We start from the raw sequence: 144,179 nt of genomic DNA, 5'->3' as shown, positions 1-144,179 counted from the left end.
GGGAACAACATCTCCTCCCCGCTGATCCTCAACACGGGGGCCCCACAAGGGTGCGTTCTGAGCCCTCTCCTGTACTCCCTGTTCACCCACGACTGCGTGGCCACGCACGCCTCCAACTCAATCATCAAGTTTGCGGACGACACAACAGTGGTAGGCTTGATTACCAACAACGACGAGACGGCCTACAGGGAGGAGGTGAGGGACCTCGGAGTGTGGTGTCAGGAAAATAACCTCACACTCAACGTCAACAAAACTAAGGAGATGATTGTGGACTTCAGGAAACAGCAGAGGGAACACCCCCCTATCCACATCGATGGAACAGTAGTGGAGAGGGTAGCAAGTTTTAAGTTTCTCGGCATACACATCACAGACAAACTGAATTGGTCCACTCACACTGACAGCGTCGTGAAGAAGGCGCAGCAGCACCTCTTCAACCTCAGGAGGCTGAAGAAATTCGGCTTGTCACCAAAAGCACTCACAAACTTCTACAGATGCACAATCGAGAGCATCCTGGTGGGCTGTATCACCGCCTGGTACGGCAACTGCTCCGCCCTCAACCGTAAGGCTCTCCAGAGGGTAGTGAGGTCTGCACAACGCATCACCGGGGGCAAACTAAATATATCACTAGCCACTTTAAACAATGCTACCTTATATAATGTTACTTACCCTACATTATTCATCTCATATGCATACGTATATACTGTACTCTACATCATCGACAGCATCCTTATGTAATACATGTATCACTAGCCACTTTAACTATGCCACTTTGTTTACTTTGTCTACATACTCATCTCATATATATATACTGTACTCGATACCATCTACTGTATGCTGCTCTGTACCATCACTCATTCATATATCCTTATGTACATATTCTTTATCCCCTTACACTGTGTATAAGACAGTAGTTTTGGAATTGTTAGTTAGATTACTTGTTGGTTATCACTGCATTGTCGGAACTAGAAGCACAAGCATTTCGCTACACTCGCATTAACATCTGCTAACCATGTGTATGTGACAAATCAAATTTGATTTGATTTGATTTGCCAATGGAAAACAGGGGGGCCAATGGTTTTAACCCTTGTCTTTTTTAGAGAAAAAAAATGTTACTTGTTAACAAAATCTCTTTCTCTGATCAATTGTATTAGTATAAAATAATATAATTTCCTAATTTTCTGGAACATAAAATACAGTGGCTTGCGAAAGTATTCACCCCCCTTGGCATTTTTCCTGTTTTGTTGCCTTTACAACCTGGAATTTAAAAAAAAATTGGGGGGGGTTGTATCATTTGATTTACACAACATGCCTACTACTTTGAGGATGCAACATATTTTTTACTGTGAAACAAACAAGAAATAAGACAAAAAAAACTGAAAACTTGAGCGTGCATTCACCCCCCTCCATTTTTGCCCATTCTTCAAGGCAAAACAGCTCCAGCTCCTTCAAGTTGGAAGGGTTCTGCTGGTGTACAGCAATCTTTAAGTCACACCACAGATTCTCAATTGGATTGAGGTCTTGGCTTTGACTAGGCCTTTCCAAGACATTTAAATGTTTCCCCTTAAACCCCTCAAGTGTTGCTTTAGCAGTATGCTTGGGGTCATTGTCCTGCTGGAAAGTGAACCCCAGTCTCAAATCTCTGGAAGACTGAAACAGGTTTCCCTCAGGAATTTTCCTTGAATATAGCACCATCCATCATTCCTTCAAATCTGATCAGTTTCCCAGTCCCAGCTGATGAAAAACATCCCCAAAGCATAATGCTGCCACCACCATATTTCACTGTGGGGATGGTGTTCTCGGGGTGAAGGAAGGTGTTGGGTTTGCGCCAGACATAGCGTTTTGCTTGATGGTCAAAAAGCTCAATTTTAGTCTCATCTGACCAGTGTACCTTCTTCCATATGTTTGGGGAGTCTCTCACATGCCTTTTGGTGAACACCAAATGTGTTTGCTTATTTTTTTCTTTAAGAAATTGCTTTATTTCTGGCCACTCTTCCGTAAAGCCCAGCTCTGTGGAGAGCACGGCTTAAAGTGGTCCTATGGACTGATACTCCAATCTCCGCTGGGGAGCTTTGCAGCTCCTTCAGGATTATCTTTGGTCTCTTTGTTGCCTCTCTGATTAATGCCCTCCTTGCCTGGTCTGTGAATTTTGGTGGTTGGCCCTCTCTTGGCAGGTTTATTGTGGTGCCATATTCTTTCCATGTTTTAATAATGAATTTAATGGTGCTCCGTGGAATGTTCAGAGTTTCAATATTTTTTTATAACCCAAAGTTGATCTGTGCTTCTCCACAACTGTTTGTAGAGCTCCTTGGTCGTCATGGTGCCACTTGCTTGGTGATGCCCGTTGCTTACTGGTGTTGTAGACTCTGGGGCCTTTCAGAACAGGTGTATATATTTTGATATCATGTGACAGCTCATGGGACACTATGATTGCACACAGGTGGACTTTATTTAACTAATTATGTGACTTCTAAAGGTAATTGGTTGCACCAGTTCCAATTTAGTGGTTTAATTGAGAAGGGGGTGAATAAATATGCATGCACCACTAATACGTTAATTAAAATGAAAATAAAAATTGTAACAAGTAATTTTTTAAATTTCACTTCACAATTACAGGAAATGGCCAAGGGGGATGAATACTTTTGCAAGGCACTGTATCGCTGAGTGTTTGTATTATTATTTTATAGTCTTTTTTTGTTCATCTTTATCAAGGGTGCCAAGAATTTCAGTGTTTACTGTATATCACTGAATGAAGCTCTGGCTTGTAGTGGTCGGTTGTACAATAGATAGTCCTATCAGTACAGTGACTCTAGCCTTTAAGATGTCATTTTAGTATAGTGTGATAGATGAACATTGCTCAGGGAGCTGGTAAATTTATGTTTTAATCATTTAAATGTAACACTATAAATCACACAGTTGCTTTATTTGTTTGAATTCTGAGTAATGTCGCAATCCAGTTAAATTAGTTGTAGATTTTCTGGTTTATTTTATTGGCCGACTGGACATTACAACCTATGAGCAATAATGTATGTATCTGAAAGTATGATAAGTCATTAAAACCATTTACTAATATGCTAATGTGTTACATTAAACTGTCTTGGCCCTCTGCAAGAACAATAAAGAAAATTGATTTAAAGGTAAATATTTCTTCTAATTTCAGATATTAAACCTCCTAGTGACTGCATCAGTCTTGTCGAAGGTACCTGGGTCTTCTAACAGTGAACAAGGACAAATAACCAGAGAGCATCCCAGAACCTTCCCCCTCCCCAAAAGAGAGCCACACTCAGCTGCCCCCTCCCACCCACCCCATATCCCCTTTATAGCTCCACTGTTCCAAAGTAAACTCAGTTGCCATAGTAACACCCTCCCGGCTTGTCTGTAAGGTCACCAGCCGCCGAGCACAACCCTCAGAGAGCAGGCATAACTAATGTCCTGCAGGTTCAGGCTTGATGTAAATAGTCTCAGGTGACAGCCTACAGTACAAATACTCAATTACGCTTACTTAAAGGAAATTATTTAACAGCCAGCACTCAACCTGCGTAACATCAGTGTTGCCGGGCAACACCTGCTGATTGCAAGGCCTAAAATTTGGTATTGATCAGAGGAGGCGGGCCGGCGCCAGCGAGGGACTGGAAGCGTTCCACCACTACGATTTACAGAGGGGGTTTTGGGGGGGTTGAGGTAAAGGGGGGTCTGCACACAGCACCCAGCTCAGAGAGCTGAAAACCCCTCAGGAACCAATTTGCACACGGCTACAGTGTAATATCTGCACTAGTCAATAATGGCAATCTGATGCCCCTCCTGCCATCAATATGACCGTTCCTCCCTCTCCTTACAGCCCCTTGAAAGTTCTAGGCTAATCCATGGAGCACAATAGATTTCCAATGGTGCCGAGATATTTTTACTTTGGGAGCCTACTCTCCATGTAATTAAATCTCTGAGTAAGGGAGGTTGCAAATAAGGATAAAGACCCAACCTTTAGAAGGTTTCAGGCAGTAGAACTATCAGAGAAAGAAGCACAAGGAAGATGCTACATTGTGTTTGTATTTCTAAACTTTAGAAGAGGAAGCTATCATCATCTGTTTGTATTTCTAAACAGTAGAAGAAGAAGCTATCAACATATGTTTGTATTTCTAAACAGTAGAAGAAGAAGCTATCAACATATGTTTGTATTTCTAAACAGTAGAAGAAGAAGCTATCAACATCTGTTTGTATTTCTAAACAGTAGAAGAAGAAGCTATCAACATCTGTTTGTATTTCTAAACAGTAGAAGAAGAAGCTATCAACATCTGTTTGTATTTCTAAACAGTAGAAGAAGAAGCTATCAACATCTGTTTGTATTTCTAAACAGTAGAAGAAGAAGCTATCAACATATGTTTGTATTTCTAAACAGTAGAAGAAGAAGCTATCAACATCTGTTTGTATTTCTAAACAGTAGAAGAAGAAGCTATCAACATATGTTTGTATTTCTAAACAGTAGAAGTAGAAGCCATCAACCTCTCTGCTTTGTTTGCAGGGCTCTCTTTTAGAATCCTCTCGGTTAGCATATAGCATACAGGTTTCCGATGTGTACCGTCTCTGCCATGCGGCTGGTTGTGAACCCTCTATAAAAGCTACTGCACTCTAGTCATGATGGAATCAATCACTTGTCCTTGCCAGACACCTTTACAACTCCCTCTCCTGGCAGCTCTCAGAAATGCAGTGTGTTTTGTGAGGTCACACCTCCTCACATCTGACCCAGAAGAGCCCGTTGTAGCCAAATCTCCCGTGCTCCATGGAACTCCCCACATAGAACTGTCTACTTTACATTAAGCAGACGTGGAGGTTGTCAGCCCCTTGTCTCATCACAGGACTGTCCTATAAAAGACATTGGCTATAATGTGTTCTATGTGTACAAAAGTAAAAAGGCTTTGAAGGCTCCAGCCGCTGCTTCCTCTTTAATAGGAGCCAGCTACCACCAAGAGCAAATTCCAAGACCTAGATGTAATGGAAAAACCCTCCCAAGTCTTCCAAAGCTTTCATTTGGAAATCTTTCAGACAAACTGTACGTTGCTCTTTGTCCCTGACTGGGACAATTCAGTCACACCATCCAGAGTGATAGGGAACCATTCATCCCACACCATCCAGAGTGATAGGGAACCATTCATCCCACACCATCCAGAGTGATAGGGAACCATTCATCCCACACCATCCAGAGTGATAGGGAACCATTCATCCCACACCGTCCAGAGTGATAGGGAACCATTCATCCCACACCATCCAGAGTGATAGGGAACCATTCATCCCACACAATCCAGAGTGATAGGGAACCATTCATCCCACACCATCCAGAGTGATAGGGAACCATTCATCCCACACCATCCAGAGTGATAGGGAACCATTCATCCCACACCATCCAGAGTGATAGGGAACCATTCATCCCACACCATCCAGAGTGATAGGGAACCATTCATCCCACACCGTCCAGAGTGATAGGGAACCATTCATCCCACACCATCCAGAGTGATAGGGAACCATTCATCCCACACAATCCAGAGTGATAGGGAACCATTCATCCCACACCATCCAGAGTGATAGGGAACCATTCATCCCACACCATCCAGAGTGATAGGGAACCATTCATCCCACACCATCCAGAGTGATAGGGAACCATTCATCCCACACCATCCAGAGTGATAGGGAACCATTCATCCCACACCATCCAGAGTGATAGGGAACCATTCATCCCGAACCATCCAGAGTGATAGGGAACCATTCATCCCACACCATCCAGAGTGATAGGGAACCATTCATCCCACACCATCCAGAGTGATAGGGAACCATTCATCCCACACCATCCAGAGTGATAGGGAACCATTCATCCCACACCATCCAGAGTGATAGGGAACCATTCATCCCACACCATCCAGAGTGATAGGGAACCATTCATCCCGAACCATCCAGAGTGATAGGGAACCATTCATCCCGAACCATCCAGAGTGATAGGGAACCATTCATCCCACACCATCCAGAGTGATAGGGAACCATTCATCCCACACCATCCAGAGTGATAGGGAACCATTCATCCCACACCATCCAGAGTGATAGGGAACCATTCATCCCACACCATCCAGAGTGATAGGGAACCATTCATCCCACACCATCCAGAGTGATAGGGAACCATTCATCCCACACCATGGACGACAGCATATTATGGCCTTCATTATTATAACACGTAATGTATGGTTTGTGTTTGTGCGTGCGCGTATGGGACATAATTAATTTGTGTGTCTTATTTTGTGTATTAGGCTGTAGTGTTAGGCTGTAAGTATTAATTAGGCTGTGAGTATTAATAAGGCTGTAAGTATTAATTAGGCTGTGAGTATTAATTAGGCTGTGAGTATTAATTAGGCTGTGAGTGTTAGGCTGTAAGTATTAATTAGGCTGTGAGTGTTAGGCTGTAAGTATTAATTAGGCTGTAAGTATTAATTAGGCTGTGAGTATTAATTAGGCTGTGAGTATTAATTAGGCTGTGAGTGTTAGGCTGTAAGTATTAATTAGGCTGTGAGTATTAATTAGGCTGTGAGTGTTAGGCTGTAAGTATTAATTAGGCTGTGAGTGTTAGGCTGTAAGTATTAATTAGGCTGTAAGTATTAATTAGGCTGTGAGTATTAATTAGGCTGTAAGTATTAATTAGGCTGTAAGTATTAATTAGGCTGTAAGTATTAATTAGGCTGTAAGTATTAATTAGGCTGTGAGTATTAATTAGGCTGTAAGTATTAATTAGGCTGTAAGTATTAATTAGGCTGTAAGTATTAATTAGGTTGTAAGTATTAATAAGGCTGTGAGTATTAATTAGGCTGTAAGTATTAATTAGGATGCATGTATTAATTAGGCTGTAAGTATTAATTAGGCTGTAACTATTAACTGTCAGTATTAATTAGACTGTGAGTATTAATTAGGCTGTACGTATTAATTAGGCTGTGAGTATTAGGCTGTTAGTATTAATTAGGCTGTGAGTATTAATTAGGCTGTAAGTATTAATTAGGCTGTAAGTATTAATTAGGCTGTGAGTATTAATTAGGTTGTAAGTATTAATTAGGCTGTGAGTATTAATTAGGCTGTAAGTATTAATTAGGATGCATGTATTAATTAGGCTGTAAGTATTAACTGTCAGTATTAATTAGACTGTGAGTATTAATTAGGCTGTACGTATTAATTAGGCTGTGATTATTAGGCTGTTAGTATTAATTAGGCTGTGAGTATTAATTAGGCTGTAAGTATTAATTAGGCTGTAAGTATTAATTAGGCTGTGAGTATTAATTAGGCTGTGAGTATTAATTAGGCTGTGAGTATTAATTCGGCTGTGAGTATTCATTCGGCTGTAAGTATAAATTAGGCTGTAAGTATTAATTAGGCTGTAAGTATTAATTAAGCTGTAAGTATTAATTAGACTGTGAGTATTAATTAGGATGTGAGTATTAGGCTGTAAGTATTAATTAGGCTGTGAGTATTAGGCTGTAAGTATTAATTAGGCTGTGAGTATTAGGCTGCGACTATTCGACCATGAGTATTATGCTGTGAGTATTATTCATGCCTAAAGACACCTTGGTAGAAATGGAGTGGATGTTTTAGGTACATTTAAGATTTGGAACACATACAAAGGTGCATGAAAGGAGAGAGAAAAGATTAACCAAGCACCTGCAAAGTTATTTCAACAATTATTTTATTTATTTAAATAGGCAAGTTAGTTAAGAACAAATTCTTATTAACAATGACAGCCTACACCGGCAAAACCCGGATGACACTGGGCCAATTGTGTGCCGCCCCTATGGGACTCCCAATCACGGCCGGTTGTGATACAGCCTGGATTCAAACCAGGGTGTCTGTAGTGACGCCTCTAGCACTGAGATGCAGTGTCTTAGACCGCTGCGCCACTCAGGAGCCCATTGCTCCAATAATCTTAAAGTAAGTGGTTTATTTTATTTTGCTTTACGTGACTGTTCATGGGGATCTAGAGGGCCGTGTTTATGCCACATTGGCCATTGTTGAAACATCAAGAATGGTAATAGGAGTGATCAAATAGCCGCTACCTAACCAATAATCCCATTTTCTATGGCATATATGACATGTCCTTCTTAACCTCTGGTTTCACTGGCTGTGTTCAAACGTATTCTAGATGTTATCATTTTGTAAAACAGTAGTGCCGTCCTATCCGGGCCCCGGTTACCAACTGCTGAGTTACAGTTTAGACCTACAAGGGCAGATCGTTAGCCCGTCGTCGGCACCAGTTATACCTTTGTAATAGGGACGATTTTAAAGAGGTGCCTTGAAATACGCTTCTGCACCTTTAATACGTTTCAGCAGAGTCCGGACACTGCAGGTTGCTTTTCCCCAGGTGCTGGTCTGAGTTTAGCAAACATTTATCACATATCTAACACCTCTCCTGCTAAAGCAGACAAATGCATTCCTGCTCTGGAATCCCTTCCGTTATCAAAATCAGGCCAACAAATCTGCCTTTAATAGTTATCTATGGAGCCTCTCAAGTACAACGAACACCCACATGTATTTAGTTGTTTTCTCCTGCCCAGGGTAAGTGGATCCATTAGTACAGACGACAAGTACAGCATCTCCACACATAGTATCAATGGTTTAAGTTGAGCTACAGCGGAGCTCAGTTTAGCTGGCATCTGTACTCTTAGTACTCTGTACTAAAGCAGGGCTCATTACAAAGGCTCCTCTGAATAACACAACCTTCCCACTAATGGCCCACAGATTGATTTTTAATTAGTAACACTTTTGGATGGTGGCCATTTTCAAATGGATCCTATATGAATAACTAATCACCCATTTCAGTTTTAAGGGTCCTCTCTAAGTAGATGGCCTTAAGGTTAAACATTGATTGGATTCTCACAGGACGAACTCTGCTCCTTGTTAAACCTGTAACACATTATCAGACATGTTATATGTAGGATATATCCCCAACCCTCCTACAACATGTAGGATCTACCCCCAACTCTCCTACAACATGTAGGATCTACCCCCAACTCTCCTACAACATGTAGGATCTACCCCCAACTCTCCTACAACATGTAGGATCTACCCCCAACTCTCCTATAATATGTAGGATCTACCACCAACTCTCCTACAACATGTAGGATCTACCCCCAACTCTCCTATAATATGTAGGATCTACCACCAACTCTCCTACAACATGTAGGATCTATCCACAACTCTCCTACAACATGTAGGATCTACCCCAACTCTCCTACAATATGTAGGATCTACCCCCAACTCTCCTACAATATGTAGGATCTACCCCCAACTCTCCTACAATATGTAGGATCTACCCCCAACTCTCCTATAATATGTAGGATCTACCACCAACTCTCCTACAACATGTAGGATCTATCCACAACTCTCCTACAACATGTAGGATCTACCCCAACTCTCCTACAATATGTAGGATCTACCCCCAACTCTCCTACAATATGTAGGATCTACCCCAACTCTCCTACAATATGTAGGATCTATCCCCAACTCTCCTACAATATGTAGGATCTACCCCAACTCTCCTACAATATGTAGGATCTACCCCCAACTCTCCTACAATATGTAGGATCTACCCCCAACTCTCCTACAATATGTAGGATCTACCCCCAACTCTCCTACAATATGTAGGATCTACCCCCAACTCTCCTACAATATGTAGGATCTACCCCCAACTCTCCTACAATATGTAGGATCTACCCCAACTCTCCTACAATATGTAGGATCTACCCCCAACTCTCCTACAATATGTAGGATCTACCCCAACTCTCCTACAATATGTAGGATCTACCCCCAACTCTCCTACAATATGTAGGATCTACCCCCAACTCTCCTACAATATGTAGGATCTACCCCAAACTCTCCTATAATATGTAGGATGTACCCCCAACTCTCCTAAAACATGTAGGATATATCCCCAACTCTCCTACAACATGTAGGATCTATCCCCAACTCTCCTACAACATGTAGGATCTATCCCCAACTCTCCTACAATATGTAGGATCTACCCCCAACTCTCCTACAATATGTAGGATCTACTCCCAACTATCCTACAACATGTAGGATCTACCCCAACTCTCCTACAATATGTAGGATCTACCCCCAACTCTCCTACAATATGTAGGATCTACCCCCAACTCTCCTACAATATGTAGGATCTACCCCCAACTCTCCTACAATATGTAGGATCTACCCCCAACTCTCCTACAATATGTAGGATCTACCCCCAACTCTCCTACAATATGTAGGATCTACCCCAAACTCTCCTATAATATGTAGGATCTACCCCCAACTCTCCTAAAACATGTAGGATATATCCCCAACTCTCCTACAACATGTAGGATCTATCCCCAACTCTCCTACAACATGTAGGATCTATCACCAACTCTCCTACAACATGTAGGATCTATCACCAACTCTCCTACAACATGTAGGATCTATCACCAACTCTCCTACAACATGTAGGATCTATCACCAACTCTCCTACAACATGTAGGATCTACCCCCAACTCTCCTACAACATGTAGGATCTACCCACAACTCTCCTACAATATGTAGGATCTATCACCAACTCTCCTACAACATGTAGGATCTACCCCAAACTCTCCTACAATATGTAGGATCTATCACCAACTCTCCTACAACATGTAGGATCTATCACCAACTCTCCTACAACATGTAGGATCTATCACCAACTCTCCTACAACATGTAGGATCTATCACCAACTCTCCTACAACATGTAGGATCTACCCCCAACTCTCCTACAACATGTAGGATCTACCCCCAACTATCCTACAATATGTAGGATCTATCACCAACTCTCCTACAACATGTAGGATCTATCACCAACTCTCCTACAACATGTAGGATCTATCACCAACTCTCCTACAACATGTAGGATCTACCCCCAACTCTCCTACAACATGTAGGATCTACCCCCAACTCTCCTACAACATGTAGGATCTACCCCCAACTCTCCTACAATATGTAGGATCTACCCCCAACTCTCCTACAACATGTAGGATCTACCCCCAACTCTCCTACAATATGTAGGATCTACCCCCAACTATCCTACAATATGTAGGATCTACCCCCAACTATCCTACAATATGTAGGGTCTACCCCCAACTCTCCTACAATATGTAGGTTCTATCCCCAACACTCCTACAATATGTAGGATATATCCCCAACTCTCCTACAACATGTAGGATCTATCCTCAACCCTCCTACAACATGTAGGATATATCCCCAACTCTCCTACAACATGTAGGTTCTATCCCCAACTCTCCTACAACATGTAGGATATATCCCCAACCCTCCTACAACATGTAGGATCTACCCCCAACTCTCCTAAAACATGTAGGATATATCCCCAACTCTCCTACAACATGTAGGATCTATCCCCAACTCTCCAACAACATGTAGGATCTATCCCCAACTCTCCTACAATATGTAGGATCTACCCCCAACTCTCCTACAATATGTAGGATCTACCCCCAACTATCCTACAACATGTAGGATCTATCCCCAACTCTCCTACAATATGTAGGATATATCCCCAACTCTCCTACAACATGTAGGATCTATCCCCAACTCTCCTACAATATGTAGGATCTACCCCCAACTATCCTACAACATGTAGGATCTATCCCCAACTCTCCTACAATATGTAGGATCTACCCCCAACTATCCTACAATATGTAGGATCTACCCCCAACTATCCTACAATATGTAGGATCTACCCCCAACTATCCTACAATATGTAGGGTCTACCCCCAACTCTCCTACAATATGTAGGTTCTATCCCCAACACTCCTACAATATGTAGGATATATCCCCAACTCTCCTACAACATGTAGGATCTATCCTCAACCCTCCTACAACATGTAGGATATATCCCCAACTCTCCTACAACATGTAGGTTCTATCCCCAACTCTCCTACAACATGTAGGATATATCCCCAACCCTCCTACAACATGTAGGATCTATCCCCAACTCTCATACAATATGTAGGATCTACCCCCAACTCTCCTACAATATGTAGGGTCTACCCCCAACTCTCCTACAATATGTAGGTTCTATCCCCAACCCTCCTACAATATGTGAGATCTATCCACAAACCTTCTTCAGTGACACCGATGTGTTTGTTGAAACACCATTGTACAATGAAAATGATTTGTCGTTGTTATAGTCCTATAGTGTGGAGTAAGTGAGCGTGACACGTGACCATAATAACACTCTGGAAGTTTGGAGAACTCCACATCTCAATGACTATAGAGAGAAGTTGTCAGGCTGTGGGTAACTGGTGCATGGAATCAGGCGCAGGAGAGCAGAGATGAGTGTACAAGGTAATTTATTCCACGAACAGCATCAGTATAAAACCAATACTAAAGGTGCGTGAAATTACCGGTCACTTGTAAATAACGGGCGTAATAACGAACCCGGCAAACAATACCAGCCAACAAGTAACGACCTAAACAATATATACAAACACGCACACCAACATGGGGGAAACAGAGGGTTAAATAATGAACATGTAATTGGGGAATAGAAACCAGGTGTGTAGAAAACAAAGACAAAACAAATGGAAAATGAAAAGTGGATCGGCGATGGCTCCAAAGCCAGTGACGTCGACCGCCGAACGTCGCACGAACAAGGAGAGGAACGCCGCCCGAACAAGGAGAGGGACCGACTTCGGCAAAAGTCGTGACAGAAGTAGTGTAACTGAAGTGGAAACTAAAGTGGATCAGGTCAGTGTGAGTGTTTGGTTGGGTGTATATCAATAATTTATTCACACACAACAAAGGATGTTCTGTAGCAACTCCTGATTGCCTCTTTAACACACTTGCATAGTTGGATTGCACTGCCATCAAGATTTTTTTTTAAATCATTCATTCAAATGGATTTAATACAAATTAAGATGAACTTTACCTTTGCATATCTTTGTCTAGTGAAAGTGAACAGTGTTTCACCATAACTACAGTATGTGTGTTCATGCAGTTTAAGCATGTGTGTTTGTCTGCGTGTGTACTGTACACAAGCTGTCTGTGTATTGTATGTATATATTATTATGTGTGTATTACAATATATTATTATGTGTGTATTATAATACCTTATTATCTGTGTATGGTACAATATTATTATGTGCGCATGATGTGTGTATTATAATATATTATTATGTGGGTATTACGTGTCTATTATAATATATATATAATGTGTGTATTATGTGTATATTATAAAATATTATTATGTGTGTATTATATATTATTATGTGTGTGTGATGTGTTTATTATGTATGTATGTAATGTGTAGTGTATGCATCCTGGGTGTGAAGTGGCACACTGTGTGATGCCTCTTCACACATATCTGACCTAGCAATCCACTCAACGGTAATTTATTGGTGCGATCCATCATTTTCATGTTTTATTATAGCCAGCGTTGGAGATATCATTCACAAATAGGCGCACTCGGCTGAGATGACAGCCAGGGAGAGGGATGTCCTTTACCATTGTCCTCTGCCAAGCGCTTTCAGGGGAACCTCCATGGCCCAGAGACAGACAGACAGACAGACAGACAGACAGACAGACAGACAGACAGACAGACAGACAGACAGACAGACAGACAGACAGACAGACAGACAGACAGACAGACAGACAGACAGACAGACAGACAGACAGACAGACAGACAGACAGACAGACAGACAGACAGACAGACAGACAGACAGACAGACAGACAGAGACAGACAGAGAGAGAGAGAGAGAACTGCAGCTCTCGGTGACAGCCATGTCACATGACTACCTTTGTATTCGATGGCCATAACTCAGCGCCTGAGAGTGTAGGATCCCTGGAGAATCCTTTGCCTCTGGCCAAACGCTTGCGTCCTCCAAATCTGTATCCGCTAAAATGTTGGGTCCCATGTTTATTTGGGTAATGAATTGCAGTAATTAATGCACCTATTGATTCCTCCACAGTGTCTCCTACAAAGGCCAGTCTGATTTTTAATTAGAGAGAGAGTGGGAGTGTACATGGGAGGGGAAGGCAGGAAAACATAACCCAGCCAGAAAACATAACCCAGCCAGAAAACATAACCCAGCCAGAAAACATAACACAGCCAGAAAACATAACACAACCAGAAAGCATAACACAGCCAGCACAATTGCAATATGTGTTTGTAGGGTGAGAGTGAAATGGTTGTATGAATCACATTTGAATATATTCAATTAAATCTCACAAATTGGAGGCGTTGCAATACAAATGTAAATGGTAAGAAGGCAACAGGGACGTTTGGCTGAGGAGCGTTTCAACAGCTGTGCTGGCACACTAATAAACACAATACAAACACACATTACCATATAATCTCCTGGAATTATGAATGCGCTAATCTCTATCACCTTGCCTTGTAAAGAGAGGCATTGGCTGAAAACGGGATGTCGAGGGAAACATAGTTTCAGGGGAAAATGAACCTCAAGGACAGGAACACTTCCCATTAAGTATGCTCTTATTCTTTCTTTCTTTCTTTTTCTCAGAGGACCTGAGCCCTAGGACCGTGCCTCAGGACTACCTGGCCTGATGACTCCTTGCTGTCCCCAGTCTACCTGGCCGTACTGCTGCTCCAATTTCAACTGTTCTGCCTGCGGCTATGGAACCCTGACCTGTTCACCGGACGTGCTACCTGTCCCAGACCTGCTGTTTTCAACTCTCTAGAGACAGCAGGAGTGGTAGAGATACTCTGAATGATCGGCTATGAAAAGCCAACTGACATTTACTCCTTAGGTGCTGACCTGTTGCACCCTCTACAACCACTGTGATTATTATTATTTGACCCTGCTGGTCATCTATGAACATTTGAACATCTTGGCCATGTTCTGTTATAATCTCCACCCGGCACAGCCAGAAGAGGACTGGCCACCCCTCATAGTCTGGTTCCTCTCTAGGTTTCTTCCTAGGTTCTGGCCTTTCTAGAGAGTTTTTCCTAGCCACCGTGCTTCTACACCTGCATTGCTTGCTGTTTAGGGTTTCAGACTGGGTTTCTGTACGGCACTTTGTGACATCAGCTGATGTAAGAAGGGCTTTATAAATACATTTGATTGATATTAGCCAAAATGGTGATCATCTGTTATGCAGGTGATAGAGGACCCAAAAGCGACTTAACAGAAACAGAGTTTATTCAAGTCCAAACAGGGAATAACAGAAATCCTCTAGTCTGTAGAGGGGAATAACAAGAGAAGCGGCCACAGACTGCAGGTCGCTTCGGGTAGGCGCAGGCCGTAGTTGACAGAGACACCTGCTCACACGCAGCATCTGATGAAGGCAAAAAAACACGACAGGACAGGGCGAAACACAATCACAGCACGGTGAATACTAAACAAGGAACCGACGGGACAGGAACGGAACACAAAGGAATAAATAGGGACTCTAATCAGGGGAAAGGATCGGGAACAGGTGTGGGAAGACTAAATGATGATTAGGGGAATAGGAACAGCTGGGAGCAGGAACGGAACGATAGAGAGAAGAGAGAGCGAGAGAGTGAGAGGGGGAGGGGGAGAGAGAGGGATAGAAAGAGGGAAAGAACCCAATAAGACCAGCAGAGGGAAACGAACAGAATGGGGAGCACAGGGACAAGACATGATAATAAATGACAAACATGACAGTACCCCCCACTCACCGAGCGCCTCCTGGCGCACTCGAGGAGGAATCCTGGCGGCAACGGAGGAAATCATCGATGAGTGAACGGTCCAGCACGTCCCGAGACGGAACCCAACTCCTCTCCTCAGGACCGTAACCCTCCCAATCCACTAAGTATTGGTGACCCCGTCCCCGAGAACGCATGTCCATGATCTTATGTACCTTGTAAATAGGTGCGCTCTCGACAAGGACGGGAGGGGGAGGGAAGACGAACGGGGTGCGAAGAAAGGGCTTAACACAGGAGACATGGAAGACAGGATGGACGCGACGAAGATGTCGCGGAAGAAGCAGTCGCACAGCGACAGGATTGACGACCTGGGAGACACGGAACGGACCAATGAACCGCGGAGTCAACTTACGAGAAGCTGTCGTAAGAGGAAGGTTGCGAGTGGAAAGCCACACTCTCTGGCCGCAACAATACCTTGGACTCTTAATCCTGCGTTTATTGGCGGCTCTCACAGTCTTCCCCGCAGACAAAGGCAGACCGGTAGTGAAGCCTAAGGCGATGTGAGACCATGGTCGAGAAGGAATGGGGAGCGGTCTGAGACGACCGGCAGGAGGAGAGTTACCCGACTTAGTCTGCGCGCAGTCCGAACAAGCAGCCACGAAACGGCGCGTGTCACGCTCCTGAGTCGGCCACCAAAAGCGCTGGCGAATAGACGCAAGAGTGCCTCGAACACCGGGATGACCAGCTAACTTGGCAGAGTGAGCCCACTGAAGAACAGCCAGACGAGTGGAAACAGAAACGAAAAGGAGGTTACTAGGACAAGCGCGCGGCGACGCAGTGTGCGTGAGTGCTTGCTTAACCTGTCTTTCAATTCCCCAGACTGTTAACCCGACAACACGCCCATAAGGAAGAATCCCCTCGGGATCAGTAGAAGCCACAGAAGAACTAAACAGACGGGATAAGGCATCAGGCTTGGTGTTCTTGCTACCCGGACGGTAAGAAATCACAAACTCGAAACGAGCGAAAAACAACGCCCAACGAGCTTGACGGGCATTAAGTCGTTTGGCAGAACGGATGTACTCAAGGTTCTTATGGTCTGTCCAAACGACAAAAGGAACGGTCGCCCCCTCCAACCACTGTCGCCATTCGCCTAGGGCTAAGCGGATGGCGAGCAGTTCACGGTTACCCACATCATAGTTGCGCTCAGAAAAATAAGCGCAAGGATGAACCTTATCGTCAGACTGGAAGCGCTGGGATAGAATGGCTCCCACGCCTACCTCTGAAGCGTCAACCTCGACAATGAATTGTCTAGTGACGTCAGGAGTAACGAGGATAGGAGCGGACGTAAAACGTTCTTTTAGAAGATCAAAAGCTCCCTGGGCGGAACCGGACCACTTAAAACACGTCTTGACAGAAGTAAGAGCTGTGAGAGGAGCAGCAACTTGACCGAAATTACGAATGAAACGCCGATAGAAATTAGCGAAACCTAAAAAGCGCTGCAACTCGACACGTGACCTTGGAACGGGCCAATCACTGACAGCTTGGACCTTAGCGGAATCCATCTGAATGCCTTCAGCGGAAATAACGGAACCGAGAAAAGTAACGGAGGAGACATGAAAAGAGCACTTCTCAGCCTTTACGTAGAGACAATTCTCTAAAAGGCGCTGTAGAACACGTCGAACGTGCTGAACATGAATCTCGAGTGACGGAGAAAAAATCAGGATATCGTCAAGATAGACAAAAACAAAGATGTTCAGCATGTCTCTCAGAACATCATTAACTAATGCCTGAAAAACAGCTGGCGCATTGGCGAGACCGAACGGCAGAACCCGGTACTCAAAATGCCCTAACGGAGTGTTAAACGCCGTTTTCCACTCGTCCCCCTCTCTGATGCGCACGAGATGGTAAGCGTTACGAAGGTCCAACTTAGTAAAGCACCTGGCTCCCTGCAGAATCTCGAAGGCTGATGACATAAGGGGAAGCGGATAACGATTCTTAACCGTTATGTCATTCAGCCCTCGATAATCCACGCAGGGGCGCAGAGTACCGTCCTTCTTCTTAACAAAAAGAACCCCGCCCCGGCCGGAGAAGAAGAAGGCACTATGGTACCGGCGTCAAGAGACACAGACAAATAATCCTCGAGAGCCTTACGTTCGGGAGCCGACAGAGAGTATAGTCTACCTCGAGGAGGAGTGGTCCCCGGAAGGAGATCAATACTACAATCATACGACCGGTGAGGAGGAAGGGAGTTGGCTCGGGACCGACTGAAGACCGTGCGCAGATCATGATATTCCTCCGGCACTCCTGTCAAATCGCCAGGTTCCTCCTGAGAAGTAGGGACAGAAGAAACGGGAGGGATGGCAGACATTAAACACTTCACATGACAAGAAACGTTCCAGGATAGGATAGAATTACTAGACCAATTAATAGAAGGATTATGACATACTAGCCAGGGATGACCCAAAACAACAGGTGTAAACGGTGAACGGAAAATCAAAAAGAAATAGTCTCACTGTGGTTACCAGATACTGTGAGAGTTAAAGGTAGTGTCTCAAATTTGATACTGGGAAGATGACTACCATCTAAGGCAAACATGGGCGTAGGCTTGTCTAACGGTCTGAAAGGAATGTTATGTTTCCGAACCCATGCTTCGTCCATGAAACAACCCTCAGCCCCAGAGTCAATCAAGGCACTGCATGTAGCACCCGAACCGGTCCAGCGTAGATGGACCGACATAGTAGTACAAGATCTAGATGAAGAGACCTGAGTAGTAGCGCTCACCAGTAGCCCTCCGCTTACTGATGGGCTCTGGCCTCTTACTGGACATGAATTAACAAAATGTCCAGCAACTCCGCAATAGAGGCACAGGCGGTTGGTGATCCTCCGTTCCCTCTCCTTAGTCGAGATGCGAATCCCTCCCAGCTGCATGGGCTCAGTCTCAAAGCCAGAGGAGGGAGATGGTTGCGATGCGGAGCAGGGAAACACCGTTGATGCGAGCTCTCTTCCACGAGCCCGGTGACGAAGATCTACCCGTCGTTCTATGCGGATGGCGAGAGCAATCAAAGAGTCCACATCTGAAGGAACCTCCCGGGAGAGAATCTCATCCTTAACCACTGCGTGGAGTCCCTCCAGAAAACGAGCGAGCAGCGCCGGCTCGTTCCACTCACTAGAGGCAGCAAGAGTGCGAAACTCAATAGAATAATCCGTTATGGACCGTTCACCTTGGCATAAGGAAGCCAGGGCCCTAGAAGCCTCCCTACCAAAAACTGAACGGTCAAAAACCCGAATCATCTCCTCTTTAAAGTTCTGGAACTTGTTAGAGCAATCAGCCCTTGCCTCCCAGATAGCTGTGCCCCATTCTCGAGCCCGGCCAGTAAGGAGTGAAATGACGTAAGCAACCCGAGCTCTCTCTCTAGAGTATGTGTTGGGTTGGAGAGAGAACACAATCTCACACTGCGTGAGAAAGGAGCGGCACTCAGTGGGCTGCCCGGAGTAGCAAGGTGGGTTATTAACCCTAGGTTCTGGAGGCTCGGCAGGCCAGGAAGTAACAGGTGGCACGAGACGTAGACTCTGGAACTGTCCAGAGAGGTCGGAAACCTGAGCGGCCAGGTTCTCCACGGCATGGCGAGCAGCAGACAATTCCTGCTCGTGTCTGCCGAGCATGGCTCCTTGGATCTTGACGGCAGTGTAACGAGCGTCTGAAGTCGCTGGGTCCATTCCTTGGTCGGTTCCTTCTGTTATGCAGGTGATAGAGGACCCAAAAGCGACTTAACAGAAACAGAGTTTATTCAAGTCCAAACAGGGAATAACAGAAATCCTCTAGTCTGTAGAGGGGAATAACAAGAGAAGCGGCCACAGACTGCAGGTCGCCGGGTAGGCGCAGGCCGTAGTTGACAGAGACACCTGCTCACACGCAGCATCTGATGAAGGCAAAAAACACGACAGGACAGGGCGAAACACAATCACAGCACGGTGAATACTAAACAAGGAACCGACGGGACAGGAACGGAACACAAAGGAATAAATAGGGACTCTAATCAGGGGAAAGGATCGGGAACAGGTGTGGGAAGACTAAATGATGATTAGGGGAATAGGAACAGCTGGGAGCAGGAACGGAACGATAGAGAGAAGAGAGAGCGAGAGAGTGAGAGGGGGAGGGGGAGAGAGAGGGATAGAAAGAGGGAAAGAACCCAATAAGACCAGCAGAGGGAAACGAACAGAATGGGGAGCACAGGGACAAGACATGATAATAAATGACAAACATGACATCATCAATCCAATTATCACTCAATGATGACGAACTTGTATTGATTCAGTTGTGGATCATCATAACATGTGCATTCTATCCTATGTGTGTCACCAGCTCATTATAACAGCTCTCCTGATTGGTTGTTCTTCTCTGTGCTGTGGTTCCATGGGTGGTGCCCTATGTAAGCACTGGGTCACGGCTGCAGTCACACTACTTACCAGGGTCTGCTGGAGAACGATGAACACTACCAGCCAACCCATGTATTCTTATGTGTTGATGTTCACCTTGCGAATAATTATAGGAAAATTAGTTTTTGGCCTTCAATTTTTATTTGGAAAATTCAGTTTAGGTTCAAATACGATCAACAGTTTTATATTGATAGCTATAGTTGCCGCTACAAAAGTACCCTAAACACCCAAGACGTGTGTGGGATTTGTCAGCATTATCTCAAAGAGACGCAGGCATCCACTAAACAGATACGTTTCCTTTGGTAGCAAAGTGTTATTTTAAGATAAGATACCGTGCCTTCAAAAAGTATTCATACCCCTTGAATTTTTATTGTGTTACAGCCTGAATTCAAAATAGTTTAAATCATGTTTGATTTTTTTCCTCACCCATTTACACACAATACCTCATAATGATTTAAGTATAACTTTTGTATGACTGATGCCTTTAGTGAGAGGTCCAATGCTTTAATATTAATTCATTTCTGCCCTTCCGAATTCATATTCGTTATATAAATAGGCCCTTTCAATTTTGTCTGGCTTGCCATACCAAATAAAAAATTATATTTTTTGTTCATATTATTTAAAAAGCAGGTAGTATTGTGGAGTTACTACAATGTTGTTGATCCATCCTTCCTTTTCTCCGATCACAGCCATTAAACTCTAAGTGTTTTAAAATCACCATTGGCCTCATGGTGAAATCCCTGAGCGGCTTCCTTCCTCTCCAACAACTGCATTAGGAAGAACGCTTGTATCATTGTAGTGACTGGGTGTAGTGATAAGTAATAACTTCACCATGGTCAAAAGGATATTCAATGTCTGTTTTTTTGTGGGTTTTTTACCCATCTAGCAGTAGGTGACCTTCTTTGCAGGGCATTGGAAACCTCCCTGGTGTTTGTGGTTGAATCTGTGTAAGAAATTCACTGCTCGACTAAGGGACCTTACAGATGTATGTGTGAGGTACAGAGATGAGCTAGTCATTCAAAAATCATGTTGGGGCCTCCCGGGTGGCGCAGTGTTCTAAGGCACTATATTGCAGTGTTAGCTGTGCCACCGGAGACTCAGTGTTCTAAGGCATTGCAGTGCTAGCTGTGCCACCGGAAACTCAGTGTTCTAAGGCATTGCAGTGCAGTGCTAGCTGTGCCACCGGAGACTCAGTGTTCTAAGGCACTGCAGTGCAGTGCTAGCTGTGCCACCGGAGACTCAGTGTTCTAAGGCACTGCAGTGCTAGCTGTGCGACCGGAGACTCAGTGTTCTAAGGCACTGCAGTGCAGTGCTAGCTGTGCCACCGGAGACTCAGTGTTCTAAGGCATTGCAGTGCTAGCTGTGCCACCGGAGACTCAGTGTTCTAAGGCACTGCAGTGCAGTGCTAGCTGTGCCACCGGAGACTCTTGTAGCGATGAGACAAGACAGTAACTACTAATAATTGGATACCACGAAATTGGGGAGGGAAGGGGGGTAAATGTTTTTTTATGTTGAACACCATTATTGCACACAGAGGTTAAGCAAATGTTTACTCCTGAACTTATTTAGGATTGCCATGACGAGGGGTTGAATACTTATTGACTCAATACATTTCAGCTTAATTTCTAAATACATAATTCCACTTTCACATTATAGGACATTGTGTGCAGAACGGTGACACAAAATCTCAATTTTAAATTCAGGCTGCACCACAACAAAAAGTGGAAAAAGTCCAGGGGTGTTAATACTTTCTGAAGGTAAGATAATAAAATGTTATTGTCCATTTGGTTAGCAAAAAAAAATGAAATTTGTAATTTGGCACTTTATCTCATACACAGCACTTGTTGTTTGTTTTTTTTCACCTTTATTTAACCAGGTAGGCCAGTTGAGAACAAGTTCTCATTTGCAACTGCGACCTGGTCAAGATAAAGCAAAGCAGTACGACACATACAAGAACACAGAGTTACACATGGAATAAACAAGCGTGCAGTCAATAAAACAGTAGGAAAACCTATATACAGCATGTGCAAATGAGGTAGGATAAGAGAGGTAAGGCAATATATAGGCCATGGTGGCAAAGTAATTACAATATAGCAATTAAACACTGGAAAAGTAGGATGTGCAGATGATGACTGTGCAAATTGAGATACTGGGGTGCAAAGGAGCAAGATCAATAAATAAATACAGTATGGGGATGAGGTAGATTGGATGGTAGATTTGATGGGCTATTTACAGATGAGCTATGTACAGGTACAGTGATCTGTGACAGCTGGTGCTTAAAGTTAGTGAGGGAGGTAAGAGTCTCCAGCTTCAGAGATTTTTGTAGTTCATTCCAGTCATTTGCAGCAGAGAACTGGAAGGAAAGGCGGCTAAAGGAAGAATTGGCTTTGGGGATGACCAGTGAAATATACCTGCTGGAGCGCGTGCTGCGGGTGGGTGCCGCTATGGTGACCAGTGAGCTAAGGTGGGGCTTTACCTAGCAGAGACTTGTAGATGACCTGGAGCCAGTGGGTTTGGCGACGAGTATGAAGCGAGGGCCAGCCAACGAGAACATACAGGTCGCAGTGGTGAGTAGTGTATGGGGCTTTGGTGACCAAACAGATGGCACTGTGATAGACTGCATGCAATTTGTTGAGTAGAGTGTTGGAGGCTATTTTGTAAATGACATTGCCGAAGTCGAGGATTGGTAGGATGGTCAGTTTTACGAGGGTATGTTTGGCAGCATGAGTGAAGGATTCTTTGTTGCGAAATAGGAAGCCAATTCTAGATTACATTTTGGATTGGAGATGTTTAATGTGAGTCTGGAAGGAGAGTTTACAGTCTAACAAGACACCTAGGTATTTGTAGTTGTCCACATATTCTAAGTCCAAACTGTCCAGAGTAGTGATGCTGTACGGGAAGGGCAGGTGCGGGCAGCGATCGGTTGAAGAGCATGCATTTAGTTTTACTTGCATTGAAGAGCAGTTGGAGGCCACGGAAGGAGAGTTGTATGGCATTGAAGCTCATTTGGAGGTTACATAACACAGTGTCCAACGAAGGGCCAGAGGTATACAGAATGGTGTCGTCTGCATAGAGGTGGATCAAAGAATCAACAGCAGCGAGAGCGACATCATTGATGTATACAGAGAAGAGGGTCGGCCCGAGAATTTAACCATGTGGCACCCCCATAGAGACTGCCAGAGGTCCGGACAACAGGCCCTACGATTTGACATACTGAACTCTATCGGAGAAGTAGTTGCATAACCAAGCGAGGCAACCATTTGAGAAACCAAGGCTGTTGAGTCTGCCAATAAGAATGTTGTGATTGACAGAGTTGAAAGCCTTAACCAGGTTGATGAATACGGCTGCACAGTAATGTCTCTTATCGATGGCGGTTATGATATCGTTTAGGACCTTGAGCGTGGCTGAGGTGCACCCATTACCAGCTCTGAAACCAGATTGCATAGCGGAGAAGGTACGATGGGTTCCGAAATGGTAGGTAATCTGTTTGTTAACTTGGCTTTCAACCTTAGAAAGACATGGTAGGATAGATATAGGTCTGTAGCAGTTTGGGTCTAGAGTGTCTCCCGCTTTGAAGAGGGGGATGACAGCGGCAGCTTTCCAATCTTTGGGAATCTCAGACGATACGAAAGAGAGGTTGAAAAGGCTAGTAATAGGGGTTGCAACAATTTCGGCAGATCATTTTAGAAAGAGAGGGTCCAGATTGTCTAGCTCGGCTGATTGGTAGGGGTCCGGATTTTGCAGTTCTTTCAGAACATCAGCTATCTGGATTTGGGTGAAGGAGAAGTAGGGAGGTTTGGGCGAGTTGCTGTGGGGAGCGCAGGGCTGTTGACCGGGGTAGGGGTAGCCAAGTGGAAAGCATGGCCAGCCATAGGAAAATGCTTATTGAAATTCTCAATTATTGTGGATTTATCGGTAGTGACAGTGCTTCCTTTTTTATTTATTTTTATTTTTTTTATTTCACCTTTATTTAACCAGGTAGGCTAGTTGAGAACAAGTTCTCATTTGCAACTGCGACCTGGCCAAGATAAGCCTCAGCGCAGTGGGCAGCTGGGAGGAGAAGATCTTATTCTCCATGGATTTTGCAGTGTCCCAGAACTTTTTTGAGTTTGTACTACAGGATGCAAATTTCTGTTTGAAAAAACTAGCCTTAGCTTTCCTAACTGCCTGTTTATATTGGTTCCTAACTTCCCTTAAAAGTTGCATATCACGGGGGCTATTTGATGCTAATGCAGAACGCCACAGTATGTTTTTGTGCTGGTCAAGGGCAGACAGGTCTGGAGTGAACCAAGGGCTATATCTATTCCTGGTTCTAAATTCTTTGAATGGAGCATGCTTATTTAAGATGGTGAGGAAGGCACTTTTAAAGAATAACCAAGCATCCTCTACTGACGGGATGAGGTCAATGTCATTCCAGGATATCCCAGCCAGGTTGATTAGAAGTTTTTTAGGGAGCGTTTGACAGTGATGAGCGGTGGTCATTTGACCGTAGACCCATTACGGATGCAGGCAATGAGGCAGTGATCACTGAGATCTTGGTTGAAAACAGCAGAGGTGTATTTGGAGGGCGAGTTAGTTAGGATGATGTCTATGGTCAGATTGCGTCAGATGGGAATATTGACGAATACGCTGATTCGGTGTGCGAGTTCATTAGAACGTGCGTCGAAGATGTCGTTCCCATAGCAACGATAAAAACATTCCCTAACCAGAAACCGTGGATTGATGGCAGCATTCGCGTGAAACTGAAAGTGCGAACCACTGCTTTTAATCAGGGCAAGGTGTCTGGCAACATGACTGAATACAAACAGTGCAGCTATTCCCTCCGTAAGGCTATCAAACAAGCTAAGCGTCAGTACAGAGACAAAGTGGAATCTCAATTCAATGGCTCAGACACAAGAGGCATGTGGCAGGGTCTACAGTCAATCACGGACTACAAGATGAAATCCAGCCCAGTCACGGACCAGGATGTCTTGCTCCCAGGCAGACTAAATAACTTTTTTGCCCGCTTTGAGGACAATACAGTGCCACTGACACGGCCTGCAACGGAAACATGCGGTCTCTCCTTCACTGCAGCCGAGGTGAGTAAGACATTTAAACGTGTTAACCCTCGCAAGGCTGCAGGCCCAGACGGCATCCCCAGCCGCGCCCTCAGAGCATGCGCAGACCAGCTGGCCGGTGTGTTTACGGACATATTCAATCAATCCCTATACCAGTCTGCTGTTCCCACATGCTTCAAGAGGGCCACCATTGTTCCTGTTCCCAAGAAAGCTAAGGTAACTGAGCTAAACGACTACCGCCCCGTAGCACTCACTTCCGTCATCATTAAGTTCTTTGAGAGACTAGTCAAGGACCATATCACCTCCACCCTACCTGACACCCTAGACCCACTCCAATTTGCTTACCGCCCAAATAGGTCCACAGACGATGCAATCTCAACCACACTGCACACTGCCCTAACCCACCTGGACAAGAGGAATACCTATGCGAGAATGCTGTTCATCGACTACAGCTCGGCATTCAACACCATAGTACCCTCCAAGCTCGTCATCAAGCTCGAGACCCTGGGTCTCGACCCCGCCCTGTGCAACTGGGTACTGGACTTCCTGACGGGCCGCCCCCAGGTGGTGAGGGTAGGCAACAACATCTCCTCCCCGCTGATCCTGTGTAGCTCAGTTGGTAGAGCATGGCGCTTGTAACGCCAGGGTAGTGGGTTCGATCCCCGGGACCACCCATACGTAGAATGTATGCACGCATGACTGTAAGTCGCTTTGGATAAAAGCGTCTGCTAAATGGCATATATTATGATCCTCAACACGGGGGCCCCACAAGGGTGCGTTCTGAGCCCTCTCCTGTACTCCCTGTTCACCCACGACTGCGTGGCCACGCACGCCTCCAACTCAATCATCAAGTTTGCGGACGACACAACAGTGGTAGGCTTGATTACCAACAACGACGAGACGGCCTACAGGGAGGAGGTGAGGGCCCTCGGAGTGTGGTGTCAGGAAAATAACCTCACACTCAACGTCAACAAAACTAAGGAGATGATTGTGGACTTCAGGAAACAGCAGAGGGAACACCCCCCTATCCACATCGATGGAACAGTAGTGGAGAGGGTAGCTAGTTTTAAGTTCCTCGGCATACACATCACAGACAAACTGAATTGGTCCACTCACACTGACAGCGTCGTGAAGAAGGCGCAGCAGCGCCTATTCAACCTCAGGAGGCTGAAGAAATTCGGCTTGTCACCAAAAGCACTCACAAACTTCTACAGATGCACAATCGAGAGCATCCTGGCGGGCTGTATCACCGCCTGGTACGGCAACTGCTCCGCCCTCAACCGTAAGGCTCTCCAGAGGGTAGTGAGGACTGCACAACGCATCACCGGGGGCAAACTACCTGCCCTCCAGGACACCTACACCACCCGTTGTTACAGGAAGGCCATAAAGATCATCAAGGACATCAACCACCCGAACCACTGCCTGTTCACCCCGCTATCATCCAGAAGGCGAGGTCAGTACAGGTGCATCAAAGCTGGGACCGAGAGACTGAAAAACAGCTTCTATCTCAAGGCCATCAGACTGTTAAACAGCCACCACTAACACTGAGTGGCTGCTGCCAACACCCTGTCATTGACACTGACCCAACTCCAGCCATTTTAATAATGGGAATTGATGGGAAATGATGTAAATATATCACTAGCCACTTTAAACAATGCTACCTTATATAATGTTACTTACCCTACATTATTCATCTCATATGCATATGTATATACTGTACTCTACATCATCGACTGCATCCTTATGTAACACATGTATCACTAGCCACTTTAACTATGCCACTTTGTTTACTTTGTCTACACACTCAACTCATATGTATATACATTTACATTTACATTTAAGTCATTTAGCAGACGCTCTTATCCAGAGCGACTTACAAATTGGTGCATTCACCTTATGACATCCAGTGGGACAGTCACTTAACAATAGTGCATCTAAAACTTAGGGGGGGGGTGGGGTGAGAGGGATTACTTAACCTATCCTAGGTATTCCTTAAAGAGGTGGGGTTTCAGGTGTCTCCGGAAGGTGGTGATTGACTCCGCTGTCCTGGCGTCGTGAGGGAGTTTGTTCCACCATTGGGGGGGCCAGGGCAGCGAACAGTTTTGACTGGGCTGAGCGGGAGCTGTACTTCCTCAGTGGTAGGGAGGCGAGCAGGCCAGAGGTGGATGAACGCAGTGCCCTTGTTTGGGTGTAGGGCCTGATCAGAGCCTGGAGGTACTGAGGTGCCGTTCCCCTCACAGCTCCGTAGGCAAGCACCATGGTCTTGTAGCGGATGCGAGCTTCAACTGGAAGCCAGTGGAGAGAACGGAGGAGCGGGGTGACGTGAGAGAACTTGGGAAGGTTGAACACCAGACGGGCTGCGGCGTTCTGGATGAGTTGAAGGGGTTTAATGGCACAGGCAGGGAGCCCAGCCAACAGCGAGTTGCAGTAATCCAGACGGGAGATGACAAGTGCCTGGATTAGGACCTGCGCCGCTTCCTGTGAGAGGCAGGGTCGTACTCTGCGGATGTTGTAGAGCATGAACCTACAACCTACTGTACTCGATACCATCTACTGTATGCTGCTCTGTACCATCACTCATTCATATATCCTTATGTACATGTTCCTTATCCCCTTACACTGTGTATAAGACAGTAGTTTTGGAATTGTTAGTTAGATTACTTGTTGGTTATCACTGCATTGTCGGAACTAGAAGCACAAGCATTTTGCTACACTCGCATTAACATCTGCTAACCATGTGTATGTGACAAATAAAATTTGATTTGATTTGATTTGATTTGTGAGGGTGCCAGAGTTTACGGATTTGGGGTTGTACCTGGTAGGTTCATAGATATTTGTGTGAGATTGAGGGCATCAAGCTTAGATTGCAGGATGGCCGGGCTGTTAAGCATGTCCCAGTTTAGGTCGCCTAGCAGCACGAGCTCTGAAGATAGATGGGGGGCAATCGATTCACATATGGTGTCCAGGGCACAGCTGGGGACAGAGGGTGTTCTATAGCAAGCAGCAACTGTGAGAGACTTGTTTCTGGAAAGGTACATTTTTAGAAGTAGAAGCTCGAATTGTTTTGGTACAGACCTGGATAGTAGGACAGAACTCTGCAGGCTCTCTCTGCAGTAGATTGCAACACCGCCCCCTTTGTCAGTTCTATCTTGGTGGAACATTTTATAGTTAGGGATGGAAATGTCAGGGTTTTTGGTAGTTTACCTAAGCCAGGATTCAGACACGGCTAAGACATCCGGGTTGGCAGAATGTGCTAAAGCAGTGAAAAAAACAAACTTAGGGAGGAGGCTTCTAATGTTAACATGCATGAAACCAAGGCTTTTACAGTTACAGAAGTCAACAAATGAGAGCACCTGGGGAGTAGGAGTGGGGCTAGGCACTGCAGGTCCTGGATTAACCTCTACATCACCAGAGGAACAGAGGAGAAGTAGGATAAGGGTACGGCTAAAGGCTATAGAAACTGGCCGTCTAGCACATTCAGAACAGAGAGTAAAGGGAGCAGGTTTCTGAGCACGATAGCATAGATTCAAGGCATAATGTAAAGACTAAGGTATGGTAGGAAGAAAGTACATTGGAGGTAAATTTAGGATTGAGTAATGAAGAGAGACATATAGTCTCTAGAGACATTTAAACCAGGTGATGTCATCACATATGTGGGAGATGGATCAACATGGTTGGTTAAGGCATATTGAGCAGGGCTAGAGGCTCTACAGTGAAATAAGACAGTAATCACTAACCAGGACAGTAATGGACAAAGCATATTGATATTAGGGAGAGGCATGCCTAGCCAAGTGATCGTATGGGTCCAGTGAGTAGTTGGGCTGGCTGGGGACACGGCAATTCAAACAGTTAGCAGGCTGGGGCTAGCAAGCTAGCAGTTAGCAGGCTGGGGCTAGCAAGCTAGCAGTTAGCAGGCCGGGGCTAGCAAGCTAGCAGTTAGCAGGCCGGGGCTAGCAAGCTAGCATAAGGGTCTTAGAGAGACATCGCAATGGGGGAAAGTCTGTTTTGCCTCCTCGTGCGGTGACGTCGATAGACAAGTCGTGGAATTAGTAGGGTTCCAAGTAGCAAAATGGGTGCATGGATCTACATTTGATAACTTGTGTTAACCAAGAGTTAGCCTTAAAATCTGAGGCTTGTTGAAAAGGTGCACTTGCAACAAACATTTGTTTATCTACCATTTCAGGTGATGTTGTACCAGTTTTTTTGAGTTGACTTCCGAGATATATATATATATATACCATCTGAGAGTGTAAGAGGAAACGTAACAGACGTGAATACCAAATTAATTAATAACTCACTTAAACTAAATCATGGCTGGCAAACAGCTCAGTCCATCGATAAGTTTATCCCACTACTTAGAACAATGATTATGAATAATGATTCATATTAAACTCCTACATTTCTCAAGCAATGCCTTATTAAAGACAAAATAGGAAGAAGACTAATTGAGCTGACCAATAGCAATAACGGCATGCTCAACTGCCAGAGCTGAGCAAGAGTTTGAAAAATAGCTCCTCTGCAGTTTAAATTAATCAGTTGAATTTTGCTTAATTTTGTTTGACGTTTGCAGAGGAAACGTCCTCTGGGAGTATCTGTCCTTTGACCACGATTGCTTTAGTAATTCTCCCATCAGTAAGAGTTGAACCAATCCTGTGTGTGTTTGTGTATGCATCCAAATGAGTATCTCCTTCTCTCAGATATCATTTATTCCTGATTTTCCCCTGCAGAAGTGAATGGGAGTTGACTACAAAGCCCACACAACCAAGAGTGATACCTGATTAACCTTCGGATGACTCCAGCAGCAGCAGGTGAGGAAAGCACACACTCTCCTCTCCTCTCCTCTTCTCTTCTCTTCTCCTCTCCCCTCCTCTCCATCCAATAGCCCCAGCCAGGAGATGTTTCAGCTCACTTCTGCTACAGTGATGAATTAACAATAGAACCATTCAATGGCCCAGTAATTACCAAACACTTCGGACACAGCATCAGCTCTGTCACACAGGCTTTCCCCGGGAATCCTGGGGCTCCTTGCTCTCCATAACTTTGTTTTCTCTGACGCAGATTACATCTGCCACTCCATTACAGATTAATTTTCCTAATTTTTCATGTCTGTGCCGCGCCCCATCTGCACAGGGTTGATAATTGTGTGGACCAGCCCTGGTGATTAACATGAGCAGAATTAAGTACGCCCGCCATTAAGGCTCCAGGTTGCACACGTGATCAAAATAAATTATCTTTCTCCCCAGCCCCTAAATCATCTCACCTTAAAGTGGAGTGATGGTGCAGAGACAACCAGAGTCCCCCGTTTGCCACCTTCTTAACCAAACAGGAGGCGTGAATCCCACACCCGCCCACCTCCCTCCCTCCTGCCCGCCCACCTCCCTCCCTCCCTCCCTCCTGCCCGCCCACCTCCCTCCCTCCCTCCTGCCCGCCCATCAACCTCCTGCATCCCTCCTGTTCGCCCATCCCCCCCTCTCTGCCTCCATCCCATCCCCCTCCCTGCCTCCTTCTCGTCCGCCCACCTCCCTCCCGCATCCCTTCTGTCCGCCTGCCCCCCTCCCTGCCTCCCTCCCATCCCCCTCCCCGCCTCCCTCCCATCCCCCTCCCTGCCTCCGTCCCAGCCCCCCCCCCCCTGCCTCCCTCCCATCCCCCCTCCCTGCCTCCCTCTCGTCCGCCCGCCTCCCTCCCGCTGCCAACCAAGGAGACTACAGCCGAGGCTGATGGTATCAATTACAACACCTTATGTGGTGGGATGAGGGAGAGGTGCCCTGGGCCTTGTGACTAATGGCTCTGGGTTAGAGCCACCCTGCCTGCATATGGAGATCAGGGAGCTGACTGCCACTCCGGGTATGCAGGACCCACTGCCAGATGCTGAGGGCTGATTGGTGCACACTCCACAGTCAGTTCACTGGCCTGACATACACAGGTATACAAGCATAACAAGCAAGCTGCAGCCACACAAAGGGTGGATGTGTTGCTGTATTTAACCATAGCATAGTATGTAGAGGGTTTATTGATCTGTTCGTCTGTTCGTTCTTTATTTAACTCAGCAATGCTTTTTAGTTTGGATGTCAAAAGGTACAGTGCAATAGACCAGTGAAGTAGCCAAATGTCTGAAGTGTTGCCATTGTGTTTGTGTAGCAGTACATACAGCATGTGGTCTGAGTTGTGTTGTATTGATAGTGAGCATACAGAGATGGGTCAGGCAGCATCCTCAGAGAGTGTGATGACTTTGTTTGGAACAGGCCCCTGGAAGCACTGAGAACAGGGGTAACGTCGGGAGGAGATAAGCCTGTATCATATTGGCTTGTCAAGGTTAAACAGTGAGAGCTGGATGAGTGGGAGGAGAAAACTCTCCATTCTCTCAATCCTTCCTTTGACTGCTGAGGAAGATGCAGAGGAAAATAGAGAAGATGGTGGGGAGGGGAGAAGATGGTGGGGAGGGGAGAAGATGGTGGGGAGGGGAGAAGATGGTGGGGAGGGCCATGCTCTATCAACTGAGCCACAAATCGAAGCTGGCACTAAGACCGCACTCAACAAGCTGTATAGGGCCATAAGCAAACAAGAAAATGCACATTCAGAGGCAGCGTTTCTCGTGGTCGGTAATTTTAATGCAGAGGAATTCAAATCAGTTTTACCTCATTTCTACCAGTATGTCACCTGTGCAACTAGAGATGACAAAACTCTAGATTCCCTTTAACTCCACACACAGAAATGCATACAAGGCCCTCCCTCGCCCTCCCTTTAGCAAATCAGACCATAAATATGTCCTTTTGCTTCCTGCTTACAAGCAAAAACTCAAACAGGAAGAGGATGTTACACTACAGGACTGTTTTGCTAGCACAGACTGGAATATGTTCCGGGATTCATCCGAAAGCATTGAGGGAGTTTACCACATCAGTCACCAGCTTCAATAATAAGTGCATTGATGACGTCGTCCCCACAGTGACCGTACGTACATACCCCAACCAGAAGCCATGGATTATAGGCAACATATGCACTGAGCTAAAGGCTACAGTTGCCCCTTTCAAGGAGAAATCCCCCTGTGACCTCCGACAAGCCATCAAACAGGCAAAGCGTTAATACAGGACTAAGATCGAATCCTCCTACGCCGGCTCTGACGCTCAAAAGATGTGGCAGGGCTTGCAAACTATCGTGGATTACAAAGAGAAACCCAGCAAGCTGCCCAGCAACGAGAGCCTACCAGATTACCTAAATGCCTTCCTTCTATGCTAACTTGTGAGTTAGAGCTTTAAACAGATTTAAACATTCACAAGGCCATGGGGGGGCCAGACGGAATACCAGGATGAGTACTCAGACCATACGCGCTGACCAGCTGGCAAATGTCTCCACTCACTATCGCTCCGTAGTACTCACATCTATAGCCATGAAATGCTTTGAAAGGCTGTTCATGACATTATCATCCCAGACACCCTGGACCCACTCAAATTCGCATACCGCCTCAACAGAGCCACAGATGATGCAATCACTATCGCACTCCACACTGCCCCTCTCCCACCTGGACAAGAGGAACACCTATGTGAGAATGGTGTTTATTGACTACAGCTCAGCCTTCAACACCATAGTCCCCTCCAAGTTCATCATCAAGCTCAGGACCCTGGGACTGAACACCTCCCTCTGCAACTGGATCCTGGACTTCCTGATGGGCCGCCCCCAGGTGGTGAGGGTAGGTAACAACACACTGCCACACTGACCCTCAACACAGGGGCCCCTCTGGAGTGCGTGCTTAGGCCCTTCCTGTACTCCCTGTTCACAAACAACTGCGTGGCCGCGCATGACTCCAACATTATCATCAAGTTTGCTGACGACACAGCAGTGGTAGGCCTGATTACCGACAAACGATGAGACAGGGAGGAGGTCAGAGACCTGGCAGTGTGGTGCCAGGACAACAACCTCTGCCTCAACATCAGCAAGACAAAGGAGCTGATCGTGGACTACATGAAACGGAGGTGCCAGCACGCCTCCATCCACATCGATGGGGCAGTAGTGGAGCAGGTAGAGAGCTTAAAGTTCCTTCAGTGTTCACATCACTGAAGAATGAACATGGTGAACACACACCCACACAGTTGTGAAGAGGGCACAACAATGCCTCTTCCCCCTCAGGAGGCTGAAAAGATTTGGCATTGACCCTCAAATCCTCATAAAGTTATACACCAGCACCATTGAGAGCTGCATCACTGGCTGCATCACTGCTTGGTACAGCAGTTGCAAGGCACCCGACTGCCTGGCGCTACAGAGAGTGATGAGCACAGCCCAGTACATCACTGGGGGCGTGCTCCCTGCCATCCAGGATCTCCATACAAGGGAGTGTCAGAGAAAGGCCCAAACAATTGTCATAGACTCCAGCCACCCAAGCCATAGACTGTTCTCTCTGCTACCACACGGCAAGCAGTACCAGCGCACCATGTCTGGAACCAATAGGACCCTGAACAGCTTCTACCCCAAAGCCATAAGACTGCTAAACAAGACTGCCAAACAAGACTGCCAAACAAGACTGTCAAACAAGACTGCCAAACAGGACTGCCAAACAAGACTGCCAAACAAGACTGCCAAACAAGACTGTCAAACAAGACTGCCAAACAAGACTGTCAAACAAGACTGCCAAACAAGACTGCCAAACAAGACTGCCAAACAAGACTGTCAAACAAGACTGCCAAACCAGACTGTCAAACAAGACTGCCAAACAATTCTGTCAAACAAGACTGCCAAACAAGACTGTCAAACAAGACTGTCAAACAAGACTGCCAAACAAGACTGCCAAACAAGACTGTCAAACAAGACTGCCAAACAAGACTGCCAAACAAGACTGCCAAACAAGACTGCTAAACAAGACTGCCAAACAAGACTGCCAAACAAGACTGCTAAACAAGACTGCCAAACAAGACTGCCAAACAAGACTGCCAAACAAGACTGTCAAACAAGACTGCCAAACAAGACTGCCAAACAAGACTGCCAAACAAGACTGCCAAACAAGACTGCCAAACAAGACTGCCAAACAAGACTGTCAAACAAGACTGCCAAACAAGACCGCCAAACAAGACTGCCAAACAAGACTGCCAAACAAGACCGCCAAACAAGACTGCCAAACAAGACTGCTAAACAGCTAATCAAATGGCTAACCGGACTACCTGCCTTGTGCCTTTTTTGCATGCACACACTCACACATACTTACACTGACACCCCAACACACACACACACACTAACATATACCTACACGCACATCGACTCGGGTACTGGTACTTCCTGTATATAGCCATGTTATTTTAACTCGTTATTGTCATTCGTTATACACCGTGTATTTATTCCTTGTGTCATTATTGTTGGAAAAGGACCCATAAGTAAGCATTTCACTGTTAGTGTCTACACCTGTTGTTTACGAAGCATGTGACAAAATAACATTTGATTTGAAGGCTTCACCTTCATTGTAATGGGGGGGGATCTCAAATTTGCAAGGATTCATTTATATAAGGAAGACAGCATCTTTCCTTCCCTAAAACAATGAGAGGTTCAGTATTATCAACTTAATTTCCACATCAGCCCCCCGCTGCAGGATCATTTAAAAGGTTAAAAAACTAGTCAGCAATTATCCTCTATGCATTAGAGGTAAGCTGTAAAACAGAATCACATTACAGCTGCTGTCAAACGGTACACACCGCATCTACAAAGGAAGTGGCCATGGCTTCCCTCTCACTGCACCAGCTGCTTTTTACTATCCTGCCTGGAAACAGTTCCTTTGGTAAAGGAGATCAGAGGAATGGGATTTAGTGTTTGTTGTTTACTTGTTTCTCACATGCCCTAAGGGACGTCACTGGAGGACTTAGCATTGGGCAGAAGATGCTAATACTTAGCTTTCTTATATCTCTCAGATTTAGGACAGACATTTCAAAACAAACTTACAATTTTTATTTTACTGTCTGTTTTTTACATGTATGAATATGTTATTCAATGCGTTGTGTCATACATTTTTGTCCAGACAATCTCAGATACATGGGCTATGTCACGCCCTGGTCTTAGTATTCTGTGTTTTCTTTATTATTTTGGTTAGGCCAGGGTGTGACATGGGTGATTTATGTGGTTTGTTTTGTCTAGGGGTTTTTGTAGTTTATGGGATTGTGTTTAGTATAGTATTCTAGGTAAGTCTATGGTTGCCTAGAGTGTTTCTCAATCAGACGCAGGTGTTTATCGTTGTCTCTGATTGGGAACCATATTTAGGCAGCCATATTCTATGAGTATTTTGTGGGTGATTGTTCCGGTCTCTGTGTTTTGCACCAGTTAGGACTGTTGTCGGTTTTCATGTTACGTTTTTGTAAATTGTTCGTATTTTCATCTTTCATTAAAAATATTTATGAATAACCATGCTGGATTTTGGTCCTCCTCTCTTTCACCAGAAGAAAACCGTAACAGGCTACATAGAGTAAGACAGAGGGGCGCTGTTTCGCTCAGATGCTTTCTCCAGTGAGATAGTTTCAGACACTTACGAATTGAAGGAAAGTTGATGGCTGCACAGTGCACTGTTCGGATGCTGGAATAATTTTTGGATGAACGTGCGATGGTAACCTACTTTTTTAATTGATTTGTTTGATAATCAGACGAAAACGTCACGACTGGTTGTGTTCATGGCACATTTTTCTGGTGAAATTACTTGTCTGGCCTCTGCCTTGGGCCTCCAAATCGCTAAGTCAGCCCACGGGAAAGTATCATATCATACTACTACTATTGGAGTGTCCCCGGATTTAAGATTACAATGTTACGTTGACCCCTGAGTCCAGGTTGCAGCGTGCGTGCAATCAACAACAGAACTCCGTGTTCGTCAATCTGAGCCAGTCCAGGGAAACAGGTAAGCACACCATCTACAAAGTGTTCCCCTTTGACTCCAGCGCTCAACAAATCAGAGCTGAGGGGCAGCCTGGATAGAGAGGGGGGGGCACTGACACAGAGCTGCCCCACACAGGAATGTGTCGGAGTAAGGCCAGGGAGGGCAGGGGAGAAACAAGGGGATGTCTGGGGTTCGTCTGGGAACCCGTCTGATGTCTCCTTACTCTTGAACTATTCACTTCAGATCTAGCATGCTCACAAATGATGGCCATGGACGGATGAACTTGTGCCAGTTATTTCAGGTTATCCCCCTCCCACCCCGTAAGAGTTAGGTTGGTGTGTCGGGGGGGGGGGGGGTTCTGAATTAGTCCTGGGCTTTCAAGTCATTAGGTAGTACTTCCCATGTGACGGTAAAGCGTGGGACGTTAACTCTCATTAAACAGAGGATGTCATCACTCTGCACCACCACTGGACAGTATGTGTCACATGTATCTGCCATAGGCCAGCTTCTGTCCAGCACAGTCCACAACATCCTCTAAATCTGTCAGCACAGTCCACAACATCCTCTAAATCTGTCAGCACAGCCCAGAGCTGTCACACAAAAGAGCCATGACACTCTGCTTTAGGTAGGGGGGACAATGTGTGTGTATTGGGGAGAGGGGGAACATTTCGGCACCCCTAGGTGTATGCCTGCGCAGGACAGCGCTCGGGACACGGCGGCCGGTGCACATGGGCCGATGCGTGGGCTTGGTGCTCGTTATAGACCCGCTGCTGTAGTGGAGCAGGACAAGATAACAGAACACCGCTGTACACTGACCAGATTAGTGGAGCAGGATGAGATAAGAGAACACTGCTGTACACTGACCAGATTAGTGGAGCAGGATGAGATAAGAGAACACTGCTGTACACTGCTGCAGAGGATTACATGTGACCTTAATTCTAACTCCAAGAAATGTGTATTGCGCAACATGTAGCCCAAGATGTTCTCTTAAAGAACCTAACGTTACTCCTTAAAGTCCTTTAGAGGAAGCTCTGGCAGCCAAAACAGACAAATACTCCATCTAAATTTGAATAGATTCTCAATTACGATACGGTTCTAGGAACATAAAATCCTTTACTTTCATATCACATCTAAATAATTCCACAATTGCAAAATATACACTTACTGGACATTATTTTAACCAGCTTAATCAGATGACTGTATTTTTCAGTGACAGCAAGTTCCTGGAGGGCTTCTTCCATTACACATAGGTGTTCAGAGCATGCTAGATAGCTAATTAGCACAGGTGTTCAGAGCATGCTAGATAGCTAATTAGCACAGGTGTTCAGAGCATGCTAGATAGCTAAGTAGCACAGGTATTCAGAGCATGCTAGATAGCTAATTAGCACAGGTGTTCAGAGCATGCTAGATAGCTAATTAGCACAGGTGTTCAGAGCATGCTAGATAGCTAATTAGCACAGGTGTTCAGAGCATGCTAGATAGCTAATTAGCACAGGTGTTCAGAGCATGCTAGATAGATAATTAGCACAGGTGTTCAGAGCATGCTAGATAGCTAATTAGCACAGGTGTTCAGAGCATGCTGGATAGCTAATTAGCACAGGTGTTCAGAGCATACTAGATAGCACTTTTTTTTAAATAGGCAAGTTGTTTAAGAACAACTTCTTACTCACAGTGAGAGAGAGACAGACAGAGAGGGAGACATAGAGAGAGACAGACAGACAGACAGACAGACAGACAGACAGACAGACAGACAGACAGACACAGACAGACAGACAGAGAGACAGAGAGACAGAGAGACAGAGAGACAGAGAGACAGAGAGACAGAGACAGAGACAGAGACAGAGACAGAGACAGAGACAGAGAGAGAGAGAGAGAGAGAGAGAGAGAGAGAGAGAGAGAGATGTTTGATCTGCTTTGACTTCCTTCTCTTGCCTCCCTCCAAGTACATTTTGAAGTATTGCACTACTTGAAGAGTACATTTTAGCTGATCCGTTTACTACAGGTATGAACTATGTTTTTACAAAAAACTTCTTCCTTAGTAAATTACCAAAACGCAAAGAGGAGCAATGTTACATCAGATATCTAATTGAGGTCGATAATTGTACTTTTGGGGCTCATAGCCCATAAATCCATTCATACGAATGGTTTCCCACTTGATGTTAAAGACTGTTAATCCGTTCCGGGAAAAAAATTGTATGGTGAAGAAATACCTATTTTGTAAATACATTGGACATATTGAAAATAAGATTTGGCAAGCATTAAAAAATCTAATGCACTATTTGCATAAAAGGAGAAAACCCTGAGATTGTGCTGCCCATTTCCTAAAGTTAGCTGCATTATTTTGTATCCCTGTTAATTGAAAATACAGGTGTTCTCCTTGCTGAGAGATCAAAGTGAGATAACTTTCAGGTGATTTCTCTTTCTGAGGCCACTTCTCTGCACAAGTCATCAAACATTTGGAAACATTTTTCTAATGAATAACAGGTCAATATTTACCATCCTTTTGGGGGACTTTGATGTCCATGTAGCAGTCATTTCTTGAATAGGATTTTAGCAGATTATGCACTTTATAATTGTGTAACAGAGAAGTTTATGACTGCTAGTGGACATTAGTCAAATAAAACTGGTGAAATAATAACAGATATAAAATAGGACCAACACACTTTGTCATAGTTCACTACTTGATCTCTATCGCTTAATCATTTCAGTGTCTGGAGAAAGAGGGTGCAAGACTGGAATGTTGACTTTGGTAGATATTCAACAGTAACTTTGGCTATTGGGTCACATTGGGCATGTGATACTCTTACGGAGTAACCATGGACACCGTAGATTATTGGGTCACATTGGGCATGTGATACTCTTCTGGAGTAACCATGGACACCGTAGATTATTGGGTCACATTGGGCATGTGATACTCTTCCGGAGTAACCATGGACACCGTAGATTATTGGCTCACATTGGGCATGTGATACTCTTCCGGAGTAACCATGGACACCGTAGATTATTGGGTCACATTGGGCATGTGATACTCTTCCGGAGTAACCATGGACACCGTAGATTATTGGGTCACATTGGGCATGTGATACTCTTCCGGAGTAACCATGGACACCGTAGATTATTGGGTCACATTATGCATGTGATACTCTTCCGGAGTAACCATGGACACCGTAGATAATTGGGTCACATTGGGCATGTGATACTCTTCCGGAGTAACCATGGACACCGTAGATTATTGGGTCACATTATGCATGTGATACTCTTCCGGAGTAACCATGGACACCGTAGATTATTGGCTCACATTTGGCATGTGATACTCTTCCGGAGTAACCATGGACACCGTAGATAATTGGGTCACATTATGCATGTGATACTCTTCCGGAGTAACCATGGACACCGTAGATTATTGGGTCACATTATGCATGTGATACTCTTCCGGAGAATCCATGGACACCGTAGATTATCTCCAATTTGTGATGGCCAGGTGAGCAGCTCCTTCTTCAGCTGGTCCATTCTGATGTAGATACTGTTCGTTGTGTCCAAGCGGTGCCATTAGACATTGTGTCCATTGATGTTTGGCTGTTGCTTTTCATCCAATAAATTGTCCCTCTCCTCTTTCCGTCATTCTCAGTAATGCTAGAGCACCAGGGGAGGGAAAAAGAGGCCGGGCTCTCCAAGATAGACATGTGTTATTGTTTGTGTGATGTAAGTGGGTTTTAATCAGGTCCTCTGCTCTCTGATCCCAGGTAGTGCTGTTGAGGTGTTGAGTCAGGTCCTGCTTAATCGATCCATCATCCCGGGCAAGCGGTGGGCAGGTGTAGTCCTCCTCTCCCTGGAGACACAGGCAACACCTCCCCTCCTCCTCCTCTCCTCCCCTCCTCCTCTCCTCCTCCTCCTCTCCTCCTCCTCCTCTACTCCTGCTCCCCTCCTCCTCCTCCTCCTCTCCTCCTCCCCTTCTCCTCTCCTTCTCCTCCGCTCCTCCTCCCCTCCTCCTCCTCCGCTCCTCCTCTCCTCCCCTCCTCCTCCTCCTCTACTCCTCCTCCCCTTCTCCTCTCCTCCTCCCCTCCTCCTCCTCCTCTCCTCCTCCTCCTCTACTCCTGCTCCCCTCCTCCTCCCCTTCTCCGCTCCTCCTCCCCTCCTCTTCCTCCTCTCCTCCGCTCCTCCTCCCCTCCTCTTCCTCCTCTCCTCCTCCCCTCCTCCTTCTCTCATCGGGAACATCATCATCCCTCCATCTCATTGTCGCCGGCTGCTGGCAGCTCAACGGCGCCAAGCTGAGACTGTGAAAGACGCACTTCTGTGCTCGTTTGTTGTCTGTACACAAACATTTGGGAAGGGAGTCTGGCTCTCCCTCCCACCCACCCCTACCCACTCTCGCCCAGGAAGAAGGGAAATTAAATGAATGGACCACACACACAACTGCCTTAGAGCTGCCTGAAGCTGTGCAGGGCAGACCACATTATGTATATATTGTAGAATACACCTCAAAATAACACCACATTGTAATTACCAGTGCATTTCATCTTTATTTTATGACATAAATCCCAATTAGTCAAAACGAATCAACTTTAAATGCAGCTTTAACACATAATTAAGAGAATGAGCAGTGTTTGTAATTACTTCTCAGGGTATAGTGAGGCAGTAAGGGGTGAGAGTCTATGTTTCTCCTGCAGCAGACAGTCAATTAGAGGCAGAGGGAGACCATGCAGCAGTCCTCTCCTCCATCACTTAGGTGCTGTAAATAAGGTTTCATTTGCTTCCCCACTCCTACATCATTAGCCCACCCATTCCACTGTTTCCTAATGTCATCACTTCTTCACCTTCTATTTCTCATTGAGAGGGGAAAAAAAGACACATTAAAATGGCCGCCGTCTTGGCTGTTCCTCTTTCCTTCTGTTTAATGTAGCACCTTCTTGGTCAGATTAAAGCAATAACACCAGTACCTCTTTCCTCCTGTAGCTGAATTCCTCTGCTTTACACCCTAAGAAGAGTTATCATGTGTTGTCGCTGACAAACTGAACAGAGCGAACGACCCAAACTCCTTTATTGCACCCAGAGAGCTCTGTTAAGACGCCTGCCGTTATCTGTCCATATTGACATAGGAGAGAAAACTGGTCCGAGTCCAGCCTTGACCTGGAACTCATTGGTCAGAGTCCAGCCTTGACCTGGAACTCATTGGTCCGAGTCCAGCCTTGACCTGGAGCTCATTGGTCTGAGTCCAGCCTTGACCTGGAACTCATTGGTCCGAGTCCAGCCTTGACCTGGAACTCATTGGTCCGAGTCCAGCCTTGACCTGGAACTCATTGGTCAGAGTCCAGCCTTGACCTGGAGCTCATTGGTCAGAGTCCAGCCTTGACCTGGAGCTCATTGGTCAGAATCCAGCCTTGACCTGCAGCCCATTGGTCCGAGTCCAGCCTTGACCTGGAACTCATTGGTCAGAGTCCAGCCTTGACCTGGAGCTCATTGGTCAGAGTCCAGCCTTGACCTGGAGCTCATTGGTCAGAGTCCAGCCTTGACCTGCAGCTCATTGGTCAGAGTCCAGCCTTGACCTGCAGCTCAATGGTCAGAGTCCAGCCTTGACCTGGAGCTCATTGAGAATGCTTCAGCACGGCCATCTTGACTCTATCAATACATGATATGGAGGGAACCATGTATCAGTCTACACAGATCATTCAATACTGCAAATCAAATGGAGCCAATTGATTTCATGTTGGAGGAACTCCCCACCATTGCTACTCCTTGGTCAGTCCATGCATAAGAGCATTGCTTTATGAGGAAAATAAAGGTAAATTGCTTTGTCTTCCGAATCCTTCGATGGTGCATGTCCTTTTATGAGACATAAAGCAGTGAGAGTGAACAATACGCTTTGTCATACAAAGTGGTAAACTAATAATGAACATTGGATTTGCACAACACAAGCAAATCATTTCAGAAACCCTGAACTCCAAAGTAAAAAAACATGCTGTGACTGATATGCAGCCTGTTTGGAGCAGACGGTAAATGGAGACATTCTGTAACTGATATGCAGCCTGTTTGGAGCAGACGGTAAAGGGAGACATTCTGTGACTGATTTACAGCCTGTTTGGAGCAGACGGTAAATGGAGACATTCTGTAACTGATATGCAGCCTGTTTGGAGCAGACGGTAAAGGGAGACATTCTGTGACTGATATACAGCCTGTTTGGAGCAGACGGTAAAGGGAGACATTCTGTGACTGATATGCAGCCTGTTTGGAGCAGACGGTAAAGGGAGACATTCTGTGACTGATATGCAGCCTGTTTGGAGCAGACGGTAAAGGGAGACATTCTGTGACTGATATACAGCCTGTTTGGAGCAGACGGTAAAGGGAGACATTCTGTGACTGATATGCAGCCTGTTTGGAGCAGACAGTAAAGGGAGACATTCTGTGACTGATATACAGCCTGTTTGGAGCAGACAGTAAATGGAGACATTCTGTGACTGATATACAGCCTGTTTGGAGCAGACAGTAAAGGGAGACATTCTGTGACTGATATGCAGCCTGTTTGGAGCAGACAGTAAAGGGAGACATTCTGTGACTGATATACAGCCTGTTTGGAGCAGACGGTAAAGGGAGACATTCTGTAACTGATATGCAGCCTGTTTGGAGCAGACGGTAATGGAGACATTCTGTGACTGATATGCAGCCTGTTTGGAGCAGACAGTAAATGGAGACATTCTGTAACTGATATGCAGCCTGTTTGGAGCAGACAGTAAAGGGAGACATTCTGTGACTGATATACAGCCTGTTTGGAGCAGACGGTAAAGGGAGACATTCTGTAACTGATATACAGCCTGTTTGGAGCAGACGGTAAATGGAGACATGCTGTGACTGATATGCAGCCTGTTTGGAGCAGACGGTAAATGGAGACATTCTGTGACTGATATACAGCCTGTTTGGAGCAGACAGTAAATGGAGACATTCTGTGACTGATATACAGCCTGTTTGGAGCAGACGGTAAAGGGAGACATTCTGTGACTGATATACAGCCTGTTTGGAGCAGACGGTAAAGGGAGACTATTACTGGCTGATTAGAGTAATACTTCTTCTTTTCGTATACAACTTGGGACAGTAATTAGGACATATCCCATGATGAATAAATTGAATTTTACAAAGTACAGACATGGAGTGTGGAAGCAGTTTTTGCCATAGCAAGAGAACAAACTGACCCAAAAGAGCAATTATCTTATTTTGAATACTTTATGCAGAGCTATAAACATGACGTGTGTATGTGGATCCCAATGGCTCTGGTTAAACCATTGATATGAGTCTCAGTCTTGAGCATCTGGTCTTGGTGAGGGTACGATGCTGAGCTGTTTATGAGTATCTTGTATGAAGATTGTACAGTGATCTGACTTTCCATAAACTTCCAAAGGCATTTTATCAATGAGTAATTTGATTCAGTCAACAAATCTGTCTGCCAATTGTGTGGAAATGTTACTTAGCCCTGCACTAAAGAGGCTCTAACCCTGGACTAAAGTGGCTCTAACCCTGGACTAAAGTGTCTCTAACCCTGGACTAAAGTGGCTCTAACCCTGGACTAAAATGTCTCTAACCCTGGACTAAAGTGGCTCTAACCCTGGACTACATAGGCACTAACCCTGGACTACAGAGGCACTAACCCTGGACTAAAGAGGCTCTAACCCTGGACAAAAGTGTCTCTAACCCTGGACTAAAGTGTCTCTAACCCTGGACTAAAGGGGCTCTAACCCTGGACTAAATAGGCTCTAACCCTGGACTAAATAGGCTCTAACCCTGGACTAAATAGGCTCTAACCCTGGACTAAAGAGGCTCTAACCCTGGACTAAAGAGGCTCTAACCCTGGACTAAAGAGGCTCTAACCCTGGACTAAAGATGCTCTAACCCTGGACTAAAGAGGCTCTAACCCTGGACTAAAGATGCTCTAACCCTGGACTAAAGATGCTCTAACCCTGGACTAAAGAGGCTCTAACCCTGGACTAAAGAGGCTCTAACCCTGGAGTAAAGAGGCTCTAACCCTGGACAAAATAGGATCTAACCCTGGATTAAAGAAGCTCTAACCCTGGATTAAAGAAGCTCTAACCCTGGATTAAAGAGTCTCTAACCCTGGACTAAAGATGCTCTAACCCTGGATTAAAGAAGCTCTAACCCTGGATTAAAGAAGCTCTAACCCTGGATTAATGAAGCTCTAACCCTGGACTAAAGATGCTCTAACCCTGGACTAAAGATGATCTAACCCTGGATTAAAGAAGCTCTAACCCTGGACTAAAGATGCTCTAACCCTGGACTAAAGATGCTCTAACCCTGGATTAAAGAAGCTCTAACCCTGGATTAAAGAAGCTCTAACCCTGGACTAAAGATGCTCTGACCCTGGATTAAAGAAGCTCTAACCCTGGATTAAAGAAGCTCTAACCCTGGATTAAAGAAGCTCTAACCCTGGACTAAAGAGGCTCTAACCCTGGATTAAAGAGTCTCTAACCCTGGACTAAAGAGGCTCTAACCCTGGACTAAAGAGGCTCTAACCCTGGACTAAAGAGTCTCTAACCCTGGACTAAAGAGTCTCTAACCCTGGACTAAAGAGGCTCTAACCCTGGACTAAAGAGGCTCTAACCCTGGACTAAAGAGGCTCTAACCCTGGACTAAAGATGCTCTAACCCTGTACTAAAGATGCTCTAACCCTGAACAAAAGATGCTCTAACCCTGGACTAAAGATGCTCTAACCCTGGACTAAAGATGCTCTAACCCTGGACTAAAGATGCTCTAACCCTGGACTAAAGATGCTCTAACCCTGGACTAAAGAGTCTCTAACCCTGGACTAAAGAGTCTCTAACCCTGGACTAAAGATGCTCTAACCCTGGACTAAAGATGCTCTAACCCTGGACTAAAGAGGCTCTAACCCTGGACTAAAGATGCTCTAACCCTGGACTAAAGATGATCTAACCCTGGATTAAAGAAGCTCTAACCCTGGACTAAAGATGCTCTAACCCTGGACTAAAGATGCTCTAACCCTGGATTAAAGAAGCTCTAACCCTGGATTAAAGAAGCTCTAACCCTGGACCAAAGAAGCTCTGACCCTGGACCAAAGAAGCTCTGACCCTGGATTAAAGAAGCTCTAACCCTGGACTAAAGATGCTCTGACCCTGGATTAAAAAGAAGCTCTAACCCTGGATTAAAGAACCCTGGACTAAAGAGGCTCTAACCCTGGATTAAAGATGCTCTAACCCTGGATTAAACCCTGACAAAAGATGCTCTAACCCTGGACTAAAGAGGCTCTAACCCTGGACTAAAGAGTCTCTAACCCTGGACTAAAGATGAGGCTCTAACCCTGGACTAAAGAGGCTCTAACCCTGGACTAAAGAGGCTCTAACCCTGAGAGGCTCTAACCCTGGACTAAAGAGGCTCTAACCCTGGACTAAAGAGGCTCTAACCCTGGACTTCAAAGATTTCCCTCTAGGCTGTGCTAACCCTGTTTGGCCCTGTCCGGGGTGTCTAAAGACCCCTCCTGTCTCAGCTCTAACCCTGGGTCACTGGAAAGAAATCTAAGTGTGCTCTAACCCTGGACCTAAAGATGCTCTAACCCTGTACTAAAGATGCTCTAACCCTGGACAAAAGATGCTCTTGCTGTCCTGGACTAAAGATGCTCTAACCCTGGACTAAAGATGCTCTAACCCTGGACTAAAGATGCTCTAACCCTGGACTAAAGAGGCTCTAACCCTGGGCCTGGGCCCTAGGACCATGTCCCAGGACTACCTGACATGAGGACTCCTTGCTGTCCCCAGTCCACCTGGCCATGCTCCTGCTCCAGTTTCAACTGTTCTGCCTTACTATTATTCAACCATGCTGGTCATTTATGAACATTTGAACATCTTGGCCACGTTCTGTTATAATCTCCACCTGGCACAGCCAGAAGAGGACTGGCCACCCCACATATGCTCTCTCTACTAAAGAGGCTCTAACCCTGGTCATTTATGAACTTTGAAATCTTGAGGCTCTAACCCTGGACTAAAGAGGCTCTAACCCTGGACCTAAAGAGGCTCTAACCCTGGACTAAAGAGGCTCTAACCCTGGACTAAAGATGCTCTAACCCTGGACTAAAGAGGCTCTAACCCTGGACTAAAGAGGCTCTAACCCTGGACTAAAGAGGCTCTAACCCTGGACTAAAGATGCTCTAACCCTGGACTAAAGATGCTCTAACCCTGGACTAAAGAGGCTCTAACCCTGGACTAAAGAGGCTCTAACCCTGGACTAAAGAGGCTCTAACCCTGGACTAAAGAGGCTCTAACCCTGGACTAAAGAGGCTCTAACCCTGGACTAAAGAGGCTCTAACCCTGGACTAAAGAGGCTCTAACCCTGGACTAAAGATGCTCTAACCCTGGACTAAAGAGTCTCTAACCCTGGACTAAAGAGTCTCTAACCCTGGACTAAAGAGGCTCTAACCCTGGACTAAAGATGCTCTAACCCTGGACTAAAGATGCTCTAACCCTGGACTAAAGATGCTCTAACCCTGGACTAAAGAGGCTCTAACCCTGGACTAAAGAGGCTCTAACCCTGGACTAAAGAGGCTCTAACCCTGGACTAAAGATGCTCTAACCCTGGACTAAAGATGCTCTAACCCTGGACTAAAGAGGCTCTAACCCTGGACTAAAGAGGCTCTAACCCTGGACTAAAGAGGCTCTAACCCTGGACTAAAGAGGCTCTAACCCTGGACTAAGTCATACAATTATACGGTGTGAAAAGCTGCATTGTATTGTTCTCCTAATTAGGAAATAGCCAACCATTTATTTGTTAAAATTTATTAAACATTTATAGAGCATGAAATACGCTTATAGATGATTTGTGACCCATTAAAGCAGTGCTTATAACGCTTAAATGAATGCTTTATGACGCCTATATGAATGCTTATAAAGCCTATGTGAATGCTTTATGAAACCTATGTGAATGCTTTATGATGCCTATATGAATGCTTATAAAGCCTATATGAATGGTTTATGATGCCTATGTGAATGGTTTGTGAAGCCTATGTCAATGGTTTATGAAGCCTATATGAATGCTTTATGATGCCTTCATACGAGGCACTTTGAATAAAACCATGAATGGTTGTCTAATTGTCTGTAGCTCACAGCCAGGTAGGCCAACATTTTAGTGCAGATCACTCACATATTCACATCACACACACACACAAACGAACACACACACATAGGCCCGAAAAACAAAGCCACAATTGCTACCCTTAGATCCCAATAACCTGATTCTATTTTTATTTGGTGTGATTTACACCCATTTCCTCCATGCATAGGACAGGAAACAGATGCTAGGAATTGTTATTTTCCTAAATTCCTGGGAGAGAGATTGTGGTCAACATTGACGTGCGGGTTTGGCTTTGTAATCGCATGTGAAGGGGTGGTAGACGGTGACTAAATTCACTCCCTGCTTTCCCTGCTCTGATGCTCCATTTCCTCACAGTTTCCACTTGCCCATGTCCATCTGCCCAAAGCCAGGTTGGCCATGCTTTATAGCAGGCTTCCCTCTCGGAACCACTGCTGCGATTTCACAGGACAAGGTCAAAATGCGGCTTCTGCTGTGACTGACTGACTGACTGACTGACTGACTGACTGACTGACTGACTGACTGACGGACGGACTGACTGACTGACTGACTGACTGACTGACTGACTGACTGACTGACTGACTGACTGACGGACGGACGGACGGACGGACGGACGGACGGACGGACGGACGGACGGACGGACGGACGGACGGACGGACAGACAGACGAGTGTGACCGCTCTTCCCATCCAGATCATGACCTGAATACTGGGAAGCATGGAGTAAAGTGGTCAACATACAGCCTATTCTGTTTTCAGTTTTAAGGTGAATTTTAAGAATTAATACAGGGCAAATAATTAAAAAACCAGGAATATTGTTTTGGGTTAAGCCACATTCTGTAACATTTCCAGTATAAGTTTAACTAATGATTCTGAAAAAAAAGATTGACCTTATCTAAGATCCTATTAGGTTACTATTATGTAGGGGCTCCTGAGTGGCACTGCATCTTGAGGCATTACTACAGACACCCTGGTTCGAATCCAGGCTGTATCACAACCGGCTGTGATAGGGAGTCCCATAGGACAGGGGGACAATTGGCCTAGGATCGTCTGGTCTAGGCCGTCATTGTAAATAAGAACTTGTTCTTAACTGACTTGCCTAGTTAAATAAAGGTAAAATATTAACATCTTATGAGATGCTTAAATTAATCCATTATTATTTTTGATGGTGGCCAAATGTTTGTTGGCATGAAAAGCATACCTTTACATAGTGTGGCTTCAATACTCTAGCCACAAGTCCTTACTTTTCATGGGCAAGAGCTCCATCTAGAGGAGTTTTGTCATATGTTTTTATGTAGGTAGGGGTGCCGAACCCTTCTGGAGACAGACTGGTTATTGTGGACAGAACCCTGATGGAGACAGTCTGGTTATTGTGGACAGAACCCTGCTGGAGACAGTCTGGTTATTGTGAACAGAACCCTGCTGGAGACAGTCTGGTTATTGTGGACAGAACCCTGATGGAGACAGTCTGGTTATTGTGGACAGAACCCTGCTGGAGACAGTCTGGTTATTGTGAACAGAACCCTGCTGGAGACAGTCTGGTTATTGTGGACAGAACCTGATGGAGACAGTCTGGTTATTGTGGACAGAACCCTGATGGAGACGGTCTGGTTATTGTGGACAGAACCCTGCTGGAGACAGTCTGGTTATTGTGGACAGAACCCTGCTGGAGACAGTCTGGTTATTGTGGACAGAACCCTGATGGAGACAGTCTGGTTATTGTGGACAGAACCCTGCTGGAGACAGTCTGGTTATTGTGAACAGAACCCTTCTGGAGACAGTCTGGTTATTGTGGACAGAACCCTGCTGGAGACTGTCTGGTTATTGTGGACAGAACTCTGCTGGAGACAGTCTGGTTATTGTGGACAGAACCCTGCTGGAGACAGTCTGGTTATTGTGGACAGAACCTTGCTGGAGACAGTCTGGTTATTGTGGACAGAACCCTTCTGGAGACAGTCTGGTTATTGTGGACAGAACCCTGCTGGAGACAGTCTGGTTATTGTGGACAGAACCCTGCTGGAGACAGTCTGGTTATTGTGGACAGAACCCTGATGGAGACAGTCTGGTTATTGTGGACAGAACCCTGATGGAGACAGTCTGGTTATTGTGGACAGAACCCTGCTGGAGACAGTCTGGTTATTGTGGACAGAAACCTGATGGAGACAGTCTGGTTATTGTGGACAGAACCCTGATGGAGACGGTCTGGTTATTGTGGACAGAACCCTTCTGGAGACGGTCTGGTTATTGTGGACAGAACCCTTCTGGAGACAGTCTGGTTATTGTGGACAGAACCCTGCTGGAGACAGTCTGGTTATTGTGGACAGAACCCTGCTGGAGACAGTCTGGTTATTGTGGACAGAACCCTGCTGGAGACAGTCTGGTTATTGTAGACAGAACCCTGCTGGAGACTGTCTGGTTATTGTAGACAGAACCCTGCTGGAGACAGTCTGGTTATTGTGGACAGAACCCTGCTGGAGACAGTCTGGTTATTGTGGACAGAAACCTGATGGAGACAGTCTGGTTATTGTGGACAGAACCCTGATGGAGACGGTCTGGTTATTGTGGACAGAACCCTTATGGAGACTGTCTGGTTATTGTAGACAGAACCCTGCTGGAGACAGTCTGGTTATTGTGGACAGAACCCTGCTGGAGACAGTCTGGTTATTGTGGACAGAACTTTGCTGCAGACAGTCTGGTTATTGTGGACAGAACCCTGCTGGAGACAGTCTGGTTATTGTGGACAGAACTTTGCTGCAGACTGTCTGGTTATTGTGGACAGAACTTTGCTGGAGACAGTCTGGTTATTGTGGACAGAACCCTTCTGGAGACAGTCTGGTTATTGTGGACAGAACTTTGCTGCAGACAGTCTGGTTATTGTGGACAGAACCCTGCTGGAGACAGTCTGGTTATTGTGGACAGAACCCTTCTGGAGACAGTCTGGTTATTGTGGACAGAACTTTGCTGCAGACAGTCTGGTTATTGTGGACAGAACCCTGCTGGAGACAGTCTGGTTATTGTGGACAGAACTTTGCTGCAGACTGTCTGGTTATTGTGGACAGAACTTTGCTGGAGACAGTCTGGTTATTGTGGACAGAACCCTGATGGAGACAGTCTGGATATTGTGGACAGAACCCTTCTGGAGACAGTCTGGTTATTGTGGACAGAACTTTGCTGGAGACTGTCTGGTTATTGTGGAGAGAATCCTGCCTGAGACTAAGACTGGTTATTGTAGCTAAGTGCACAGACACACAACACTAAATACTTCCTCCAAGCTAGCTAACCACTGTAGCTAGTATTAACATTATAATTAAATCACAATGGATTAGTGTCCATTAAACAGCTGCTTGTGTTAGCTGCCAAGTTAGTGCAATGTTCTTAGCTAGCTAGCTAAGTTGTGCTAGTTAGCAAATATGTTAAAGTTAGCTAGCTAAACATTTGGCTATGGGCTGGCACTGGCCGTATGGGATTATAGAGAGTGAATTTAATTGTTTCTTCATAGTCTTGCTAGGTAGTTATCCAGCTATGGCCATGTGGCTAGTAGTCAGTACAGGTGGCGAGGTCAGCACAGGTGCATTAAAGCAGGGACCGAGAGATTGAAAAACAGCTTCTGTCTCAAGGCCATCAGACTGCTAAACAGCCATCGCTAACTCAGAGAGGCTGCTGGCTACATTGAGACCCAATCACTGGCCACTTTAATAATAAATGAATCACTCATCACTTTAAACAATGCCACTTTAAATAATGCCAATTTAATACTGTTTACATATCTTACATTACTCATATCACATGTACATACTGTATTTTATACCATCTATTGCACCTTGCCTATGCCGCTCGGCCATCGCTCATCCATATATTTATATGTACATATTCTCATTCACCCCTTTAGATGTGTGTGTATTGTCTGTGTTGGGGAATTGTTAGATTACTTGTTAGATAGTACTGCACTGTCAGAACTAGAAGCACAAGCATTTCGCTGCACTCACAGTAACATCTGCTAACCATGTGTGTGTGATTTGATTTATCAACAAGGGAATTCTACAAAATAGCACATTAGCAGCTAGGGTTAGCTATCATTGGAATCTAGACCATAAACTAAAGCTAAGCAACACACATGGACATGCATTCCAAAAACAACGCTACTGCCACCTTCTTGTTTGGAGTATTTTAACAAGGCATTGGCTGACAGCTTCAAGGTCTTTGCTGTGTGAACACAAAAGACATTGACTGCCAACACTCTGTTCAGGGGTGCTAAGTTCTGTCGGCAGGCAAACGATTGACACTCTGAGTTTTGGCTGTGGTAACAAATGATTCGTAAAAACATGCTGATTACCCTTGATGTCATGCAACAAAATGAAATATAACAAAAACACATCACTTATAGGATGTTTTTTTTATTGAACCCCAGATTGGGGAGAGAAAATGTTCCTACCTGAAGCTGGTAATAATTATCCACCGGTAGGATCATTCAGGCTGTATCACATTCGGCTCTGATTGGGAGTCCCAACACAATTGGCCCAGCGTTGTCCGGGTTTGGCCGGGGTAGGTGTCATTGTAAATAAGAATTTGCTCTTATCTGACTTGCCTAGTTAAATAAAGGTTAAATAAAGAATGTGTGGGATGGGTCAATGGTGTGTGATAGATCTTAGTGTCCCCCCGTGTTCAGAGAGTAAGTTGTTTGCTGTCCAGGTGGTGGGGCAAAAGTACACAGAGCATCAACCAAACTCCATCAGTGAGGAGGAGCTGATACTGCACGACACATGCCTTTTACACACAGCTCTGCTCAGCTAACCTCCCTAAACACCCAGCCCTCTTCACAGTACAGATCCTTTAACTATGCCAAATATTCTGTTTTGTGCCATTTCAGTCCATAATTTGTGATTGAAATTAATAAATGTTTGCCGGTTCATGTAGTCCTATGATTTGTCCAGAGCTTACTAGCAAGTGCACATCAATAGGTCAATACACCAAAATCAAGAAGTAATACATGATTTAATGTGTTCTGATGGACAAGTTACTTTGTTCAATTAATATTGAGCCCGGTGTAAAACCAAGTCCTTTTTCTAGGCTTATAAATGCTTGTTTGGGAGCATTACCTCCTTTAGTTGCCCTATGACTGACTACCTGGTTTTTGACAGCATGACTTTTGGACAAATCACCTGATGTGCTAGCAGCATACCACCCTGCATCCCACTGCTGGCTTGCTTCTGAAGCTAAGCAGGGTTGGTCCCTGGATGGGAGACCAGATGCTGCTAGAAGTGGTGTTGGAGGGCCAGTAGGAGGCACTCTTTTCTCTGAGGCTAAACAGGGTTGGCCCTGGATGGGAGACCAGATGCTGCTAGAAGTGGTGTTGGAGGGCCAGTAGGAGGCACTCTTTCCTCTGGTCTGAAAATATATTTACTGTGGGGCAAAAAAAGTTACAGGTCTGTGAGAGCCAGAAATCTTGCCCACCAAATACTTATTTTCCACCATAATTTGTAAATAAATTCATTTTAAAAAATCCTACAATGTGATTTTCTGGAGAAAAAAATCTAATTTTGTCTGTCATAGTTGAAGTGTACCTATGATGAAAATTACAGGCCTCTCTCATCTTTTTAAGTGGGAGAACTTGCACAATTGCCGACTGACTAAATACTTGTTTGCCCCATTGTATATATCCCAATGCCCCAGGGCAGTGACACTTAATATAATATATGCCATTTAGCAGACGCTTTTATCCAAAGCGACTTACAGTCATGTGTGCATACATTCTACGTATGGGTGGTCCCGGGGATCGAACCCACTACCCTGGCGTTACAAGCGCCATGCTCTACCAACTGAGCTACAGAAGGACCACTTCCCTGTGTAGGGTGTTGTCTTTTGGATGGGATGTTAAATGGGTGTCCTGACTCTCTGAGGTCCTTAAAGATCCCATGGCACTTATATTGTAAGAGTAGGGTCGTTAACTCTGGTGTCCTGGCTAAATTCCCAAGCTGTCCTTCACACCATCATGGTCACCTAATCATCCCCAGTTTACAATTGGCTCATTCATCCCCCTCCTCTCCCCTGTAACTATTCCCCAGGTTGTTGCTGTAAATGAGAATGAGTTCTCAGTCAACTTACCTGGTAAAATAGCAAATCTGAAGCTCCCCTCAAATAATAGTGGTTAGGATGGCCTTGGACTGGGACATTATGACATGGTTTATGGCTGCTGGGCTAGCCTTGGCTGTTCACCCTGCAAAACATTTTATCAGCATTAATGTTTTCCCTCTTATGCCGGTGCTATGGACAAATAAAATACTTTATACCATGGCATTGTTGAATGCTCCTTTCTGATTGGCTTGAAGGGCATTCTAAAGCGCGCATTATTTATCTTTACTAACAGGGTGGTTCGAGCCAAACATTTTTACATGTTTGAGCAGCTTTTGAAAGCAAAAGTCTAATTGAAAACAGTATTCATATAACTGAATTTGATTTTCATAATAGCAAGCTAGGACCGATGATTTGGTTAGCTAAACTAGCACTAGCTAGTACATTTGCTAGCTACTTTAGTGGATGTTGAACACAGTTCTACCAGTAAATGAACACATTTCTAGAGGCAAATGTGTTAAATTATAGCCATGGTATAAAAGAGTTAGAATCAACTCAGGACTCTATGCGTTCTTTGGAAAATAATGCATATGAATCCACTAGCGTGGAACACACCTTCCACGTCATTCGTTATTTTCGATATAATGCATATCCCCTTGTTGATTTTTCCTTACTGTCACAAAGAAATACAAAACATAGAAAATAGAACATAGAATGCCCACCCCACATCACACTCTGACCTATCCAAATAGAGAAATAAAACATCTCTCGAAGGTCAGGGTGTGACAGTATCCCCCCCCCCCTCCCAAAGGTGCGGACTCCGGACGCAAAACCTGAACCTATAAGGGAGGGTCAGGGTGGGCATCTACCTGCGGTGGTGGCGACCCTCGCTGCAGGCCCCTGACTGGGCACACTCGTTGCAGGTCCCGGACTGGAGACCGTCGCTGGAGGCTTCGTGCCATGACTCCTCACTGGAGGCTTCGTGCCATGGATCATCACTGGAGGCTTCTTGCCATGGATCATCACTGGAGGCTTCTTGCCATGGATCATCACTGGAGGCTTCGTGCCATGGATCATCACTGGAGGCTTCTTGCCATGGATCATTACTGGAGGCTTCTTGCCATGGATCATCACTGGAGGCTTCTTGGAGTGGAGAGACACACAGGAGGCCTGGCTCTGGTAGCAGGCACAGGACTCACCAGGCTGGGGAGATATACAGGAGGCTTTGTCCTTGACTGAGGCACCGGATACACTGGGCCGTGGAGGAGCACTGAGGTCTCGAGCGTAGAGCCTGCACAACCCGTCTTGGCTAGGTGGTTATCTTCGCCCTGCAAATACGGGGCGCTGGCACAGGACGCATTGAACTGTGCAGATGTACCAGAGACACAGTGCGCAGAGCCAGCGCAGGATATCCTGGGCGGAAGAGACACACTGGAGACCAGGCACGCTGAGCTGGCACCATCCATCCTGGCTGGATGCTCACCCTAGCCTGGCAGATGCGGGGAGCTGGGATGTAGGGCACCGGGCTGTGAACGTGCACTGGAGACACCGTGCGCTCCACCTCATAACATGGTGCCTTACCAGTATGACGCTCACCACGGTAAGCACGGGGAGTTGGCTCAGGTCTGAATCCTGACTCTGCCACACTCCCCGTGCCCCCCCCCCCCCCCACAAAAAAAAGTTTGGAGTGGCCTCCCGGTCTTCAGTGCCAGCCGTGACCCTGTGTAATCTTCGGCCCTCTTTCTAGCTCCCTCCACCTTCCTCGCTGCTTCTACCTGCTCCCACGGCAGGCGATCCTTTCCGGACAGGATCTCCTCCCACGTCCAGGATCCTTTGCTGTCCAGGATGTCATCCCATGTCCAGTCCTACTTTTTACCACGCTGCTTGGTCCTTTTGTGGTGGGTAGTTCTGTCACAAAGAAATACAAAACATAGAAAATAGAACATAGAATGCCCACCCCACATCACACCCTTACCTAACCAAATAGAGAAATAAAACGGCTCTCTAAGGTCAGGGCGTGACACTTGACAATGTCACAGATTGTTCAAAATCAACATGGAGACAAAAGCTGTTGCACATTTTGGTGCCATTCAGAATATAAACAAATGAATCATTGAGATCAGTGGTGTAGATAAATGATCCATTGTAGCATGCAGAGTATTTGACAACTCCTACGCCCAGAGGCGTGAACTCCTGGTACCGCACAACTACCACTGTTCATTAAAGCAGAGCTCTGAAGCAGAAATAACGTTACCAGGCCTCAATCTCATTATCAGTTTAATTAAGAAATAAATGTGCTGGAACAAGGTGGTGTGTAATCGACAGTCAGAGTGAAACACAGGACGTACTTTATTCATGGTTATTGACTTATTTTGATGGCTGTAGAGTCCTTTTTTTTCATTTGAACAACTGTGTGTTAAATGTTAGCAATAGAACAATGTAATGAATTGAAATGGTTGTAATGGTCTTTTACTCAACACATGTCCAATAATTGTACCTATTATATATATAACAGTACTGAAACAACAACAAATACTCAACACATACTGCTACTATCACATTTGAGGTATGACCCAGATGCAGACAGAGTTGAAGAAACAAAAGTTAATTCCTAACAACAGGGGCAGGCAAACGACAGGTCAAGGCAGGCAGGGGTCAATAATGCAGTGAGGGCATAAAGGGACCAGAATGGAGGGATGTATACGAAGGGTACGGGGCAACAGAAAACGAACAGCAGAGGGGATAATCATTTTGGAGATGGGAAACGGGCCAATAAACAAGGGGGAGAGTTTGCGGGATTCCACTCGGAGGGGCAGATCCCGGGTGGATAGCCATAGATTCTGCCCGAGACGATACCTGGGAGCCGGGGTCTGGTGGCGATCCGCTTGTAGTCGATACTTGGAGGTGGTCTTGAGGAGGGCCGACCGGGTTCTCCTCCAGGTATGACGACTGGAGGTCGACCGCCGATACCAATTATTGGAGGACCAAAATAAGCTGATATCGATTAATCGGCCAATTTTTATTTATTTATTTGTAATAAGGACAATTACAACAATACTGAATGAACACTTTTATTTTAACTTAATATAATACATCAATAAAATCAATTTAGCCTCAAATAAATAATGAAACATGTTCAATTTGTTTTAAATAATGCAAAAACAAGGTGTTGGGGAATAAAGTAAAAGTGCAATATGTGCTATGTAAAAAAGCTAACGTTTAAGTTAATTGCTCAGAACATAAGAACATATGAAAGCTGGTGATTCCTTTTAACATGAGTCTCGAATATTCCCAGGTAAGAAGTTTTAGGTTGTAGTCATTATAGGAATTATAGGACTATTTCTCTCTATACCATTTGTATTTCATATACCTTTGTCACGCCCTGGCCATAGAGAGGCTTTTATTCTCTATTTTGGTTAGGCCAGGGTGTGACTAGGGTGGGCATTCTATGTTAATTTTTTATGTTTTGTATTTCTTTGTTGTTTGGCCGGGTGTGGTTCTCAATCAGAGGCAGCTGTCTATCGTTGTCTCTGATTGAGAACCATACTTAGGTAGCTTTTTCCCACTGGGTTTTGGTGGTAGTTGTTTTCTGTTTTTGTGTTTGCACCAGACTGAACTGTTTCGGTTTCGGTTTCGGTCATTCTCTTTGTTGTATTGTTATTCAGTGCTCAGTTCAAATAAATCAAATCAAAATCAAATCAAATTTATTTATATAGCCCTTCGTACATCAGCTGATATCTCAAAGTGCTGTACAGAAACCCAGCCTAAAACCCCAAACAGCAAGCAATGCAGGTGTAGAAGCACGGTGGCTAGGAAAAACTCCCTAGAAAGGCCAAAACCTAGGAAGAAACCTAGAGAGGAACCAGGCTATGTGGGGTGGCCAGTCCTCTTCTGGCTGTGCCGGATGGAGATTATAACAGAACATGGCCAAGATGTTCAAATGTTCATAAATGACCAGTATGGTCGAATAATAACAAGGCAGAACAGTTGAAACTGGAGCAGCAGCACAGTCAAGTGGACTGGGGACAGCAAGGAGTCATCATGTCAGGTAGTCCTGGGGCACGGTCCTAGGGCTCAGGTCCTCCGAGAGAGAGAAAGAAAGAGAGAATTAGAGAGAGCATATGCGGGGTGGCCCGTCCTCTTCTGGCTGTGCTGGGTGGAGATTATAATAAATAAAAAAGATGAACACGTACCACGCTGCACCTTGGTACTCACCTTCTTCCACCAACAGCAGTTACAACCTTTGACTATTGGATGTTCTTATAGGCACTTTAGTATTGCCAACAGTATAGCTTCCGTCCTCTCCTCGCCGCTACCTGGGCTCGAACCAGGAATACATCAAAAACAGCCACCCTCGAAGCATCGTTATCCATTGCTCCACAAATGCCAGGGGAAGGGGAAGAACTACATCAAGATCCCAGAGCCAGTGCCGTCACCGATTGAACCGCTATTAGCGCGCACCCCGCTAACTAGCTAGCCATTTCACATCGGTTACACCAGCCTAATCTCGGGAGTTGATAGGCTTGAAGTCATAAACATCTCAATGCTTGAAGCACCACAAAGAGCTGCTGGCAAAAGCACGAAAGTGCTGTTTGAATGAATGCTTACGAGCTTGCTGCTGCCTGCCACCGCTCAGTCAGACTGCTTTATCAAATATCAAATCATAGACTTAATTATAACATAATAACACACAGAAAAAGGAGCCTTAGGTCATTAATATGGTCAAATCCAGAAACTATCATTTCGAAAACAAAGCGTTTATTCTTTCAGTGAAATACGGAACCGTTCCGTATTTTATCTAACGGGTGGCATCCCTAAGTCTATATACTGCTGTTACATTGTACAACTTTCAATGTTATGTCATAATTATGTACAATTCTGGCAAATTAATTACGGTCTTTGTTAGGAATAAATGGTCTTCACACAGTTCGCAACGAGGCAGGCGGCCCAAACTGCTGCTTATACCCTGACTGCTTGCAAGGAATGCAAGAGAAGTGACACAATTTCCCTAGTTAAAAGAAAGTCATGTTAGGAGGCAATATTAACTAAATATGCAGGTTTAAAAATATATACTTGTGTATTGATTTTAAAGAAAGGCATTGGTGTTTATGGTTAGGTACACATTGGTGCAAAGACAGGGCTTTTTCACGAATGCGCTTGTTAAATCATCACCCGTTTGGAGAAGTAGGCTGTGAATCGATGAGAAATTAACAGGCATGGCATCGATTATATGCCACGCAGGACACGCTAGATAGACTAGTAATATCATCAACCATGTGTAGTTAACTAGCGATTATGTTAAGGTTGATTGTTTTTTATAAGATAATTTTAAAACTTCTTAAGGCTAGGGGGCACTATTTTCACATCCGGATGAAAAGTTTGCCCAAAGTAAACTGCCTGCTACTCAGGCCCAGAAACTAGGATATGCATTATTAGTAGATTTGGATAGAAAATACTCTGGAGTTTCTAAAACTGTTTGAATGATGTCTGTGACTATAACAGAACTTATTTGGCAGGCGAAACCCAGAGGACAAACCATTCAGGAAAATAAATTCTGAGGTCACTCTCTTTTCAATAGGTTTTCAATGGAAATATAGAATTCTAAGTCAGTTGCTTGCAGTTCCTATCACTTCCACTAGATGTCAACACTCTTTAGAGATTGGTTGATGTTTTTCCTTTGAGAAATGAAGAAGTAGGGCTGTCCAGAACGAGGGTCGAGTGAAGTGTACTGTTATGGTTGAGGCGCTCGACCTGAAAGCTCACTCCACTTTGTTTTCCTCCGGTATTGAACACAGTTTATTTCGTCTTAAATTTTATCGATTATTTATGTTTAAAAATACCTACATTCGGATAAGGAAAGTTGTTTAAAATGTTTGTATCAAGTTTACAGGTATCTAATTGGATAATGTGTAGTCATGCGGGAGTTGAAACAAGTGTATTTTCTGAATCATACGCGCCAAATAAATGGACATTTTGGATATATAACGACAGAATTTATAGAACAAAAGGACCATTTGTGATGTTTAATGGACATCTTGGAGTGCCAATATAAGAAGATCTTCAAAGGTAAGGCATGCATTATATGTTATTTCTGACTTTTGTGTTGTGCCTGTCGCATTGAATTATGATTTTCATGTGTATGTTTGATGGGGTGCTGTCCTCAGACAATAGCATGGTTTGCTTTCGCCGTAAAGCCTTTTTGAAATCTGACATTGTGGCTGGATTAACAAGAAGTTCATATTTAAACCCATGTATAACACTTGTATGATTTATGAATTATTATTATGAGCTTTTCTTTTCAGGAGAGGCAGTCGGAGCGGCCTACTGGTCAGACACAGAAGGAGAACACACCACCGCTTATATTTACATCCGAGCATATTACTCGCCAATGTCCTTCCAGAGAGACATCAGAGACGGTAACATTCTCTTTTTCACGGAAACATGGCTCGTTCGGGATATGTTGTCAGAGTCAGGAAAGCCACCCGGTTTCTTCATGCATCGCGCCTACAGAAACAAACATCTCCATGGTAAGAAGAATGGTGGGGGTGTATGCTTTATGATTAATGACTCATGGTGTAATCACAACAACATACAGGAAGTCAAGTTCTTTTGTTCACCTGACCTAGAATTCCTTACAGTCAAACGGCGACGCATTATCTTCCAAAAGAATTCTCTTCAATTATAGTCACAGTCGTGTATATCCCCCCCAACCAGATCCCTGGACGGCCCTGAAAGAACTTCACTGGACTATGTAAACTGGAAACCATACATCCTAAAGCTGCATTTATTGTAGCTGGGGATTTTAACAAAGCTAACCTAAGAACCATACTTCGTAAATTCTATCAGCATATCGAATGCGAGACAAGATCTGGTAGCATTCTGGATCATTGCTACTCAAACTTCCGCGACACATATAAAGTCCTCCGCCGCCCTGCCTTCGGCAAATCTGACCATGACTCCATTTTGTTGCTCCCAGCAACAAACTAAAACAGGAAACGCCTGTGCTCAGGTCAACACAATGCTGGTCTGACCAATCGGATTCCACGTTTCAAGATAGCCTCAGACAATAACATTGATGTATACGCTGACTCGGTGAGCGAGTTTATTAGCAAGTGCATCGGAGATGTCGTACACTCTGTGATCATTAAAACCTACCCTAATCAGAAACCATGGATTGATGGCAGCATTCGCGCAAAACTGAAAGCGCGAACCATTGCTTTTAATCATGGCAAGCCGACCAGAACCATGACCGAATACAAACAGTGCAACTATACCCTCTGCAAGGCAATCAAACTAGAAAATAGTCAGTATAGAGATAAAGTAGTCACAATTCAACGGCTCATACACGATACGTATGTGGTAAGGTCTGCAGTCAATCACAGATTACAAAAACAAAACCAGCCCCGACACGGACATCGACGTCTTGCTCACAATGTATTGTCACTGACACGGCCAGCTACCAAAGCATGCTGGCTCTCCTTCTCTGTGGCCAACGTGAGTAAAACATTTCAAACTTGTTAACCCTCGCAAAGGCTGACAGCTAAGACAGCGTCCCTAGCCGCGTCCTCAGAGCATGCACAGACCAGCTGGCTGGTGTGTTTATGGACATATTCAACCAATCCCTATCCCAGTCTGTTGTCCCCACATGCTTCAAGATGGCCACCATTGTCCCTGTTCCCAAGAAAGCTAAGGTAACTGAACTAAATGACTATCACCCCATTGCACTCACCTCTGTCATCATGAAGTGCTTTGAGAGACTAGTCAAAGACCATATCACCTCCACCCTACCTGATACCCTAGACCCATTCCAATTTGCTTACCGCCCCAATAGGTCCACTGATGATGCAATTGCCATCACATTGCCCTATCCCATCTGGACAAGAGGAATACCTATGTAAGACTGCTGTTCATTGACTACAGCTTAGCATTTAACACCATAGTACCCTCCAAACTCATTATTAAGCCAGGGTCTCGACCCCGCACTGTGCAACTGGGTCCTGGACTGCATTTTCAGCCCTCTCCTGTACTCCCTGTACACCCATGACTGTGAGGCCATTCACGCTTCCAACTCAATCATCAATTTTGCAGACGATACTACAGTGGTAGGCCTGGTTACCAACAACGACGAGACAGCCTACAGTAAGGAGGTGGGGGCCCTCGGAGAGTGGTGTCAGGAAATAACCTCTTGCTAACAAAGTCAACAAAACAAAGGAGATGATATTGGACTTCAGGAAACAGCAGAGGGAGCATCCCCCATCCACATCGACAAGACAGTAGTGGAGAAGGTGGAACGTTTGAAGTTCCTCAGTGTACACATCACGGACAAACTGAAATGGTCCACCCACACAGACAGCTTGGTGAAGAAGGCGCAACTGTGCCTCTTCACCCTCAGGAGGCTGAAGAAATGTGTCTTGTCATCTAAAACACTCACAAACATTTACAGATGCACCGCCTGGTGTATCACCGCCTGGTACTGCAATTGCACCACCCTCGACCGCAAGGCTCTCCAGAGAGTAGTGCGGTCAGGACAACGCATCACCAGGGGCAAACTACCTGCCCTCCAGGACACCCACAGCACCCAAAGGCCAAAAAGATCATTAAGGACAACAACCACTGGAGCCACTACCTGTTCACCAAGCTATCATACAGAAGGCGAGGTCAGTACAGGTGCATCAAAGCTGTTACCGAGAGACTGAAAAACAGCTTCCATCTCAAGGTCATCGGACTGTTAAACAGCCACCTCTAACATACAGAGACTGCTGCCAACATACAGACTCAAATCTCTGGCCACTTAAATAAACGAGCTTAGTAAAGGTATCAGTAGTCACTTTAAATAATGGCCCTTTAATAATGTTTACATATCCTACATCCTAATCATCTCATATTGTGTTCTACACCATCTACTGCATCTTGCCTATGCCACACGGCCATCGCTCATCCATATATTTATATGTACATATTCTTATTCATCCCTTTACATTTGTCCGTATTTGTGTGTATAAGGTAGTTGTTGTGAATTTGTTAGATTACTTGTTAGAGTTTACTGCATAGTCGTTACTAGAAGCACAAGCACTTCGCTACACTCCCATTAACATCTGCTAACCATGTGTATGTGACCAATAACATTTTATTTGATTTACAAGAGTCGTATTTAGGCTATAGAGAGTTGGGCCAATGCTGTTTCTGTCTGAACGTTCACAGAGCGACAGTTTCTCGTAGCTGTTGTTAAGTGATAATTCCGCGTTGTGTTGTTTATTTCGGATCATTTTCAAAACCTATGAATATGTCCAGTGAAAAAATGTATGGTATTTGTTGACGACACAACACAGTACAGACTTAGATACAGATATATCCCGAATGGTAATCAATAAAAACGTCAGTTAAATTCGCTGCTCTGTTTTCCATGTTGTATCAACATGTCACCAATAACATGGCAGCCGTTCTAAAAGTCCAGTTCACTTGAACGTTTTCTGTGTTGCGGAACGGCGTGTACTGAACCACACGTTTCCCCTAAATGTTCTTGGACAGACTTTGAGGTACGTTTCTCCGTTCGGTGGATGTGCTGGGTTTTGGCTTGAAGTATTGACTGGTGTAATTTAAAGGGCGTAGGTGCATTTTGAAGCCAGAAGCTGAACCCAACCCAACCCAACCCAACCCAACCCCATGTTTCAATTGGGCCTCAGTACACAACTGTTTCCGTTCAATTGAACGCTCTATTATGTTTTTATCTACTGAACGCAGCCCCGGCCGGAGTCTATATGGCTCTGGGGTATAGTTACCACAGCCACAAAGTGAAAAATTTGCTATAACTTAAAAATGAATGAAAACAAACGTTTGATTTTTTAAAATCTTAATTTAAGAGTTACCACAGCCACAAAGTGAAAAAATTGGCTATAACGTAAAAATGAATGAAAACGTTTGATTTTTTAAAATCTTAATTTAAGAGTTACCACAACAAACAAAGTGAAAAATGAAAGCAAACGTTTGCTTTTTTAAACCCTTATTTAAGGTTCGGCATAAGGTTTAGCAGTGTAGTTAAGGTTAGGGTTGAGGTTAGATTTCAAATCAGAGTTTTACGAAGATACATTTAGAAATGGGCGGGGTTTATGACTTTGTGGCTGTGGTAACTAGTGACGACCCTGGGGTATCGCCAGCTTGTAGTCCTAAAAAAACGGAAAGAGTTATCAAAGATTTGTATAACTAAATCCAGATAGACCACAGCCTGTCGTTTCCAACGGGAACAAATGGGTCATAGTGGCCAGAACAAGCAAGGAGGTGGGCAGAGTTCAAGCACGAGCGAGTGAGATCCGATTGGCGCGTTGTAGCCTTCATCTGCATATTTTCGTTTGTGAAGTGCGCATGTGCAATAACTAAATTCTCTTTAGTACACTCTGTTACATTTACATTTAAGTCATTTAGCAGACGCTCTTATCCAGAGCTGTTAGTTTTGGGAACAGAAAACTGTATTGAGATCAAAAATACGATGAAAAATATGCAGAATGTCGGCCAAAATCAATCTTGTTCCATTTTGGAACTCCAGAGTGGAGCAGCTGTCTAAGGCATTGCATCTCAGTGCTAGAGAGGCTGTATCACAACTGGCTGTGATTGGGAGTCCCATAGGGTGGTGCACAATTGGTTTTGGCCCAAGCTAGGCCGTCATTGTAACTAAGAATTTGTAAATAAAAGGCTAAATAAAAATATATAAAATATTCTCCCACTGCCGGCCAGTGGGCTTCCTCTCACTACCACATTTGGAAAAGCTAAACATCTGTTTAATTGTTCTATCTTCGGAGTTACCTCTGGTTCCTTCAGCCATTCCTATGGGGAAAAGAATGGTGTTTGTGATAAATGGTTAACATTACCTTCATGGATTATGATGCCTATATGTGCTTATTTTATTATTATTTTAATTCACCAAAAGTGACATTAGTTGATGAAGATTATATCATAGAATAAAACGTATAAACCTCCTAAACCTGTGTTTACCACAGATGTTATGTTCGGCGTTCATCCAAAACCCCATTATTTTCCCAAAGGCATTGGCCAACGAGCCATGGCAGAGTCACTCAGGTATAAAGAAAGGCGCAGTTAGTTCCTACAACAAGACCCCAGTACTATTGCTCTCCATAAACAACTGACCACAGTTTCTAAACATACTGAACTGACTTTAAATCAGCTTGCCTATCCGGTTTATTCTGGTAAACGACAAGAACTGACCCTGGATCAGTTATAACGGCTGCACAAGCGCAGACTTCTAATCACGTGGTACAGTAGCTTCCTTTCTTCTCAGAACCGAGGAGAATATACGCTGCGAAATGGAGGTGATGATGTTATACAGAGCCTGTATTGCATGGAGAGAACGGAGGAGCGTTTTCTGGATGAGTTGAAGGGGTTTAATGGCACAGGCAGGGAGCCCAGCCAACAGCGAGTTGCAGTAATCCAGACGGGAGATGACAAGTGCCTGGATGATGTTATACACGTATTGCATGTTTATCAATTTCTGTATATTTGAGTTGGACGTAACAGAGTGTAAAGTGTATTTAGAAGCAAACCGATTTTATTTTGTTTTTGTTATCATGTTACAGCAACAAAAATTGTGCGCATTCTAACCGCATTTTTTTTTGAGGAAGCAACGTTGGCTAACTAACTAGCACAGTTGCGTCTCTGAACGATTGGCCATCAAATTGCATCATGCCTGTCATGTAGTGCTACTGTTTCAATGTTGCATACATTTTGGTTTGTAGTAGACGAGTGCTTAAATGTATTGTTGGGATACATAGCTACCGGCATAATAACGTTATAGGCCTTAAAATGTAGGACAGGCTACGCCTATACATAGTAGGACGACATGCAGTGAACTTGAAAAATGAATTTACACACCAAATATTGGTATTTGCATTATAAAGTATATTAAATAATATTTTCAAAATGGCTAGTTTTTGTTTCCCCAAGAATGTTATAGAGTCGTGGCTAATGAGATAATTACACTATCTCCTAAAATGTTTTCTGTGGGGGGGGGGTTTATCAGCTAAGTCTGTCTTGCTGTTGGACACTGGGCAGAGCTGATTACTGTACGAAACCCATAACATTATATAATTTTCTTTCTCAATGCCTGTAACCATTTAAACAGCCTGGTTGGCACAATTCATTCTAATGCAGTAGGTCTGCCTTGGGATGGTGTGAAATTTAGAACATTTACACTTATATATTGGACTCTTGTACTGTACAATTGTTTTGTTGCAATTGTTTTGTTAAAAGATAGTATGCTGTTGTCTGTAGAGTTGCATTGTTATGTGTGACATACTTTCCTGTTTTGAATAATTCAACAGGGTCATGAAGCTAGGGAGCCTGAACAGCTCAGGAAGCTGTTTATTGGGGGCCTCAGTTTTGAAACCACTGAGGAAAGTTTAAGGATCCATTTTGAACAATGGGGAAACCTCACAGATAGTGTGGTACGTATGCATTTCACTCGCATTTGATTTAATAAAAAAAGTGTCCAGCATTTACAATGTATTTCTTGGAGACCCACCAAATTGTTCCAAGTAATGTAAGCTAATACGTTGGTTTCATGTAGGTGATGAGGGACCCAAACAACAAGCGCTCGAGAGGGTTCGGCTTTGTAACATACTCCTGTGTGGAGGAGGTGGATGCCTGCATGGCAGCTCGCCCTCATAAGGTGGACGGACGTGTTGTTGAACCTAAAAGGGCTGTGTCGAGAGAGGTAAGCAAACTCTGCTTCACATTCAGGTGCATTTGCTGTTGTGCAGGTGTTGACCAGTGTGTGCTCACTGCCCAGCGCTTCTTGTCTGTCTCAGGACTCCAACAGACCAGGTGCCCACCTGAGGGTGAAGAAGATCTTTGTTGGGGGTATCAAGGAGGACACAGAGGAGGACCATATCAGAGAGTACTTTGAGACCTACGGGAGGATCGAGACCATTGACATTATGGAGGAACGTGCAACTGGGAAGAAGAGGGGATTCTGCTTTGTTTCATTTGATGACAATGACACTGTGGATAAAATTGTTGGTATGTATGTGGTTGTTGCAGCTTTGTCCTTTTAAACATCAGTAAACATTCCGTTTGCTAAGTATTCCCCATTGTTTTCCTTTCAGCTCAAAAATACCACACAATAAACACACACAACTGCGAAGTCAGGAAAGCACTTTCAAAACAGGAAATGATGGAAGCGTCCAATCAGAGGAGTAAGAATAATAACCCGTCTTTATACTGAATGTAAAATTGCGTGACTGTTTTAGAGAAAAACACATATAGAATGCTGCTTCATTGTCAATATTGGCATTTTATTTTTAGGTGGGGGTGGTGGCTCTGGGAACTTCATGGGTAGAGGAGGCAACTTTGGACGAGGTAAGCACTTTTTACAGTTTGATATGGGGATAAATTTGGAACATAAGAACAGTAATCACACAATACATGTAAACATAATTATCTTGTGTTACAGGAGGCTACGGTGGAGGAAGAGGAGGTTATGGAGGAGGGGATGGATATGGGGGAGATGGTAAACATTTCTCTACCATTTAGTGGATAATCAGATGAGGGAGGATTTTAAAGATGCATTACTTGAAGAGAGCTTGTTCTAATCTGAGTGTGCTGCTTTTGGTCACTGTTATTTTATATTATTTATTTTATATCTCACTGGTCAGTTTGTAAACTGTTCAGAGCTCACTGGTCAGTTTGTAACTTGATCTGAGTGGTCTGTTTGTAACCTGTTCTGATCTGAGACATAATGTTTTGTAACCTGTTCTGATCTGAGACACACTGTTATGTAACCTGTTCTGATCCGAGACACACTTATGTAACCTGTTCTGATCCGAGACACACTGTTATGTAACCTGTTCTGATCCGAGACACACTGTTATGTAACCTGTTCTGATCCGAGACACACTGTTATGTAACCTGTTCTGATCCGAGACACACTGTTATGTAACCTGTTCTGATCCGAGACACACTGTTATGTAACCTGTTCTGATCCGAGACACACTGTTATGTAACCTGTTCTGATCCGAGACACACTGTTATGTAACCTGTTCTGATCCGAGACACACTGTTATGTAACCTGTTCTGATCCGAGACACACTGTTATGTAACCTGTTCTGATCCGAGACACACTGTTATGTAACCTGTTCTGATCCGAGACACACTGTTATGTAACCTGTTCTGATCCACACTGTTAGACACACTGTTATGTAACCTGTTCTGATCCGAGACACACTGTTATGTAACCTGTTCTGATCCGAGACACACTGTTATGTAACCTGTTCTGATCCGAGACACACTGTTATGTAACCTGTTCTGATCCGAGACACACTGTTATGTAACCTGTTCTGATCCGAGACACACTGTTATGTAACCTGTTCTGATCCGAGACACACTGTTATGTAACCTGTTCTGTGCAGGTGGGAACTATAGTGGAGGTCCTAGCTACGGAGGTGGACGTGGTGGGGGGGGTTATGGGGGAGGAGGTCCTGCGTATGGAAACCAGGGAGGAGGATATGATAACTACAATGACGGCAACTTGGGAGGTACAAACGCCTATTTTAGCTAACTTGGCCCGTGATTGATTTTTTTTTGAGTTGCACTCACAATAATTGGATTTGATGTCTGACCTTCTAAAAACAAATCTCTGACTGCTAGGAAACTTTGGTGGTGGAGGAGGAGGTGGTGGAAATTACAATGACTTTGGTAACTACAGAGGACAGCAATCCAGCTATGGCCCCATGAAGGGAAACAACTTTGGTGGCAGAAACTCTACAAGCCCCTATGGAGGTGAGTATTATCTCCCCTGAGCTGGATGTGAATGTTGTGCTGTCTGATGACACAACATTCATCTGCCAATCGTTGTTAATTCCAGGTGGCTATGGCTCAGGCAATGGAAGTGGGGGTGGCTACGGCTCACAGCGCTATTGATACTATGACACTAGGGTATGTTCCATATTTGTTATTTTAAATACTCTGCATACCTGACTGTTATAGTACAGCGTGAGCCCACGCAACACTAGAATAACGATTTCTGTTTTTATCCTGTATCCATTCAACAGGCTACAGTTCTTAGCAGGAGAGGAGATGAGCAAGGATTTGCCAGGAAAGCTGCAGGTTACTGTACTTTTAGGCAGTCGTCTGAAAGCATTTAAAGGAACAGAAGTCAGAAAGTTACTGCAGCTATAACGGGAGTCTAATCCTAAAAATAAAATAAAAAGGCTACACAAGCTACAAAGTGCAAGAGTGTAGCTAGTACCTTTCTTTATTTGTGGTAGATGTTCCCCACTTTATATTTTTTCCTTTTGTGCATCGGAAGTGTATGTATTGTGCCTGTGGAATCAGAAAGTGTTTTATTTTTATTTTTTTATATATATATATATATATATTTTTTTTTTACTCCAAACTAAAGTCCGTTTTGAATATTCCTACGTTATTTTTGTCTGTAGATTGATAGATTTTCTCTGGTCTTGTCATCTTTTGAAGAACTTGGTTCTGTCAAAGGGGCGTAGACGCATCAGGCCCTCAAATTGGCTAGAGCTGTCCTTTTTTTTCTTCCCTCTCTTTGACGTTAATATGATTGCAAGTTTCCGTATCAAGTGTATTATTATTTGTATTTCAAGAACAGTATGTATTTCATTAGTGTAACAAAAGTGGTTATAATTAGTGCAGACGACAATTTGAGGAAATGTTTTACATTACTTGTATGCAGTAAACTCAATTCTAGATTGTTAAAAAAAAAAAAATTGACAAGTGGAAAAAGAAAAAGGTTAAATAAAGTTGTGTAGTAAAGTCTTATGAAGTATAGTGCATCATTGGCTCAGAGAAAGATTGAAGGGATTGGATTATTTGAATGTCCGTCATCACTAATAAGGTGTTGCAAATCAATACCCTCAAAAGTTTAGTTTTCTCTGAACTTCCTTGACATGTAAAACAAAAAATAAATCTGGCTGGATGGGAAAGGGAGTCTTAGCTAGTCCTAGGGCGAAGTGCACGCATCACGTAGCCAGCATTGCACTAGTAGGATTGTTACAGCTACAAGCCACTTCAGTTGAGCCTCGGCAGATCAGCATGGAAGATTGCAAATGGCTTTGTCAGACAGGACCTCTTCAGCCCCAGCACAGTGGACAAGTCAGCATGTTGTGAGAGGAAAGAGAAGGCAGTACCGAGAGCCGCACCCTTGGAGAAAAGCTTGCATTGTCTTGCCTGGTAGTGAGCGTCAGCCTCTCAAGGCTAGCTATGCCTTTCAAGATCAGCTGATGCTAGCGAAGAAAGATTAACTAGAGTTCCTGGACACTTGGGACATCCTGTTGAGTCAGATATGACAGATTACCAGGAAGTACTTATTTAGCTGTCAGACCTTACATGGGGAAAGGGAAGTGAGTATTTCACAAGCAGTGGTAACAAAGATGGAGTTGGTAAGAGTAACCACTTTGCTTGATTTACAGATCGGGAAAGAAGCATTACGACTATTAAAGGCTGAAAATCTCTAATGACAGGATTACATGGAGATTTCTGGATGGGTAAGACTTAAGTATTTCTCAAAGTATACAGTAAGGCTATGTAAGACACTAACACTTATAAGGTAGAACACATGCTATTGAGTCGAATCCCTTTCGAGAGTCAAAGTGTACCATTCACTCAGTTTAATTAAGATCATTTTCAAGGATCTCATGAGTTCCTTGCACAGCTCACAGATCTCTGGAGGTCTGCAGAGAACATGCTTCAATTCACTTCAAACTTACACCCCTATAGATGTCCTTGATATTTTTATTTGTGTAGTTTTTATTCAATTTTAATATATAGCTTTTAATAGTAATAATAAAAAGTAGCTAAATTAAGGATGGTGATTTTTCAACCCCTGGTTAGACGATTTATTATAGTTAGAAGAAATTAATACTTATGCATGTCTATTAAATAAATGTGTTTATTGAATAAAGACATCTCTCAATGGAACGACTGATTTATTTGATGTATGAATAGTTGATAGTTGTTTTGTTCGTCTCACACAGCCTCTGAATAGAGGGTGGAGAAGGTTTGGCGTTCAAATGTAATGTTTGTGAAAAGGCCTGGAACTGCAGATACAATGCGCAGTGCTAGCGGACTACTCATTTATTCTTTCGCTGCTCTGTCATTCGCTACAGAAGACAGTGGCCGGATCAAGGAGCCTTTGGTAGCCAGAAAAGTGCAGTGATTGCTGCGCTTTTTCCGAAGTGTGTCCAGCTGACCTTTTGAAGTGTTGCTGAACAATGGAGTACACTGTTGCATAACTGAATAAATTCCGGTGGAACCATGTCCTCAAAGTGTTTTGGCTTACACACAAGAATGTATAGAATTAAAGGATTCAGGTCATAATATTCCATACTGCCCTTTTTTATGCACTTTTTTTAATGCCTATTCTGACCTTGAACTTGGGCATGACGTAACGCACGTCTCAACCAGCTATTCTTCCGGGGTGGAGATATTTAGAAATGGAAGTTGTGGCATAGGTGTGTCTACAGAGCCACTGTATTCTGACCTTGACTTAATTCCGCCACAGTAAAGGTGAATATAAGGTCGAGCAACCTGTCGCTTCCAACTCGAAGAGCATCTACACCATTATCCTTGCTTGGAATTTACAAATGTATAAGCGCTATTGATAAGAGCTAGGTACATGAGTATCCGTTTGCATAAGGGGATTGTAAATATAACACGTGTTTTACGTTATGCTCGCTGAAAACAAATGACAGCAAACTGAAGCATATCAACTTTCCCACAGTGACGTTTATGAAATGGTGTGCCATTATGTAGAATTTACATTGTATGTCCTTTTAACTTCAAGGGATAACATTTAGAGACCCAAGCTGTATGCTTCTGTAGCCGTACGCAAATCATGGTAGAGCTCCAAATCTAGAGTTGATTCATGATTTCTGTTTTAATTATATACCCGGACTTTTCACATTATTTATTGCTTTAAATATTAGCCACTATCGGTAGCCACCATCAGTTATACCCACATACATTTATAACTGTCACTTCAGTGTTCGTTTGCTTACATTTTGCATCATTCCTGCACGTCGTTAGTCCACCTTCCACCTGTCATGTTCCTGTGGTTGTTCCTGAGTATAGTTGCGACAGTGATTCATATTAGAAGTTGTGCAGTAATTTCGGACATGTAGCCGACTTCAATCTTTTAAACCTGCACCCTGGCACAAGGTTCACGATGACTGGATATTGTCATCAGTTTCTTGATTAGTGGGGATTATTAATGTAGATTAGTGTAGCCTACTGTTCAACCCATATTCTACACTTTTCTCACTTTACAATAATTAATGGTTTGAACCATTTAATATGGCAACTTTCAATCACAAATATTTAGTGTGTAAAAGCTCTCCAAACCTGTTTGTATTATTCATAAATACTTTCCTAACTCTAAATAATATACACGGTCAGAGTGTTTTTAAAATCTACCAATTGGCGCTGTAAAGGAGGCGAATGTTTGTATTTACATGGCTTTGTTTCATCGATCTCCAATATTCTGAACCTGTTCTCTCCATATATTCTAGTGAGTCTATTGAGAAAATTCCAATTAAAAGGGATCTCTTTACATAAATGCACTAAAAGTCTGTTAGTCTGAATACCAACTACTGAGAAGTTAGTAGGAAAGGCGTACATTTCTGAATCGGCCTAATTTGAATAGTAAGCAAGAGACCAACTGACTAAATTAACTGTTTATTTCATTAAAAAGCACAATAGTCAGGACATACAAAGGAAATGGAGCTGCAAATCAGCATAAAGTTTATAAAACCGACTTTGAAGTAACAGTGATTGCAACAATATAATTAGCATACTAAAAACATGATATATATATATATACACACACTACACATTTTCATATCTCAAAAGCAAATAATGTATTTACAAACAATATCAGGGGAAAAATAGAGACCAGTACAAAATAACTCAAATATAATTAAAGATTCAAGAAGAGTAGGCAAAAACTATAACAGTTCTGCTGTTTTACTAACGCTTAAAAGCCAAGCAACTACAAAGTTATTCTTTGCATAGTATTATTATTACTAATGCTCTACCATGTAGTAAAACAGAGAAGTGCTAGCTGTCCTTTTTCTTGCTAAGTGTCTTTTTAATGCGGGGGACGAGGAAGACTGTGCCATCGGTGGTCTGCTGGAGGGAGTACTCCAATGGAGAATAGGGCTTCCCCTCCTCGTCCCTCAGCAGACCGAACACCTCCAGGTACAAGGTGTTGAGCTGCTGCTTCATCTTCCGCAGGCTGCTGTCATTCTTGGTCTTCTCTGTCTGCAGTCGCTCCTTCTCCTCCTTCAGCGAGTCCAGGTCATATTCCAGCTCCGTGATGTTCTCCATCTTGCGCTTGCGGCAGTTCTGGGCAGCCACCTTGTTCTTGCCCCGCCGTCGGATGTCTCTGACCAGGGCCAGCTGGGCCTCGTTGAGCTGGTGCTTGGACATCATCTCGTTGAAGTCATCCACGGGCAGGTCGGTGATCATGTCCACGGTGAAGGGGATCTGGAGGGCCTTGGCTCGCTGCTCGTCTCTAGAGAGACGCTTCTCGGAGCGCCTCCTCTTCTTGTCTTTGGCGAAGGGCGATTCACTGTGGCCAGTCTCGTCATCTGGCTCAGTCTTGCCATATTTGGGCTCTTTGTCCCGCTGCTGAGGTAACACAGAAAGAGGTGTCTGCAGGCCATCTGGTTGGAAAGACAGTGAGAACATCTCGGAGTAGTCAGACTGTGCACTCCCAGGGTTACTGTCCATCTCATCCATGTCTGAATCGCTGTAGCCACCAAAGGAGCGGTCCCCATACATGGATTTCTCAGGAGAGCTAGAGTATGAGCTTGCCTCCACAGAAACACCCGAATCAGAATCTGGACATTCTGTCATTATCTCAGGTTTGTTGTCTCTGTCAAATGTATCTCCAGGAGAAAGGTCCTGTAATTCCATTGGTGTAAAAGTAGGCTTGTTTGGTATTTCTGCCAATGAGTTACCTCCATTTCCTTGGCCACGAGGCAAGGTGACACTGGTCACTTTTGTGTTGACAACGTCTGGGTAAAATATGTCACAGAAAGTGTCTGCACTGAAATGAGTGTTGAGATCTGGAGTCTTCAGGGTCATCTGATTGAGATGGTCCAGTGGAGCGATGTTGGGAAAGCTCTCCTCAAAGGTGTTGATGAATTCGGGTGGGCAGACATCTGCAGTGTTTGTCGCCACCTCTTCCAGGTTGGGCAATGGGTAGAAGCTGTAGTTTGGATCCTGCACCTCAGGGGTGGTGTTAGTGGGCAGATATCCTCCATGCAGCTCCCGTGTGTCCTCCATTTGCATATTCAGACATTGCTAGAAAACAAGATTAGGAAGCATCAAAACAGATCCAGTAACCCATGCAGTGTATCAGACATCAAGATGTAACGTTAATGTAATATGCAGTAGAGAACCATCATATGGATGAGCTGTTGTTCAGTTTTTACTAATCATTTATTAAACCTTGGTTTCAAACCTTTTTATTCCCAATAAGTAGCTGAAACTTTGCACAGGTTCAATATTGCAAATAAAGTGGGATTCCTAAATTGACTAACGTTTTTTTGCATGAAATGACGCATTGTATTTTGTACTGTAAGTAAAGTGTTTTCTTTCTGGTTTCAATGCTACTACCACCTTCACTAACTGCTTAGAAGTTATTTTATGTTCTACTTAAGGACACAAGCAGCTTCCCACCATTTGAGGCTTTCCCTCCCACTGCGCAGACTCAACAGTGCTATGTGGGAACCTGATCACAGTGGCATTAGCTGAGTAGTATCTTCTTCCGCTGTGTCCCATTCAAACACACAAAACAAAAGGTGAGTATATGTCCTCTCATGCATACCTGGCTGCTGCCATCCGTGTATTCTTTTGAGTGCTTGTTACACCATAGAGGCGGTAGAATATTCGTATTGTACCTGCAGCTCAGGGAGGGACAAAAGTTCCATCCAGGCCTGCTCCAAATCTGGGGAGGTCCTTTGTGAGGGCAGTGGGGCTGTGAGTAGAGGCAGCTGGGTCAAAGTTGGCGGATCAGATTTCATCATGATGTGACTGCTGTTGGGTGCTAGAGCTACGGCGGCATCCAGACAGGAAGAGGTAGTCTACAACACAAACAAGGGAGGGAAACACTGTAAAAGACAGGTACATACAACATTATATATTGTTAATTAGAAACTGGGTGGTTTGAGCCCTGAATGCTGATTGGCTGACAGCCATGGTATTTCAGACTGTATACCACAGGTATGACAAGAAATATATAATTACTTTGGTAACCAGTTTATAATAGCAATAAGGCACCTCTGAGGTGTGTGGTATATGGCCAATATACCACGGTTAAGATCTGTGTCCAGGCACTCTGTGTTGCGTTGTGGCTAAGAACAGCCCTTAGCCATGGTATATTGGCCATATACCACACCCCTTCTGTCCTTATTGCTTAATTAGAAATCGTTGTAAGCATATTTTTAAGATAATAGTGAAAGCCTGTCTTCTTACCTCAGTTGCCTCTACCAAAGGAAATGTCTCTGCCAGCAGTTGCATACATTCATCAAATGACAAGGCATCCCCATCTACAGTGAAGCTGACATCCTGAAAGCAAAGATTCAAAGCACTTCAGGTTCTCATCTAAATTCCCTCTATTCTAACCCTGCATCCATTTCAACATTGTGTTTGAAAATGGCTGATTTGCTAAAGAATAGGTAAGAATTTGAGCAGAGAGCATAGCGCTACCTTAGACAAAGTTCTTCGCAGAGGGCATAGCGCTACCTTAGACAAAGCTCTCCACAGAGCAGTTTCTAAACAGCCAAATCCACTAATGCAAAACTACAAAGCCACCTGTGTTTCCCTAATTACACTGGATGAGGTTGTTACCTAGCTACAGAGCAGCTGCACCCCCCCCCACCCCAGGGAGGGGAGTGGCCAGCCCCTGACATGACTGACAGCTGTGTGTGTGTGTGTACGGTACCTGTATGACTTGAGAGGGTGCGGCGGAGGTAGCCGTCTGCAGTGGCTGTCCGCTGGTCGCAAGGCGGGGCACAAACTCCCCCGTCTCCTCATCCAGCTGCAGCTGAGCAAGCAGGGCCTTCTCCTGCTCCCTCTGCTGCTGCAGCCTCTTGTCCTCCTCCTGCTCCCTCTGCTGCTGCAGCTCGTGCTCCTTCTGACGCTGGCAGTAGTCAAACACCTCGCGCCCCGCACCCAGATCTATGTCCTGCCTCCACAAGATGTCGATCAGGTCTATGTCCTGCCAACAGACAACAAGTTAGACCGGAACTCACAAAGCACCACACAGACTGTGACCAGATGAAAAAAGGGGATTGGTGAGGAGGAACAAGGAAACGTTTCCCTGCTGTGAAGGAGTACAGCTACTGTCTCTCTCTCTCTCCAGTGCCACGCCCCGTCCCTCCGGGTGTCTGACGACAGCAGTACTAGCAAGAAGCAGTATGAATAATAGATGCACTTCTCCATTTCCCCAACGGCTCCCGAGTGGCGCAGCGGTCTAAGGCACCGCATCTCAGTGTTAGAGGCGTCACTACAGACCTTGGTTTGATTCCAAGCTGTATCACAACCGGCCGTGATTGGGAGTCCCATAGGCCGGCGCACAATTGGCCCAGCGTCGTCAGGTTAGGGTTTGGCCATCATTGTAAATAAGACTTTGTTCTTAACTGACTTGGCTAGTTAAATAAAGATGAAATATATATATATTTTTATTCACCCACAGAGGAGATGTGCCTCTCTTGATTAGTTTCAACCAAATAAATCAAAGGACAGCAGGTCAAATGTAATATCACTAGCTCAAAAAATGAATGAAATCATTGATCACTGAGGAGAAAAGTTCATTGATACGGCTTCAAATTAAAACTGAGTTTTAGGGAGTAAAAATGTGAGTTTTACAGAGTGGCTGTGTTGCCAAAAACATTGAATGACTTTTCCAGATAGTCTAGAAAACCAAACCTTCTGCACATGTGCATAATTATTTAAATTTACAAATGTTTCCTACTTTTTATTTGATAAACCACACTGCACCATAGAACTGTATTTTGAGAACCATATCAGCTTGAGATCTAGCAAGGAAGGTTTGGTACAAATATGTTCAGACAAAGTTCTTACTATGTCCTCTGGTGTATACAGTAGCAACACCACTAGGACCTGCTGGTATGCCTCGCTGTAACGGCATTCTTCCTCCTCTTCTGAGGAGGAGTAGCGAGAAGGATCGGAGGACCAAAGCGCAGCAAGTTTTTAATTAAAACTCAGAACACTAAACAATAAATGACAATGTGAATTTACAAAACCGAAACAGTACCGTGTGGCCCAAACACACACACAGAAACAAACACCCCCCCACTCAAAAGTGAAACCCAGGCTACCTAAGTATGATTGGGTGGCAGGGTAGCCTAGTGGTTAGAGCGTTGGACTAGTAACCGAAAGGTTGCAAGTTCGAATCCCCGAGCTGACAAGGTACAAATCTGTCGTTCTGCCCCTGAACAGGCAGTTAACCCACTGTTCCTAGGCCGTCATTGAAAATAAGAATTTGTTCTTAACTGACTTGCCTAGTAAAATAAAGGTTAAAAAATATTTAAAAAATGATTCTCAATCAGGGACAATGATTGACAGCTGCCTCTGATTGAGAACCATACTAGGCCGAACTCAAAACCCCAACATAGAAAAACACACAGACTGCCCACCCAACTCACGCCCTGACCATACTAAAACAAAGACAAAACAAAGGTCAGAACGTGACACTTGCAGGGTCTGAAGGTTATTATCTGCCTGCCTGTTCAGTCAGGAATGTCCAGAGAAAAACTACGCTGGTCTCCCCTGGGGCCGTCTTAACATCAATTACACAGACCTTATATTCACAAGGAAACATTTCACAAAGGACTTGTGAGATTGCATTAACCCAACATATTAGGTCACAAGGAAAGCTCTGAAGATGTGCCTATTTGTTGCCTAAAAGAAGGTCAATGATACTTTCAGAGAGACTGGGTCACAAACAGAACAGAGAGAGAGAGGATGTAAAGAGAGACAGATCAGAGGACTAACAAAGTGGAAGGGAGTGTAAAGAGGATGTGGTGTGGGAAAGATTTCGGGGTTTGGCGTAGATTTCGACATTGTAAATGGAATGAGCAGAAGTAATTGAGTTGTAACTTTGTGGACCAAATCAAGTGTTAAACATGGCCACAAAAAAATCCCCCAAAAAAACAATGTTTAATTATATAATTCACATGACCTATTATCTTTAAGTTCAGAAATAGTTATAACAAACATTCTGTAACGGTTTTCTTCTGGTGAAAGAGAGGCGGACCAAAATGCAGCGCGGTTAGTTTTGTACATCTTTAATAAAGATGAAAATAAAACAATCTACAAAACAAGAAACGTGACAAAACCGAAACAGTCCTATCTGGTGCCACAAAGACAGGAACAATCACCCACAAGAGACCTAAAGAATATGGCTGCCTAAATATGGTTCCCAATCAGAGACAACGATAAACACCTGCCTCAGATTGAGAACCACTCTAGGCAACCATAGACTTACCTAGAGTACTACTCTAACCACAATCCCATAACTACAAACAACCCCAGACAAAACAAACCACATAAATCCCCATGTCACACCCTGGCCTAACCAAAATAATAATGAAAACACAGAATACTCAGGCCAGGGAGTGACACATTCTCTCTCTCTCTCTCTCTCTCTCTGCAGTGCAGCTGAGAAGTCTTTAACCCTAATTGCCTCATGGATGTCCCGTCAAATCCAGCATTAATCAATGACCACGAAAGCCTTTAAAGTCACAAGGTCTGGGTAGCGAGTACACAAAACCATATGTGATACATTATGGCCCTGGAGAGGATGAAGAATGGCCCACACAACCACCCACAAATATCACTTACAGTCTAGAAGAGTCCAGAAGAGTAAAGAAATCTTGAACAATAGGCATAAAAAGCCTTATTATTTTCGAATCTAATCTAATTGGTCGCGAACACCGATTATTAGCTCCAACAGTGCAGTAGAGTGTCTAGCAAATACGGTACAGATAATCTATAAATCTAAACAAGAAATCAAGAAATGTCAGAACGAGTCCAATTAACCATCCAATATAGATATATTAGAGTGAGCAGTGTCAGAATGCAGAATATAAATATGCAGTGTTTTTAAACAGTATATACATTCGGAAAATAAAAAGGTATGTACAATAGTAGGTATATTAGAATGGGCTATGCCTAATTTAAAAATAAAAAAATGTTTTTTAAATATTATGTTGTGAATACAGTATATACATACACAGTGAGTACACAATAGTATATGAGAGGAGGTCTGGACTACAAATAAGGAACTGGGGCTTGTAAAAAAATATATGCTTTCATTTCCTGGTCGATTCTGCAAATTTAAGTGTAAATAAAAACATAATTTCTCAAAAATAATCTCTTTGTTTAAAAACAGACAGACTTTGAGTAGCTGCATTTGGACTTCCCTCTCAGAATGTGCAGCAACTCAAACAACAGAATAAAAAACAATTGTGTTAGATGAAGAAACAGCACTTTTAAAAACAAGCCAACCAAAGGAATTCTAAGCGCCAGTAACACAACAGAGCTGTGAGATAGAGTAAGGTTTCCTGAACACACATTTTAAGCCTTGACCTAAAAAGCATTTTCGTGTTTGCTTTTAAATCCAGGTCTAGGCTTAATCTGTGTCCAGGAAACTGCCCCAAAAGTTGTTGTTTCATGATACCTTGTTGCATACCGCCCCTTAAATGGGAGTCTGATGACTATATTTTTTTCTCACAATAGAAACGCATCTGGTTAAAACAACTAAGTAGACTCACCTCCTAAACATGACAAAACTCAGGTTTAGTCTTAATCTAGGGGGAAACCTGTTATTCAATTGATAAAACCAAGGTAGCAAGATGGCACAGTATTATTATCCCTCAACCAATTGTGCTATTGTGTTTTTTTTCGTGTTATTATTATTTATTTTATTTATTTCACTTTTATTTAACCAGGTAGGCCAGTTGAGAACAAGTTCTCATTTACAACTGTGACCTGGTCAAGATAAAGCAAAGCAGTACGACAATAAACAACAGTTACACATAAACAAACGTACAGTCAATAACACAATAGAAAAAATATATGTACAGTGTGTGCAAATGTAGAAGAGTAGGGAGGTAAGGCAATAAATAGGCCATGAAGGCGAAATAATTACAATTTAGCATTAACACTGGAGTGATTAATGTGCAGATGATGATGTGCAAGTAGAGATACTGGGGTGCAAGAGGGTAAGTAATAATATGGGGATGAGGTAGTTGGGTGTGCTATTTACAGATTGGCTGTGTACAGGTACAATGATCAGAAAGCTGCTCTGACAGCTGATGCTTAAAGTTAAAGAGGGAGATATAAGACTCCAGCTTCAGTGATTTTTGCAATTCGTTCCAGTCATTGGCAGCAGAGAACTGGAAGGAAAGTCGGCCGAACGAAGTGTTGCCTTTGGGGATGACCATTGAAATATACCTGCTGGAGCGCGTGCTACAGGTGGGTGTTGCTATTGTGACCAGTGAGCTGAGATAAGGCAGGCCTGAGAGTATCTCAAGATAAGCTGTAGACCACACCATTTGCCAAGAGTTTTCATCAATATTCTTTGTAGCTGTCTATTTACCACCACAAACCGATGCTGGCACTAAGACCACACTCAATGAGCTGTATACGGCAATAAGCAAACAGGAAGAAGCTCATTCAGAGGCGGCGCTCCTAGTGGCCGGAGAATTTAATGCAGGGAAACTTAAATCTGTTTGACCTCATTTCTACCAGCAAGTTAAATGTGCAACCAGAGGGGAAAAAAACTCTAGACCACTTTTACTCCACACACAGAGACTTGTACAAAGCTCTCCCTCGCCCTCCATTTAGCAAATCTGACCATAATTGTATCCTTCTGATTCCTGCTTACAAGCAAAAATTAAAGCAGGAAGCACCAGTGACTCGGTCAATAAAAAAGTGGTCCGATTAAGCAGATGCTAATCTACAGGTCTTCTTCAAATGGCATTGAGGAGTACGCCACATCAGTCACTGGCTTCATCAATAAGTGCATAAATGATGTTGTCCCCACACTGAAAGAAGCGAGACTAACTCGGAAGCATATAATAAATCCTGCTATGCCCTCTGACGAACCATCAAACAGGCAAAGCGTCAATACAGGACTAAGATCGAATCGTACTACACCAACTCTGACACTCGTCGGACGTGGCAGGGCTTGAAAACTATTACAGACTACAAAGGGAAGCACAGCTGCGAGCTGCCCAGTAACACGAGCCTACCAGATTAACTAAATTACTACTATGCTCGCTTCGAGGCAAGTAACACTGAAGCATGCATGAGAGCATCAGCTGTTCCGGGCAACTGTGTGATAACGCTCTCTCCGTAGCCGATGTGAGTAAGACCTTCACAAGGCCGCAGGGTCAGATGGATTACCAGGACTTGTACTCCGAGCATGCGCTGACCAACTAGCAAATGTCTTCACTGACATTTTCAACCTGTCCCTGACTGAGTCTGTAATACCAACATGTTTCAAGCAGACCACCATAGTCCCTGTGCTCAAGAACACTAAGGTAACCTGCCTAAATGACTACCGACCCATAACACTCATGTCTTTAGCCCCCAGGTTGTAAGGGTAGGCACATCTGCCACGCTGATCCTCAACACGGGGGCCCCTCATGGGTGCGTACTCACTCCCCTCCTGTACTCCCTGTTCACTCATGACTGCATGGTTAGGCACGACTCCAACACCATCATTAAGTTTGCAGATGACTCAACAGTGGTAGGCCTGATCACCGACAACGATGAGATAGCCTATAGGGAGGAGGTCAGAGACCTGGCCGTGTGGTGCCAGGATAACAACCTATCCCTCAATGTGGTCAAGACAAAGGAGATGATAGTGGACTACTGGAAAGGGAGAACCGAGCACGCCCCCATTCTCATCGACGGGGCTGTAGTTGAGCAGGTTGAGAGTTTCCAAGTTCCTTGTAGTCCACATCACCAACAAACTATCATGGTCCAAACACACTAAGACAGTCGTGAAGAGGGCACGACAAAGCCTATTCCCCCTCAGGAGACTGAAAAGACTTGGCATGGGTCCTCAGATCCAAAAAATGTTCTACAGCATGGGTCCTCTTTTACACTGCTGCTACTCTCTGTTTATTATCTATGCATAATCACTTTAACTCTACCTACATGCACATATTACCTCAATTACCACGACTAACCGGTGCCCCTCACACATTGACTCTGTACCGGTACTCCCTGTATATAGCCTTGCTATTGTTATTTTACTGCTGCTCTTTAATTATTTGTTACTTTTATTTTATAAATTATCTATTTTTTACTTAACACTTAATTTTTTGCTTAAAACTGCATTGTTGGTTAAGGGTTTGTAAGTAAGCATTTCACTGTAAGGTCTACTTCTGTTGCATTCGGCGCATGTCACAAATAAAATGTGATTTGATCAAATTTTATTTGAAGGTCAGCTACATAACTACAACCAGTTTTGGGTTATTATAACAAGCCTAAGGCTTAAGCCAACATATATTTCTCAATTTGACAGAATCAATTGAACTCTACAGAGGACCTGTGTAGCCTACATCATGGAAAAGAAAATAAACTAAATTTCAGGCTGGGCAGCCTGAGATTGTGCAATCAGTTAGTTGTATGGAGACGAAGTAGGCCCAAATATGGTGGATGAATAAAGATGTCTTACTGAGGCTGTTTACCATTGAAAAAATGGTCAAATTACCTATCTTTGTAAGTGGGCGTTCCCACTCTCACGTGAGCATGATGATCTCCATAATCTCTTACATCAAATCAAATCTCTTACATGGCTCACGCGAGAGAGGGAACGCCCACTTACAACAGATAATATACATATATATTTCAATGGGGAAACTGTCCAACAAACAGCTGGCTCTGAGGTACTTACTCGCCCCAACCAGATCAAATGTGACCATGAGATGTCTCGCTTTCTCTACCGTCTATGCTCGGTTTATTTAACTCCGGTTTCGTTAGGTTACTGGTAGGCCAATAGATGCCATCTTTTACGGGAAAAACGCTATGGGGCTCTAGTGGCGCATGGGGGGATTCCGACGGCCAAAAAACAAGCGCACTGAAATGAAAAGTAAAAAGACTGTCTGGGGATAAGTGTCGTCATCGTCACCTTGACATATGTTTTACTTGACAGTAATTGCATCATTACACATGGACATCGAAATTAAACGGATGTTTTACCGGTCTTTTTTCGCCCACACGGAATTGAGTTGGATGAACCGGCCAGACTTCCATCCATGACTTTGCAGAATTTTCTATGAACGCGTATGTCGACTACCAGCGCAGAGACATAAATTGTAGAGCTACATGCAGTAGTAGCCTAATGTATTTACAAATGTCAAAACTACAACACGAGAAGTTCACAAATATGATTATGATAACCTATAGGAAAACATATTTACGATGCAGTCGTTTCATTTCGTTAACTTACGAAACAATATATTTTGAAATAATACATGGAGTAGTATGGGAAACGCACATCGAGTTGAACATGACAGTTTATTAATCAGGTAACATATGAACAGTTTTAATTAGGCCTAATTTTATTTAAATAGTTTGAAATATCCAATCAAATATAGTTTTTCAACAATGAGGATATTGTCTAGCATTGCGTTAATATGCTATAGGTCAACCTTGAGCTATAGTTTCACATAATAGCATATTAAAAAGATGATTTACCTGTTGACTAGGATGAATTTTAGGCATCTCAATTTCCATCATAATAGAGAGTTGTCCCTTCGTAAAGCAAAGTCCAATATATTAAAACAAACAATTTATAATCCTTTAGACCAACAGCAATATAAAATGGTGGACTATCAGAAAACAAGGAGTCCGGCGCAGCGACGTTTTGGCTATGAAGGAAATGTTGCTTCTAATCGTATGAAAATGTACGGAAAAATCCAAGCAGTCTGATGGCCCTGCCCACAAGTTGCAGCAACCAGTCAATGGCTCTGGGAGAGCTACGCTGGGATCGTCCCCCTCAATATCCTATTGGGCCATAAGACCAGTGTGTGTCTGTGCACTGGACAGCCAATGCAACATTTGCTACAGGTTTATAAAAGAGGAATTTGTTATGCAACCTTAAAAAAATACAAGTTTATTCCAGTAACATTTACATAATCTCTGCCCTCATGGATTCATGTTTCTAGATAGAATAGGCCTTTTAGCCCAATTAGCCAATTAGAATTGCATCTTGGTTGACTTTTTAACTAACATAACAATTAGTTATTATAATGTTATTACAACAACTATTACAACAAATTGTCGGTAGGCCCAATGTTTAACAATTTAAGTCACATGTATCATCCTGACAGACAAAACTACCCCAGTCATCTCATGCAGAATGCTGTGAAGACGAAGTGTATTTATGTACAGTAGGTTTACAATGTCTTCAGAAAGTATTCAATCACAATCCTTGAATTTTTCCACATTCTGTTGTTGTTACAGCCTGAAAATAATGAATGTAAATTGAGATTGTGTCACTGGCCTACACACAATACTTGTTAATTGTTTACTCCATGTGTAACTGTGTGTTGTCTGTCCACACTGCTATGCTTTATCTTGGCCAGGTCGCAGTTGTAAATGAGATCTTGTTCTCAACTAGCCGACCTGGTTAAATAAAGGTGAAATAAATAAATAAAAATATTACATTTTTTAAACAAATTAATACAAAAAGCTTAAATGGATTAGGTCAATAAGTATTCAATCCTTGTCTTATGGCAAGCCTAAATAAGTTCAGGAGTGAAAATGTGCTTGACAAGTCACAAGTTCCTCGGCATACACGTCCCTGACAAACTGAAATGGTCCACCCACACAGACAGTGTGGTGAAGAAGGCGCAACAGCACCTCTTCAACCTCAGGAGGCTGAAAAAATGTGGCTTGTCACCTAAAACCCACAAACTTTTACAGATGCACAATTGAGAGCAGCCTGTTGGGCTGTATCACCACCTGGTACTGCAATTGCACCCCCCTCAACCGCAAGGCTCTCCAGAGTGTGGTGCGGTCTGCCCAACGCATCACCGGGGGCAAACTACCTGCCCTCCAAGACACCTACAGCACCCGATGTCACAGGAAGGCCAAAAAGATCATCAAGGACAACAACCACTTGAGCCACTGCCTGTTCACCCCACTATCATCCAGAAGGCAAGGTCAGTACAGGTGCATCAAAGCTGGGACCGAGAGATAGTAGCTGTTTTTCAATCTCAAGGCCATCCAACTGTTAAATAGCCAACACTAGCACATTAGAGAGCGCTGCCCTATATACACTACTGGTCAAATGTTTTAGAACACCTACTCATTCAACGGTTTTTCTATAATTTTACTATTTTCTACATTGTAGAATAATAGTGAAGACATCAAAACTATGAAATAACACATGGAATCATGTAGTAACCAACAAAGTGTTAAATCAAAATATATTTTAAATTAGATTCTTCAAGTAGCCACCCTTTGCCTTGATGACAGCTTTGCACACTCTGGGCATTCTCTCAACCAGCTTCACCAGAAATGTTTTTCCAACAGTCTTGAAGGAGTTCCCACATATGCTGAGCACTTGTTGGCTGCTTTTCCTTCACTCTGCAGTCCAACTCATCCCAAACTATCTCAATTTGGTTGAGGTCTGGGGATTGTGGAGGCCAGGTCATCTGATGCAGCACCCAATCACTCTCCTTCTTGGTAAAATAGCCATTCAACTGCCTGGAGGTGTGTTGGGTCATTGTCTTGTAGAAAAACAAATGATAGACCCACTAAACCCAAACCAGATGGGATGAAGTATTGCTGCAGAATGCTGTTGTAGCCATTCTGGTTAAGTGTGCCTTGAATTCTAAATAAATCACTGACAGTGTCACCAGCAAAGCACCCCCACACCATCACACCTCCTCCATGCTTTACGGTGGGAAATACACGTCTTATAAAGACTCAGTGGTTGGAACGAAAAATCTAAAATTTCCAAGCTTTACAGCGGGAACCATACATGCAGAGATCATCCGTTCACCAACACTGCGTCTCCCAAAGACACGGCAGTTGGAACCAAACATCTCCAATTTGGACTCCAGACCAAAGGACAAATTCCCACCGGTCTAATGTTCATTGCTCGTGTTTCTTGGCCCAAGCGAGTCTCTTCTTATTATTGGTGTTCTTTAGTAGTAGTTTCTTTGCAGCAATTCGACCATGAAGGCCTGATTCACACAGTCTCCTCTGAACAGTTGATGTTGAGATGTGTCTGTTACTTGAACTATGTGAAGCATTTATTTGGGCTGCAATCTCTGAGGCTGGTAATTCTAATGAACTTGTCCTCTACAACAGAGGTAACTCTGGGTCTTCCATTCCTGTGGCGGTCCTCATGAGAGCCAGTTTCATCATAGCGTTTGATGGTTTTTGCGACTGCACGTGAAGAAACTTTCAAAGTTCTTGACATTTTCCGCAATGACTGAACTCCATGTCTTAAATAATGATGGACTGTCGTTTCTCTTTGCTTATTTGAGCTGATCTTGCCATAATATGGTCTTGGTCTTTTACCAAATTGGGCTATCTTCTGTATACCTCCCCTACCTTGTCACAACACAACTGATTGGCTCAAACGCATTAAGGAAAGAAAGGCACACCTGTTAATTGAAACGTATTCCAGGTAACTACCTCATCAAATCAAATGTATTTATAAAGCCGTTGTTACACCAGCTGATATCTCAAAGTGCTGTACAGAAACCCAGCCTAAAACCCCAAACAGGAAGCAATGCAGGTGTAGAAGCACAGTGGCTAGGAAAAACTCCCTAGAAAGACCAGAACCTAGGAAGGAACCTAGAGAGGAACCAGGCTTATGAGGGTTGCCCAGTCCTCTTCTGGCTGTGCCGGGTGGAGATTATAACAGAACATGGCCAAGATGTTCAAATGCTAATAGATGACCAGCAGGGTCAAATAATAATAATCACAGTGGTTGTCGAGGGTGCAACAGGTCAGCACCTCAGGAGTAAATGTCAGTTGGCTTTTCATAGCCGATCATTCAGAGTATCTCTACCGCACCTTGAAAACAGCAGGTCTGGGACACATAGCACATCCGGTGAAAAGATCAGGGTTCCATAGCCGCAGGCAGAACAGTTGAAACTGGAGCAGCAGCACGGCCAGGTGGACTGGGGAAAGCAAAGAGTCATCATGCCAGGTAGTCCTGAGGCATGGTCCTAGGGCTCAGGTCCTCCGAGAGAAAGAGAGAATTAGAGACAGCATACTTAAATTCACACAGGACACCAGATAAGACAGGAGAAATACTCCAGATATAACAACCTGACCCTAGCCCCCTGACACATAAACTGCTGCAGCATATATACTGGAGGCTGAGACAGGAGGGGTCAGGAGACACTGTGGCACAATCCGATGATACCCCCGGACAGGGCCAAACAGGCAGGATATAACCCCAGCCACTTTGCCAAAGCACAGCCCCCACACCACTAGAGGGATATCTTCAACCACCAACGTACCATCCTGAGACAAGGCCAAGTATAGCCCACAAAGATCTCCGCCACAGCAGGTGGGCGCCAACCCAGACAGGAAGACCACGTCAGTGACTCAACCCACTCAAGTGACGCACCCCTCCTAGGGAAAGCATGGAAGAGCACCAGTAAGCCAGTGACTCAGAGAATCCCATTGGAAAGAGGGGAACTGGCCAGGCAGAGACAGCAAGGGCAGTTCGTTGCTCCAGAGCCTTCCCGTTCACCTTCACACTCCTGGGCCAGACTACTCTCAATCATATGACCCACTGAAGAGATGAGTCTTCAGTAAAGACTTAAAGGTTGAGACCGAGTCTGCGTCTCTCACATGGGTTGGCAGACCATTCCATAAACATGGAGCTCTATAGGAGAAAGCCCTGCCTTCAGCTGTTTGCTTAGACATTCTAGGGACAATTAGGAGGCCTGCGTCTTGTGACCGTAGCGTACGTGTAGGTATGTACTGCAGGACTAAATCGGAAAGATAGGTAGGAGCAAGCCCATGTAATGCTTTGTAGGTTAGCAGTAAAACCTTGAAATCAGCCCTTGCCTTAACAGGAAGCCAGTGTCGGGAGGCTAGCACTGGAGTAATATGATCACATTTTTTGGTTCTAGTCAGGATTCTAGCTTTATGTCCTGAATAACCTGTACCCCCGCACATTGTCTCAGTACCGGTACCCCCTGTATATAGCCTCAATATTGTTATTTTATTGTGTTTTTTAAATATTTATTTTACTTTAGTTGATTTGGTAAACGTTTTCTTAACTCTTTCTAGAACTGCACTGTTGGTTAAGGGCTTGTAAGTAAGCACTTCACCGTAAAGTCTACACTTGTTGTATTCGGCGCATGTGACTAATAAAGTTTGATTTGGTTTGGTTTTATTTAAACAAAGCGTTATGTTTGGGGCAAATCCAACACAACACATTACTGAGTACCACTCTTCATATTTTTAAGCATGGTGGTGGCTGCAGTTTATGTGTATGCTTGTCATCGTCAAGGACTAGGGAGTTTTTCAGGATAAAAATAAACTGAATAGAGCTAAGCACACGCAAAATCCTAGAGGAAACCTGGTTCAGTCTGCTTTCCGACAGACACTGGGAGAAAAATTAACCTTTCAGCAGGACAATAACCTAAAACACAAGGCCAAATCTACCCTGGAGTTGCATAACAAAAGGACATTAAATGTTCCTGGGTGGCCTAGTTACAGTTTCGACTTAAATCCGCTTAAAGATCTATGGCAAGACTGGAAAATGGCTGTCTAGCGATGCTCAACAACCAATTTGACAAGAGGTTGAACAATTTAAAAATAATAATGTGTAAATATTGTACAATCAAGGTGTGCAAAGCTCTTAGAGACTTACCCAGAAAGGCTCACAGCTGTAATCACTTTGAGACTTACCCAAAAAGGCTCACAGCTGTAATCACTCTTAGAGCCTTACCCAGAAAGGCTCACAGCTGTAATCACTCTTAGAGCCTTACCCAGAAAGGCTCACAGCTGTAATCACTTTGAGCCTTACCCAGAAAGGCTCACAGCTGTAATCACTTTGAGACTTACCCAGAAAGGCTCACAGCTGTAATCACTTTGAGACTTACCCAGAAAGGCTCACAGCTGTAATCACTTTGAGACTTACCCAGAAAGGCTCACAGCTGTAATCACTTTGAGACTTACCCAGAAAGGCTCACAGCTGTAATCACTTTGAGACTTACCCAGAAAGGCTCACAGCTGTAATCACTGCCATATGTGATTCTAACATGTATTGACTCAGGGGTGTGAATACTTATGTAAATGAAATGTCTATATTTAAATTTTCAAAACATTTTCAAAAATGTCCAAAAACATGTTTCACTTTATCATTATGGCTTATTGTGTGTAGATTGGTGAGATAAAAAAATAACATGTAATCCATTTTGAATGCAGGCTGTAACACAACAAAATGTGTAATAAGTCAAGGGATATGAATACTTTCTGAAGGCACAATATATGCTACAATGGGAATGCAATGAAGATAATAATAATTTAAATTTAAGCTATAAAGGCACACTCGTGCAGAATATTGATCACTGTGATTATTTTCAATAGTACTCTAGTTGTTTCCAGCAGGCCTCACAGCTTACTGGTAGAGAGATGGGGTGGCAACTCATGAAACTTGGTATAGCGACCTCTTCTGGTTAGATGATGCCAAAGTATTTAATTTACCTGTACAGTTACGCAATAAGGTCCGAGGAGGTGTGTTATATGGCCAATATACCACAGCTAAGGGTTGTTCTTACACACGACGCAATGCGGAGCCATTAGCCGTGGTATATTGGCCATGTATCACAAACCCGAGGTGCCTTATTGCTATTATAAACTGGTTACCAACGTAATTAGAGCAGTAAAAAAAAAACTTTTTGTCAAACCCGGGGTATACGGTCTGATATACCACGACTGTCAGCCAATCAACATTCAGGGCTCGAACTACCCAGTTTATAATAGCTTGTATAGCACAGCAGTCGCAGGCCCTTGCACCATGTGCAGAGCCACGCCATTTAGACAGACGTTATGGTGCACAGAGTCTGTGTAACTTTACCAGAGCCCCAGAAAAGCCCCAGACTGAGTCCAGACCAGGTGGTAGCCTACACACTGTTGCCTTTCATAAGAGGATAAGATAAGGACATTTGCAACACAATACAGGAATTTCACATTCCCCAGTATAGCCTAGTTGTGTGCACAAGTACATAAACATACATATATATATATATATATATATATATATATATATACAGTTGATGTCAGAAGTTTACACACAATTAGGTTGGAGTCATTAAAACTAATTTTTCAACCACTCCACAAATTTCTTGTTAACAAACTATAGTTTTGGCAAGTTGTTTAGGACATCTACGTTGTGCATGACACAAGTAATTTTTCCAACAATTGTTTACAGACAGATTATTTCACTTATAATTCACTGTATCACAATTCCAGTGGGTCAGAAGTTTACATATACTAAGTTGACTGTGCCTTTAAACAGCTTGGAGAATTCCAGAAAATTATGTCATGGCTTTAGAAGCTTCTGATAGGCTAATTGACATCCTTTGAGTCAATTGAAGGTGTACCTGTGGATGTATTTCAAGGCCTACCTTCAAACTCTTTGCTTTACATCATGGGAAAATCAAAAGAAATCAGCCAAGACCTCAAATTAATTTTTGTAGACCTCCACAAGTCTGGTTCATCCTTGGGAGCAATTTCCAAACGCCTGAAGGTACCACGTTCATCTGTACAAACAATAGTACGCATGTATAAACACCATGGGACCACGCAGTTATCATACCGCTCAGGAAGGAGACGTGTTCTGTCTACTAGAGATGAACGTACTTTGGTGCGAAAAGTGCAAATCAATCCCAGAACAACAGCAAAGAACCTTGAAGATGCTGGAGGAAACAGGTACAAAGGATCTATATCCATAGTAAAATGAGTTCTATATCGACATAACCTGAAAGGCCGCTCAGCAAGGAAGAAGCCACTGCTCCAAAACCACCATTAAAAAGCCAGGCTATGGTTTGCTATTGCACATGGGGACAAAGATTGTACTATTTGGAGAAATGTCCTCTGGTCTGCTGAAACAAAATTAGAATAGTTTGGCCATAATAACCATCGTTATGTTTGGAGGAAAACGGGGGAGACTTGCAAGCCGAAGAACACCATCCCAACCGTGAAGCACGGGGGTGGCAGCATCATGTTGTGGGGATGCTTTACTGCAGGATGGACTTGTGGACTTCATAGAATAGATGGCATCATGAGGCAGGACAATTATGTGGATATATTGAAGCAACATCTCAAGACATCAGTCAGGAAGTTAAAGCATGGTCACAAATGGGTCTTCCAAATGGAGAATGACCCCAAGCATACTTCCAAAGTTCTGGCAAAATCGCTTAAGGACAAAGTCAAAGAATTGAAGTGGCCTGACCCTGACCTCAATCCCATAGAAAATTTGTGGGCAGAACTGAAAGTGTGTGTGAGCAAGGAGGCCTACAAACCTGACTCAGTTACACCAGCTCTGTCAGGGGGAATGGGCCAAAATTCACCCAACTTATTGTGGGAAGCTTGTGGAAGGCTACCCAAAACATTTGACCCAAGTTAAACAATGTAAAGGCAATGCTACCAAATACTAACTGAGTGTATGTAAACTTCTGACCTACTTGGAATGTGATGAAAGAAATAAAAGCTGAAATAAATCATTCTCTCTACTATAATTCTGACATTTCACATTCTTAAAAGTGGTGATCCTAAGTGACCTAAAACGGGGAATTTGTACTAGGGTTAAAGGCCAGGAATTGTGAAAACCTGAGTTTAAATGCACTTGGCTAAGGTGTATGTAAACTTCCGATTTCAAATGTATTATTATATTAATCTTCCAATAGTCAATAACTTGATCTTTAGGCCTATGTCTTAATTCTTTAAAGTAAATAAAGCATGCATATCCTGAAACGTGATGATGGAATATTAAACTAGTACAATAAGAGCCACTAGTCCATATATTCCCAAGCTGGGGTATGCGTAATGCTGTCGGGGTACGCCAAATAAAAATGTGATTCACATTAACTCGAAAATTGATAAATGGTTAAAAAAAAGTAAGGCCCGTGTCCATAGACACATACCAGCTCTACTGGTAGTACAGCTACTACCATCAGTACCACACCTGCACCCGTCGACCACACAAGTTGTTCTGCTTCCACGAGCACATCCAATGCTAGCATCAGTAATTCTACATTTGTTGTTAGCCCAGCTAGCATGGACACTGACAGTTGTGAATCTGATGCAGCCCAAGAGCTACTGCTCCCTTACTCTGGAAAGCACTGAACAACAGACAGGGATGTTGGACCATCGAAGAGGCGCACATATGATGAGAACTACATTTATTTGGGGTTCACTTATATTGGGAGTAGTGCCTTTCCTCAGCCACAGTGTGTTATATGTGCAAAAGTACTATCTCACAACTCAATGAAACCTTCACTCTTTATTTTTTTTAAACATGCCAATTTGAAACAAAAACCACAGGAATCTTTTGAGCGAGAATTAAGACACCTTTCGAGTAGTAAGAAATGTATAAAAGCAACAGATACCATTAATAAGAAGGGGCTAGAAGAGTCTTATATGGTGAGCTACTGAGTGGCTAAGACAGGCAAGCCCCATACTATTGTGGAGGACATAATTCTTTCTGTTACTGCAGATATGGCTGGGACAATGCTGGGGGAAAAGGCCAAAAGTACTATACAGACAATGTCTTCATCAAACAACACTGTTTCATGACACATCAGTGACCATGGCAGGAGATGTTTTGAAACAATTACTAATTCGCATAGGTAAAGGATGTGAAACGGCTAGCTTAGTTAGCGGTGGTGCGCGCTAAATAGAATTTCAATCAGTGATGTCACTTGCTCTGAGACCTTGAAGTAGTGGTTCCCCTTGCTCTGCAAGGGCCGTGGCTTTTGGAGCGATGGGTAACGATGCTTCGTGGGTGACTGTTGTTGATGTGTGCAGAGGGTCCCGGGTTCGCGCCCGGGAATGGGCGAGGGGACGGTCTAAAGTTATACTGTTACATTGGTGCCATGACCCAGATCACTGGTTGCTGCAGAACAGGAGGAGGTCAAAAGGGGGGTGAGTGTAACGGATGTGAAACAGCTAGCTTAGTTAGCGGTGGTGCGCGCTAAATAGCATTTCAATCAATGACGTCACTTGCTCTGAGACCTTGAAGTAGTGGTTCCCCTTGCTCTGCAAGGGCCGCAGCTTTTGTGTAGCGATGGGTAACGATGCTTCGTGGGTGACTGTTGTTGATGTGTGCAGAGGGTCCCTGGTTCGCGCCCGGGTATGGGCGAGGGGACGGTCTAAAGTTATACTGTTACACATACAAGCCAGTGAATTCTATGCGTTACAGCTGGATGAGTCAACAGACGTGGAGAGCCTGGCACAGCCCCTGGTATATGTCCGTTACCAGTGGCGGTTCTACCTTGTGTGGCTCCCCGGGGCGAACCCCCCCCTTCAGCCAAAAAATCCCCACCACCAACGCTAATTATTATTCAGACATTTGGAACAACACAAATAAATCATCATATCATTTAAAACAATATGAATATAAAAATCTATACAAAAATAAGACTCAAATATCAAAAAGTAGTAACAAAGACAAATAGAAACAAATTGTAATAAATAAATACAAATAAAATAAGAACTTCATTATTGCACTATTACCCTATTGCGAAGAAAAACACACAAATAAAACTAAATTGCACAAATCCTATATCACACAAATACACAAATGGAATAACACATTTATAAAGAAGAGAATCGGATTATTACACTATTGCACTTCAAACAAGAAACACACAAACTAAATTGCACAACTGCCATCTGAACCCTGACCTTTCTTGCCTTCCTTGACGCAAAAAACGTCATCGATGACATCATCATAAGAACACTGCCCAGCAATTGCATTATTTAATACTGGTGACAGCAAGGCCACTAAAGGCGTTCCTGTGACATGGTGGACCTCAGGTAGTGTGCAGACTGGTTTTCTATTCATCTTAATGATATTGCACAAACCAGTAAAAAAATATTTAAAAATATGTCTGTAAGACTATATATTCACAGTATTATGACTGAATTGTGGTTTATTTGGTAGCATTTCGTAGTGTGACTGATTTTATTAATTCCATTAGTACTGTACAAAGTTAGAGGTGTGTTATTTGATAGAATCCCCCGATACCCCTACCTCGGGCTTCCAGAGGGGAGACCTGAGGTCAACCTTTCCCCCGCTACCCCTACCTCGGGCTTCCAGAGGGGAGACCTGTCAACCTACCTCCCGCTCCCCTCCCCATCTTGTACTTCTGAGTGGGAGACCTTCCCAGGCAGTAGCCTGCCTAGCTCACAAACAAGAATCAGGGCGCCCACTCCGACAAGGTTAATTGACCCACAGTTCCACACGGTGACATGATACCATTGACGTGACGTGCAAATGAGCGATAGAAAACCGATCACGCAAATGTCACCAATCCAAATGTTTTTTTTGTGCTGGCACCCTGTGCCGCCCTGGGCGGCTACCTATGTCGCCCATACCTAAATCCGCTGCTGTCCATTACGTTTATGGGGGGTCAATTAAGGAAGACATCCTCTTCTGCAAACCACTGGAGAAGCTGTTGCTGCCAAAGGAATGCCTGACAACTTCAAAGACATTTTGGACACTACAGTAAAAATAATTAACTTTGTTAAAGCAAGGCCCCTGAACTCTTTTCTGCACTATGCAATGATATGGGCAGCGACCATGTAATGCTTTTGCAACATACAGAAGTGCCAAGATGAACTTAAAGTTATTTTTACTAACCATAATTTTCACTTATCTGACCGCTTGCATGATGACGACTGGCCTATCTGGGTGATGTTTTTTCTCATCTGAATGATCTGAATCTGGGATTACAGGGACTCTCCGCAACTATATTCAATGTGCGGGACAAAATTGAGGCTATGATTAAGAAGTTGGAGCTCTTGTCTGTCTGCATTAACAAGGACAACACAGAGGTATTCCCATCATTGTATTAATTTTTTGCGTGCAAATGAACTCAAGCTTACGGACAATGTCAAATGTGATATAGCGAAGCACCTGAGTGAGTTGGGTGAGCAATTACGCAGGTACTTTCCCTAAATGGATGACACAAACAACTGGATTTGTTATCCCTTTCATGCCCTGCCTCCAGTCCACTTATCGCTATCTGAACAAGAGAGCCTCGTCGAAATTGCATCAAGCGGTTCTGTGAAAATTGAATTTAATCAGAAGCCACTGCCAGACTTCTGGATATGGCTGCGCTCAAGGTATTTGCCTTGGCAGATCGCGCTGTTAAGACACTGATGCCCTCTGCAACCATGTACCTATGTGAGAGTGTATTCTTGGCCCACACTAGCATGAAAACTAAATACAGGCACAGACTGTGTGTGGAAAATGACTCTCTCCAAAACAACCCAACATTGCAGAGTTATGTGCATCCTTTCAAGCACACCCTTCTCATTAACCTGTGGTGAGATATTCACAAATCAGGTTTAAATGTAAGATGATTAAATATAGAGCAAAATGATTGATTATTATATTATTTGTGCCCTGGTCCTATAAGAGCTCTTTGTCACTTCCCATGAGCCGGTTGGGATTTTTTTTTTTAACTCATACTCATTCTTATGTTTAATAAATGTATCATATAGTGTGTGTGGCAGGCTTACAATTACGTCAAAAAAACAACATTTGAGAGTGTGCTGACCCTGGTGCTCAAGGAGGTTGAATGTTTGAAGGGGTACAGGACTTTAAAAAGTTTGGGAACCACTGCGTCTAGTCTAACATTCTGACACCTGAGAGGTTGGGACCACTTTGCAATTAAGTAGCGTTTGAAACATGTCTTCTTAATGAGGTGGTCATACGACGAGCTCCAACAATTTATCTGTAAAGAGCCTCACTACCTCTAGCAACCTTACCTACAACACCGTACACTTACTTCACTGTTCCACTATCTGAAATTATACGGGGTTTTTTTTCTCCTCAAGCGCGCCCACGAATACGCGTTCACGTTTGGCAGCTCCACGTCGACATTCTTCCAGCTACAGACTGAACTGCACAGCGCTGAAAGAATAGAATAAGAGGTCAAAACGGCGTGAATGCACCAATACGAACACTGTATGGAGGCTCCAAAGAGGGACGTCAACCGCGAAATTAGGAAGTGTAAAAACTCTTGCTTGCTTTGATAGTTTGTCCTGCAACCATTGTAGATAGGCCACTGGTTTTTGCATTTTATTATCGGTTTGCCCTCGTGCTTGATCGCAGCTGTTCCCCTTTAAGAGCTCCCGTTTCTACCAGGTACCGTATGATCAGTTGCATTTCTTTAACTTCTCATTATGTTCACATTTAGAATATGAAGCAATGCTATGGCATTTCACATCTGCTAATAGAATTCCAACATCTTTTAATTCACTGTTTGATTTTGTACTTTGCAACTTCATGACAACAAGCAACTCTCAAACTGTATTGAATATACATGTATTTGTTACTGTAATCTGAAGTGGAATGTGTTGAATATTTGCCTTGTTGTATAGGTAGACTATATTTTCATTGTGAAATTAAATCTGTGGCTTTTGGGGAACAACTCCCAACAAGTAGGTTAAACAGCGTAATGAACGTGGGCGTCTTAGCCTTGGAGTGAACGATTCAACATGAACAAATTCATGATTTCAAATTTGGAACCCTTATGGGGCACGTCATCTGTTCCACATATGGACTGCTCTAATTGTTGCCTTTACTACCTTGAAGATAGTCAAGGTTGAACTGCGAAGTAAACACCTTATGAACGAAAATGTATCTTGCCTTTTACTGTGTGATATTGTATGATTTCGTCATTTGTGTGGTGGTGGTGGTGTCAAGAGTGTGAGAATCAATCCAAGTTTCCAACAGCAGTCTTTCCATTCACTCCTCTCCGTGTTTTAATAAGCCCCGAGAATTAGTTAAAGTTCCACATAATATACTTTTTGTAAAGCACTCAACTTTGGTTGATTTCAGTTTAATCTCAAATCATGCTGGAGTTTAACTTTTAGGTTTCAATAGTGTGTTCAGAATGTCATCCCAACCTCCATAATTACATATTTTCCACACTACAGTGTGGAATTCAAAGTGTTTATCAACCCAGCACATCAATAGGAAACTTACATTTCATTCTCTTTTATGTTGCAGGTGGAGTAGTGAAAAGGGTTGGCACTGTGGCTGTCCAAGTAAAGTTCTGTGATACACTTTGACTCTAATTGTTTGCAGTCAGTGCATTACAGAACTTTATTTTGGGAGTTAATGCTCTGGGCCTGAGGGAAATAAATCTACCATCTGGAGAGCGAGAGCATTATTCCACAACATGGCCACTTGCAGACTTCAATAGGGAAACTCCTTGTCACTAAATATGTTCTTAGAATAAACTTTCTTTGGACAATTACATGCCTTGTGAGTTTTCACCTACTTGTGAATGTATTTGCTAATAATTAAAAGACTCACTTTGGTCTGTTGGTATCAGAGTGAAATGTCTGAATTTATGACTGAAAGGGAGTAGTAGCTTGTTGCATCACTTTCTATAGGGTGACCCAGCGAGCCATATGGAAACTCCAGACTCCAGTCATCCCCCCCATGTTCACTTTGTCATGTGACTCATGGAGGTGAGAAAGTTAAACGAGCAGTTTAAATGTTCAAACCTCTTTTCCAGTGACCTGGATCATAATGTATGGCTCCTACCACATATTAATGAACCTTATCAAAACTCATAAACATTGATGTCAAATATTTTTTTAAGGATTATTTTCTGTTGTATTGACATTGTATCCTGTAAATGGAAGTTATGCTTAATTATCTGTTGTATCATTCATTGCTAGAGAGTTGGAAATAAAACTATTTCAGAGATGTATATGACAGCCAATAGGAAGTTAGGATGAAACGTTGCTATTCTGCAGTGTAGGCTGTCTGTCCAAGCAGTATGAATCAACGGTTCTTTCAAAACAAACTTTTCACACAAAAGACAGATAATTACATATAAAAACTAAAAGTGCAATAACATCACTGATTCTATAAAGGGCACAAAACTTGTTAGTCTAATTTAGAGATTCTCTGGAACTTTTGTATACTTGTTAGCGATCACCAGCCAAATGTGATCCCCGAAAATTGCGTACTGAGTCACATGTGTAGATATGTGCTCCACGTCATTGCTCTGCTGTGTGTGCGCGTCTTGTTAGCGGTCACTCAAATGGCGAGGGGCTGAAGCTCATTGGCTAGAACTCGAATTGCTAAGTGGCATGGGGGAAAAGGCACAGCATAGCTTCCAGAAAAAAAGTCACTTTCAAACTAGGGATTTCATGGATAATTGAGGTAAAACAGTACATATGCTCATAGATTACACATGTATGAACTACACATTGATAACGTCCGGTTCAAAGCGGGAGGATTTAAAAAAAAAAAATACTACGGCCTGCGGTCCAAACACTTAAGACAGACCCTATCCCCTTAGCCATAAAATTAAGTGGACACTTCTGATGACGTGTCATGACGTCTGACGAGTATTCACTTGCAGGGCAAGGGAGGAAGGAAGAATTTTTAAATTGACCACTCTTGGCCGGAAATTCATCACTCTTTCATCCCGCGATGATTGGGTTTGCAGCCACCGGTAGCTACAGTCAATTATGGTTGCAGGTCTACTTATATTATATAAATTATTAATATACACCTACTGTATGATAGCTAGCAAATTAATTAGCTAACTACCTTTGGCCTGCCAAGCTGGAACTTCTGAAGGAAAATATTCCAAAAGATAACCAAACATAAACATTTCACATAGTAGCAAAATGTCTAGCTTATTTGCATTCGTTTTTACTTACACTTGTATGTTGACAACTCCATTGATGTTAAGTTTTCACTAACTTAGAGGATGTACAATTTCGCGAATTGAAATATAGGGAGTTTCAGGCCCCGGGGATGACATTATTGTACACTCGCAAAGCCGACTAAAAACGAGGGCTGAGGGACTAATAATTAAATGACTCACTTTGGTCTGTTGGTATTAGAGTTAAATGTCTGAATTTATGACTGAAAGGGAGTAGTAGATTGTTGCATCACTTTCTATAGGGTGACCCAGCGAGCCATATGGAAACTCCAGACTCCAGCCATCCCCCCATGTTCACTTTGTCATGTGACTCATGGAGGTGAGAAAGTTAATGGCTAATCATTTGGGCCACCGGCCAAGATGGCAACAGGGATTCCCATCAAGGGCATAAGGCGAGGGTAAGTGGACGAGGGTGTGTCTTTTAAGTGTTTGGACCATAGCCCTAGTAGTCACCAAAGTTCCAGACCATATTTTTAAAGACACATGCACACATTTTAGCATCATGACATATTTTTCCTGCTATTAAATTAGATGACTTTCTTATAATAAAATCAAAATTTCTCTGTGTTTTCAAAAAGTTTTGAATTTCAGTTCTCCCAAAGCCCAGTTCATTCATCATGGTTAATATTTAGAGAGCTTCTGTGCTCAGCGTAAGTAATGATTAGGCTACCTGTGCACAGATCAAATCTGTCTGAGAAAAAGGCAGTCACCGGCACAGAGAAAGAAGAGTTGCGTTGATGCATGTTGAGAATGCCATTCTTATAAACTCTGGAATTTCTTTCACTTGCCATTTCTCCTGAAAGGATGACCTCTGAACTATGGGCATCAAGTTTCCACGAACTAAAGACCTACTCTCAAACTCGTATGAATGTAACTGACAGTCCAAATCAACATGCTTGTAAGCTAGTCCTATGCCACAAAACTTGTTACAGAGTGATGATAAGGGAAAACTCATTCATTTATATTCTTCCAAGAATCAATATAATTTTTGGAATTACAATTGAACAGCAGTAAATCACACATTGTGCCTTGTAAAAATATTTGTCTAATATAAGCTTTTCCAGTGACTATAACTCTCATCAACTAGATTCAGCTGCAGGACTATTTTTTTTTTTTCTTGAGCTGATGGTCTGGGGACCGGAACATAATTACAAATAATTTGACTGCGAATTCACTGCAAGAATCCTAAACAGATATAATATTTGACTAAAACATAATAATGTAAAACCTTGCTTACATTTGTATATGATCACCTGTCTCTCTATTATGCGTGGAATACAGATTTCTCAAATTAAAATCACTTGGAGCTGATCTCCAGGTGTTTTTACAGTATTTTATGTACAACAATAAAAGACACAAATAAATATATATATATATATTATTATTATTATTATTTGCTCAGAGAATGTGTTGGGCCAAATTAAACCACCCGCGCAAATTCGGCCCGCGGGCCGCCAGTTGGGGAAACGTGCTCTATGGACTACCAGCAATTCAATTAAAGTAACAGCAAAGATAGGCTATAATGTAACCAATTTTGCAACATTGTAATATGTATTGAAAACACAAATTAAATGCAGAGCATGATGGGATCTGATTACAATTTAGCTCATATCCTATTATCGCTGTGACAGCTGCCTTTCCGTGCACAAACACGGAAGCAGTATGGCGTCAAACAACAATAGCTCCGACAGGCAACGAATTGCACAGCAAAGATTAAGCAGAATTGCTGCGCATTTACATAAACATGAGGACGGTAACTCGGGAATTATCGCAAAAGAATGCAAAATTGATGCGATTTGTTTCAACGGAAGAGAATAAAGGGACGGTGCCGAGAAAGAGGTAGGAATTGGCGGTGGTAATAGGGTAGAAGTGGCTGAATATGAGGGCTATCCTGGCATGCTATCTGGTCATTTAAAAACACATCATTGGTGTCTTACAAACTGAGATCTCCCTTGACATTATTTAGACATCTCTGCTTTATTTTAGCTAAGAAAATGAGCCAGCAGAATGTGCGGTAGTGGTCCTTAAACAAAGTCTTCATTCATTGAAGTGGGTGCGGCGGGACTGTATTCTATGCTAATCTTTTTCATTGTAGTTAGCTAGGCTACTTATTTAAAATGTGTTTCAGTAATGTTTTGATCTCTTCCCCCTGTTGAAATTAAAGTTCAGGTCAATCCTACACTAGGATTGTACCACATTTGTCATAGCTTGCCAGCGTTATATGGGCGGACTGGAGCTCCTACACCACATAAAATGCTTTTCTTTTTTGTGTAAAACAAAACTTCTGATTTCAGAACTCAAAGAATAGACTGGAATTACACACACGTGTTCTGTTTAATTGCGGCCTATTCTTTTAGGTGCTGGAATTAGTAGGTTGCGATAAACACTAATTGTATCTGACCTCGGAGCTCCAGTCTAACACCACTAGTCATCGCTCAACTCCATCGTAAATCTAGGAGTTGAGTTTAATCGGCAAGACCCAACGAGCCGCTCGTGACAGTGGGCAGCTGAAGTTTATGTAAAACCACAAGATCAGCTTGCCAACATTTGTGACTATTTCAAGGTAGCCTATTCCATTATGCATGTATATTGTTAGCTATATCTTGATTAAAACTACGGGTGACGTTTTGAATGCTGACAATATTCTGAACAACGACTAGGAAAATGTCACCTCTGTTTGTGACATGAACAGAACAAGCTAGCTAGCTACTATACATTATTGAATAGAAGGGATCATTATAATGGTAATCTTTTTTTTTAAATATTCTTCATTATATTATCATATCACATTTTTATCTGGAGGTTAATGTTTTTTCAGATTCAGAAATGGGATAAAGTTGAGCAGTTAACTTTAAACTTGGATCTGATTTGTCCAAGACCTGTGGTGGTCTGACAATCCGTTCGTAATGAGACGAGTTGAATGTTAAAGCTTTCACAATCGTGCTGTAGTGACATAAAAATAAAATCAGGGTTAAGTGCCTTGCTCAAGGGCAATTGTCACCTTATCAGCTCGGGTATTCGAACCAGCGACCTTTCATGTACAGGCCTAACGCTCCAACCGCTAGACTACCCTGTGACAGCTAGTGTCAGATATGCCTTAGACCACACTTCCATATTTGCATTACGTAGAGTATTGCATGAACCACTCACCCATGTAACACCGAACAATCCATTATCCCGCATTCAACTGTGACGTGGCCTGTGTGCGGAAGTGTTACCATCGTTCCACCACAGGAATGTTAATGATTTATTTATGTATTATGTTTGGCTCTGCATCGTGCAGTTGGGAAATGTTTTGTGGAGCGATGGGTAACGATGCTTCGTGGGTGACTGTTGTTGTTGTGGTTGTGTGCAGAGGGTCCCTGGTTCGAGCCCGGGTATGGGCTCGAACCAGGGGGCGCAGGGTAGCCTAGTGGTTAGAGCGTTGGACTAGTAACCGGAAGGTTGCAAGTTCAAACCCCAGAGTTGACAAGGTACAAATCTGTCGTTCTGCCCCTGAACAGGCAGTTAACCCACTGTTCCTAGGCCGTCATTGAAAATAAGAATTTGTTCTTAACTGACTTGCCTAGTTAAATAAAGGTAAAAAATAAAATTAAAAAAATTAAAAATGGGCGAAGGTCTTCATTGTGCAGTTGGGAAATGTTTGATATTAATATAGAATGTTTTTTTGTTTTTTTTGAGAAGCAGAAGTGCTGAGGCTTATTTTAGATGCGTGGAGCAGCGGTCTAGGGCACTGCAATCTCTGTGCTAGAGGCGTCACTACAGACCCTGGTTCGATTTCTAGGCTGTATCACAACCGGCCTTGATTGGGAGTCCTATAGGGCGGCGCGCTATTGGCCCAGCGTCGTTAGGGTTTGGCCCGGGGGAGGCCGTCATTGTAAATTTAACTTACTTGCCTGGTTAAATAAAGGTTAAATCAATAACCTGTTGGTCAGTTAGGTTATGGGCAATTCCATGGTAACAGAGTGATGCTGAGACTCAGATTTTTCACTTTCAAATGAGTCAAACAAAAAACAATTATTGAAGTTAAACAAACCATACAACTGTATGCACAAGGAAATTAAAATGTAAGTTATAGATTGAAAGCAAGTCTAAGAAAGCAAGTCCCCGTGTGGCTCAGTTGGAAGAGCATGGCACTTGCAAAGCCAGGGTTGTGGGTTTGATTCCCACGAGGGACCAAGGACAAACAAATATGAAAATGTATGCACTCACTACTGTAAGTCCCTCTGGATAAGAGCATCAGCTAAATGACTCAAATCTAAAGACATTTTTGATCGATTGTATCTGCGCTAATTCCCATTCTATCATTTTAGTTTTTGTCTTTCGGTTTTGTACAACAGTTGAAAATACAATGTTTTTGGTTATTGAAAAGATGTTTCACAGTGGTTTAGCAGGTACAGTGATTCTCTACACTATATATTGCTTGTTTTGTCACAAACTGAAATTAGGCGAACTATTCCAATTTTAGCAACCAGGAAATGGCTGAGTGATTTCTGCATATTGCAGCTTTAAAAAAAAAAAATTTAAGTGAAAAATCTGAGTCTCAGCATCACTCTGTTACTGTGGAATTGCCCCAATGCTACCTTTCTGGCGCGATGAGTTTGGCTTAACCTGGAAGCCAGATTTCTGCTGGTTTGTTGGTCTCTCTCTATTGCCAAATGTATGGTCATTTTGTGCTGACGAGTGACCAATTAAAAAAAAAAAAAATATGACAAATTATAAAGCAGTCTAACTCTCCAGTGTGAGCCCACCCCCATTTCCAAATGTAAAAAGAATGTTGAGTACAACTTGTATTGTTATCTGTATGTGTAAATGTTACCTTCATGAATTTACCCTCATTGCCCATATTTTCTAGAATTGCGCTTATCACTGGAGAGTAGGAATGTTCCCTGCTACAAAGCTGGGATAACTGGTCCTGTTCTTGCTGGAATGTCAGTCTGGATTTGACCTACTTCATAAACAACCTATACATTTGCACCCATCGTTTCAAATGGCATTTTAACCTTCTTTTAACCTTCTTAATTTTTATATATATATATTTTTTAGTTACAATTCAGAGTTTGTAAAATCAACAGTCTAACTTCTTCTTGAGCTATTGACTCATTCATTCTGTAATAACTTGATTGCAGCCACAAAACAAGGCTACCTTTTGAACAAGGCGCCGATCTAGTAGCTAATTACTAGCCTAATGGTCTGGTCATCGTCATGCAGTGTAATATTTGTTAACGTAGCTTCATAAGATTCCTCCAGCTCTTTGAGGCCAGACGGCCATTGCTTCCATTTAATTATACAATAAATTCATTCATCACTGGGCAGTTGTATTCTTCTGCTTGTTGAGGTTGTGACAGGACATCAGAGTTGTGTCATGGTCCGTTGAGATGACAGGCTGTGATAGACTGGCATTGAGAATATGTCACTCACTCACTCACTCACTCACTCACTCACTCACTCACTCACTATTTTCCCAGGCTCCTCATAAATTACACTGGCTGCCTGTTTGGCAGGCATTCCTCATGGGTTTTTCTCAACCATGTGTACCAACTTAAGGTATGGATCCCTCCTAGGGGTAGTGGCATGTTTCCTCTGGCCGGCTGCCGTAGTGGCCTGTTTCCTCTGGCCGGCTGCCGTAGTGGCCTGTTTCCTCTGGCCGGCTGCCGTAGTGGCCTGTTTCCTCTGGCCGGCTGCCGTAGTGGCCTGTTTCCTCTGGCCGGCTGCCGTAGTGGCCTGTTTCCTCTGGCCGGCTGCCGTAGTGGCCTGTTTCCTCTGGCCGGCTGCCGTAGTGGCCTGTTTCCTCTGGCGAGGAATATCTGAAAAGCATTCGAATGGGATGAGCGTAGTGATTTAACACAGACGAAGAAACACATTTACTAAACTGTCATTTTTATTATTCAGTAGATATATGGAGATACTAAAATTCTTCCTGATACTTTCAGCTCAGTGTTCAAGCTTGTTTCTTGAATCCTCTAACCTGATTTAGCATAATGCTAAGCGGACAAATGGTATTTATTTGGAACACTTTTAGGAGAATATACCCAACCTTCGTTGGCCTTTTCTCCTAATGATCATCATCTGTGGTTATTCATCATGCTGCTCCCCCTTGGAATGAGATCTAAGCCACTCTCTGTCTAATGACTGCTGTTCATGCTGTTTGAAGGTAACAGGTTTTCTTCTCCATTTTGTTACTGTGCCTACAGGCTTTTGTAGTTGGCTGTGTGTAGTCCACAGGGGAACGACCACCTCTGAGACCAGGTGTGACTGGAGCTTCCCATACTGCCAATACACTAAGGAAGAGCCATGATGTGGAAAGCCCATTTTTGAATAACGGGAGAGCCACGACGTGGAAAGCCCATTTTTGAATAACGGGAGAGCCACGACGTGGAAAGCCCATTTTTGAATAACGGATGTCAAAACAAGGGAACTACAACACATTCCCCATTTGCAAATAGACCACTAACCCAAATACTAGCCTACTGTGCAACAGGATGTCAAGTATGAGGGTGCAAGTCCAAGGTCTTTTAAAAGTGCTTCCTTGTGTTGTCTTGGTCCCTTGACATTTGACCTGTGTCGTCTCTGACAGCGTTATTACTGTATTAGCTTCTACTACTAACATTTAACTAAATTGACCAACTGTTTCTTGTTCTCTCCCAGGCAGGAGATTATGAAGTGAAATGGCTGGGGGTACAGTGACTCCAAATTCCTCTTTAACAAGAAGGATCAAGCAGAATTTACAGGCAAAAAGGTACAGAATACTGTCTTAACATTTTCAACTGTTTTACTCTCACGGAAGAAAATCTGGATTGTCTCAGATGATCTGTAGGCTAAATAATCTATTCACATGTTTTGATAGAATTCTCAATCTTAGTTGTTCACTCCTTTGCACAGGCTACCACCTAAAACTGGTTCCTGACATTTCTTGATTTTTAATGTATTTAAATAGTTGATTATTGGCGTACTCGTTTTGACATTTTACTGCATTGTTAGCAGTCAGTAACATAAGCGTTTCACTGCACCCGCTATAACTCCTGCTGAACTGTGTGTGCCAACTGTGGGTTTCCACAAACTCGGTCCTGGTGCCCCCTTATGGATGCATTTGTGTGTGTTTTTGCCCTCGCATAACACAGCTGACTTGAATAACCAACTCATCATCAAGCTTTGATTATTTGAATCTGCTGTGTAGTGCTAGGGCAATAAACAAAAGGGCCAGGATCGAGTTTCGGGAAAACCCTGGTGTACATGATCAATAGACTTTGATTTGAAAACCTCCCACTCCTCTCCAGCCTCATTCAGAGTGGGGTACTAGTGCCATCTAGTGGCTGGTATCGGTACTCTGTTTTCTTGTTTTGATTTATTCCCCAGTCATCAGGTCAATGAGTGGGATTATCAACTGTTTGAAACTGCCCTTATTACCTTTCATGGAATGTTTCTTCTTACCATTGACTAGGGGTTGGTGCTTTTGTTTTGTTTCTGCTAACAGTTGTCATTGGAACAATTGTTGGAAATATGTTGAGTGCTGATATAGGAAGTGATTAGTTTGAATCTCTGTGCGTTTAAAAAAAAAAAAAAAAAGCCTAACCTATTGTCTCTCCACTCTCTCTGATAACGAGGGTATGACTTGAATCCACACGCTGCAGAATGGATCTGTTTTCTTTGGCACAACATCTTCTGTTCTGAACCTTTTATCTTTGTCCTGTATGATAAGAGGCAGAGATGGTGACGTATGGGTTTCGGAACAGAAAGCCTGTCAGACATAAAAGCCAAGCGACGCAATGTGATTTTTACAGGATGCTGAGTAGTAAATGGTCCCTCTGTTAGTCTTTACTAGAAGTTGTATCAACGACATTTCCTGTTCTGTGCTTTCTCATGCGTGGTTTGAGAGATGGCAGAAATGAAAGTGAATGAGAATTCTCCTCTTTTCATTAAGGAGTGTGTTTTTAATGGTCGGCTGGACAAAGACGGACTACAGTTCCCTGGTGTGTTGGCCTCTACTGTGCCAGCGGTTCAATTATACAGCGTCTGGCCTGGGCTGGCGCCACAGGGACAGCGTGGTCACTAGGCTCACCTAATAACCTCTAAGCTCAAGCAACCACACACTGACTCCATACCCATAACAGACCGTATGTATTTCAGCAGTTCCCAGCGTAACACCTCGGTCAGAGGGGATGTGTTTATGATTTGGGTAAAGCTTTCTTTTAAGCCTGTGTGTTTTTGGTTCATTGCAGGTATAGGCTAAGTGGGATGACCCTGCCCAGATTGCAGGACTGGTTTGAAAATACCTTTGGTGCCAGTGTGAAGCATAAAAGCCCTGCGACAGTAAGTGTCGTTGGTTTTCAACCCCCATGTCTCCTGTTGGTGTGAATTTCAATGACGGCAGCCGGCGACCAGTTAATGGCTCCTCCTCCTCCTCCCATGTCTTTGTCCCAGCCAGTCCTAAATGCCAGCGCTGTGCCGCCGCCCAGACTGAACGAGGCATTCGTAGAGAACCTGAAGGCCACAGGCATCCCATTCTCCAATGAGACGGAGGACAGGGTGTTCCGTGCCCACGGTGAGGCATGCTGGGAATGCTCCGGTCCTGCAGAGGACTAGGTCTCATACAGACAGTGTGTGATGCCATCTTTATTCTTACACATGCGGTACATAGGAACACAGCAGTATTATGAACATAGCACTAATTATACTGATCATACAATCATAATTGCTTTTGTTGTAGTATATATATTTTTTAATTACTTTGTGTTAACAGGTCATTGCTTACATGAAATCTTTGCTCTCAGAGAAGGGAAGAAATTTGAGTGTGTTCCAGACATGGTGGTGTGGCCAAGTGAGTTTTACATCAACTCACGTTTCCACCCCCCTCCCTCCCACAATGCATTGCTTCCCATCATCCAGGCTCAGGTTTTTATTTTAAGGGTTAATCTCTGCCGAGGCGTAGGGATATTGATATGTATGAGAGGTGGCTTAATAAGAAGCGTCAGGGGAGGGCGTTGGGCCTGGTGTACTGGGTGTCCATCTCCGTATCGTCATGAATCATGGCAGATGGGTTCGCTGCAGTTATGGCTGGCACCTTTTTATCATGCAAATTTTGTGTTGACTGATGGCTGGAATTTGATTTATCAGACTCTGTGCCGTTGCTACTCTTGTTATCGATGTAACACTAACATATAGCTGTGTGTTTAGAAAATGACATGGGATAAAATGTCCATCCAAGATATTGTTCTGTATTCTTTGCCTCCGCAGACTGCCACAACGATGTGGTGAAAATTGTGGAGCTGGCGTGCAAGCACAATGTTTGTCTGATACCGTACGGCGGGGAGTCTTTCACTATTGCAAACCCAATATTATTATGTTTTTATTTATGTTTTTACAAACTGTGCAATATATTTTTGATTAGAATGGTATGCCCTGTTTTTTTCCTTGTGGCCTGACCAGGGGAAGTGCTGGTTATAGCCTGCTGCTAGGGCCCAGAGCTTTCCCCTGGTGATGTGGTCAGGGAGAGGTCCTAACCCCTCTTGTCTCCTGTCCCCCATCCAGGAGGGACCAGTGTGACCAGTGCTCTAGAGTGCCCCCTGGAGGAGATCTGCTGCATCGTCTCTCTGGATACTTCCCAGATGGTGGGGAATGAACCGACTTGGACACAGTACACATTAGATCCACTCTGAGAGTCACACGTCGTAGATCTGTAAACAATGCTTTTATACCATACAAGGATCTGCTCCACAAAGCACCTTGTCTCAACATAACTGTACTGTTTCTATAGTACCAAGTATACACTGTGTACCCTTTTCCCCTTCAGAACAGCCTCAATTTGTCAGGGCAATGTGGCAAGTGTTCCACAGGGATGCTGGTCCATGTTGACTCCAATACTTCCCACAGGGATGCTGGTCCATGTTGACTCCAATACTTCCCACAAGGATGCTGGTCCATGTTGACTCCAATACTTAATAATAATAATAATAATAAATACTTCCCACAGGGATGCTGGTCCATGTTGACTCCAATACTTCCCACAGGGATGCTGGTCCATGTTGACTCCAATACTTCCCACAAGGATGCTGGTCCATGTTGACTCCAATACTTCCCACAGGGATGCTGGTCCATGTTGACTCCAATACTTCCCACAGGGATGCTGGTCCATGTTGACTCCAATACTTCCCACAGGGATGCTGGTCCATGTTGACTCCAATACTTCCCACAGGGATGCTGGTCCATGTTGACTCCAATACTTCCCACAGGGATGCTGGTCCATGTTGACTCCAATACTTCCCACAGGGATGCTGGTCCATGTTGACTCCAATACTTCCCACAGGGATGCTGGTCCATGTTGACTCCAATACTTCCCACAGTTGTCAAGTTGGCTGGATGTCCTTTGGGTGGTGGATCATTATTGAAACACACTGGAAACTGTTGAGCGTGGAAACACCCAGCAGCATTGCAGTTCTTGCCACAGACTTGTGCGCCTGGCATTTACTACCATACCCTGTTCAAAGGCACTTAAAATGTTTTGTCTTGTCCATTCACCCTCTGAATGGAACACATACACAATGGGATGTCTCTATTGTCTGAAGACTTATAAATCCTCCTTAACCTGTCTCCTCCCCTTCATCTACACTGATTGAAGTGGATTGAACAAGTAACGTCATTTAAGGGATCATAGCTTTCAACCTGGTCAGTCTGTCATGGTAAGAGCAGGTGTTCATAAGGTTTTTGTATTTAGAGTAAAACCTTGCATGTTAATGATGCATCTTAGTTTTACAGACCGTATAATGTCTTGCACAAGATCAGCTGGCTATATACTCTCTGTATGGACAATAGAAAGTGTTACAGGCCATTTCTTTTGCGACGTTAGAGCTTTTTTTTCTCTGTGAATGTCTGAAGCTCTCACAACAGGATAGATGGGGGTCGGTCAGCACGGAGGACGCTCTCACAACAGGATAGATGGGGGTCGGTCAGCACGGAGGACGCTCTCACAACAGGATAGATGGGGGTCGGTCAGCACGGAGGACGCTCTCACGACAGGATAGATGGGGGTCGGTCAGCACGGAGGACGCTCTCACGACAGGATAGATGGGGGTCGGTCAGCACGGAGGACGCTCTCACGACAGGATAGATGGGGGTCGGTCAGCACGGAGGACGCTCTCACAACAGGATAGATGGGGGTCGGTCAGCACGGAGGACGCTCTCACAACAGGATAGATGGGGGTCGGTCAGCACGGAGGACGCTCTCACAACAGGATAGATTGGGGTCGGTCAGCACGGAGGACGCTCTCACGACAGGATAGATGGGGGTCGGTCAGCACGGAGGACGCTCTCACGACAGGATAGATGGGGGTCGGTCAGCACGGAGGACGCTCTCACGACAGGATAGATGGGGGTCGGTCAGCACGGAGGACGCTCTCACGACAGGATAGATGGGGGTCGGTCAGCACGGAGGACGCTCTCACGACTGGATAGATGGGGGTCGGTCAGCACGGAGGACGCTCTGACGACAGGATAGATGGGGGTCGGTCAGCACGAGGACGCTCTCACGACAGGATAGATGGGGGTCGGTCAGCACGGAGGACGCTCTCACGACAGGATAGATGGGGGTCGGTCAGCACGGAGGACGCTCTCACGACAGGATGGATGGGGGTCGGTCAGCACGGAGGACGCTCTCACGACAGGATAGATGGGGGTCGGTCAGCACGGAGGACGCTCTCACGACAGGATAGATGGGGGTCGGTCAGCACGGAGGACGCTCTCACGACAGGATAGATGGGGGTCGGTCAGCACGGAGGACGCTCTCACGACAGGATAGATGGGGGTCGGTCAGCACGGAGGACGCTGTCACGACAGGATAGATGGGGGTCGGTCAGCACGGAGGACGCTCTCACGACAGGATAGATGGGGGTCGGTCAGCACGGAGGACGCTCTCACGACAGGATAGATGGGGGTCGGTCAGCACGGAGGACGCTCTCACGACAGGATAGATGGGGGTCGGTCAGCACGGAGGACGCTCTCACGACAGGATAGATGGGGGTCGGTCAGCACGGAGGACGCTCTCACGACAGGATAGATGGGGGTCGGTCAGCACGGAGGACGCTCTCACGACAGGATAGATGGGGGTCGGTCAGCACGGAGGACGCTCTCACGACAGGATAGATGGGGGTCGGTCAGCACGGAGGACGCTCTCACGACAGGATAGATGGGGGTCGGTCAGCACGGAGGACGCTCTCACGACAGGATAGATGGGGGTCGGTCAGCACGGAGGACGCTCCTATATCCACATCAAAGCTTATTCAGACGTCCAGCTGTCTCACTCTCTTTATCTTACTTTCGGAGAATCATAAATTTGCTAAACTTTTTCCTCAGAGAAAAATACTGTGAGGGAAGGAAACTCAATCGGAAACAGCATTTAGTATCAGTACTGTATCATAGAACTGTTGGACAGCTGTCTACCCTAGGTGATATATTGGCGGTCTGGACATTGCTCGTCCAGCAGTCACTGAGGAGGTGACGTGAATACCAGTGCGCTGGGTCAAGGGTCACAGGGCATAGCGGGTCTGAGGGAGTCACATGAAAGACTGTGTATGACCACAGGAGACATTTTATTACCTCTGGAGAATGAATAATGGCTCAAGCTGTTCCGGGGGTGACTGGAGAGGTTAACCTTTTGGAATCTGACTAACACTGTGTCCTCCCCACGGCCCAGTCTTCTAGTAACGACAGCCACATGTTCGTATCTCAAGTGCTACTGAAATACCCCCCCCAAACACGAGCTTGGTTGTTATTACCTTTCTCGTTGACATATATTGTGGTCACCATAGCATCAGGCTTTTTCTCACAGTCATTATAAAAGGCTGCATACTGGCCTTTTTTGGGGGTTCTAGAATTAAGACTGGAATGTATTTGATGTCATTAATTTGGTGAAGGCAGTTTTAGAGAACATCCTTGCATATGCTGTCAACACTACTACTCCAATCATTAAAATTCTCTCCCTCTAACCTGTATGGGATGTATCCGACACAGCATGCTTTTCATCAGGGCTAAACTCAAGGCATTGTGTTTGTCCTAGTGGTCTAAATCAGGGATCATCAACTAGATTCAGCCGCGGGATCAGGGAGCCGGAACATAATTACAAATAATTTGACTGCGAATTCACTGCAAGAATCCTAAACGGATATAATATTTGACTAAAACGTAAGAATTTAAAACCTTGCTTACATTTGTATATGATCACCTGTCTCTCTATTATGTGTGGAATACTTGGGGACAGATTTCTCAAATTAAAATCACTTGGAGCTGATCTCCAGGTGTATTTTTTTATAGTATCTTAATACAAAAATAAAAATCCATAAAACCACCAGTTGGGGAACCGTGGTCTAAATGATGCAAGCAGTGAAATGTTTTGATCTCATTTAGTTTTGTCTTTGTTTTTATCTGCAGAACCGCATATTGTGGCTCGACCAGAAGAATTTAGTCGCCCACGTTGAAGCTGGCCTCATCGGTCAGGATCTGGAGAGATTAGTAAGTGCCTTGCCCTCATACATACTAAGCCATGTCATGCTGAATGATCTCCCATGCAAGGGCTCATTGTTGCTAAGATGGGTAAGTATTTTCTTACTTTTTTATTTTACCTTTTTTTTAAGTAGGCAAGTCAGTTAAGAACAAATTCTTATTTTCAATGACGGTTTAACTGCCTTGTTCAGGGGCAGAACGACAGATTTGTACCTTGTCAGCTCGGGGAATTGAATTTGTCCAACGCTCTAACCACTAGGCTACTCTGCCGCCCCAAGTTTAAGCTGTCTTCTACAGGATCTTTCACCTGTAGCCTGCCCTGCCTCTCCACCCTGGTTTAATGGTTTCCAGGGAGTGCAGAGATTCTATGCTAGGCAGGTCTGAATAGGAGAAGAGGTAACTACGTTAGAGCTTGAGGCTCGGGCGATGAGCAGATGGCACCATCAAGCTAATTTCGAAGGAGGCTGTGTTTGACGTGAAGGAATGCGTGCTCTGTGTCTCAAACTGGCTCCACCTTTGCATATAGAGTTGCCATTTTGACGGAGCAGATGGCTCTGCATTAAAAGCTGCCTGTCGGGAGAGCAGTGCCATGAACGCACGGCCTGACTCCTCACGTCACCTGGTAGACGGTAGCCATTAGAATAGGCCATGCCTGCATGCTGCTGGGGCCCGGGGCCGAGACCAGGGGGCCGAGACCAGGGGGCCCAGGCCACATCTGACATATTTTTACCTCCCCCTTTCATTTTTTCTTCTCCTCCACGTATTTTGTGGTTCATTTTAGGCTGTTGTAAAAAATGCAAAAAAATATGTCATAAAGCCTATTATTTGAACATAAAAGCCTCTTAACAAGCCCATTATTTGAACATAAAAGCCCCTTAACAAGCCCATTATTTGAACATAAAAAACCCTTAACAAGCCCATTATTTGAACATAAAAACCCCTTAACAAGCCCATTATTTGAACATAAAAACCCCTTAACAAGCCCATTATTTGAACATAAAAACCCCTTAACAAGCCCATTATTTGAACATAAAAACCCCTTAACAAGCCCATTATTTGAACATAAAAACCCCTTAACAAGCCCATTATTTGAACATAAAAACCCCTTAACAAGCCCATTATTTGAACATAAAAACCCCTTAACAAGCCCATCATTGAATCCAGTGGTGGAAGAGGAATTTGATTGTGATTTGGTTTCATATTTAAAATTGTTATGGTTTTAGTGGTTTACACCAGGAGTTGGGTGCACATTTTGGTTTTTGCCCTGGCACAACATGGCTGACTCAAATAATCAAAGCTTGATGAGGATGGGTTGGTTACTTGAATCAGCTGTGTAGTGCTAGGGCAGAAACCCAAAACGTGCACCCGTGGGAGTGCCAGGACTTAGTTTGGGGGAAAACCTTGATTTTTACACGACGTAGATCTAAACTCTGCTCCTATGGATACTGATGAGTGTTTCTTTTGTCACTCTCCCTCTCCCCAGCTCAACGAGAGTGGCTACTGTACGGGGCATGAGCCAGACTCCATGGAGTTCAGTTCGCTGGGCGGCTACTAGAGCATCGGGCATGAAGAAGAACGTCTATGGTAACATTGAGGACCTGGTACATTCCCTCTCTGTGACTAACTACGTAGAATGTATGCACACATGACTGTAAGTCGCTTTGGATAAAAGCGTCTGCTAAATGGCATATATTACTATTATTACTAACTCTGATCTTACTGGGCGATTTGATTTGTAATCACTGGAAGTTGCAGGTGCGCCCATCAGAACAGACTTGCGTCATTCTAATGTATGTATGGGAACCATTCTATTTGGATTTGCTGTGCCGAAGGGGCCTGCTTGTTTTGTTTAAGCTCTGCCAATGATTGACAGAATTTAGCCTTGAATATGAACTCGGCAACTGAAATGGCGCTTGTTTTAACCTGGCTATTTCATCACTCCTCTCTGCTGTGGGTTTTTTTAAAGTCAAGCGAAGTGACTTGACCTGCCATCTTGTTTGTCGTATGTCCAGGTGATCCACATAAAGGCGGTGACCCCTCGAGGGGTGATGGAGAAGAGCTGCCAGGGGCCACGCACGTCCACTGGGCCAGACATCCACCACTTCATCCTGGGCTCAGAAGGTAACTCCTCCCAGGGATCAGGACTTCAACACGATTGTAAGTTGACCGTGTGTGTGTGTGTGTGTGTGTGTGTGTGTGTGTGTGTGTGTGTGTGTGTGTGTGTGTGTGTGTGTGTGTGTGTGTGTGTGTGTGTGTGTGTGTGTGGTGTGTGTGTGTAATGTAATAACCTGACTGGCTAACTTCATCCAGGGTGGGAGAAGAGATGCAGTTATGGGGGAGGGGTATTGGTTTTGGGCCTCTGTGTCAGCCTAATGGTTAGAGCGTTGGACTAATAACCGGAAGGTTGCAAGTTCAAACCCCCGAGCTGACAAGGTACAAATCTGTCGTTCTGCCCCTGAACAGGCAGTTAACACACTGTTCCTAGGCCGTCATTGAAAATAAGAATTTGTTCTTAACTGACTTGCCTAGTTAAATAAAGGTTTTTAAAAAAATAAATAATAATGTCTGTCCTTGTCCCCCACCCCTTCTGTCCCACCCTGTCCTAGTGAGAGCCCAGTGACAATACTGCCATATGCCAGGTTGAGGAAGTGCAGGGACTCCTGTGCACTGCAGTGCTCAACAGCTGTGGATACATGCGCCTAACAAAGCACTGCAAGCTGTTTACTGACTATACACTGGGAGCCGGGCAGAGCTCTCCATCTGGACTCATTACAATGTTTACTTAAAGCACATCTGCTAATGAAAGCCTAACTAATAATGTATTTAATTTAGACCAATCTTTTTTTTTCAATGACCTTCAAATCAGCGACAAAAATAGTTTGAAGTAAATATGTCTGTCTGTCTCTCTCTTAGTTCTACCTCCACCACAGTGTGGGTGTGACAGGCCCCCTGAGAGGAGGCCCAGGGTATGTGATCATGATTGAGTCACATCATTACTGTGTGAATTCAGAGCAAAAATAGTCCAAGACAACATATGGCTTCACTTGACCTGACAATATGTCATTATTGTGGATATTTTCTCAGTCTCAACGTTCATAAACACTCATTTAAGTCTTTAGGAAAACATCTGTTTTTTTTTTAATGGAAATAATTTTGCTAAGTAGTGCACTACATAGTAGGGAATAGGTTGCCATTTTGGACATGGAGAGCGTCCTCTTGTTAGGGAGGATTCCACCTGTCACTAAACCAAGGTGGAACATAACCCATAAAGCGGCAGACACAGTGGATACTCTGTGGGGTCAGGGGTCATGCTGGGTGACGTGATGTGGACTTGGTGTCCCGGGACTTCCCTTGATATGCACGGTTTTTTTTTTTTTTCCTCGAACCCCCAGTCGATGAATCTCACTGGACTCCTGTGAGCAGCATGAAACCAGATAACGGGAGAAAATTAACATATACTGTGGTTAAAAACAACGGGTCACTGCCAGTGAGGTAGTGGTTAAAAACAACAGGTCACCCACTGCCAGTGAGGTAGTGGTTAAAAACAACGGGGCACTGCCAGTGAGGTAGTGGTTAAAAACAACAGGTCACCCACTGCCAGTGAGGTAGTGGTTAAAAACAACGGGGCACTGCCAGTGAGGTAGTGGTTAAAACGACGGGTCACTGCCAGTGAGGTAGTGGTTAAAAACAACAGGTCACCCACTGCCAGTGAGGTAGTGGTTAAAAACAACGGGGCACTGCCAGTGAGGTAGTGGTTAAAACGACGGGTCACTGCCAGTGAGGTAGTGGTTAAAAACAACAGGTCACCCACTGCCAGTGAGGTAGTGGTTAAAAACGACGGGTCACCCACTGCCAGTGAGGTAGTGGTTAAAAACAACAGGTCACCCACTGCCAGTGAGGTAGTGGTTAAAAACGACGGGTCACCCACTGCCAGTGAGGTAGTGGTTAAAAACGACGGGTGGGTAAGCGCTGATCGCCTTTCTCAGTGAGCTAAGTAATGCTCTCTATACTTTCAAAGCATTTTTCCGCAATATGTGTGTATATGTCACGCAAAATAAATAAACTGCGGTTTAGATGCTCTTCTCTACACCACTGGTCATCACCAGCCCAAAGGCTGCTAGGAATGTTAGTGTCATTTTAAGTAACACAATAAAACACAACCAATGTCAGGCTATCGTTTTAAAAAACATTCTTCTATGAGAACCTTTTTATTTCTGTGACACGTGCGCCCCTGTGTTTTCCCCCTAGGAACCCTTGGTGTGGTTACCGAGGTAACGATGAAGATCAGACCAATCCCAGAGTACCAGAAGTACGGCTCGGTGGTCTTCCCTAACTTTGAGGCAGGCGTGGCCTGCTTACGAGAGGTTGCCAAGCAGGTCAATTACATTTCCATCTTGTGTTTGTACAGTCTGGTCTTTCCTCTTGAAGACCTCCTGTATACTGACAACATTTAGTTCACATCTATCCAATCACATGAAAAAGTGACGTGTAGTTGTGATCGTTAATCTTTTGGTTATATGACAGTATGTAAAGTAGCTAAACTATGCAAATCAATGATATATTGTAGTGTTCAAACAAAGTGGTTGGGTTGTGATTGGCAGAGCCCTCATTCTGGGAAGGGATGATAATGAAGCGTGTCCCGCTCTGATTGGGTAGTGCTGATGCCGCAGTCATCGATGACTGCATGCGTATGGTTTATGCAGCTCCGATCCAATGGGTTAATCCTGTGGTTTAGCTTAACACACAATGAAGGAATCGACCATTTTGAGGACTGGCTTGTCATGGACGTATCCACACACTACCAGGAATATCTACTTGTGCCTCGAGGTTGTGTATCAACTGTTATTTAGAAAGGTAATGCAGATCAAAACTGCACGACAACGGTGTGTGGGATGGGGAAATGTTTACAATGTTTAACACATGCTCCTGAATGAGTTGTTGTTTTTCTCTCTCCCAGTGGTGTACACCGGCTTCCATCCGGCTCATGGATAACAAACTGTTTCATTTCGGTAAGTCAACATCGTCCTGAACCATTCGATCTCTGTAAAGGAACCGTTTGATACAGAGCCTTCAGAAAGTATTCACACCCCTTATTCCACATTTTGTTTTGTTACAGCCTGAATTCAAAAGTGATTAAATTGTTGTTTTTTTCTCACGCCATCTACACACAATACCCCGCAATGACAAAGTTTAAACATGTTTTTAAAAATGTTTGCAAATGAAATGCAGAAATATCTCATTTACATATGTATTCACACCCCTGAGTCAATACATGTTAGAATCACCTTTGGCAGTGATTACAGCTGTGAGTCTTTCTGGGTATGTCTCTAAGAGCTTTGCACACATTGCTTGGACAATATTTGTACATTATATATATGTTTTTGAATTGTTCAACCTCTTGTAAAATTGGTTGTTGGTTATTGCTAGACAGCCATTTTCCAGTCTTGCCATAGATATTCAAGTGGATTTAAGTCAACTGTAACTAGGCCACCCAGGAACATTCAATGTCCTCTTGTTAAGCAACTCCAGTGTAGATTTGGCCTTGTGTTTTAGGTTATTGTCCTGCTGAGAGGTGAATTTGTCTCCCAGTGTCTGTTGGAAAGCAGACTGAACCGGGTTTTCCTCTAGGATTTTGCCTGTGCTTAGCTCTATTCCATTTTATTTTTATCCTGAAAAACTCCCTAGTCGTTGCTGATGACAAGCATACCCATAAACTGCAGCCAACACCATTCTTGGAAATATGAAGTGATACTCAGTGACGTGTTGGATTTGCCCCAAACATAAAGCTTTGTATTCAGGACATAAAGTTGATTTCTTTGAAGTTTTACTTTAGTGCCTTCTTGGTTTCCTTCTTCTCCGGCAACTTAATTAGGAAGGACAACTGTATCTTAGTAGTGACTGGGTGTATTGATACATCAGTCAAAGTGTAATTAATAACGTCACCATGCTCAAAGGGAAATTCAATGTTTACTTTTTAAAATAAATTTGAACCATCTACCAATAGGTTACCTTCTTTGCAAGGCCTTGGACAACCTCCCTGGTCTTTGTGGTTGAATCTGTGTTAGAAAGTCACTGTTTGACTGAGGGACCTTTCAGATAATTGTATGTGTGTGAGGTACAGAGATGGGAGAGTTATTCAAAAATCACTTATTGCACACAGTGAGTTTAAGCAACTTAACTGACTTGTTAAGCACATTGTTACTCCTGAATTTATTTAGACTTTCGAGGTTCCCGAGTGGCGCTGTGGTTTAAGGCACTGTATCTCAGTGCTGGAGGCGTCACTACATACCCTGGTTCGATCCCGGGTATCGCAACCGGCCGTGAGTCCCTTAGGCCCAGCATCGTCCGGGTTAGGGGAGGGTTTGACCGTGGTATGCCGTCGTTGTAAATAAGAATTTGTTCTTAACTGACTTGCCTCTTTAAATAAATAATATATAAAAAGACTTCCCATAACCAAGGGGTTGAATACTTATTGACTTAAGATATTTCAGCTTTTAATTTTTTGTTAATTTGTAAACCTTTTGGGAAAACTTAATTCCACTTTGACATTATGGGGTATTGTGTGGAGGCCAGTGATGACAAATCCAGGGGAGTGAATACACAGAGCCTTCAGAAAGCATCTTTGTATCACATGGGAGCTCAGAAGTGAAGCCATACTCTGACTGCTCTCTGGCTCTCCCCACTAACCTGTGCTTGGGACTGACCTTATTTTCATTTCTGATTCCTTCCCTCTGCTGTTTTTTGTGTGCGTCTCTTTACCCAACTGGAATCCAATTGAGAAAAGACCACTGCATTGGCAGCGTTTCTTCACAATGCTTTTTTCTTCAGCCCTCTGCTGCGTTACTCCGCCCTCTGCTGCGTTACTCCGCCCTCTGCTGCGTTACTCCGCCCTCTGCTGCGTTACTCCGCCCTCTGCTGCGTTACTCCGCCCTCTGTTGCGTTACTCCGCCCTCTGTTGCGTTACTCCGCCCTCTGATGCATTACTCCGCCCTCTGATGCATTACTCCGCCCTCTGATGCATTACTCCGCCCTCTGATGCATTGCATTGAGTTGAATTGATTGTTATTTCCCCAGTGGAGTAGCTAGCTGCACGTACGACTTGTGGATAGAAGCCCGATAGAAAAATGACTGGGGGAACAATTTAAGCAGTTGTTATATTGAAGTTTTACAAAAATAGTTTCTTGAGGTCTGGTGGAAGGAATCAGGCGTAGGTGCCAGACATCTTTTTAAAGTTCTTCAGTCCCCTGGGATCTCATTACGCTCCCTATATTCCCACTTCTTAGCTTTAAGCAGGCAAGAGGAAGCTATTCAGATTTCTCACTAATATCTTAACCTCAGTCAGGGCTCTATGATAGGACACCTTCTTGGGCTTATTAGTGCCTTGTCTTCCCTTTTTTTGAATCACCCTGTCTGCTGAGTGAAGGGGCCTGCTGAGTGAAGGGGTCTGCTGTATTTCAGAATGGGACAAGTAGTATAAAATACAGGGCCACGTATCTCAATATGCTTGTCAGATGAGAATGGCAATTAAATGTGCATTAAAGAGAGCGGGAAAAATGGACCCCCTATTTGTATAATCACCCTCTCTTTCTGGTCACTGAGTATTTCATTAAAGAGTGATGGCTGCAGGACACCTAAATATCCACAATCGGATTTAGAATGGAAACAATGAGGAAATGAAGTGATGAAGAGACTGAAACAGAGGGGAAGGAATGAAGTGTTGAGACTCAGGCCTCTACCCTGCTGTGAAGGGTTGAGACTCAGGCCTCGACCCTGCTGTGAAGGGTTGAGACTCAGGCCTCGACCCTGCTGTGAAGGGTTGAGACTCAGGCCTCGACCCTGCCGCGAAGGGTTGAGACTCAGGCCTCGACCCTGCCGCGAAGGGTTGAGACTCAGGCCTCGACCCTGCCGCGAAGGGTTGAGACTCAGGCCTCGACCCTGCCGCGAAGGGTTGAGACTCAGGCCTCGACCCTGCCGCGAAGGGTTGAGACTCAGGCCTCGACCCTGCCGAGAAGGGTTGAGACTCAGGCCTCGACCCTGCCGAGAAGGGTTGAGACTCAGGCCTCGACCCTGCCGAGAAGGGTTGAGACTCAGGCCTCGACCCTGCCGAGAAGGGTTGAGACTCAGGCCTCGACCCTGCCGAGAAGGGTTGAGACTCTGGACTCTACCCTGCCGAGAAGGGTTGAGACTCTGGACTCTACCCTGCCGCGAAGGGTTGAGACTCTGGACTCTACCCTGCCGCGAAGGGTTGAGACTCTGGACTCTACCCTGCTGCGAAGGGTTGAGACTCTGGACTCTACCCTGCTGCGAAGGGTTGAGACTCTGGACTCTACCCTGCTGTGATTGATAACCATCCCATCAACTCCAGACCCTCATTTTTGCTTGTCCATGTCCTTTTTCCTGTGTCCGATCAGAAACAAACCAGAGGACGACTGATGTAGCCATGTCAAGCCCCCCCATTGGAAAGCTGCTGATGTATTGTCCCTGTTGCAGCCGGCCTACTGGTTACTTGTCAAGTTATTCACGTTACCATTCATTTTCCTCCGTTTTTTATTTTTTTTATCCCAAACCCAAATAAATATGACTGCTGCCCTGTTGGGAGTCCTGGAGGAAATGGGTGGGAGATGGGTGGGCTCAGATGAGACCAAATGTGTGAATAACCGACATCGGTGGTTTCTTTCAACTGTATTGTCCAAAAGACAGAGGTCCACTTGGCTTTGAGTTGAGGGACTTGACCCTCTCTCTCTCTCTCTCTCTTTCTGTTTCCACAGGTCATGCCCTGAAACCTCAAGTGTCGTCCATTTTCACACATTTTGTTGAAGGGTTAAAGAAGTTCTACATCACCAAGGTAAGGCGTTCTTAATGCGTCGGCGTGAATCTTAACTCCTCCTCTTTATGTAATTTCAATTTTTTGGGAAAAAGTGTTAAAGAAATGGTTATTTCCCTGTTTACCCCAGTTGAAAGGTTTCGACCCCCACCAGTTGGTGGTTGCCACCCTTCTGTTTGAAGGGGACCGCGAGAGGGTCCTGCAGCATGAAAAACAAGTGTATGACATCGCAGCAACATTTGGGTAAGTTGGTGGAAATAGGTGATCTATCAGCTGGAGAGGGATTCTCCATTCAACATGTCTTCTACTTAAGGTTCAACAGCAACAAACCTGCGTTCCTCTTTGACTTTCCCGGTATGTTCAATGCTCTTGCACACGTGGAATTTCAGGAAACTCTTTTGCCCTTCGTAACAACCCTGTAGACGACTGAAAGGCAAAACGAATCAATGTGTGTGTGTGTGTGTGTGTGTGTGTGTGTGTGTGTGTGTGTGTGTGTGTGATGTAGAAGTGTTGTCCCAAAGGAGTCCGTGAGTAGGGACTTGGTAGTGAAGCTGTGCTGCGAAGCCCCTGTCTGAGGTGCCTGAGGGCTTCTGCGCTGGGCTGGGCCCCAAACCGCCAGGAGCCACACAGTTCCACACCACTACAGAAGAATCCGATCATACTGTAGCAACTCACTCCCTCCTTCCCTGGACACACCATCCTAGTTTCAAGTTTTATTAGTCATATGTACAGGATACACGTGGGGTACACCGTCCAACGGGATACACGTGGGGTACACCGTCCAACGGGATACACGTGGGGTACACCGTCCAACGGGATACACGTGGGGTACACCGTCCAACGGGATACACGTGGGGTACACCGTCCAACGGGATACACGTGGGGTACACCGTCCAACGGGATACACGTGGGGTACACCGTCCAACGGGATACACGTGGGGTACACCGTCCAACGGGATACACGTGGGGTACACCGTCCAACGGGATACACGTGGGGTACACCGTCCAACGGGATACACGTGGGGTACACCGTCCAACGGGATACACGTGGGGTACACCGTCCAACGGGATACACGTGGGGTACACCGTCCAACGGGATACACGTGGGGTACACCGTCCAACGGGATACACGTGGGGTACACCGTCCAACGGGATACACGTGGGGTACACCGTCCAACGGGATACACGTGGGGTACACCGTCCAACGGGATACACGTGGGGTACACTGTCCAATGAAATACTTCCTTCAGGTTCCTCCTCGACAATGCAACAACAACAACAATAATAAATAATCAAATATCAGAACATAAAGTAAATGTCTCAGTAGAATAAACATTATTAACATCACTATAATACAGGAAGGCACATTTTACAGTCCAATATTTCCACGTATCAGGAAAGGGGGGATTGTGCAGTGGTAGTATTTGGAGGGGACCAAGTCATCATAAACAAACCTTTAATTAAAACGCCACCTAATGACAAATTCCATTCTATTGTTGGTGAGCCTATGGATTTTGTAAGTTCCTGGCCCAGTGCACAGCTTCCAGTCCGTTCCTCAGGTCACAGGCTTAGTGCCCTTCAGGCAATATCCCTAAACAATTCATGAGTTTAATCATTGATAAGGCCTCAACTACCAGGCGGTGCATTTTATTTATTTTCTCCATTTATTTCAAGTCAACCATCGCCTGTCGAGCGCCTGTGATAGATGGGCTGGGTCTTGAAAGGGATATTTCTGTTTGTTTTTAAGAAACAAGGGGAAAAGAACAGCTAAATCAATAGTGATTTCCTAATGAGCACTTCCTGATTTTAGTATTGGATTAACATTTGATTACCCGTGGCGGGTGATGGATGTGTGGGTGACTTGTAGGCATATTATGTACGGAGATCCAATCATTGACCTGTGCATTGGGGAAGTGACGGACACCACCGGCATCTGTGGTCCGAGGGAGTTGACCGGGCCAGAGAGGAATCTGTTTTTAAATATGAACCCTGTTATCTGTTTCCAGGGGCCTGGCAGCTGGAGAGGACAATGGGCAGAGAGGCTACATACTGACCTTTGTCATCGCTTACCTCCGGGTGGGTCATATCTCCCCCTCTGTTCTTTCCCCTCGTCTCAAATCAAATTGTATTGGACACATACACATGGTTAGCAGATGTTATTGCGAGTGTAGTGACATGCTTATGTAAATCTTATGTAAATCAATCTCCCCTCTCCTCCTTCTCCCCCTCTGTTCCCACTTGTTCTCCTCCTCCTCTGTTCCCACTTGTTCTCCTCCTCCTCTGTTCCCACGTGTTCTCCTCCTCCTCTGTTCCCACGTGTTCTCCTCCTCCTCTGTTCCCACGTGTTCTCCTCCTCCTCTGTTCCCACGTGTTCTCCTCCTCCTCTGTTCCCACGTGTTCTCCTCCTCCTCTGTTCCCACGTGTTCTCCTCCTCCTCTGTTCCCACGTGTTCTCCTCCTCCTCTGTTCCCACGTGTTCTCCTCCTCCTCTGTTCCCACGTGTTCTCCTCCTCCTCTGTTCCCACGTGTTCTCCTCCTCCTCTGTTCCCACGTGTTCTCCTCCTCCTCTGTTCCCACGTGTTCTCCTCCTCCTCTGTTCCCACGTGTTCTCCTCCTCCTCTGTTCCCACGTGTTCTCCTCCTCCTCTGTTCCCACGTGTTCTCCTCCTCCTCTGTTCCCACGTGTTCTCCTCCTCCTCTGTTCCCACGTGTTCTCCTCCTCCTCTGTTCCCACGTGTTCTCCTCCTCCTCTGTTCCCACGTGTTCTCCTCCTCCTCTGTTCCCACGTGTTCTCCTCCTCCTCTGTTCCCACGTGTTCTCCTCCTCCTCTGTTCCCACGTGTTCTCCTCCTCCTCTGTTCCCACGCGTTGTTCTCCTCCTCCTCTGTTCCCACGCGTTGTCCTCCTCCTCCTCTGTTGTCCTCCTCCTCCTCTGTTGTCCTCCTCCTCCTCTGTTCCCACGCGTTGTCCTCCTCCTCCTCTGTTGTCCTCCTCCTCCTCTGTTCCCACGTGTTCTCCCCTCTTCTCCCAGTGTCCAGAGATGGAAAGAACACATACACTGTATCACATCCGGCCATGATTGGGAGTCCCATAGGGCGACGCACAATTGTCCCAGCATCGTTAGGGTTTAGCCGGTTTAGGCAATCATTGTAAATAAGAATTTGTTCTTAATTGATTTGCCTAGTTAAAATAAAAGGTTAACTAAACAAAGGCTGCAGAATGTGACCTCTGAGATATCTGACCTCTCCGTGTCAGTCAGGGATGTCATGTTGTCATCCTCGCTATCATGGCACGAGTAATTGCCTCAGTGAAAATCGCAGTTAAAAAAAAAAAATTGTTAAAAAAATTGTGAATCACTATTTAGTTACTTTAATTTTTTTCACATTGTCCCCTTTAAAATAATAATAATAATCCAAATGGTACAGAAATATTTGTTTATTTGTTATTGTCTTTTATCAACAGGACTTGGGGGACGGACTACTGTGATGGACTACTGTGTGATGGACTACTGTGATGGATGGACTACTGTGACGGACTACTGTGTGATGGACTACTGTGTGATGGACTACTGTGTGATGGACTACTGTGTGATGGACTACTGTGATGGATGGACTACTGTGATGGATGGACTACTGTGATGGATGGACTACTGTGATGGACTACTGTGTGATGGACTACTGTGTGATGGACTACTGTGATGGATGGACTACTGTGACGGACTACTGTGATGGATGGACTACTGTGATGGACTACTGTGATGGATGGACTACTGTGACGGACTACTGTGATGGATGGACTACTGTGATGGACTACTGTGATGGATGGACTACTGTGATGGACGGACTACTGTGTGATGGACTACTGTGTGATGGACTACTGTGTGATGGACTACTGTGTGATGGACTACTGTGATGGATGGACTACTGTGTGATGGACTACTGTGATGGATGGACTACTGTGTGATGGACTACTGTGTGATGGACTACTGTGTGATGGACTACTGTGATGGATGGACTACTGTGATGGATGGACTACTGTGATGGATGGACTACTGTGTGATGGACTACTGTGTGATGGACTACTGATGGATGGACTACTGTGTGATGGACTACTGTGTGATGGACTACTGTGTGATGGACTACTGTGTGATGGACTACTGTGTGATGGACTACTGTGATGGATGGACTACTGTGATGGATGGACTACTGTGTGATGGACTACTGTGTGATGGACTACTGTGTGATGGACTACTGTGATGGATGGACTACTGTGATGGATGGACTACTGTGATGGACTACTGTGTGATGGACTACTGTGATGGATGGACTACTGTGATGGACTACTGTGATGGACTACTGTGTGATGGACTACTGTGTGATGGACTACTGTGTGATGGACTACTGTGTGATGGACTACTGTGATGGATGGACTACTGTGTGATGGACTACTGTGATGGATGGACTACTGTGATGGATGGACTACTGTGATGGATGGACTACTGTGTGATGGACTACTGTGTGATGGACTACTGTGATGGATGGACTACTGTGATGGATGGACTACTGTGATGGACTACTGTGTGATGGACTACTGTGATGGATGGACTACTGTGATGGACTACTGTGATGGACTACTGTGTGATGGACTACTGTGTGATGGACTACTGTGTGATGGACTACTGTGTGATGGACTACTGTGATGGATGGACTACTGTGTGATGGACTACTGTGATGGATGGACTACTGTGATGGATGGACTACTGTGATGGATGGACTACTGTGTGATGGACTACTGTGTGATGGACGACTGTGATGGATGGACTACTGTGTGATGGACTACTGTGATGGATGGACTACTGTGTGATGGACTACTGTGTGATGGACTACTGTGATGGATGGACTACTGTGATGGATGGACTACTGTGTGATGGACTACTGTGATGGATGGACTACTGTGTGATGGACTACTGTGTGATGGACTACTGTGATGGATGGACTACTGTGTGATGGACTACTGTGTGGTCGCAGAATCCTTTGAGACATCGGTGCCTTGGGACAGGTAAAGTTGAACCTTCTTTTGTAAATGAACAAGTATCTCTGATGGTGTGACACTTCTACATCACACACACACACACACACACACCTGCTTTCTCCCTCCATTAAATGGTTGTGTGTGTGGGAAGGAAGACTGCCTGACACTACTGGAGGAGAGAGGGATGGAGTGACACAGCCAGTAGGAACAGGAATCTCCAACATTATTGGGTCAGCCTGTTCATTTGGTGTAAAACCCTTGTCGTTAGAAAACCACAGCTCTTCCCACACATGAGGACGCCCCACCCCCACCCCCCACCCCCTCTCTTCCACACTCAGACACCAACACAGGCATGCTCAGTGTTCCGCTGTGTAGACTGCCTGAGGGGGGAGCTAGGGATCAGGCGTGCAGACCAGCATTACCCCTCCTCCTCCGTCTCTCCACACTCTGCTGCACATGCCTAGAGGAGAGTGAGCCAGTCTCTCACAGTTACCTAGCACTGCTGCAGTCTCCATCATGCAGTCTACCTAGCACTGCTGCGGTCTCCATCATGCAGTCTACCTAGCACTGCTGCGGTCTCCATCATGCAGTCTACCTAGCACTGCTGCGGTCTCCATCATGCAGTCTACCTAGCACTGCTGCGGTCTCCATCATGCAGTCTACCTAGCACTGCTGCAGTCTCTATCATGCAGTCTACCTAGCACTGCTGCAGTCTCCATCATGCAGTCTACCTAGCACTGCTGCAGTCTCTATCATGCAGTCTACCTAGCACTGCTGCGGTCTCCATCATGCAGTCTACCTAGCACTGCTGCGGTCTCCACTTGTCTGTCAATGTACTCCACTGTTCATGGCCAGAGGTCACCTTTTCTCAAACTGAGACAGCTCAGCGTCTCCTGTTATACTGTGTTAAATCATGGTGTTGCGGAGCCTATTCCCTATTTATAGTGCCCTACTTTTGACGAGGGCCTATAGCACTCTGTAGGGAGTAGGGTGTCATGTGTGAAGCAGACATGGCTTTCATCACGTCTTCATGATGTTTCCTGTGCTGTCTTGTCTTCAGGGTATTATCTTCATGATATGTTTCCTGTGCTGTCTTGTCTTCAGGGTATTATCTTCATGATATGTTTCCTGTGCTGTCTTGTCTTCAGGGTATTATCTTCATGATATGTTTCCTGTGCTGTCTTGTCTTCAGGGTATTATCTTCATGATATGTTTCCTGTGCTGTCTTGTCTTCAGGGTATCATCTTCATGATGTTTCCTGTGCTGTCTTGTCTTCAGGGTATCATCTTCATGATATGTTTCCTGTGCTGTCTTGTCTTCAGGGTATTATCTTCATGATGTTTCCTGTGTTGTCTTGTCTTCAGGGTATTATCTTCATGATATGTTTCCTGTGCTGTCTTCAGGGTATTATCTTCATGATATGTTTCCTGTGCTGTCTTGTCTTCAGGGTATTATCTTCATGATATGTTTCCTGTGCTGTCTTCAGGGTATTATCTTCATGATATGTTTCCTGTGCTGTCTTGTCTTCAGGGTATTATCTTCATGATATGTTTCCTGTGCTGTCTTGTCTTCAGGGTATTATCTTCATGATATGTTTCCTGTGCTGTCTTCAGGGTATCATCTTCATGATATGTTTCCTGTGCTGTCTTCAGGGTATTATCTTCATGATATGTTTCCTGTGCTGTCTTGTCTTCAGGGTATTATCTTCATGATATGTGTCCTGTGCTGTCTTGTCTTCAGGGTATTATCTTCATGATATGTTTCCTGTGCTGTCTTGTCTTCAGGGTATTATCTTCATGATATGTTTCCTGTGCTGTCTTCAGGGTATTATCTTCATGATATGTATCCTGTGCTGTCTTCAGGGTATTATCTTCATGATATGTTTCCTGTGCTGTCTTCAGGGTATTATCTTCATGATATGTTTCCTGTGCTGTCTTCAGGGTATTATCTTCATGATATGTTTCCTGTGCTGTCTTCAGGGTATTATCTTCATGATATGTTTCCTGTGCTGTCTTCAGGGTATTATCTTCATGATATGTTTCCTGTGCTGTCTTCAGGGTATTATCTTCATGATATGTTTCCTGTGCTGTCTTCAGGGTATTATCTTCATGATATGTTTCCTGTGCTGTCTTCAGGGTATTATCTTCATGATATGTTTCCTGTGCTGTCTTCAGGGTATTATCTTCATGATATGTTTCCTGTGCTGTCTTCAGGGTATTATCTTCATGATATGTTTCCTGTGCTGTCTTCAGGGTATTATCTTCATGATATGTTTCCTGTGCTGTCTTCAGGGTATTATCTTCATGATATGTTTCCTGTGCTGTCTTGTCTTCAGGGTATTATCTTCATGATATGTTTCCTGTGCTGTCTTCAGGGTATTGGACCTTTGCCAGAATGTCAAGGAGAGAATTATCAGAGAGTGTGAAGAAAGAGGAGTCCAGTTTCAACCGTTGACCTCATGCAGGTACATTTAGCACCTGTCTCTGTTCCTTGCTAAAACATACTTGCTGGCATTGTGGAGGTCATCTCTGCATAACCTCTATGTAATGTCTGTGTCCAGCTAGATGAGTCAACGACTGTAGGTCGTGCGTGCGTGCGGGGGACTGTAGGTCGTGCGTGCGTGCGTGCGGGGGACTGTAGGTCGTGCGTGCGTGCGTGCGGGGGACTGTAGGTCGTGCGTGCGTGCGTGCGGGGGACTGTAGGTCGTGCGTGCGTGCGGGGGACTGTAGGTCGTGCGTGCGTGCGGGGGACTGTAGGTCGTGCGTGCGTGCGTGCAGGGGACTGTAGGTCGTGCGTGCGTGCGTGCAGGGGACTGTAGGTCGTGCGTGCGTGCAGGGGACTGTAGGTCGTGCGTGCGGGCGGGGGACTGTAGGTCGTGCGTGCGGGCGGGGGACTGTAGGTCGTGCGTGCGGGCGGGGGACTGTAGGTCGTGCGTGCGGGCGGGGGACTGTAGGTCGTGCGTGGGACTGTAGGTCGTTCGTGCGTGCAGGGTACTTTAGGTCGTTTGAAGAAGAAAAATCTGCATTGGACCATTGTGGTTGATCCCATGACTCTCATCTAAGATGTGTTCTCTGCTATGAGTGGGCCTGTAGTGTGTGACCAGACAGGAGAGGAATCCTGGGACCTTCCTGTGTGACCTGGCAACACACAACATTTCCTGCTTCTTGCTCACTGGGGACAAATTAGGGCCCAACCTGATTATGCTTCAGCCATTCATTTCCCGCCTGCAGTCTTGTCAACAAGATAGATTTGTCCGTTTAACCTCTAGAAGCCGGCGCACCCGCTGAGTGATAGGCCAGGTCACTGGAACAACGGCTCTCCCTGCAACAAAAGGGACACGGAAAAGAAACAAGGAAATCACTTGTACACTGTTTCCATCCCTGAGACACAGTGTTGCATTATAAGGGTCTAGTTTCATGTTCAATGCAGACATTTTGACCCTGGTTAGAGAGAGCTATAGTAAATAATACACATGCCTACTAAGAAGGATACTAAGAAGGATACTAAGAAGGATACTAAGAAGGATGATATCAATCGATTTGCTAATGAAAAGGAAATCAAACGTGAATTATGTCACATTAGTCCTGCACTTCTTGGAAAAAGAAACAAATGGCCCCTTTAATTTGTTTTCATCTTTTGAACGTTGCAAAAAATTGTCACAGTAATTTATTATAGCTTCCTGTTGCATATTCATGTGAAAGGAACCATCTTTAAGCCAATCATGGACAGCCAGTGTGGAAGCATGTTGTAAATGTAGCTCAGAGGATCCAATCGGAGTGTACTGATGGCCGTTTCAATGTCCTGATAATGGGGCGTTATTCAAGGTGGCAGATCCAATGCACCTCTCCTCCGCTTCTCAGAAACCATGAGGGGGAATTGGGTTCAGAGGGAAAGCCCCGCCTCTCAGCTCAGTCTGCTTGCCCTCTGATTCAAATTATTATTATTTTTTTAATTGCATTAATTGTTACAAAATAGATTTTGGTTCAACAATTTTGACATTTCCCTATTTTTAAACTCGTGGAGATAAATTACAGAGGGACGAGTGATGGAAAAGCGTTAGCAACAAACCACAAGGTGAACAAGCCGATATTTTCTGTTGCGTATATCATGACGTTAAAACCCCTTTCTCCTGTCTTGCAGAGTGACTCAGACCTATGACTCTGGCGCATGTATATACTTCTACTTTGCCTTCAACTACAGAGGACTGGCGGATCCAGTACATGCATACGAACAAGTGGAGGTAAATCTACGGAGCACTCCACGCCTGTACTGCCTAACCACTCAGAGACACGCATTATATCTAACCTGAAACGTTACCCCTCAGGAGGGAAAATACACAACCATGGTTTTAAGGTGATGGTCATAGTTAAATAATGTGTTAATTGATGTATTTATTGATATTGTCCTTTCCCAGCATGCTGCCAGAGAGGAGATCCTAGCCAATGGAGGAAGCCTCTCGCACCACCATGGAGGTAGTCAAGTGAACATTCCTACGCCTAGCCACGCCCCTACGCCTAGCCACGCCCCTACGTCTAGCCATTTCATCTTTTTCCAAATTTCTTCATATCAAAACCTACAAATTCATAAAATTGACTTGCCTATTCACTTACGTAGATGGACGGCACGGAAGTGGTTTAAAGATCCCCTTAGATGGCACGGAAGTGGTTTAAAGATCCCCTTAGATGGCACGGAAGTGGTTTAAAGATCCCCTTAGATGGCACGGAAGTGGTTTAAAGATCCCCTTAGATGGCACGGAAGTGGTTTAAAGATCCCCTTAGATGGCACGCCAGTGGTTTAAAGATCCCCTTAGATGGCACGCCAGTGGTTTAAAGATCCCCTTAGATGGCACGCCAGTGGTTTAAAGATCCCCTTAGATGGCACGCCAGTGGTTTAAAGATCCCCTTAGATGGCACGCCAGTGGTTTAAAGTCTCGTGAAGGCACAGCAGTGGTTTAAAGTCTCGTGAAGGCACGCCAGTGGTTTAAAGTCTCGTGAAGGCACGCCAGTGGTTTAAAGTCTCGTGAAGGCACGCCAGTGGTTTAAAGTCTCGTGAAGGCACAGCAGTGGTTTAAAGTCTCATGAAGGCAGTCTGTTAGGCTCTGTGCTGCTGTATAGAAGTGAGCCAGTCTTTTTCTAAACCTCCTATTTTGGCTTGGAGATCTTCCATCGCTTCCTTCACACCTCCAAAGTTTCCCACAGTACAGAGAAATGGCTCTTTGTTCATCTCAACACGGGCCAAATGAAACGTGAGCAGGGGAGGGAGTGTGAAGCAACTATCAGGGCAAACCCTAATGGCTGCCTCATCTATATTGCCAGGCGCCTTGTCTGTTTTCATACATCACTTCAGGCTATTCGTCACGCCTGCCAGAAACAGCACGCAGTGAATCAGCTGCGAAATGAAATCACCATTTCTCCTGAAGGTGGATAAGGTTAAAAATGAACAGATTGCTAATATAAGAAGGCAGTGGGCCAGGGTAAATGATGTTGCTGTTATCACCCAGTATTTACTGCCCTCCAAATAGTGGGTCACCACCCAACCAGCCAGCCAGCCAGCCACCCACCCAGGGCTGAGTAGGAGGGTGTGCAGCCGGGAGGAGGGGATATTGATGCAGCTCCTGGGTGTGAGGCCCGCTCTGTAATTGTGATTAATAACAGCCTGCTATCTGGGCGCAGACAGGCGGTTTGTCTGCCCACAATCAACACATGACAAATGGAGCTCGTCTCACTGGGGTGTGTAGCAAAGAAAACCGATGTAGTCTGGGAAGGCAAGGTGGGAGGGGCCACCACAGGAAATATACATTATTTCAGGGTGTGCAGAGATAGTATTCCACCCCCTGATTCCATACATGTTAGAATCACCTTTGGAAGCGATTACAGCTGTGAGTCTTTCTGGGTAAGTCTCTCTAAGAGCTGTGAGTCTTTCTGGGTAAGTCTCTCTAAGAGCTGTGAGTCTTTCAGGGTAAGTCTCTCTAAGAGCTGTGAGTCTTTCTGGGTAAGTCTCTCTAAGAGCTGTGAGTCTTTCTGGGTAAGTCTCTCTAAGAGCTGTGAGTCTTTCTGGGTAAGTCTCTCTAAGAGCTGTGAGTCTTTCTGGGTAAGTCTCTCTAAGAGCTGTGAGTCTTTCTGGGTAAGTCTCTCTAAGAGCTGTGAGTCTTTCTGGGTAAGTCTCTCTAAGAGCTGTGAGTCTTTCTGGGTAAGTCTCTCTAAGAGCTGTGAGTCTTTCTGGGTAAGTCTCTCTAAGAGCTGTGAGTCTTTCTGGGTAAGTCTCTCTAAGAGCTGTGAGTCTTTCTGGGTAAGTCTCTCTAAGAGCTGTGAGTCTTTCTGGGTAAGTCTCTCTAAGAGCTGTGAGTCTTTCTGGGTAAGTCTCTCTAAGAGCTGTGAGTCTTTCTGGGTAAGTCTCTCTAAGAGCTGTGAGTCTTTCTGGGTAAGTCTCTCTAAGAGCTGTGAGTCTTTCTGGGTAAGTCTCTCTAAGAGCTGTGAGTCTTTCTGGGTAAGTCTCTCTAAGAGCTGTGAGTCTTTCTGGGTAAGTCTCTCTAAGAGCTGTGAGTCTTTCTGGGTAAGTCTCTCTAAGAGCTGTGAGTCTTTCTGGGTAAGTCTCTCTAAGAGCTGTGAGTCTTTCTGGGTAAGTCTCTCTAAGAGCTGTGAGTCTTTCTGGGTAAGTCTCTCTAAGAGCTGTGAGTCTTTCTGGGTAAGTCTCTAAGAGCTGTGAGTCTTTCTGGGTAAGTCTCTAAGAGCTGTGAGTCTTTCTGGGTAAGTCTCTAAGAGCTGTGAGTCTTTCTGGGTAAGTCTCTAAGAGCTGTGAGTCTTTCTGGGTAAGTCTCTAAGAGCTGTGAGTCTTTCTGGGTAAGTCTCTAAGAGCTGTGAGTCTTTCTGGGTAAGTCTCTCTAAGAGCTGTGAGTCTTTCTGGGTAAGTCTCTCTAAGAGCTGTGAGTCTTTCTGGGTAAGTCTCTCTAAGAGCTGTGAGTCTTTCTGGGTAAGTCTCTCTAAGAGCTGTGAGTCTTTCTGGGTAAGTCTCTCTAAGAGCTGTGAGTCTTTCTGGGTAAGTCTCTAAGAGCTGTGAGTCTTTCTGGGTAAGTCTCTAAGAGCTGTGAGTCTTTCTGGGTAAGTCTCTAAGAGCTGTGAGTCTTTCTGGGTAAGTCTCTAAGAGCTGTGAGTCTTTCTGGGTAAGTCTCTCTAAGAGCTTTGTACACCAATATTTACACATTATTATTTTTATATTGTTCAACCTCTTGTCAAATTGATTGTTGATCATTGCTAGACAGCCATTTTCCAGTCTTGCCATAGATATTTAAGTCAAAACTCTAACTAGGTCACTCAGGAACATTAAATTTGTCATTTTGTTAAGCAACTCGTGTAGATTTGGCCTTGTGTTTTAGGTTATTGTCCTGCCGAATGGTGAATTTGTCTCCCAGTGTCTGTTGGAAAGCAGACTGAACCAGGTTTTCCTCTAGGATTTTGCCTGTGCTTAGCTCTATTCCGTTTTATTTTTATCCTGAAAAACTCCCTAGTCCTTGCCGATGACAAGCATACATACCCATAAACTACAGCCAACACCATTCTTGGAAATATGAAGTGATGCTCAGTGACGTTGGATTTGCCCCAAACATAAAGCTTTGTATTCAGGACATAAAGTTGATTTCTTTGCCACATCGAGGCCTGTTTTGGAGTGTTTCACTCTGTCATTTAGGTTAGTATTGTGGAGTAACTACAATGTTGTTCATCTATCCTCCTCTTTTCTCTCATCACAGCCATTAAAATAACTGTTTTAATGTCACCATTGGAGTCATTGTGAAATCCCTGAGCGGTTTCCTACCTTTACAGGCTTCCTTCCTGACGTAGATGCCGGAATATTTGTAGTGACTGGGTGTATTGATACACCATCCAAAGTGTAATTAATAACTTCGCCATGCTCAAATGTATAGCTAAAAAAGAAATGCAGACATTGAATATCTCTTTGAGCGTTGTGAAGTTATTAATGACACTTTTGGATGGTTTATCAATACACCCAGTTACTACAAAGTAACAGGTGTCCTTCCTTCCTTCCATCTTCCTCAGGTGCCGGGGAGGAAGGAAACCGCTAAGGGATTTCACCATGAAGCCAATTGTGACTTTAAAACAGTTAGTTCTCCTATCACAGCCATTTAAAAACTCTGAGGATGGATCTACAACATTGTAATTACTCCACAATACTAACCTAATTGACGGAGTGAAAAAAGATAATCCTGTACAGAATAAAAGTATTCCAAAATGTGCTTCCTGTTTGCAATAAGGCAATATGTTAAACTGCTAAAAATGTGGCAAAGAAATTCATTTTTTGTTTGGGACAAACACTACACATCACTGAGTACCACTCGTCAAGGTTTTAAACATTTTTTAAAATTACTTTTACCCCCTTTTTCTCCCCAATTTTGTGATATCCAATTGGTAGTTACTCTTGTCTCATCACTGCAACTCCCATGCGGACTCGGGAGAGGCGAGGCTCGAGAGCCATGCTTCCTGACACACGACCCAACCAAGCTGCACTGCTTCTTGACACAATGCCCTCTTAACTAAGGAAGCGCCATACGCCTGGCGACCGTGTCAGCGTGCACGCACCCGGCCCGCCACAGGAGTTGCTAGAGCGCGTTGGGACAAGGACAAGGACATCCCTGCCGGCCAAACCATCCCCTAACCCGGACGACGCTGGGCTAATTGTGAGCCGCCCCATGGGTCTCCCGGTAGCGGCCGGCTGCGACAGAGCCTGAACTCGAACCAGGATCTCTAATGGCACAGCTAGCAACTGCGATGCAGTGCCTTATAGACCACTGCGCCACTCTGGAAACTCATATTCTCAAGCATGGCGATGGCTGCAGTAAGTTACTGCTATGCTTGTCATTGGCAAGGACTGACAAGTTTTATGCTGTTGGATGAAAAATAATAGAGCTACGGTGAACTCTACACTAGAGATGGTTACCAAGACATTTACATTTAAGTCATTTAGCAGACGCTCTTATCCAGAGCGACTTAAAAATTGGTGCATTCACCTTATGACATCCAGTGGAACAGCCACTTTACAATAGTGCATCTAAATATTTTAAGGGGGGGGGGTGAGAAGGATTACTTTATCCTATCCTAGGTATTCCTTAAAGAGGTGGGGTTTCAGGTGTCTCCGGAAGGTGGTGATTGACTCCGCTGTCCTGGCATTAAATCGCTTTGAAAATCTATGGCAAGACGTGAAAATGGCTGTCTAGTAATGACCAACCAACAACCAACTTGACAGGGTATTATGTGTAGATGGGTGGGGGGGGGGGGATGGACGGACGGACGATTGGACTCCATTTTGAATTCAAGCTGTTACACAACAAAATGTGGAATAAGGGGTACAAATAGTTTCTGAAGGCACTGTATGCTCTGTGTACTACCAAAGTATGTGTTCATGGCTCCTGCTCAAATTCATTCTGTTCTCAGGGCTGTTTTATAGAATAGTGTGCTGTTCTTAAAAACTGCGTGACCTTACGCTTGATCCTTAGCCAGACACTCAGCAAACAACACACTGCTGGCTTCCTACTCTTCAAAGATCCAATGTTTTGCTTTCAGATTGAATCTTGTTTCATCAACATTGTGTTTGCTCGTTATTTACTTACTAAATTAATTGTGTGTTATCTGACGAAAGGAATGAGGTTGCTGTGACCTTTTATTCACGATTTGGGGAGATGCAGGAGTCTATTGCCATTCTATAACTTGACAGTGGATTGAACATTTTCAATGCAGCATTTGTAAGTCCTAAACTCCTGGCCTCCAGACATCCTGTGGTCAGTGTTGGGTTCTTGGTGTTGACGGTGTCCCTCTCAGGGACCAGTGACAACCTGTCCCTCTCCCAGGGGCTCCAGACTCCCTGCATAGGTCCTGGCAGGACTGGGGCCTCTGGAATGTGTCTGTTTGTACAGCTGGTAAAGCAGAGCGCTGGTCTTGGTACCTTGCTGGGCACCCTGGCCAGGCCTGACCCATGCTGTTCCACCTCCATTGGCCCACGGCCAGAAGAGAGGTGTGTGTGTGGTGGGGGGGGGGGCAGCCCACTTGGACTTTTAGGGCTGTTTTATTCAGCCTGAGGGGAACAACACACCCACGGTGACATCTGTGGGAGGAGAATGGGCTTGGTGAACATGAGAGAGGGAAAGGCAGAGTCAGCCGGGGATCACGCAGAGCCTAATGAGTTTGATAGGCTGTTGGGCTCCATAAATCATGCCATGCAAAATATTTCTCCTCTCTGAATAAAGGCATTTATCACCCTCTGTTTATTCACTCACTCTAACAAGATGGATTGTCTCCCAGCAGCCACCTGGGCAATCGGGCGTGCTGATTTCGCCTCCTTGGTGTTTTTTTCTTTTTTTCTCTCTCTCTCCAGTTGGGAAACTTCGTAAGGAGTGGATGAAGGACAGCATCTCTAACATGGGCGTCGGGATGCTCAAGTCCGTTAAGGACTATGTGGACCCGGAAAACATTTTCGGCAACCGAAACCTCCTCTAATTTATTTACATGACATTTTTATAACAACCTCTTGGAATAATGGTTACTAAATATGACGAGCAGTATCAATGTCTTTCACCTTCGGGGTGACTTTGTTGTGCAGTCAACATCAGTCAGATGACTTGCCTTGCGTTACATTACTGCACTTAACATGCTGGGGCGGCAGGGTAGCCTAGTGGTTAGAGCGTTGGACTAGTAACCGGAAGGTTGCAAGTTCGAATCCCCGAGCTGACAAGGTAGAAATCTGTCGTTCTGCTCCTGAACAGGCAGTTAACCCACTGTTCCTAGGCCGTCATTGAAAATAAGAATTTGTTCTTAACTGACTTGCCTAGTAAAATAAATGCTGCAACAATAATGGTCTATGATTCATTTAGAAGCTCATTGCATCAGGTCCTCAGTAGTGTCCTCGTCCAGGATGATCTGGTGAATGAAGCCGTGTGTATCATACTGACAATGGTACTGTAAATGTGTACTGTTGATAATTTCAGTCACGTGTATACAACCACGCCGTAAGAATGGCCTATTGTACATGATGCAGGATAACATGTTGCCTACAATTTAATTGTTTCCTATAATTCTTGCCAATTTCATTAACTAGATTTTTTTTGGTAGATGTTTATTTTACCTGTGTTTTGGCAGTACTTTAGCAGGGAGTTCTAGATGAATGCTTTTTCTAAAGCTCTGTGCCTTTCTGAAGATGTATGTCTTCACCCTTTCACTTTCCTACAACACACACACACACACACACACACACACAGGAAGCTTGACTGGTTTGTTTATGGCGTCCTGTATGTTCCCTTATGTGTGTGTCCTTCATTCTAGATTTCCTGTTTCCAGTTGGTCTTTGCTTCTCCACTCAAGCCGTGTATTACTTATACTATTAATGATTACCGAGAGATGTGTGTTTTGTTTTTCCTACCTAAGAGGATTTATATTACGTTGGTAGTCGTGCCTCTTCTGAAAATGTTCCTCGGGGTTAAAATGTCCCTCAAACCCAAACGTTAAACTGTTTTATGAAGAAACTAGGATATGATGCGTATCAACTTATTTTTATTTATTTTAGATTTGACCTTGCATGGTTTTTGCCTGTCATACAGAGTTCAGTTTGTGGACAGAGACATAATGGCTTTTAGTGTGAACGTGTTACAGACGACTGAATCCCAATACCCATGTTTGTACCAAAGACTTTCAGCACAGCCCTTTCACTACTTTATATAGACCATTCAAACATCCTGGATGTGTAGGTCTGTACATTCCGTATAGTTAAATGTATGGGACGTTCATACAGTTAATACATGAACCTATATCCTGATGAAACTTTTTTTTCGATATGCAGATTTACAAATATCAAAAGATGTGTTCATATTTGTTACTTTAAATGTTACGTGTTCATGTCAAAGAAAAACATTTTCTTTAAATTCAATGACAATATTTTGTCACTACTTAAACCAGTTGCTTGTAGTTAGAGGTTGTATTTAGACAACAACGAAATGCATCCGACTGCATTTAAACCCTCCAACCCAAAAAGACCTGTGGTGTCGATGGTATCCTCAATGAAATGATCAAATATACAGACAACAAATTCCAATTGGCTATACTAAAACTCTTTAACATTATACTTAGCTCTGGCATCTTCCCCAATATTTGGAACCAAGGACTGATCACCCCAATCCACAAAAGTGGAGACAAATTTGACCCCAATAACTACCGTGGAATATGTGTCAACAGTAACCTTGGGAAAATCCTCTGCATTATTATTAACAGCAGACTTGTACATTTCCTCAATGAAAACAATGTACTGAGCAAATGTCAAATTGGCTTTTTACCAAATTACCGTACAACAGACCATGTATTCACCCTGCACACCCTAATTGACAACCAAACAAACCAAAACAAAGGCAAAGTCTTCTCATGCTTTGTTGATTTCAAAAAAGCCTTCGACTCAATCTGGCATGAGGGTCTAATATACAAACTGATGGAAAGTGGTGTTGGGGGTAAAACATATGACATTATAAAATCCATGTACACAAACAACAAGTGTGCGGTTAAAATTGGCAAAAAACACACATTTCTTCACACAGGGTTGTGGGGTTAGACAGGGATGCAGTTTAAGCCCCACCCTCTTCAACATATATATCAACGAATTGGCGCGGGCACTAGAAAAGTCTGCAGCACCCGGCCTCCCCCTGCTAGAATGCGAAGTCAAATGTCTGCTGTTTGCTGATGATCTGGTGCTTCTGTCACCAACCAAGGAGGGCCTACAGCAGCACCTAGATCTTATGCACAGAGTCTGTCAGACCTGGGCCCTGACAGTAAAGCTCAGTAAGACTAAAATAATGGTGTTCCAAAAAAGGTCCAGTCACCAGGACCACAAATTCAAATTCCATCTAGACACTGTTGCCCTAGAGCACACAAAAACTATACATACCTTGGCCAAAACACCAGCGCCACAGGTAACTTCCACAAAGCTGTGGACGATCTGAGAGACAAGGCAAGAAGGGCATTCTATGCCATCAAAAGAAACATAAATTTCAACATACCAATTAGGATTTGGCTAAAAATACTTGAATCAGTCATAGAACCCATTGCCCTTTATGGTTGTGAGGTCTGGGGTCCGCTCACCAACCAAGACTTCACAAAATGGGACAAACACCAAATTGAGACTCTGCACGCAGAATTCTGCAAAAATATCCTCCGTGTACAACGTAAAACACCAAATAATGCATGGAGAGCAGAATTAGGCCGATACCCACTAATTATCAAAATCCAGAAAAGAGCCATTAAATTCTACAACCACCTAAAAGGAAGCGATTCTCAAACCTTCCATAACAAAGCCATCACCTACAGAGAGATGAACCTGGAGAAGAGTCCCCTAAGCAAGCTGGTCCTGGGGCTCTGTTCACAAACACAAACACACCCTACAGAGCCCCAGGACAACAGCACAATTAGACCCAACCAAATCATGAGAAAACAAAAAGATAATTACTTAACACATTGGAAAGAATTAACAAAAAAACAGAGCAAACTAGAATGCTATTTGGCCCTACACAGAGAGTACACAGCAGCAGAATACCTGAACACTGTGACTGACCCAAAATTAAGGAAAGCTTTGACTATGTACAGACTCCGTGAGCATAGCCTTGCTATTGAGAAAGGCCGCCGTAGGCAGACTTGGCTCTCAAGAAGACAGGCTATGTGCTCACTGCCCACAAAATGAGGTGGAAACTGAGCTGCACTTCCTAACTTCCTGCCCAATGTATGACCATATTAGAGATCCATATTTCCCCCAGATCACACAGATCCACAAAGAATTCGAAAACAAATCCAATTTTGAAAAACTCCCATCTCTACTGGGTGAAATTCCAGTGTGCCATCACAGCAGCAAGATTTGTGACCTGTTGCCACGAGAAAAGGGCAACCAGTGAAGAACAAACACCATTGTAAATACAACCCATATTTATGCTTATTTATTTTATCTTGTGTCCTTTAACTATTTGTACATTGTATATATGTATATATAATATATATATATATATAATATATGACATTTGTAATGTCTTTACTGTTTTGAAACTTCTGTATGTGTAATGTTTACTGTTCATTTTTGTTGTTTTTCACCTTATATATTCACTTTGTATGTTGTCTACCTCACTTGCTTTGGCAATGTTAACACATGTTTCCCATGCCAATAAAGCCCTTGAATTGAATTGTCTGTTCCCTGGTGAGCGTCCCAGCGTTGTGGTAATGTTGGAAACGATACATTTGAGTGAAAGATAACTGTACCTTTCGTCACAATTTACAGATTATGCTTATCAGTTTGGCCTCTTTGCGAGGCATGTGTCGATGTTGTGCCCAATCCTTAACTTCAGACATGTGATTGTACTGTACGGTGCTAGAGTAAGATACATGAAATGTATTGCTGCCGTTTTCCTGTCACTACTGCGTTCCTCCTGTTCTCGGCGTCGCAGCTTTCCCACAATGCATTGTCACCTTCCTGCCCAAGTATCTCACCTCTCCACCTTCAAAGGAAATGGTGGAGCCGGAGGCAGCGTTTATCTAATCAGTTTCATAATTTTACTTCCTGTGATGGTTCCCGAAAGAGAACTTAATGAGAGCTTGAAATCTGAATGTTATGCATGTATTTTATTTATTTTTTAACTTTTTTTATTATTCTTAAAAAGTTAACATTTTAAGTACATTTTATCAATGATGTTTGTGCAATAAATACATTGAAATGAAACGAGCAGTTTTTTCAGATATGTTGCTACATCCATAGCAATTGGTTGATTTCAATACTGTAATCAAAGATCCATACCCAACAATGCACACAGCAATTTTTTTTTTTTTACTCCAATGAACAAATCTACAAGACAATTCATAGCTTCCATTTTTAACTTTTATTTAGGATAATGCAGCTACACCCTTTCTGGCCCTTTCTGTTCTACAGGGAACCAACTGGGTTCACAGTTTCCCTTCAATTCATCAGCAGTAGGACAATTGTACGTTTTTAATTTTTCCTGAATCGTCGATCTGTGGCTCTGGAAGAGTCGTTTTGTAGTGACATGGTATTCTGAGGTGCACAAGCAAGGAAAGAGCTGCCGTTACACTATTTGTGGGACATTCCCGATACACTTTTTTCCTCAGCTGAAATGGCATCAGCAGTTGAACATATAACCATTCTCTGTTCAATCAACATGCACTATAGTATAACATTTACATTGCAGTGGAGATCAAACAGACTGATAACAAGCACGCCGTTGAAATCATTCATCATATTTGAAATGATCATAACTATTTTGTAAAGGCAAATTTCTGTGTGATTTATCCCTATTTCAATCATGTGGCGTATTAAACAACTCTTCTGGGTCAGTAAGACTTCTAATGTAACATGACATAGTAAGAGTTCTAATGTAACATGACATAGTAAGAGTTCTAATGTAACACGACATAGTAAGAGTTATAATGCAACATGACATACTAAGAGTTCTAATGTAACATGACATAGTAAGATTTCTAATGTAACATGACATAGTAAGAGTTATAATGCAACATGACAGTAAGAGTTCTAATGTAACATGACATAAACTAAACAAGTTCCACAGACATGTGACTAACTGAAATTATACTGGCTATAAGTATAGACTGGAATAATGTGTCCCTGAACAAAGGGGGGGTCAAAATCAAAAGTAACAGTAGGTATCTGGTGTGGCCACCAGCTGCATTAAGTACTGCAGTGCATCTCCTCCTCATGGACTGCACCAGATTTGCCAGTTCTTACTGTGAGACGTTACCCCACTCTTCCACAAAGTCACCTGCAAGTTCCCAGACATTTCTGTGGGGGAATATGCCCTATTCCCTCACATCTCTGTTTTTATTTGTGGGAATACTCTGGGAAACATATTTATTTTCTTCTTTTTTTTCAATTTAAAGTTTTATTAAGTTATCTTGTTTTTCAATCAACCAACAAAACATATTCCACATTCACAGATGTGACAGGCTTAAAAAAATACAAATAAAAAGTAAAAAATATATAATAGTACATTTGAAAAAATTAAATAAAATGTAAATTAAAGATAAAGTCAAATAAAAACACTTACTTATGAATACAGTGAAATGACAGGCCTGAGAGTATTCACAATAACCTAATATAAACTTGTCCGGGTCAAAAAGAAATGTAAAAAAATATATCCGTCTTACCTTGTGTGATATTTCCCAGGGTTTTTGGTGCCGGACCCCAAGTTTACACGCTGTCATCAGCATGGACCTGGGAGAGTTCAGGCAGACAGTCATGATCTCAGCTAAAACATCCAGTTGTCTGGCTATACACGTCTCTGTGGCCTTTCACATTCCAGTCGACTCGCACAAAAAAAACATGTTCCTGTTCCTAAAAGAGAGACTGCATAGATTCTAGTCCATTTTGTTCACTGGGGCGTAAGTTATATAAAAATCCACAAGGGGGCAGTACAGACTAGAATATTTGTTAGCTCACCAAGAGCTGTGATGAGAATACAGATTCTTTACAATAATAATAATAATAATAATATATGCCATTTAGCAGACGCCCACAAGTTCGTATGTCAAAAAGTTGAAGCCAGTTATCATATATATGGGCAAAACAACTAAAACGATTGCACTAGGCTTTTGAAGTGATGTATGAGACTATATCCTCAAATATGTCTATATCAAATCCCATCTGGTGTACACAATAAAGTACATACAAAAAGTAGAGCATTGAGGTCTGTGGCCACGATGGACTGTTTCAACAGCTGCATAAGGAAACTATATTCTCTGGATGACAGCTTGGAGAAGATGTTGTGTCCCTGAGGAATCACACAGGGAAGAAGGTCACAAAACATGTCATGGATCACTGTCTAATATGGCCTGCGTACCCGCCTGCTATCTTCCCAACTCAGTCACTGTCTAATACGGCCTGCGTACCCGCCTGCTATCTTCCCAACTCAGTCACTGTCTAATACGGCCTGCGTACCCGCCTGCTATCTTCCCAACTCAGTCACTGTCTAATGCCTGCGTACCCGCCTGCTATCTTCCCAACTCAGTCACTGTCTAGTCATCTTCCCAACTCAGTCACTGTCTAATACGGCCTGCGTACCCGCCTGCTATCTTCCCAACTCAGTCACTGTCTAATACGGCCTGCGCCTGCTATCTTCCCAACTCAGTCACTGTCTAATACCCTGCTATCTTCCCAACTCAGTCACTGTCTAATACGGCCTGCGTACCCGCCTGCTATCTTCCCAACTCAGTCACTGTCTAATACGGCCTGCGTACCCGCCTGCTATCTTCCCAACTCAGTCACTGTCTAATACGGCCTGCGTACCCGCCTGCTATCTTCCCAACTCAGTCACTGTCTATCCTCGTACCCGCCTGCTATCTTCCCAACTCAGTCACTGTCTAATACGGCCTGCGTACCCGCCTGCTATCTTCCCAACTCAGTCACTGTCTAATACGGCCTGCGTACCCGCCTGCTATCTTCCCAACTCAGTCACTGTCTAATACGGCCTGCGTACCCGCCTGCTATCTTCCCAACTCAGTCACTGTCTCTTCCCAACTCAGTCACTGGCCTGCGTATCTTCCCAACTCAGTCACTGTCTGCTATCTTGCCAACTCAGTCACTGTCATGCCAAACCTGTTTGTCATTGGAGTTGGCAAGAGCATAAACAGATCTTGTACCGGGCAGTCTACTTCATGAGGCGTTCTTGAATTGCACTGACAAATGTCATGGTGTAGACTGCCTGGTACCAGATCTGATAGCACAAACAGGCTGGTACCAGATCTGATAGCACAAACAGGCTGGTACCAGATCTGATAGCACAAACAGACTGGTACCAGATCTGATAAACAGACTGGTACAGATCAAACAGACTGGTACCAGATCTGATAGCACAAACAGACTGGTACCAGATCTGATAGCACAAACAGGCTGGTACCAGATCTGATAGCACAAACAGACTGGTACCAGATCTGATAGCACAAACAGGCTGGTACCAGATCTGATAGCACAAACAGACTGGTACCAGATCTGATAGCACAAACAGGCTGGTATCCAGGCTGTATTAGACAGTGATCCATGACATGTCCCTTGACTTTGCAACCATGAAAAACACTTTAAAATGGCAAATAGTTACACATCATACAACACACACCAAAGAATGTCCTAGAATAGACATATGTCTTGTGTTAATTATTTTACTTTTAAGATTTGTGTGTATTGTTTTTGTATTGCTAGGTATTACTGCAAGACCAGATCCTCGGTTCATTGGTTCCCATTAAATACCATCATGGCATGGAGGGGTTCACTCAATCTATCTTACAGAGAGAGAGACAGAGAGAGAGAGACAGAGACAAAGAAAGAGACAGAGCGAGAGAGACAAAGACAAAGAGAGAGAGAGAGACATGGTTAGACAGAAGGAGAAGAGATACGAGAGAGAGAGAGAGAGAGAGAGAGAGAGAGAGACATGGTTAGACAGAAGGAGAAGAGATACGAGAGAGAGAGAGAGAGAGAGACATGGTTAGACATAATATATAATATAATAATAATAATATATGCCATTTAGCAGACGCTTTTATCCAAAGACTTACAGTCATGTGTGCATACATTCTACGTGTGAGGTCCCGGGAGAGAGGCGTTACAAGCGCCAGACATGGTTAGACATAAGGAGAAGAGATATGAGAG

General features: G+C 44.1%; 2 protein-coding genes, 1 long non-coding RNA gene and 1 pseudogene across 3 annotated transcripts; 3 read left to right on the top strand and 1 right to left on the bottom strand.

Annotated features, from left to right (window-relative positions):
- The first annotated feature begins 64,379 nt into the window (after positions 1 to 64,379).
- On the top strand, positions 64,380 to 68,945 carry LOC124012420 (heterogeneous nuclear ribonucleoprotein A3-like). The gene is made up of 11 exons (XM_046326441.1): positions 64,380 to 64,474; positions 65,483 to 65,605; positions 65,728 to 65,874; positions 65,969 to 66,179; positions 66,266 to 66,355; positions 66,465 to 66,518; positions 66,613 to 66,669; positions 67,568 to 67,693; positions 67,806 to 67,937; positions 68,023 to 68,093; positions 68,210 to 68,945. The coding sequence occupies exons 1-10, from the start codon at positions 64,469 to 64,471 to the stop codon at positions 68,076 to 68,078; spliced, it is 1,002 nt and encodes a 333-aa protein (XP_046182397.1). The 5' UTR covers positions 64,380 to 64,468; the 3' UTR covers positions 68,079 to 68,093; positions 68,210 to 68,945.
- Positions 68,946 to 71,842: 2,897 nt separating this feature from the next.
- Positions 71,843 to 83,122, bottom strand: LOC124011576 (nuclear factor erythroid 2-related factor 2-like). The gene is made up of 5 exons (XM_046325244.1): positions 82,929 to 83,122; positions 75,133 to 75,408; positions 74,664 to 74,756; positions 74,090 to 74,272; positions 71,843 to 73,490 (listed from the first exon to the last, which is right to left on the bottom strand). The coding sequence occupies exons 1-5, from the start codon at positions 82,968 to 82,970 to the stop codon at positions 72,240 to 72,242; spliced, it is 1,845 nt and encodes a 614-aa protein (XP_046181200.1). The 5' UTR covers positions 82,971 to 83,122; the 3' UTR covers positions 71,843 to 72,239.
- An 11,970-nt stretch (positions 83,123 to 95,092) lies between these two features.
- LOC124031213 lies at positions 95,093 to 96,786 on the top strand. Its single transcript, XR_006838092.1, has 2 exons — positions 95,093 to 95,595; positions 96,463 to 96,786. It is a non-coding gene; the product is annotated as an uncharacterized LOC124031213 (long non-coding RNA).
- Positions 96,787 to 99,758: 2,972 nt separating this feature from the next.
- Positions 99,759 to 137,622, top strand: LOC124010945 (annotated as a pseudogene).
- The last annotated feature ends 6,557 nt before the right edge of the window (positions 137,623 to 144,179 follow it).

This window comes from Oncorhynchus gorbuscha, linkage group LG01 (assembly GCF_021184085.1).
Source record: "Oncorhynchus gorbuscha isolate QuinsamMale2020 ecotype Even-year linkage group LG01, OgorEven_v1.0, whole genome shotgun sequence".
NCBI lineage: Eukaryota > Metazoa > Chordata > Actinopteri > Salmoniformes > Salmonidae > Oncorhynchus > Oncorhynchus gorbuscha.
Note: the sequence above shows the minus strand (reverse complement) of the source record. Positions and strands in the feature narration are given on the sequence as shown.

Excerpts from the sequence above, each read along its gene's own strand:
- LOC124012420 (XM_046326441.1), top strand. Across the intron at positions 65,606-65,727 it reads GAAACCTCACAGATAGTGTG|GTGATGAGGGACCCAAACAA; the intron begins GTACGTATGCAT and ends GGTTTCATGTAG. Across the intron at positions 66,180-66,265 it reads CACTGTGGATAAAATTGTTG|CTCAAAAATACCACACAATA; the intron begins GTATGTATGTGG and ends TTTTCCTTTCAG.
- LOC124011576 (XM_046325244.1), bottom strand. The coding sequence starts at position 82,970 with ATGATGGAAATTGAGATGCCTAAAATTCATCCTAGTCAACAG. Across the intron at positions 74,757-75,132 it reads CACCCTCTCAAGTCATACAG|GATGTCAGCTTCACTGTAGA; the intron begins GTACCGTACACA and ends CTTTGCTTTCAG. Across the intron at positions 73,491-74,089 it reads TGTCCCTCCCTGAGCTGCAG|CAATGTCTGAATATGCAAAT; the intron begins GTACAATACGAA and ends CTTGTTTTCTAG.